Raw genomic sequence first — 144,179 nt, forward strand, 5'->3', positions numbered from 1 at the left:
TAGGAAGACTTTTTAATAATCTGAAGAGAACCAATATTATTACCACTTAAGTGCCCAGATGATAACTGTCTGAGTAACACCTATAATGGTGCTGACAAATGATGGCCTCAGATCACCCAAGTGGAGGCAGACAGAACATTAACGAGGAGCTGTCACCTCTCCTGACATGTCAGGTTAGTAACCACTGGTATTCCCTGTGTAATAATAGTCCTGGAGCATCTTTTCTTGCCACTCTATGTTGTGCCATTCCTATGTTATTCCTATAAGCAGTTCCTCCTGGGTGTTACCAGATGAGGGTGTGTCCCTGCACAGTCTAACACTATCCAATCAGCGCTGCTATTGCCAAGCTGTGCAGGGACACACCTACAACTAGTAACACCCAGAAGGAACTGCTTACGACACAGAGTCCTAACAAGGCTCCAGAATTGTTATTACATGGGGGATGCAAGTAGTTACTAAAACAGACAAGTTAGGAGAGGGGACATGTTTTTTTTAACAAGGTCCAAACATGGAAAAATGTAGGTCTGTGTACAGTGAGGGGGGCACATCCTGGTATGAGGTCTCCTGTCTTATGTAAGATTGTCTATATTGCCTCCTTTGCTGGCTGGATTAATTATTCCATTACATTATACACTGCTTGTATACACAGTTAATACCATTCTTCAATCCAGTAGTGGTGGTCGTGCTTGCACACTATAGAAAAAAAAAGAAAGAGCCTATGTGTGGTCCCGGCCAGCAGAGAGGTCGGCACTTTTTCCTATAGTGTGCAAGCACGACCACTGCTGCTGGATTGCAGGGTGGCCGTAACCATGGAAATGAGCGGTGTATAATTACTCCAGCCAGCAAAGGAGGCAATATGGAGAATCACAATACATTAGTAAGTGCCTTGTATTAACTTTCTCTACTTAATAAATGCCACTTGCTGAAGCGAGACAACCCCTTTAAGCCTTTACATCTTGTCAAAACGCCATGGAATCCTATAGCCAAAATTTATGTGTTAACTTCACAGGCAGTCATTCAGGGGTTCTCTTCTCAAACATTGTCTGATAGGTGTGGGTCCCACCTATATGGAGATCGGAGCCGCCCTCTATTCTTTTTCTATAGGGCCGCTGAAATTAGCCGAGTGCTGGCTCGACTATTTCTGTCGGGCCCATAGAAGTGAATGAAAGTGGTAGCCGGTCATGCGCGGTGCGCTCCTATTTACTTCTATGGGCAGAGCGCTTGGTGGTGGCCAGACCAGGGTCCTTCAGCCTCCACTTTGCAGTGCTCCATACCCGATATAGGGACCCGCTCCTATAAGACAATTGTGGCATATCCTAGTGATATGCCCCCATTGTCTGAGATGAGACAACCCCTTTAACTTTCTGCACACAGATCTTCCACTGCATTCACTCTACAAGGGATTTCTGGAGTTTTTCTTAGTCCCCAAACACTTGTCTTTATTCCATACAAGACCCGCTCTCAGCTTGGATTCTAACACTGCTCTGACAGGAAGGAGTCATGGTTGTGGAAAAGGATCACATCATCCGAAACGCGTTGCTGTACAGTAGTTTTCAGAGAGTGACCTTTACATGTAATGATACTCATGGTGTATGGACTTTTAATGACTTTAGAATAAAGTGAAGTTTTAATCTGGTGTTGGTCCTATTATTGTTTGTGGATTGCTGCGCTGTGTGAAGACGCTGAGTCAGCGCGCCTCTGGGGAGCTGGCCGCTGCTGTTTGCTGATAACTTAAGCTACAGGCAATCGTATATTTTTTGTGCAGTGAAATGTAGTATTACTTCCAAATGAATATGTGACCATGTAATGGATGGCTGCACCAAGTCCTCCAGAGAAGGGGCCAGTGCTTGTCAGCTTCGCCTACTAAAAAGGGGTTCAGAGAAGGGAACATCCACAAGCCCTAATTAAATATTGGGTATGTCCACTTGGGACAACTCTTTATTTGGAGTGTTAGGAGCGTTTGTCACCATTTGTTTTGTTTTTTGTAAACCCTTCATCTGGGCAGGCCAGAAAACATACTTACCTCAGCCCCACCACTGGTTCCCAGGATCAGCTGCCTCGCTCAGGTACCCCACAGTATGTATGGCCGCAGCAGTTTCCCACCCCTCTTGCATCACATGACCAGTTGACATGACGCAAGGGTAGCAGGTCACCGCTATGGCCAGCAATTGGCTGCAGCGGTGTCAAAGCAGATGTTGACAGCGGGGGGGGGGGGGGGGGGGGGGGGGGCCCTAAGCAAGGAAGCCTAGGCAGGGGAGCAGGTAAATATGCCGGTCTGACCAGAAAGAGGGTTGCAATCCCCCCCCCCCCCCCCCAATTTTTATTTTTATAAAATAAGATGGTCAAATCCTTTAAGACCATTGAGTAGGGATTTTGAAGCTGCTTTAACAAGGTCTGGAAGGGGCAGCGTGCAACATACCACAGGGAAAGAGAAGCTTTAAAGGGTTTGTACAGGTTCAGAGCTGAACCCGGACCTATCCCCTTCTTTCCCCACTCAGCCCCTCTGAGATGAGCATCAAAACATTTCATGATCCGATGTTCTCCCTTGCCCTGCACTGAATTGCTCTGGGCAAGGGCTTTTTCTGCAGATCCGGTGACGTACCAGGTCTCTGCTAGATGGAAGCTTCAACCCATTAGTGCCAGTAACGTCACCAGGAACACTGCTAGGCAGAAGCCTCTGCCTAGCAGTGCAAAAATGTAAACAAAAAAGCCCTTGCCCTGCGCGATGCAGTACAGAGCAAGGGAGAGCATCGGAGCGTTAAATGCTCTGATGCTCATATCAGGGGTCTGCCTGGGGGAAAAAGGGGATATGTCCAGGTTCAGCTCTGAACCTGGACAACCCCTTTAATTTCAAGCCTCTCATTTCTTTATTAGTAGATGTAGAAACTTTCTCAGGAGAGTCTGTGAAAAATGACATCTAATGGAAAGCAAATTCACAAGGCGTTGCTTAATTCTGTAAACTCTCGGATTTCTTTGCCGATTACTGGGACGAAAACACTCCCCCAATAGACAGCCTCCACTTTTCCGACTGTCACACGCTTTCTTCAGCATAATCCGTTTATTGATTAGGCACAAGAACTTATCCTCATTTAGATGTTTTTTAACTTCTAGATTTTAATAGGCTTTTATCTAAACAAGCTCATTAACGCGCCCGCAATAATTACACTGGCGTAATTCTCCGAGGCGTAGCTGTGATTACCAATATGAATAGGAATGACTGCCGGCAGCCTCTATTATCTTGATCTCAAATTTATCCCTGATTACCACCCAATGGTAAAACATCTTGGAATCGACCACATGTTCCTCTCGCACGACTCATTCCTCATGCTGGTGCCTAATACACAATAAAGGGAGATTTATAAACAGCAGAAGAAAACATGGTAATTTACTCTTCTGCGTTATTTTCATTCTCCTTCTAACCGTAGAGTTGTTTGTTCTGAATTACTAGCCTCGGTGTCACGGATGAAAGGCGGTTTGGATCGACAAGGCCGGCAAGGTGTGCATTTAACACTGAGGCCCATGTGTGCCAATGCCTGAAGCAGAAAGCTTCAAGTCGCTCTGGAATAAATGTTTTTCATTATACCTCCTGGCATTGTGATTTCCATGTCCTTGTCCTCTGACTTCCTCTAATAAGAGGCACTTGTATTGAGAACGTACCCTACAGCTCTCGGGTTTCTGATTTCAAACAACTCAGTTGCTCAGACGAAAAGCAAGACATGTAAAAATTTTTATTAATATTTCAGATACCGGCTGTTTAGCTCCGTGAAAAGGATCAGTGCCTATGACAGCCAAACACTCTCTCGGAGTCTGCATTAATAGGTTCTATTTAATATTGAGGACTTGCTCCATGCTGCTTTGAGAAGAGTTGTTCTATAGTGTTCCTGATGCGGACTAGCTTTTTCTGCAGCAAGGTTTTTTTTTTTTTTTCACTCTAAAGACGTCTCTTTGTTTGGCTTATGAAAAGCTATTTAAGTAATCGAAAAAGCAATTTGTATATCATTTCAGTTTGTGCATTTCCATTTGGCCTCCGGCGCTGCCAAGACTATCTATTCCTGTTGGGCCTTGGGTAAGAAAAAAAACGCTTCCACCAGTTTTGCAGAAAAAAAAACTACTGACTTGTTGAGAACAGTGGAAGATTCTTGATTGGCATTGACCAAATACAAACCAAAAAGAAAACCTGGGAACCTAAGAGGTCCTTAGTTTGTAAGGTGGTATCTATTTTAGAAGATATTGTTAGGAGGCCAGGCAATGTTGAAAATACTATAAAGCTATAAGGGAAATAAAAAATGTTGTAAAGGTTTATTCTAGAGATGAATGAATTTCCCAAAGTTGGTTTGGGGTCCGATTGGGTTGATTCGAAAGTGCCCCGATTGCCCTGAAAAGTCCTGTATGACACTCTGCGGTCTCCTAGGACTGCATATGAAGACAGTATTAGGCTACTTTCACACCAGAGTTTTTGCTGGATCAGTCATGGATCAGCAAAAACGCATCCGTTCTGATAATACAACCGCCTGCATCCGTTCTGAACAGATCCGGTTGTATTATCTTCAAAATAGCCAAGATGGATCCGTCATGAACACCATTGAAAGTCAATGGGGGACGGATCCATTTTCTATTGTGTCTGAGAAAACGGATCCGTCCCCATTGACTTACATTGTAAGTCATGACGGATCCGTCTTGCTCCGCACCACATTGCGGACAGCGTTATTATGTCCGCGATGGGGACGCAACCAAATGGAATGGAATGCATTCTGGTGCACTCCGTTTCGTTCAGTTCAGTTTTGTCCCCATTGACAATAAATGGGGACAAAACAGAAGCGTTTTTCCCCGCTATTAAGATCCTATGATGTATCTCAATAGCGGAAAAGGAAAACACTGGTGTGAAAGTAGCCTTAGTAATAACAAGGTGACATACAGTACAGACCAAAAGTTTGGACACACCTTCTCATTCAAAGAGATTTCTTTATTTTCATTACTATGAAGGCATCAAAACTATGAATTAACACATGTGGAATTATATACATAACAAACAAGTGTGAAACAACTGAAAATATGTCATATTCTTCAAAGTAGCCACCTTTTGCTTTAATTACTGCTTTGCACACTCTTGGCATTCTCTTGATGAGCTTCAAGAGGTAGTCCCCTGAAATGGTCTTCCAACAGTCTTGAAGGAGTTCCCAGAGATGCTTAGCACTTGTTGGCCCTTCTGCCTTCACTCTGCGGTCCAGCTCACCCCAAACCATCTTGATTGGGTTCAGGTCCGGTGACTGTGGAGGCCAGGTCATCTGGCGCAGCACCCCATCACTCTCCTTCATGATCAAATAGCCCTTACTTTCAAAGTTTTCCCAATTTTTCGGCTGACTGACTGACCTTCATTTCTTAAAGGAATGATGGCCACTCGTTTTTCTTTACTGCTTTTTTCTTGCCATAATACAAATTCTAACAGTCTATTCAGTAGGACTATCAGCTGTGTATACACCTGGCTTCTCCTCAACGCCACTGATGGTCCCAACCCCATTTATAAGGCAAGAAATCCCACTTATTAAACTTGACGGGGCACACCTGTGAAGTGAAAACCATTTCAGGGAACTACCTCTTGAAGCTCATCAAGAGAATGCCAAGAGTATGCAAAGCAGTAATCAAAGCAAAAGGTGGCTACTTTGAAGAACCTAGAATATGACATATTTTCAGTTGTTTCACACTTGTTTGTTATGTATATAATTCCACATGTGTTAATTCATAGTTTTGATGCCTTCAGTGTGAATCTACAATTTTCATGAAAATAAAGAAAACTCTTTGAATGAGAAGGTGTGTCCAAACTTTTGGTCTGTACTGTATATGGCTATGGGTAAACTAATGGTATCTTTTTTTTTTTTTTTTTACTAAAAAAGCAGTAAAAAGTTATCCCTCATTGGTGGCAGATGTCTTCTTCTCTATTTCCTGACCTGTAAAATGGTTGCCACCATTTTAAGCGATTCTCGTGAGAGTAGAGGTAAGCCAATTTCCTAAAATGTTATTCTGTTCCAATTCGGCCGAATCACCCATCCAATAAGATCTGGATCTGAATAAATTCAACCCAAATCAAAAGTGCTCTAATTGACTGGAAAAGTCTCTTCCTCTCTTATTTATAATCTCTGCTCCTTGATTTTGCAGAATCCAATCTGATTCTAACAGATTCTTTAGAATCAGAATTTTTTTTTGAAATTCAGGTCAAATTTCCCAAGTTCAGAATCAATTGCTCATCTATATATAGCATGAATCACAAACGTTTCAGATTCATCAAAATTAAATTTTGAGGGGAAATTCTACAAATTTTACGAATGTAGAATTGATTCTCTCATCTCTAGTTTAGTCAAAAATAACTTTCCACAGTTTTTGGAAATGATTGTTACAATAGGCACAATTGTCTTCATGTTCTCTTACATCTGATCTTTCCAATTGGTTTAGTTATTCATTCTTTTATGATCTTCAATAACAAAGTCCTTTCACTTATTTGGTGACCATTATAAGAACGATCCAACAATAGGCATGCTAAAAAGATTATCTGCTGTTAGTCTTTACAAAGACGACTTGAGTTCTGATAAACTCATGACTAAAGATGAGCGAAGTTATCAAATATTCGATTCTGCTGTTTTGCCGAAGTTCACAAAGAAATTAGATTCATTACGAATTACTTAGTCACGAGTCACATTCCATTGTAAGTAGCGAGTGCAATGATGGGGAATAATGATTGCACTGCCCCCCCCCCCCATCATTTAAACCCCTCCGATACTGTGTTGAACACTGATCTCAGCATCTGACAGTCACATGACGCCTTTCATTGGTTAAAGACAAAAAAATGCATACTCACTTCATCCATTTGCCGGCGGAGAGGCCGTCGTGGCCATCTAGATTCAAAACAAAACTTGCACGCGCTGATGTGATGACGTCACCGCGCCCTGCCAGAATGTTGACATGGTTACATCACTTGTCAGAATGCGCAAAAATTGGTGCATTTTCAATCAAATTTTTCCTGAAATTCGGATCGAAGTCCACTTCCTTAACTTCAATTCACGCAACACTACTCATGACACTATGTGGATGGTACTAGTAGCTGCTTTGTCCAATGAAATTCTTTGTCTGATGCTTCAGATCTTTCAAACTTGCATAGATTACATTCACAATCATGGTTCTACATTACTGGCCAGTGGCGTACCGCCCATATAGGCAGACCACGCCGTTGCTATGGGGCCCGGAGCGCAGGGGGGCCCGGAGTGCATGGAAGGCCCCGCCCCCTCCATTTATTTTAGCCAGTACACACTGTGGCCCATGTGCAGCGGGCCCGCGGCACTTGCCTTTGATTGGCGCAGACCCCCCCCCTCGCGAGCATTTTGGGGGTCATTAAGGGTTTGGGGGGCTCATAGAGGACAGTATGCTTTCCTCCTACTCTGTCCTGTATGATCCTCCCCCCTGAATCCTCTATGAGCCCCCCTAATGCCCCCATTACCCCAAAATGCCCGGGGGGGGTAGGAGCCAAGCACACTGTTCTCTCTGAGTCTGCCCCCATGAGTCCTCTATGAGCCTCCCAACCCCTAATGCCCCCTTACTCCAAAATGTCCAGGGGGGGAGAGGAGTAGGAGACAAGCACACTGTCCTGAGCATTTTGGGGGGCATTAAGAGTTTGGGGGGCTCATAGTGGACAGTGTGCTCTCCTACTCCTTTCCCTGGGCATTTTGGGGGGCATTAGGGGTTGGATAACCCCTCTAACTCCTTTCTGCTGATGCTGACAGTACACATAGCCACCAATCATATTCCCCCAACCCCCCCAACACATCAGTCACCTTTGGGGGGGATGTGATTGGTGGCTATGTGCACACTCAGCATCAGCAGCAAGGAGTTAAAGGGGTTTGGGGTAAGAGAAGTAATACAAAATGGCGCTGGTAGCAAAGGGGTTAAGATGTGGGGGATGGCCTATGTCTGGCTTTAGCACAGTGGACAAAGGAAGAAGGAGCTATGTGTATGTGGGCTCCTGCCGTGTACTCGTTTAGCTGTGCTCACATACATATCGCGCCCTGTGTCCACTGTCCTGTGTCCACTCTGCTAAAACCTGACATAGCCCATCTATGCCTGGCTTTACCAAAGCAGACAGGCAGGAGCAGTGATGTGTGATGTAATCATATTTATTGTATGTATGTGTGTGTGTCTGTCCCTGTGTTTGTGTCACCATCACCATGCCCACAGTGTTCCTATGTCTTGACGCAGCTGCATCAGGACGTTCTGTGCGGGGCAAGAGAAAGAAGAAGGAAGAGGAGGCAGCACCGCCAGCATGGAGTCCGTGGGAGAGGCACAGGGAGGCCCACTAAGGACACAGGTAACACTACCACATGATCTAGACCAGTGTTATCTGTGGTTTTTACATAGGACTGCAGGTAACACTACCACATTATCAGCACTAGTGTTATCTGTGGTTTTACATAGGACTGCAGGTAACACTACTACATTTTCGGTAATCAGAGAGCAATCACTGTGTTATCTGTATTCAGAGAGCTATCACTGTGTTATTTGTGGTGTTATATAGGACTGTAGGTGACATCTACTACATTATCTGTACTCAGAGAGTTATCACTGTATTATTTGCAATGTTACATAGGACTGCAGATAAAACTTTTATGGAATATCCACAGGAGTCCCATAGATTCGTATACCACTGGGTTTTGTTCCTACGGCATTCCCTTTGCCACAAAACTACGTACGTTCGTACGAACGTATGTATACATTTCTTTATTGGCAAATGGGGGTGGAGCCAGGACAGGAGGTGGGATGGGCCAGGAGGTGGGCGGGGTTAGGGGGCCCAATTCAGATTCTTGCTATGGGGCCCAGTGATTTCTATGTACGCCCCTGTTACTGGCCGACTGGAAAAGTACCGGTACTTGAGTGGAAGATGTTCCTACTTCAAGAAAGTAAGGGCTCTTTCACACGAGCGGATGCCGTGCGGATAATCTACTGCATGAAAAAGAGCCAAGCCCCGTTCTGGACAGCAGAGACACGGAGCATTAACATGACTGATAATGCTCCGTGCCTCTCTGTGATCTTTTTACTACAAAATAAAGTGAGATAAAGTTGTCACTGTGATTTTGTAGTAAAAAGATCACAGAGAGGCACGGAGCATTTTCAATCATGTCTCTGCTGTCCGGAACGGGGCTTGGCTCTCTTTCACGCAGTGGATTCCACGCACGGGATCCGCTTGTGTAATACAGCCACATGGGAGAAAGGGGAGAAATAAAAAATAAATAAAAAAAAACAACTCCTTCAACTAAGGTTTCATCTACAGTAGTTTAGTGGGTAGTTTAGTGGGTCACAGACTGGGGAAAAACAGATATAAAATATTGTAACACTTGCATTCCATAAGTAAAATATAATAATGTGTCCTCGTGTCACCACAAGAAATCCAGTATATAGATAACATATCTGGAAATACATGTGATTCTTTTTTATTATTAACTTAACTGTAAAGCAAACACGATAAAGAAGTAAAAACATCCAGAAATATGTCAAATATAGTGATTATTCTGTTATATTAAAGGTCAGTTCCATCCAAATCTAAAGTAATGGCTTTTTGATTATGACTTTTGAGGATAATAGAGGAATCAAAAACTACTCATCGTGTGCTTTGTAAACATGTTAAAGTGACCCTCCGGTCCAGGGGAAAAAATCATATTAACTCACTAATGAACAGAGCACTTACCTTCTTTATATCTTATCCTCTCCAGATCCATTGATTCCTGGGTTCCTCTTCTGTTTTTAGACTACCTGAATACCTTTTCAGACTTCCTGCCTGTCCACCCCTACCCTTAGATTGGCCAGCACTGCCCATGTGAGCAGTGTTAGCCAATCCAAGAGCATTCGGGGGGGGGGGGGGGGATCTTGGACTACCGGTATGCATCAGGTACGGTAGGTAGTCTGAAAAGTGGTACGGAGGTCAGAAGAGGAGCCCAGGAATCGATGGATCTGCAGATGGAAAGGAGGTCACCAGGTATGTGTTGGGTTCACTCCCCAGTGAATTTTTTCTTGAACCAGAGGGTTGTTTGGAACTTGAACATCAAACCTTTGTGACATAAACCTTTGGGGTAGGGTGATATTTCCGTTTTTGAAACATATGCATTTGCCCAGGGGCTCTGCAGGCAAGGGGCCCACTGCTACCTTGCAAAAATATAACAGTTGTTTGTACTATTAGATCACATGTAAGGGGCTAAAATCCTTTCTACCAACGCTTCACAATTACTTGTGGATTGGTATAGAGCTTCTCAAAAGTCATGAATGAGGTGGTCTGTGCCTAGCAAACCTATCCTCAAATCAGCAGTCTACATATGGCGCTTGCACAGGTGTCCACTGTGTAAGATACAAAACCTACAAAAGAGCACTGAAAGCTGATGAACTATAAAAATATTGTTTTATTGGGTACATAATTAAAAGCATACATGGAGATGACAGACAAATGCACGAAGTGCAGCACAATCCTGGGAGAGCTGGTAGAGTACAAAAAATGGTAAAAAGACAGAAGTGACCCGGGTAGGGATATATCTGAATAAGGCAAAGTTACCATGTAAAATATATGTTAAAGGGATGCCCACTATTGATGGGAATATGCATGATCTCGTCAAATATAAAGTGCAAGTGCAAGCTTATATACAGTAGGTGAACCCGATTTTGTGTCAATCTCGCTCTCTTTCTCGGCGAGTTTGAGCACCTACGAGCCCCATCGCGGGAGCCAGCGCCGAGCTGGCTTGCCGCGATGGAGACAGAGCCGTCATAGAAGCGATGGGAGATCCGACTTGGATTCCCGCCAATTCTACACGTGTGCGGCGTTTGTTATGAATCCTGAGGGGGAAGTCCCTGCCGGATTTTAAATAAAAATCCGGCATGGGTCCCCCCCTCAGGAGCATACCGGGCCCTTAGGTCTGTTATGGGTTGTAAGGAGAGCCCCCCCTACGCCGAAAAAAACGGCGTAGGGGGTCCCCCTACAATCCATACCAGACCCGTATCCAAAGCACGCTACCCGGCCAGCCAGGAAGGGAGTGGGGACGAGCGAGCGCCCCCCCCCCCCCCCTCCTGAGCCGTACCAGGCTGCATGCCCTCAACATGGGGGGGTTGGGTGCTCTGGGGCAGGGGGCGCACTGCGGCCCCCCCACCTCAGAGCACCCTGTCCCCATGTTGATGAGGACAGGGCCCCTTCCCGTCAACCCTGGCCGTTGGTTGTCGGGGTATGCGGGCGGGAGGCTTATCGGAATCTGGGAGCCCCCTTTAATAAGGGGGCCCCCAGATACCGGCCCCCCACCCTAAGTGAATGAGTATGGGGTACATCGTACCCCTACCCATTCACCTGCAAGAAAAGTGGTAAAAACACAAATAAACCACACAGTGTATTAAAATATTTTATTTTTCTGCTCCGGAGGCCGCCCCCTGTCTTCTTTATTAGCTCTTTTACCAGGGGGGGCTCTTCTTCTTCCGCTATCCCGACGGGTCTTCTCCGCTATCCGGGGGGTCTTCTCAACTCTCCGGGGTTCTCCTTCTGTCTTCGCCGCTCTCCGTTGTTGACTCGGCGCACCTCGGTTCTTCGTCTCGCGAGATCTCGGATTTTAGCGAGACGAAGAACCGGGGTGCGCCGAGTCAACAACGGAGAGCGGCGAAGACAGAAGGAGAACCCCGATTCTTCGTCTCGCTAAATTTTTATTTAAAATCCGAGATCTCGCGAGACGAAGAACCGGGGTGCGCCGAGTCAACAACGGAGAGCGGCGAAGACAGAAGGAGAACCCCGGAGAGTTGAGAAGACCCCCCGGATAGTGGAGAAGACCCGTCGGGATAGCGGAAGAAGAAGAGCCCCCCCTGGTAAAAGAGCTAATAAAGAAGACAGGGGGCGGCCTCCGGAGCAGAAAAATAAAATATTTTAATACACTGTGTGGTTTATTTGTGTTTTTACCACTTTTCTTGCAGGTGAATGGGTAGGGGTACGATGTACCCCATACTCATTCACTTAGGGTGGGGGGCCGGTATCTGGGGGCCCCCTTATTAAAGGGGGCTCCCAGATTCCGATAAGCCTCCCGCCCGCATACCCCGACAACCAACGGCCAGGGTTGTCGGGAAGGGGCCCTGTCCTCATCAACATGGGGACAGGGTGCTCTGAGGTGGGGGGGCCGCAGTGCGCCCCCTGCCCCAGAGCACCCAACCCCCCCATGTTGAGGGCATGCAGCCTGGTACGGCTCAGGAGGGGGGGGGGGGGCGCTCGCTCGTCCCCACTCCCTTCCTGGCTGGCCGGGTAGCGTGCTTTGGATACGGGTCTGGTATGGATTGTAGGGGGACCCCCTACGCCGTTTTTTTCGGCGTAGGGGGGGCTCTCCTTACAACCCATAACAGACCTAAGGGCCCGGTATGCTCCTGAGGTGGGGACCCATGCCGGATTTTTATTTAAAATCCGACGGGGACTTCCCCCTCAGGATTCATAACAAACGCCGCACACGTGTAGAATTGGCGGGAATCCAAGTCGGATCTCCCATCGCTTCTATGACGCGCTTGCTGGGATGTGAGTGCGAGATCTCGGCACCATGTCACCGAGTATCAGCGTGACGCTGTCGTGCTAAAAGCACAATATCACAAACACCTACTGTATAAGCAAAAAAGAGGAGAAATAACCCCTCAATGTGGGTCCCTAAACACATATATATACAGTACAGACTAAAAGTTTTGACACACCTTCTCATTCAAAGAGTTTTCTTTATTTTCATGACTATGAAAATTGTAGATTCACACTGAAGGCATCAAAAGTATGAATTAACACATGTAGAATTATATACATAACAAACAAGTGTGAAACAGCTGAAAATATGTCATATTCTAGGTTCTTCAAAGTAGCCACCTCTTGCTTTAATTACTGCTTTGCACACTCTCTGCATTCTCTTGATGAGCTTCAAGAGGTAGTCCCCTGAAATGGTTTTCACTTCACAGGTGTGCCCTGTCAGGTTTAATAAGTGGGATTTCTTGCCTTATAAATGGGGTTCGGACCATCAGTGGCGTTGAGGAGAAGTCAGGTGGATACACAGCTGATAGTCCTACTGAATAGACTGTTAGAATTTGTATTATAGCAAGAAAAAAGCAGCTAAGTAAAGAAAAACGAGTGGCCATCATTACTTTAAGAAATGAAGGTCAGTCAGTCAGCCGAAAAATTGGGAAAACTTTGAAAGTAATGGCTATTTGACCATGAAGGAGAGTGATGGGGTGCTGCGCCAGATGACCTGGCCTCCACAGTCACCGGACCTGAACCCAATCGAGATGGTTTGGGGTGAGCTGGACCGCAGAGTGAAGGCAAAAGGGCCAACAAGTGCTAAACATCTCTGGGAACTCCTTCAAGCCTGTTGGAAGACCATTTCAGGGGACTACCTCTTGAAGCTCATCAAGAGAATGCCAAGAGTGTGCAAAGCAGTAATCAAAGCAAAAGGTGGCTACTTTGAAGAACCTAGAATATGACATATTTTCAGTTTTTTCACACTTGTTTGTTATGTATATAATTCCACATGTGTTAATTCATAGTTTTGATGCCTTCATAGTCATGAAAATAAAGAAAACTCTTTGAATGAGAAGGTGTGTCCAAACTTTCGGTCTGTACTGTATATACCTATTCAAGTGGTCTAAGCGGGTAAATAAAGTGCATGTGCAGATCACATAACAGTTTGTAAGAGAAAACACTTGGTAAGTGTTTGATCAGAAAACACAAGACAACCGCAGAAGTTTAACAGGTAAGTAAATGAACAGGAATGAGGTCACATACCGTGTGTAAAATGATGGTAAGTCCACAGGAAGACTGCACACCCCGACACGCGTTTCGATTTGAAACCTTCCTCTGGGGGTGTGTAAGATACAAGTGGGTTTCAGTCAAGTAAGGTGCAGTGACATCACATCTACAGTATGTTCTTGTCAGTAGACTTATTGCTGCTTCCTTATACCAGTTACATTGCGATCTACCACATTCACCTCTGTATACATTCTCTGAGCTTCGGCTAAGTGTTCCCTATTTGTTACTGCGAATTTACCGTTTTATTTGTTCTATATGAGATATTTTATTTCATGTGCAACGTTGACCCTGTTAATTACTTCCTGTACGCATTGGCCTTATCCAGCCGCATTGTGAAGTACTTTGCCAGCCTGATGAAGGTGACAGACCGTTACCGAAACGCATAGATCTTATTTGTTTTTATATGTTTTTTAATAAATAGCTTTTATTGGAAGCTTTTCCATGGAGGGCGCTGTTTTTTTTAATTTGCTGCCTCAGCAACCAGTTTCCAGTAGAGTTCTTGTGACATCACAATTACAGTATGTTTCTGTCAGTAGAGTTGCGGTGACATCACGGCTATGTTCCCGTCAGAAGAGTTGCAGTGACATCACCACTATATTTCTGTGATGTTCCTGTTACAGTTGTGGTGATATCACAACTACTGTATGTTCAGTAGAGTTACAGTGACACCAAAACTGTTGTTTTATGCATTTCAATTAAGTCAATCTCAGGAGCGCTCTGGAATCTCCTTTTAATGTTTTATATATCCTCCCCACATCTATGTTCCTGTCAGTAGAGTTGCGGAGACATCACAACTATGTTGCTAGTGTTGCAGTGACATCATGACCATGTTCCTGTCAGTAAAGTTCCAGTGATATGACAACTATGTTCCTGTCAATAGAGTTGCGGTGACATCACAACTATGTTTCGGTCAGTAGAGTTCCAGCGATATGACAACTATGTTCCTGTCAGTAGAGTTCCAGCGATATGACAACTAGGTTCCTGTCAGTAGAGTTCCAGTGATATGACAACTATGTTTCTGTCAGTAGAGTTTCTGTCACATCACAACTATGTTCCTGTCAGTAGAGTTGTGGTGACATCCCAACTATGTTCCTGTCAGTAGAGTTTTGGTGACATCCCAACTATGTTCCTGTCAATAGAGTTTCTGTCACATCACAACTATGTTCCTGTCAGTAGAGTTGTGGTGACATCCCAACTATGTTCCTGTCAATAGAGTTTCTGTCACATCACAACTATGTTCCTGTCAGTAGAGTTGTGGTGACATCCCAACTATGTTCCTGTCAGTAGACTTACAGTGACATCACAACTATGTTCCTGTCAGTAGAGTTGCTGTGACATCCCAACTGTCATCAGGTGAGCTGCTGTGACATCACAAGGGAAATTCAGTCAGGAAAGCTACTGTAATATTGCTGATGCAGTCAGGTAAGAGGAGGACAAGAATCCTAAATAGTCAAAGATGTCATAGCTATGCTCAGTTTATCCAGTGTGAGGTCCAGGTTTCCAGTGATTTCACAGTTGAGAATCCAAAAATGAGCACTTGTCTGGTATAGTTGATACTGCTACTTAAAAGGAAACCTGTTTTGTGGAAATTGGTAGCCATGTTCCCGAGAACAAAAACTTTAATTCTTTATACCACTGAAGGCTTTAATGCACTGATGGGCGTGGTCAGCACTGGAAAGCTGAAGAACTGAGGTGTACCAAGGGGCTAAGCCCCTCCCATCACTGCACGGAAGCCCTCAGTGGCATAAAGAATAAAAGGTCTCCCCCCTCCCTCAGGAAACAGATTTTTCATAAGACAGGTATTCTTTTAGAGCACCCTCTCTATTTTCTCAGATTTTCCTTAAAGAGGGTAGGAAATGGGTTTTCTAAACCAGACAATCCCTTTAAGGGATATTATTATAGATGGGTTCTACATTAAACCTAAAAGATTTTCCAGGAGTTCAACATTGATGGCCTATCCTCAGGATAGATCATGAATATCTGATCGGTGGGGCGTGACTCCCATCACCCCCACCAATCAGCTGTTTGAAGAAGCTGCGGCACTCCAGCAACTGCCTCTGCCTCTTGCTAGGCCAGTGAGATCACATGAAATATTTGCAGCTCAGTGCTATTCAAGTAAATAGGCCTGGGTTGCAATACCAAGCACAGCCACTACATAATGTATGGCGCTGTGTTTGGTTTGTTGTGGGGAGGCTGCAGCACTGTGGTCCCTTCAAAGAGCTGATCAACGGGGTGCCAGGTGTTGAACCCCCACAGATCAGACATTGATCACCTCTCCTGAGCATAGATCAATATTCTACTTCTGGAAAACCCCTTTACATTTTTTCTTTACCTAAAAGTATCTTATGTCTCCATGAAAATTAGCATTGATGCCCATAGCAACCAGTGACTCTTTAAACTTCTCGAGAAACTTCTTCAAACTTCTCGAGAAATGTGATTGGCTGCTGTGGGCAATAACACCACTTTTCCTTTGGTACACGATTCACACTTGAGGCCCACCGGTTAATCTGCTTTTAATTTGGACATTTCGAGAGAGAACAGAGGTGAAGATTTTTTCTTCCAGCTCAAGTGACCTTTTGGAACAGACATTAAGGTAACAACTGAGGAAAAATAATCATTTTGACAGTGTGCAATTTCTTTGTCTTTTTCGGCATAACAACCACCTTCTGTTTTGAGATGTGCTGTTTTTGATGAGGCTTCCAAGATATTTTTACTTACTCCAGCCTTGTCTTCTGTTATTGAGGGCATTCCTCTGCAATAGCAGACATTCAGTTCTTTTATGATAGGGCAGAACATGTGCAGCGAGCCTGGAAGTGGAGACGATAGGATTGGTAGTGCAGATAGGAGTTGTAGTAGTCACAGTGTTTGTCCTCCCCTTCCTTAGGCCGTGCAGCGAAAATGTTGGTGTAAATTGTGGTGTGGTACAATGTCGAGACCGGATTTTGGTGTAACGGATCCAAAGTACTTTACTAAAGCCGGTCAGAATTCACATGAAATGCAGTCTTTACAGTTAACTTAAAGGGGTTGTCCTGCCATATATATTGTTGACCGATCATCAGGATAGGCTACCAATTTCTAATCGGTGGGGGTCTGACACCCAGCCTTTCCTCCGATCAGCTGTTTGAAGAGAAGGCGACACTCCATGCGAGCGCTGCTTCCTGTTCATTAGACTACGCTTCATCTCCTGTGGAGCGGCGGTGTAGTGTAATTACAAGTACTCACTCCATTCAATTGAATAGAGCGAGTACTCGTCATTACGAGGCACTTACAAGATGAAGCGCAGTGTAATAAACATGGAACGCTGCCTCCTCATCAAACAGCTGATCGGCGGGGGTGCCAGATGTTGGACCCCCGCCGATCAGATATTGATCACCTATCCTGACGATAGGTCATCAATATATATGGCAGGACAACCCCTTTAAGTAATTCCCAAAGGTTGTATATGGAGGCTTGTTTCTCTCTCTTACAATTAAACTGTTCAATCTGTCCTTTCTTTGGCCTTAAGGAATGCACTTTCTTTATCATCAAATATATATGTATATGATATCCACAGTGTGGCGAAACCAACCTCGCCACTGGGTTTTGGAGAGGACTGGCTGCTGGCCTCTTGCCCCTGGATTATGGGCCAAATACTAACTTTTAAACCCCTGAACCTATTCAAGTGAATTTTGGATAGCTTTGTCCCCAAGTTATACTGTTTAAATTGATGTAAGTTATATGTATGGCCAATGTAAACTCACAAAGTTGTAACAATTTATAATAAGTGTAACTTGTCAGCTTGGGAGGAAAATGCTGGGTGTGTTTCTATTGTGCCATTGTCCCATTGTGTGTTAAAATAAAGGGAGTTACTGTTTTATACCTTCATGAAGTCTTGGCTCATGTTTGGCTCATGGGATAACTACACTCTTGGGGATTGCTATATCACAATACTCCCCTGAGTATAAGCTCTTGTAAGAGCTTGCTCCTGGTTCCTGTCTCTGGATTTAGGAGAGGTTCACCCGCTAGAAGCTGAAGCCCAGTCTTGGGTCCAGCGTGGGTGGAGGACGGTGAGACCCCAACCAAGCTGCGGCGGTTCGTGGGGTCTGCAGTGCTGACGGTGTCGAGTGGAGTGCTTGGAGTCCTCTGGAAGCACAAGGAGCATCTATCGACGGAGGTACCCGGTCGGGGTGCTAGGCGTTCCGTTACATTGGTGGCAAGCAGCGGGATCGTTCCTACAGCCAGAAGGACAGCTACAGGAGACACCATTTCTGTGGATTCTACAATTTAAGGACAACGCATGTCCCAGTACAGCGTCCCTGACAGCAGCAGGATGGAACCAGCAGTGTTATACGAGGAGGAGGACCTGGATGGCCGGGATGCATTAAGGAAAGGCATCTGGTACCAGGCCCTGGATAATCTACAATACCAGCGGGGTGAGAGTCTCCCCAGTGAAGAGCAGCGGTTGCAGAAGCAAGTGGCCCTGCGGATGCCCTTCCTGGGAGAGCAGCCCCTGGAGGAATGGGTGAAGGAACTAGAGCACCGGGTATGGCAGGAGCTATGGCTGGAGGATGCCTACCAGGCGCTTTGGTGGTATATGGCACAGTATATACCCTGGACAGCCGAACATGACAAGCCAGAGGGAGAGGAGTTTTATGGTCCTGGCTTGTTATGGGAGTCCTTTGCAGAGCCTGACTTCGGGAGCCCTGCACAGTCCAGACTTCAGGACATTTTTTATGAGAGGGAGGCTAGGCATGAGTGAGATGACCCCCATGAAGTAGAGCAAGACCTGGCTCACCTAGCAACCCTGGAGTGGGAACTGGAGCAGGACTACCGAGATCTTTTCCACTCCATTGAGAAGGCTCAGCAGGACGGTAAGGTGACAGACCCAGATCCAGACCCATTCAGCTGGGCAGATATTGTAGAGTGTTACTGGGAAGGACCCCAGGTGGCCGGTAGAGATGGGACCGAGGTTTCTCCGCCGGTCCTGCAGGGAATTGGGAGCCCAGTCTCCATTCCCCAGCGGCAGTGTGAAGTGCAGGGAGAGGAGAGCAGCGTCCTCCCTCCCCAGCGGCAGGCTGAGTTACAGGGGGCAGAGGTAGTTGTTCCTGCCCCCCAGCAGCAGAGTGATATGCCGGGAAGGCAGTGTGAAATGCAGGGAGAGGAGAGCAGCGTCCTCCCTCCCCAGCGGCAGGCTGAGTTACAGGGGGCAGAGGTAGTTGTTCCTGACCCCCAGCAGCAGCATGATTTTTTGGGAATTGGGAGCCCAGTCTCCATTCCCCAGCGGCAGGCGGAGTTACAGGGGGCAGAGACAGTCGGTCCTGTCCCCCAGCAGCAGGACACTGTATTGTGAGCGGAGACGGTCGGTCGCCCTCCCCAGCGGCTGGAAGTATGTATGGGAGAAGAGCTCGTTACCCCCTCTCCCCAGCGGCAGCTTAACGCACCAGGGGGAGACAGTAAGCCCCACAACAGTGCAGATGGGACCGTGGTCTCTGCACTTACAGCACAGGGGGTAGAGACAGTCGGTCTCCCCCTCCAACAACCAGGCTCCAACCAGGCTTCTTCCGTGGTAGCGCTGGCACCAGGACAGAGTACCGCTGATACCTGCCCACAAAGTAACCTCCACTCCAAGCCAGGGAGCAACACAGAGACCGGGAGTACCAGCTTCCAACATAACCTTGGTGGACTCACTGGACAGAGACAGGCTACCAAATGCAACAGGTCCAGTATTGGGTTGTGGGTGGGCTGCCAGACTAACTCAGGTACCGACCGGCGTGAGGTCAGGTACCTGGTTAGTCTTCCCTGGGGGGGAGATGTGTGGCGAAACCAACCTCGCCACTGGGTTTTGGAGAGGACTGGCTGCTGGCCTCTTGCCCCTGGATTATGGGCCATATACTAACTTTTAAACCCCTGAACCTATTCAAGTGAATTTTGGATAGGTTTGTCCCCAAGTTATACTGTTTAAATTGATGTAAGTTATATGTATGGCCAATGTAAACTCACAAAGTTGTAACAATTTATAATAAGTGTAACTTGTCAGCTTGGGAGGAAAATGCTGGGTGTGTTTCTATTGTGCCATTGTCCCATTGTGTGTTTAAATGGTGATGTCTGTTCTGTTGTCCTCACATGTGTATTGGCGATCTCCCTTTGTCCTCAGAGATAATTGGATTGCTCCTCAGGTTGTCTCCGGGACAGAGAGGAGGAGACCATGATGCATTGTGGGGATATGTTGTCCTATGTCACAGTCTTCATTCTGGTCCTCTGGGGGCGTGAACGATTGGTTGCTGTAGTTACATTGTATGTGTTGTAAATTACTGATTGGTTGTATTTCAAACCCCTGTGGGCAGTACTATGTTTGTGGTTTATGAATAAAAGAGGCTGTACGTGAAGTACAGTCAGACCACTGCTTGACTCTCAACACGGAGCCTTGTCTCGTTATTGGGGGGATTCACTGTATGCTGCTAGAGGACCGATTGCCAGAAGTGTAAGCTGATCCCTGTTCGTCTGCTAGCAGCTATTCGTGAGGTTCCAGTTCGGAGTGCTATTTTGTATCCAGTTCGGGAGGTTGGTGTATCCTGCAGTAGCTGTGCCTGTCTCTCAGAAAGGGGCATATCGCCTAAATGGATTTTAACCCCTTGTCTGCTGAAACGGTCTGTTACACACAGTATCCTCAGGATAATACCATCTCTGAACAAGGGACCATCCTGTCCTTTGGTTATGGTGGGCAGCTAGTAGCTTATAGTGTTTCCACCACATGGAGGAGGCTAAAGCCAGATTGGCAGCAGTTACCTTCTTTGCCAAAGTAGTCCGCAATCCCTTTGTGGCGGTTAAGCCTTCTGTAGATCTTTTTCTTTCTAAGGTCTGGTACATAAACAGCTTGTAGTCTGTAGAAGAGTTGAATCCCCCTACAGGATCTTCTCCCTGCTGCTCTGAGGACACTTCTTTCTAGATAGGAAGGGTGGAGCCAGCCCTGACTAGCCACATGTAGTACATGTTTATAATATAAATATTAATTTTATATATACACTCACCTAAAGAATTATTAGGAACACCATACTAATACGGTGTTGGACCCCCTTTTGCCTTCAGAACTGCCTTAATTCTACATGGCATTGATTCAACAAGGTGCTGATAGCATTCTTTAGAAATGTTGGCCCATATTGATAGGATAGCATCTTGCAGTTGATGGAGATTTGAGGGATGCACATCCAGGGCACGAAGCTCCCGTTCCACCACATCCCAAAGATGCTCTATTGGGTTGAGATCTGGTCACTGTGGGGGCAATTTTAGTACAGTGAACTCATTGTCATGTTCAAGAAACCAATTTGAAATGATTCGAGCTTTGTGACATGGTGCATTATCCTGCTGGAAGTAGCCATCAGAGGATGGATACATGTTCTCATTCTGTTTACGCCAAATTCAGACTCTACCATTTGAATCTCTCAACAGAAATCGAGACTCATCAGACCAGGCAACATTTTTCCAGTCTTCAACAGTCCAATTTTGGTGAGCTCGTGCAAATTGTAGCCTCTTTTTCCTATTTGTAGTGGAGATGAGTGGTACCCGGTGGGGTCTTCTGCTGTTGTAGCCCATCCGCCTCAAGGTTGTGCGTGTTGTGGCTTCACAAATGCTTTGCTGCATACCTCGGTTGTAACGAGTGGTTATTTCAGTCAACGTTGCTCTTCTATCAGCTTGAATCAGTCGGCCCATTCTCCTCGGACCTCTAGCATCCACAAGGCATTTTTGCCCACAGGACTGCCGCATACTGGATGTTTTTCCCTTTTCACACCATTCTTTGTAAACCCTAGAAATGGTTGTGGGTGAAAATCCCAGTAACTGAGCAGATTGTGAAATACTCAGACCGGCCCGTCTGGCACCAACAACCATGCCACGCTCAAAATTGCTTAAATCACCTTTCTTTCCCATTCTGACATTCAGTTTGGAGTTCAGGAGATTGTCTTGACCAGGAGCACCCCCCTAAATGCATTGAAACAACTGCCATTTGATTGGTTGACTATATAATTGCATTAATGAGAAATAGAACAGGTGTTCCTAATAATTCTTTAGGTGAGTGTGTGTATATATATATATATATATATATATATATATACTGCTCAAAAAAATAAAGGGAACACAAAAATAACACATCCTAGATCTGAGTTAATTAAATATTCTTCTGAAATACTTTGTTCTTTACATAGTTGAATGTGCTGACAACAAAATCACACAAAAAAAAAAAAATGGAAATCAAATTTTTTAACCCATGGAGGTCTGTATTTGGAGTCACACTCAAAATTTAAGTGGAAAAACACACTACAGGCTGATCCAACTTTGATGTAATGTCCTTAAAACAAGTCAAAATGAGGCTCAGTAGTGTGTGTGGCCTCCACGTGCCTGTATGACCTCCCTACAACGCCTGTGCATGCTCCTGATGAGGTGGCGGACGGTATCCTGAGGGATCTCCTCCCAGACCTGGACTAAAGCATCTGCCAACTCCTGGACAGTCTATGGTGCAACGTGACGTCGGTGGATAGAGCGAGACATGATGTCCCAGATGTGCTCAATTGGATTCAGGTCTGGGGAACGGGTGGGCCAGTCCATAGCATCAATGCCTTCGTCTTGCAGGAACTGCTGACACACTCCAGCCACATGAGGTCTAGCATTGTCTTGCATTAGGAGGAACCCAGGGCCAACCGCACCAGCATATGGTCTCACAAGGAGTCTGAGGATCTCATCTCGGTACCTAATGGCAGCCAGGCTACCTCTGGCGAGCACATGGAGGGCTGTGCGGCCCTCAAAAAGAAATGCCACCCCACACCATTACTGACCCAATGCCAAACCGGTCATGCTGGAGGATGTTGCAGGCAGCAGAACGTTCTCCACGGCATCTCCAGACTCTGTCACCTCTGTCACATGTGCTCAGTGTGAACCTGCTTTCATCTGTGAAGAGCACAGGGCGCCAGTGGCGAATTTGCCAATCTTGGTGTTCTCTGGCAAATGCCAAACGTCCTGCATGGTGTTGGGCTGTAAGCACAACCCCCACCTATGGACGTTGGGCCCTCATATCACCCTCATGGAGTCTGTTTCTGACCATTTGAGCAGACACATGCACATTTGTGGCCTGCTGGAGGTCATTTTGCAGGGCTCTGGCAGTGCTCCTCCTGTTCCTCCTTGCACAAAGGCGGAGGTAGCGGTCCTGCTGCTGGGTTGTTGCCCTCCTACGGCCTCCTCCACGTCTCCTGATGTACTGGCCTGTCTCCTGGTAGCGCCTCCATGCTCTGGACACTACGCTGACAGACACAGCAAACCTTCTTGCCACAGCTCGCATTGATGTGCCATCCTGGATAAGCTGCACTTCCTGAGCCACTTGTGTGGGTTGTAGACTCCGTCTCATGCTACCACTAGAGTGAAAGCACCGCCAGCATTCAAAAGTGACCAAAACATCAGCCAGGAAGCATAGGAACTGAGAAGTGATCTGGGGTCACCACCTGCAGAACCACTCCTTTATTGGGGGTGTCTTGCTAATTGCCTATAATTTCCACCTGTTGTCTATCCCATTTGCACAACAGCATGTGAAACTGATTGTCACTCAGTGTTGCTTCCTAAGTGGACAGTTTGATTTCACAGAAGTGTGATTGACTTGGAGTTACATTGTGTTGTTTAAGTGTTCCCTTTATTTTTTTGAGCAGTGTATATATATATTTAAGAAAGAGATTGACACATACTATATGATGTCTCGATTTCCATTTTTTTAACATCAATCATAGCATAACCTCTTTAAAGATGTTGTCTTTTTTTTGATAATCCCTTTTCATTGCAAAGTTTTCTAAAAAAAATAAGCTAAAAAAGAATGTTGTGCTGCTGACGCCCCCCTAGACAGCTTTGCAAGCTGTCAAAATCTTGGACTAGGTTGCTGGTTGCCATTTTAAATCATTCTCTGAGAACCCCTTTAAGAAAACTGTAATCTGAACCTCTCAGCAAAAGTTCAATTCCTCCCCAGCGCCACCTTAGGGGAAATCAAGCATTACATGCTGCTTTTTTAAATCAATGGGCTGTCTCTGTATTACATGGATATGATGGATCTTCCAGAGATAGAGATGCTTCTTTCTCGCCTGCCTTCAGCTAATTGACGATCTCCAATACGGAACTGTGCTCTTGCTCAGAATGCCCCAAGAGGATATTTGGAAATTTCTAAGAGTAGAAAGCAATATGTAACAGTTGCATGAATAAGTAAGTGAACTCTTTGGAAAGGCCCGGATTTCATAATTGATTATTAAGTGACTAATTATAGACCAACACAATCTAATGAAACTAACATGTAAATAGTTGCACCAGTCATGTCTTTTATTGAGCACATTCACAGTGTGGGGAGGGAAATTAAGGCCCCTTTCACACGGGCGTTGCAGGAAAAGGTGCGGGTGCGTTGCGGGAACATGTGCGATTTTTCCGCACGAGTGCTAAACATCGTAATGCGTTTTGCATTTGCGTGAGAAAAATCGTGCATATTTGGTGCCCAAACCCGAACTTCTTCATAGAAGTTCGGGCTTGGGATCGGTGTTCTGTAGATTGTATTATTTTCCCTTATAACATGGTTATAAGGAAAAATAATAGCATTCTGAATACAGAATGCATAGTAAAATAGAGCTGGAGGGGTTAAAAAAATAATAATAATAATTGCAGTACGCAGCCCTGCAGGGTATTGCGATGGTGAGGTCACGGTTTATAGGCAAACGAGGGTTGCTCTTGGTTACTCACAGTTTATAGGGAAACCCTAGGCAGGCGTACAGCAGTGATGGAGTGGCTGGCACAGAAGTCCTCTGGGGCACTCTCAATGTATAGGGACCAGGCTGGTGGTAGGTGAGGTGCCCTGGGTGTTGCAGGTTTAATGTGGCGGTGGCAAGGTCCCTTTAAGTTCGTGATGCCAGTGCCGGTAACGGTGGCACACCGGTTTATAATAGGAATAATTGAGAAACACGTTGTGGTGAACCAGAACTTATTTACAGTCTTAGGTTTAGTTCCATAGGTCACAGTAGCAGTCAATCACAAGCAGGCTTTCACAAATGGCAGGCACAATGTTCTTGCAAGATACACAGAGGGTTAACACACTTACAGAGCAGGCTGCACTTTTCCTCAGAAATCCTGTGCACTATTCCTCAGAACTCCTGTCTGTCTTTACCCCAAGGCCCGTATGCCCTATTGTTGGCTTTATCCTCGGTTAGGGAATCTTCCTCAGGTATATATCCTTGCTTTCAATTAATCCTTCTGCCCTTCAGCTTTCTTGTCTGGCTGGAATACTAGCTCTGCTCTGCTCTGTGGTGGGAACTTGTTTCTCTCAGGAGGTAGGCCCTTCTCCTGGTGGGGCAACTAGAAGCCTGGGCTGTCTAGCTGCATGTCAGAAGCTCACTTCAGCAGCTGCCTAGCTAAAGTCCACACTCACTTCTGACTCTCTACACCTCCCTGGTCTAGACCTGGCTATATATACTAGGGGCCCCCCAGCTCCCTCTACTGTCTGGGAGGAAATATTACACCCCTAATAGGCCTGGTAAACTGGAGATAACATTAAATAACATGAGACTATACATTAAAAGGACATATAAAATACAATGGCCCTGTTCCACAGGAGGTGGAGAACAACGTGGCACAATTGACCCTTGTGTAGTGCCCACATTTACCTAGTGGGACACTACATAATTAAACTCACCTTAGTCCACTTGATTGCGCAGCCCGGCTTCTCTTCTGTCTCCTTCTTTGCTGATTGCAGGAAAAGGACCTGTGGTGACGTCACTCCGGTCATCACATGGTCCATCACATGATTCATCACCATTATTTAATTAACCATGTTATAAGGGAAAATAATAATGATCGGGTCTCCATCCCGATCGTCTCCTAGCAACCGTGCGTGAAAATCGCACCGCATCCGCACTTGCTTGCGGATGCTTGCAATTTTCACGCAACCCTATTAATTTCTATGGGGCCTGCGTTACGTGAAAACCGCACAAAGAGGAGCATGCTGCGATTTTCACGCAACACACAAGTGATGCGTGAAAATCACCGCTCGTGTGCACAGCCCCATAGAAATGAATGGGTCATGATTCAGTGCGGGTGCAAACTCACGCATCGCATCCGCGCGGAATACTCGCCCGTGTGAAAGGGGCCTAAGTGAAGATGCATATTAATGACTTCTCCAAGAGCTAGTTGGTGTTTCAATAAAGACACACAAAGCCTGGTTACTAACAAATCTTTTCTTCTCAAGAAATTTTTTTTTTTTATGTGAACAATGCATCTTTTAGAAGACCTCAACAGATATAAAGACTTATAAAACTGAAAAAGGCAGAAAAAAATATGGTTCTACATCAGTCTACAGTCATCTACAAATTATCTACAGACGGAGCAAATTCAGGACTGTTGACTCTCCCTAGGAATAAGTGCTCTGTTACGCGCAGAAACTCCAAGGGTAATGGCAAAAGACCTACAAGTGTCTACAAACTGCAAAGCCCTCTGATCATGTGGATGAGCCACAGTGCTTCTGGGAAAAATGTTCTATGCACAGATTTAAAAAAAATTAATTTTTATCTCAAATGTTTGGAGGAAAAAGAAAACTGCATAGAGTAAACCAATACCAAACCTCATGCCAACTGTGAAGCATGGTGGAGGGAGCATCGTGGTTTGGAGCTGCTTTGGAGCTTAGATGTCTTTTGATCAGGGAACAATGAATTCTGAGGTACATGGAAATATTTTACTGGAGAATTAAGGCCAGGGTCTATGACCTTAAGCTGAAGAAATGTTGGGGGATCCAAAAAGACAATGGCCAAAAGCACACGAGCAAAACAACTAAAAAATGGTAGAAAAGGAAGATTTGTGTTTTAAAATGACCCTGACCTTAACTCTATTGACTGAAAGGTGCCCCAGGAGTATTGATGAACTGCAATACATTTGTAGTGGCCCAGAGGGACAACATCACTCCTACATTCCTATTGCTAGCCTGTTTACAGCCACTGTATTCTTTTGTACCACCAAATGTACCACCACCAGCAAAGTGTTTTTTTGTTATATGCAACTGTTATGTTCATGCACTGTTCCTAGTTGTCCAGCAGGTGGCAGTGTACCTGGCAGAGATCTTTAGTCAGAATGGAATTTACCATTCAATTCTCCCCCCTTTTAGGCAGAGCTTTAGGAAAGTAGCTCAGACAGCAGCCCACTCCTGATATATAAAAGGACTTAGTACCTCTGAGAGGCAAAACAGTGCCAAATTCAGTAAAACAGGTCACAAGATACCTCACTCTCATAAGAAACAAAAGCTGATAGGAACCAGACTGAAGCCAGAGATTAGCACAGCAGCAGAGAGGGAAAGCAAAGTATTCAAGTTTACCTGCCAGTTTAACCTTAGCCTGCTGGAGCCAAGAGTAAGAGCAATTATTGTTTTGATGACACAAGTTTATTGCAAATTGATTCAAGTAAAAACTGTTGAACTTTACCAAGTCTGGACTCTACTTACTCCACCAACTACAAATCCTTTGTTGCTACGGAGCCTAACCCCTTGGAGCTGCAGTATCCAGGTAGGATCACCATGACACAAAGAATTGAGGCCAGATCACTACTCAGCATTCCTAAACACTGGGACTCGATCGCTCCTTGGGGGTAGTCCATTGCACATTTATTGGGTGGAATGGTCCAAAATTCCTCCTCAACATTGTGTACTTTTCATGCACCGCTGTAGGAAACATTTGGTAAAGGTGATTGCTGCTAAAGGGGGATCTACGGGTTAATAGATTCAAGGGTTCAATTACCTTTCAGCACCGTGGATGTTTATTGAATGTGCTCAATAAAAGACCTGAACTGTTTATGCATTGCTAGCTTAGATTGTGAATTTCTAGAATTGCGACTTCATAACAAACAGACCACAAAGGGTTTAATTTCCTTTCTTACAAATGTATGTAATCAATTGTGAGAAATGCCCAGTGAAAGCAACTACATAAAGTCATCTGAAGATGAAAGTCCATTTAACAAATCAGGACAACCCTGGTCCATATGCCTTTTTAAGGTGCTTGGAACCCTTCTCAAGTAGCCAAAACTACAGTACCTTCCACTCTGGCTGATCCATGGTTGAATGGTCGGTAGGTAATACTACATTTGTGCTAGCTTTTGTACAAATTGCAGGGGTCCTAAAGACTCCAGGTTTCTGCTGTTTCATACAGCAGACACCCGGGCTGGTGTGTATGATCAGCAGTAACACCATTTGCACACATGTAATCCCTCAAATGCTGTGATCAAATGTGACCACTTTAACTGACAATGCAAAACCCAGAAACGCTGTGCTTCTGGGCCTGAAACGGCATCCCAATGAGGCGATTAGGGGAGCTGGTCATTCCTTGTGAAAGGCCAGAGCCTGCATGTATATTCCAATGTAGGCATGCAGGTGGCATGCATCTAATTCCCATTGCTAAATAAGGCACAATCTGATGACTGCATGTTATTAGGTCCTTGGAGGCCTAAAAATATGTCTAAAAAGTTTTTTAAAATATAAAAAAATAACAATTAAAGTCACCCCCTTTCACCGGAATAAAAAAAATAAACATTCACGAAAGTACACATCATATGCATATTGCTGCATCCATTTTTTTTTTCAAACCACAGACTGTCCAACTAAAAAAATGAGCCCCATACAGCTCCTTAGACATAACTATAAAAAAGTTATTATGGGGGTCAGAATATGGCAATGAAACGAAAAAATACGTTTTTCCAAAGTTTTTATCTTTTTTTTTGTGTTAAAACAATAGTAAAAGAAAAACTATATAAATGTGGTATAAATGTGGTATTGATGTAATCGAACTGACCCAGAAAATGAAGGGCATGGGTCAGTTTTACTGCATAGGTAAGGCCATAAAAACAAAATCAATAAAAAAATAAATTTTTCCCAATTCCACTTCATTTAGAATTTTTTTCCAGCTTCCCACTACATTGTAGTTAATAGTAAATGGTGCCATTAGAAATTACAACTTGTTCCCCAAAAAAACAAGCCCTCATACAGCTATGCGAACCAAAAAATAAAAAAGCTATGTTTCCGGGAATGCCGGGAGTAAAAAACAAAAATACAAAACGGAAAATCACAGGGTCTTGAAGGAGGTTAAGAAATATAAAAATTTTCACCTTAATAAATTCAGTAACGATCACTGCCCTGGAATAATGGCAGAAATAGATTTTGTTATGACACCAGAGTAAAGGCATACTGTAAGGAGAAACGCAAGTAAAAATATGTTTTTGTCTTAATCTGTCGGCAGTGCTTTCATTTTAAGTATTTCGCTTGAAAGACTGCTTGAAACCATGATTCCCCAGCGCCAGGCAGCTCCCCTAGACAAAGGTTGAGTGGCAAACAAGATTGGCGTTTGGTTATTATAAGAAGGCCAGCATGAAAATGTCTCTCTGACTGTCGCATTCCTGGTACTTTGTGACCCCTAAATCCCAATCATGGGGCGTATGTCGGTCTAGCTGTGAAAATCCATATATGTGTGTGTCTAGCAGTTTATATAGGACTGTCATTCCATGGAACGAGCTGTCAGGAACAGATTAGAAGGAATTTGTGACTTGCTCCTATGTGGCCAGTAAAGTGCAATCTGTCTCCATTAGCAGCTCATTCATTCATTGCGATGAGGTCATGGGTCAAACATGATGCCAAGTCATCATCCCTCAATCAGCCCCTGCTCGGATTTCAGGGCCACGGACGGAGGCTTCGTAAGGAAATCTAGTGAGATCAGGGATGAGTTTCTCCGACAGAATAGATGGAAGCTTCAATTAGGCTGAAGGTACATGATCTGTCATGAGGAAAGCTCGACTGTGTCTATTGTGGGGATTCGCTCTGGTAGTTAGGATAAGCGGGCGCAGTACAGAGGCAAAATACAAGTTTGCAATTCAAACTTCAGTGTTTATTCACACATGGTGCCAAAAACAAAACGTCACTTTTGCAGTGTCTGTGTTACTTCACACCTGATGGCAAGTTAATATAACAAAAGTCATCTTGGTGGCAGTTCTGCCTCACAATGTCCAAATACAGGCTTTAGGCGGCCTGTTCCCCTGACACACGGGTCTCCGCTCTCCAGCCCAGAATAGGCCTCAGATCCCAGCATACAGACCTGGCTTCTGAGCCCAGCTGCCTATTTAAGAACAGCCAGGTGCTGCCAAAACCCGGAACCGTAACGTCCCGTCTGGCTTGGGCATTAAGACTACAGGACTAGCCCACTCACTTTTAGACTCCTCGATGACGTCTAGTTGCAGCATTAACTGCACTTCCTTCGAGATGGCTTGTCGCCGAGCCTCGGGTACCCGGTATGGTTTTAACCGGACTTTAGCCTGAGGTTCTGTGACAATGTCATGCTTGATTGTGGAAGTGCATCCAGGGAGGTCCGAGAACACATCCATGTTCCGACTAATGAATTCCCTGGCCTTCTGAGCCTGTATATAGGAGAGGCTGTCAGATGTACTCCAGGACACTTTTATGCGGAGTGGGTTGCTGTTCCCATGCCTCTTTGGCTACGTCCAGCAAACTGCGAGGATGTCTGCCATATAGCAATTCGAAGGGCGAGAACCCCGTAGAGGCCTGGGGCACCTCTCACACAGGGAACATGAGATAGGGCAGAAGAAGGTCCCAGTCCTTCCCATCTTTAGACACCACCCTTTTTAACATGGTTTTTAATGTTTTATTAAACCTTTCAATCAGACCGCCCATTTGCGGATGGTAAACGGATGTCCGTAACTGTTTGATATGCAGCAACTTACAGAGCTCCCTCATGACCTGAGACATAAAAGTGGTCACCTGGTCAGTCAGAACCTCTTTAGGTTGCCCCACTCGGGAGAACATTTCCATTAGCTCCTCAGCTATCAGTTTAGCCGATGTATGTCGCAGTGGCACCGCCTCCGGGTACTGAGTGGCGTAATCTAGGACGACAGGATGTGTTGGTGTCCTCTAGGGGACTTCGGTACTGGGCCTACGAGGTCCATTGCGATTCGCTCAAACGGTACCTCGATTATCGGAAGAGGTACCAAGGGACTGCTGAAAAGGTGCTGGGGGCTAGTTGTCTGGCAGGTTGGGCAAGACTTACAGAATTCATCCACCTCTCTAAACACACTGGGCCAGTAAAACCGTTGTAGTATCCGGTCCTGTGTTTTCTGCATTCCCAGATGCCCCCCGAGAACATGTTGGTGACGCTAACTCTAACATTAGTTTGCGATAAGCCTGGGGCACCACTAACCGTTCAATATGTTCACCCCCAGTTGGTTTACCAGATACAACATATCCTGATGAAACACAAAACAGGGAAACACCGATTCTGCCCCAGGTTGTTGTGGTTCACCTACTATTCATCTACTATTAATACATTTCCCCAAGCTCAGGATAGGGTTGGGTCTTGGTGTTGTGGAGTACCAAAATTATCCCCAGAGACATTACGGTCGGCCAGCTCAGGCCCCGGCGGCAAGTCTACATCTCCCACCATTACATTCTGTGGGGTCGTCCTCCCCTCTTCCACCGAAGTGGCGGTCACCGCTACCGCTGGCCCTTTGGCCTTGGGTTCCCAGGGTTCTGGCCTCCCCCTGGAGCCAGACCACTCTGCTGGGGTTACCCCGGTCTCATAGGTAGCAGTCACTCTTGTAGCAGGCCACAGTGCCGGGAAGCCCGGGAAGTCTCTCCCTATTATAAGTTCGTAGTGTAAATTTGTGGCAACTGCCACTTCGTGAGTCCACCTGCCGGCCCCTGTGGTTAGAGACACCAGGGCGATGGAATCGTCTTTTAAGTCTCCATGGATGCACATGACCCCGACTTTCCGGCCAGTATACTCAGTGGACCATACCAGGGGAGCCCTTACTAGGGACACCAGATTCCCTGAGTCCAGCAGAGCCTTCGCTGGAGTGTCTCCCACTTTCACCCGGCACAAGTGGTTTAGAGTTTCTGGGTTACCTGCTGCACACAGCTTCCTGGCATATACCGACTGACGGTAGCCATAGTTAGTATTCATAGGTTCCACCTGATGTGGACAGTCAGCTCTTTCATGGCCAGGCTCCTGACACCGCCAGCAGACTATCGAAGCCAGGTTCGTAGGGGGTACATCCCGGGTGGGTTTGGTTGGTACAAGTCGCTGGGTCTGCGATGGAGATTTCCAGGGTTTGACTGCCCCCCTCCCAAGAGAACCCCCCGTAAGATTCTTAGTAGCCTCGTAGTGCTCCACCATGTTTACCATTTCCAAGGCATTGCCAGGAGACACCTGGCCGATCCAGTGCTCGAGAGGGGGTGGCAGAGCCCTCCATATCAGCCAATAGTCTATCCAGCATAGCTGTGGGACTCAGCACATCAGGGTGTAGCCACTTTTGCAAGAGGTGGAGTAAGTCATAATACTGGGGTCTCGCAGGCTCCGGCGGCTTAAACCCCCACTAATGTACCTGCTGGGCCTGGACCAACACATTCACCCCCAGTCTTGCCAAAATCTCATCCTTTACTTTTTGGTAGTCGGCCGCTTGATCGTCCTGCAAGTCGAAATACACTCCCTGGGAAAAAGATGCCAGGAACGGAGCGACGACCTCAGCCCACTGGTCTCGGGGTAGCTTCTCCCTGATGGCCACTTTCTTGTACATCGCCAGGTAGGTTTCGATGTCATCTGCGGGGGTCATCTTAGGAATCGTGGCACAGACTGCTTTCCGGGCATCGTGGGCGTTCAGGGTTGCTCCTGCTGTCTGCAGCAACTGGTTGGTCTCCTGCTGCTGATTATTAGCCTCACATGGTACAGGTTTGTCTCTCGCTGCTGCAGATTAGCCTCCATGAGGGCCTTCACAACAGCCTCCATTTTGTCATGGGGCACTGGTTGTAATACAGCTGGTTTAATGTATGACATACAACCGTGCCTGGAAAAAAGCAGAACACAAAAATATCGGCGTTCATGCCAGCCTCACTGCTCTTGCACGCATTCTCCACCAATTGTGGGGATTCGCTCTGGTAGTTAGGATAAGCGGGCGCAGTACAGAGACAAAATACAAGTTCGTAATTCAAACTTCAGTGTTTATTCACACATGATGCCAAAAACAAAATGTCACTTTTGCAGTGTCTGTGTTACTTCACACCTAATGGCAAGTTAATATAACAAAAGTCACCTTGGTGGCAGTTCTGCCTCAGAAAGTCCAAATACAGGCTTTAGGAGTCCTGTTCCCCTGGCGCACAGGTCTCCACTCTCCAGCCCAGCACAGGCCTCAGATCCCAGCACACAGACCTGGCTTCTGAGCCCAGCTGCCTATTTAAGAACAGCCAGGTGCTTCCAAAACCCGGATTGGCACTTAAAATCCGGTCCGGTATTTGACCTCACTTGGCTGGAAATCAGCCCAGCAGCACATGCTGGGAGGAAAATACCTGTTATCCCAGACCAAACCTCTCACTGTGTCACACTATCTAATGACTTCTTGTCAATAGCTACTTAACATGTCCCAATATTCTGATATACAGTGGATCCTCTCCAAAAGACTTCCTCTTTGAGTAGACCACCCACCTCAGCCCGAACAGAGTTTCCTGTTCTACCATATTTTGTGAAGACTACTCACTCCTAAAATAGACCACTTCTCAATGCAATTTTGGGTGGCCAACTGGCCATCTCAGAATGGTTACACTTTATCTAATGGCTTTCATTCAGATCATACCTGGTTGCTTCAGGGTTACAGCAATATATGCTGGCTTTTCAGGGAAATCATGCAAGGATCATCTATAACTGGTTAGTAACGGCCATTGTCACCTTTAACATGTGTTAGCAGTTACTTTAGAAGTTATAATAGATTTCAGCCTGCAACCTTCATTCCTTCATTCATTTACAGACCCCAAATTTTAATTTTACAACCAGACTTTTGCAAGGGAACGAGATCCACTCAGTAATGTGTGCTGGATCTGTGTGTCCAGATGCAGCAGCCTGAGTCTAGAGTCACTGATGAGCAGCTTTCTTCACCCGCATAGTAAAGAAAATACTCACTAGCAGCTAGACGTAGAGCAGAAACTGAACCAGCAGGTGGTGGCATACTTGGAGTGCACCTTGCCAGCTGTTATTGAAGATCCACTGGACTACTGGGCAGCCAAACTGGATTTGCGGCCACAACTGTCCGAATTTGCCCTGAAAAAGCTGTCCTGCCCGGCCAGTAGTGTGGCATCAGAGCGGGTGTTTAGTGCGGCGGGGGCTATAGTTACCCCAAAGAAGAACTCGCCTGTCCAGAATGTGGAGAGACTGACACTGTCAAGATGAATCAGGTGTGGATCAGCCAGGATTTCAACCCACTAATTCCTGATGCATCAGATTAGATCATCCATGCTGCCTCACCCAAACCTTGACAAAAGAGACCGGTTTCTTCTGGCTACCTGCTTCAGCTACTATTCTGATGCTGCCACCCGCCTGATGCCACACATCTGATATCAAGTGCTCCTTTTTACATCCACCATCGTCAGCGGGTACTGTTAGTGCCACCCACCTCTCCACTCTGTCACCGGGTCACTCTGTGGTCTCCTCATGCTGCTGCCACCTCCACACTATGTCACCTTGCCACTCTGAGGTCTCCTGATGCTGCCGCTGCCGCCACCTCCACGCTATGTCACCTTGCCACTCTGTGGCCTTCTCATGCTGCTGCTGCCACCTCCAAACTCTGTCATTCTGCCACTCTGTGGCCTTCTCATGCTGCTGCTACCTCAACATTATGTCATCTTGTCACTCTGTGGCCTCCTCATGCTGCTGCTACCTCAACACTATGCCACTGAGCCACTCTGTGGCCTCCTCATGCTGGTGCTGCCACCTCCACACTCTGTCATTCTGCCACTCTGTGGCCTCCTTATGCTGCTGCCACCTCCACACTTTGTCACTGTGCCACTCTGTGGCCTCCTCATGCTGATGTCACCTCCACACTCTGTCATTCTGCCACTCTGTGGCCTCCTCATGCTGCTGCTGCTACCTCAACACTATGTCACCTTGCCACTCTGTGGCCTCCTCATGCTGCTGCCACCTCCACACTCTGTCATTGTGCCACTCTGTGACCTTCTCATGCTGCTGCTGCCATCTCACCACTATGTCACTGGGCCACTCTGTGGTCTCCTCATGCTGCTTACACCTCACCACTATGTCATTGGGCCACTCTGTGGACTTCTCAAACTGTTCTACCACCCTCCCCACTCCGTGACTGGGCCACTATTTTGCCTTTTTGGCCTGGATGACATCACCATTTATTTGACCCTTCTTCTGATCTGTCAGAAGGAAGGAAAAATGAGACGCACAACGGATTCTGTCTATGTAGCAGCTGTAAGGCCTGTATGGTCCCATCAGAATTGGCTTATGATTTGGTAGCCAAAAGCAGGAGTGGGTACAAAACACAGAAGACATGCAAATATTCCATTCATGTGTCATCTCTGTTTTGGATCTACTCCTGTTTTTATGGCATTAGCAATACTGATGGATTACTGAGCAAATGCTGACCGAGTGAAGGTGGATGCTCAACAGACAGGATCTGTTTTTTGGGGGTTATTGTTCTGACGGATCAGAGGAAGGGCAAAATAATCAGTGACGTCAACACAAACTTATTGCTGACACCCTCTCCACTCTGTCAGGGGGCTATACTTGTATAAGTGTTTAATAGAACAGGTTTTGTAGACATCTATGTGGAATCATCTGACGACGGTGTAAAAGGTGTGTACTTCTTCTTGACACTAACATCGACCTGTAAGGCTGAGTTCATACTTGAATTATTTGGTCAGTTTTGGCCCAGTAACTGCCCAAATAAGTGAAGTAGTGATTCTAAGAGCAATGCCTGTCATCTGCGTGTCATACTGACTCACAGTATTGTTTTACTACCACAGCAGACTCCCTATGCTTGTTACTGCAAAGCACAGTGTTCTACACCACTATACAGGCTCTCTGCAGCCAGGAAATCGCTTTTTTTTTTAACATGAATCACCTCGAATAAATTCGGATCAAATCGAATCGTTTCGGAAAATTCGGCGAACTTGCCGAATCAAATTTTTGAAAAGTTCTCTCATCATTAATTGCAGTAATTTTTAATTGCAGGGTACTGCTTTTTTAGTGGCATAAACCCTTTAATGATGAGAGAAGGGAGGGGGAGCGCAGAGCGAGCACTCAAAAACAGTAGCAAAGCTATCAAGGATTTATGTCAGATTCAGCAGCACCAGCAGCTATGTGAAGGTCTTACACACGCTCTGCAGAAGACAACATGGTAGGAAATATTTCATGAAGACTATTTGGAAAAAGATACATATGGCATGTAATGCTCTACAGATTCCTTCTCCATTGTAAAGAGATATACTTTTCTAAGATTTTAGAAGTAGGCATGAATTAATAAATGTGTCTCGGCCTCGTCCTCCGACTAATTATGAGATAATTACTTCAGTACGGAGAGGAAGCGTTGGGGCAGGGAAGATACTGAGCATGTAAGTCCACCTCTATATGCAGGAGAAGGTGGACCAGAAGAAAAAAATAACTGGTGGTACTACCAAAGGGGAATCGTGCTGTACATTAAAAGCCTAACAGTATTTTTATTGCATGTATATTTCAGTAATACTCCATGGCAGAGTAATGCATTTTTTGTGGGATGAACCGTTTAAAGAGGTTCTCCGGGATATAAGAAAAGGAAAATACTCAAATATTACTTTATTATAAATATATTCCCAAATAGCTTTCATTAGTTATAATGGCTAATTTTGTCTAGGGAGCAATCATTGGGAGAAATAAAATGGCTGCCGTCCTATTAGTCCACACAGAACCTGTCCTAATCACATAGGAAGACAAGTTACTTCATAACACTGAGCCAAAGAGCTGCTTCATCCTCCTCTCTGCTCTGCTTGTCAGGGATTATGATCCTAAATACAACTGATAAGATCTTCAGATCAATCTCTGTAGGAATGGAGTCCATGAGTAGACATGAAGTACAGAGGAGACGGACAGGACAGACTGTGGTAATGTGGGGCTGTGGAAATGGTTACTTCACAACACTGAGGTAAAGAGCTGCCTCATCCTCCTCTCTGCTCTGCTTGTCAGGGATTATGATCCTAAATACAGTTTAATATGATCTTCAGCTGAACCAATGTAGGAATGGATAAAACATGAAGTACAGAAAGGAAGGTGGGGGTGTAGGAATGAGCAGCAGCACTTGTATGCATTCTCTATTATCACAGCCCCACATTACCACAGTCTGTCCTGTCCGTCATCTCTGTACTTCATGTATCCTCATGAACTCCATTCCCACAGAGACTAAACTAAAGATTTTATCACCTGTATTCAGGATCATAATCACTGACAAACAAAGCAGAGAGGAGGATGAGGCACCTCTTTACATCAGTGTTGTGAAGTTACTTGTCCTCCTGTGTGATTAGGACAGGTTTTGTGTGTACTAATAGGACAGCGGTTATTTTATTTCTCCTAATGATTGCTCCCCAGACAAAATGAGCCATTATAACTAATGAAAGGTATTTGGGAATATATAAGCAATAAAGTAATTGTGGCGAAACCGACCTCGCCACTGGGTTTTGGAGAGGACTGGCTGCTGGCCTCTTGCCCCAGGATTATGGGCCATATACTAACTTTTAAGCCCCTGAACCGATTCAAGTGAATTTTGGATAGGTTTGTCCCCAAGTTATACTGTTTAAATTGATGTAAGTTATATGTATGGCCAATGTAAACTCACAAAGTTGTAACAATTTATAATAAGTGTAACTTGTCAGCTTGGGAGGAAAATGCTGGGTGTGTTTCTATTGTGCTATTGTCCCATTGTGTGTTTAAAGGGTGATGTCTGTCCTGTTGTCTGCGCATGTGTATTGGTGACTTCTCTTTGTCTTGAGAGATAATTGGATTACGCCTCGGTTGTCTCCGGGACAGAGAGGAGGAGACCATGATGCATTGTGGGGATGTATTGTCTCTGTGTATCCTACAGTGCTGCATATTTTTCCTATGTCACAGTCTTCATTCTGGTCCTCTGGGGGCGTGAACGATTGGTTGCTGTAGTTACATTGTATGTGTTGTTACTTACTGATTGGTTGTATTTCAAACCCCTGTGGGCAGTACTATGTTTGTGGTTTATGAATAAAAGAGGCTGTACGTGAAGTAAAGTCAGACCACTGCTTGACCCTCAACACAGAGCCTTGTCTCGTTATTGGGGGGATTCACTGTATGCTGTTAGAAGACCGATTGCCAGAAGTGTAAGCTGATCCCTGTTCGTCTGCTAGCAGCTATTCGTGAGGTTCCAGTTTGGAGTGCTAGTTTGTATCCAGTTCGGGAGTTTGGTATTCTGCAAGTACAGTAGGTGTTTGTGAGATTGTGCTTTTAGCACGACAGCGTCGCGCTGATACTCGGCAACATGGTGCCGAGATCTCGCACTCACTGGAATAGTGACAGCACATCCCAGCAAGCGCGTCATAGAAGCGACGGGAGATCCGACTTGGATTCCCGCCAATTCTACACGTGTGCGGCGTTTGTTATGAATCCTGAGGGGGAAGTCCCCGCCGGATTTTAAATAAAAATCCGGCCTGGGTCCCCCCCTCAGGAGCATACCGGGCCCTTAGGTCTGTTATGGGTTGTAAGGAGAGCCCCCCCTACGCCGAAAAAAATGGCGTAGGGGGTCCCCCTACAATCCATACCAGACCCGTATCCAAAGCACGCTACCCGGCCAGCCAGGAAGGGAGTGGGGACGAGCGAGCGCCCCCCCCCCCCTCCTGAGCCGTACCAGGCTGCATGCCCTCAACATGGGGGGGTTGGGTGCTCTGGGGCAGGGGGCACACTGCGGCCCCCCCACCTCAGAGCACCCTGTCCCCATGTTGATGAGGACAGGGCCCCTTCCCGACAACCCTGGCCGTTGGTTGTCGGGGTATGCGGGCGGGAGGCTTATCGGAATCTGGGAGCCCCCTTTAATAAGGGGGCCCCCAGATACCGGCCCCCCACCCTAAGTGAATGAGTATGGGGTACATCGTACCCCTACCCATTCACCTGCAAGAAAAGTGGTAAAAACACAAATAAACCACACAGTGTATTAAAATATTTTATTTTTCTGCTCCGGAGGCCGCCCCCTGTCTTCTTTATTAGCTCTTTTACCAGGGGGGGGCTCTTCTTCTTCCGCTATCCCGACGGGTCTTCTCCGCTATCCGGGGGGTCTTCTCAACTCTCCGGGGTTCTCCTTCTGTCTTCTCCGCTATCCGGGGGGTCTTCTCAACTCTCCGGGGTTCTCCTTCTGTCTTCTCCGCTATCCGGGGGGGTCTTCTCAACTCTCCGGGGTTCTCCTTCTGTCTTCTCCTTCTGTCTTGTTGACTCGGCGCACCCCGGTTCTTCGTCTCGCGAGACTCGGCGCACCCCGGTTCTTCGTCTCGCGAGACGTCTCGCGAGACGAAGAACCGGGGTGCGCCGAGTCAACAAGACAGAAGGAGAAGACAGAAGGAGAACCCCGGAGAGTTGAGAAGACCCCCCCGGATAGCGGAGAAGACAGAAGGAGAACCCCGGAGAGTTGAGAAGACCCCCCGGATAGCGGAGAAGACAGAAGGAGAACCCCGGAGAGTTGAGAAGACCCCCCGGATAGCGGAGAAGACCCGTCGGGATAGCGGAAGAAGAAGAGCCCCCCCCCTGGTAAAAGAGCTAATAAAGAAGACAGGGGGCGGCCTCCGGAGCAGAAAAATAAAATATTTTAATACACTGTGTGGTTTATTTGTGTTTTTACCACTTTTCTTGCAGGTGAATGGGTAGGGGTACGATGTACCCCATACTCATTCACTTAGGGTGGGGGGCCGGTATCTGGGGGCCCCCTTATTAAAGGGGGCTCCCAGATTCCGATAAGCCTCCCGCCCGCATACCCCGACAACCAACGGCCAGGGTTGTCGGGAAGGGGCCCTGTCCTCATCAACATGGGGACAGGGTGCTCTGAGGTGGGGGGGCCGCAGTGTGCCCCCTGCCCCAGAGCACCCAACCCCCCCATGTTGAGGGCATGCAGCCTGGTACGGCTCAGGAGGGGGGGGGGGGGGCGCCCGCTCGTCCCCACTCCCTTCCTGGCTGGCCGGGTAGCGTGCTTTGGATACGGGTCTGGTATGGATTGTAGGGGGACCCCCTACGCCATTTTTTTCGGCGTAGGGGGGGCTCTCCTTACAACCCATAACAGACCTAAGGGCCCGGTATGCTCCTGAGGGGGGGACCCAGGCCGGATTTTTATTTAAAATCCGGCGGGGACTTCCCCCTCAGGATTCATAACAAACGCCGCACACGTGTAGAATTGGCGGGAATCCAAGTCGGATCTCCCGTCGCTTCTATGACGGCTCTGTCTCCATCGCGGCAAGCCAGCTCGGCGCTGGCTCCCGCGATGGGGCTCGTAGGTGCTCAATCTCGCCGAGAAAGAGAGCGAGATTGACACAAAATCGGGTTCACCTACTGTAGCTGTGCCTGTCTCTCAGAAAGGGGCACATCGCCTGAACGGATTTTAACCCCTTGTCTGCTGAAACGGTCCGTTACATTGGTGGCAAGCAGCGGGATCGTTCCTACAGCCAGAAGGACAGCTACAGGAGACACCATTTCTGTGGATTCTACAATTTAAGGACAACGCATGTCCCAGTACAGCGTCCCTGACAGCAGCAGGATGGAACCAGCAGTGTTATACGAGGAGGAGGACCTGGATGGCCGGGATGCATTAAGGAAAGGCATCTGGTACCAGGCCCTGGATAATCTACAATACCAGCGGGGTGAGAGTCTCCCCAGTGAAGAGCAGCAGTTGCAGAAGCAAGTGGCCCTGCGGATGCCCTTCCTGGGAGAGCAGCCCCTGGAGGAATGGGTGAAGGAACTAGAGCACCGGGTATGGCAGGAGCTATGGCTGGAGGATGCCTACCAGGCGCTTTGGTGGTATATGGCACAGTATATACCCTGGACAGCCGAACATGACAAGCCAGAGGGAGAGGAGTTTTATGGTCCTGGCTTGTTATGGGAGTCCTTTGCAGAGCCTGACTTTGGGAGCCCTGCACAGTCCAGACTTCAGGACATTTTCTATGAGAGGGAGGCTAGGCATGAGTGGGATGACCCCCATGAGGTAGAGCAAGACCTGGCTCACCTAGCAACCCTGGAGTGGGAACTGGAGCAGGACTACCGAGATCTCTTCCACTCCATTGAGAAGGCTCAGCAGGATGGTAAGGTGACAGACCCAGATCCAGACCCATTCAGCTGGGCAGATATTGTAGAGTGTTACTGGGAAGGACCCCAGGTGGCCGGTAGAGATGGGACCGAGGTCTCTCCACCGGTCCTGCAGGGAATTGGGAGCCCAGTCTCCATTCCCCAGCGGCAGTGTGAAGTGCAGGGAGAGGAGAGCAGCGTCCTCCCTGCCCAGCGGCAGTGTGAAATGCAGGGAGAGGAGAGCAGCGTCCTCCCTCCCCAGCGGCAGGCTGAGTTACAGGGGGCAGAGGTAGTTGTTCCTGCCCCCCAGCAGCAGAGTGATATGCCGGGAAGGCAGTGTGAAGTGCAGGGAGAGGAGAGCAGCGTCCTCCCTCCCCAGCGGCAGGCTGAGTTACAGGGGGCAGAGGTAGTTGTTCCTGCCCCCCAGCAGCAGCATGATTTTTTGGGAATTGGGAGCCCAGTCTCCATTCCCCAGCGGCCGTATGAATTATTGGGGATTGGGAGCCCAGTCTCCTTTCCCCAGCGGCAGGCGGAGTTACAGGGGGCAGGGACAGTCGGTCCTGTCCCCCAGCGGCAGAGTGTCCAGCAGGGAATAGAGAGCCCAGTCTCCTTTCCCCAGCAACAGGACACTGTATTGGGAGCGGAGACGGTCGGTCGCCCTCCCCAGCGGCTGGAAGTATGTATGGGAGAGGAGCTTGTTACCCCCTCTCCCCAGCGGCAGCTTAACGCACCAGGGGGAGACAGTAAGCCCCACAACAGTGCAGATGGGACCGTGGTCTCTGCACCTACAGCACAGGGGGTAGAGACAGTCGGTCTCCCCCTCCAACAACCAGGCTCCAACCAGGCTTCTTCCGTGGTAGCGCTGGCACCAGGGCAGAGTACCCCTGATACCTGCCCACAAAGCAACCTCCACTCCAAGCCAGGGAGCAACACAGAGACCGAGAGTACCAGCTTCCAACATAACCTTGGTGGACTCACTGGACAGAGACAGGCTACTAAAGTCAACAGGTCCAGTATTTGGTTGTGGGTGGGCTGCCAGACTAACTCAGGTACCGACCGGCGTGAGGTCAGGTATCTGGTTAGTCTTCCCTGGGGGGGGGAGATGTGTGGCGAAACCGACCTCGCCACTGGGTTTTGGAGAGGACTGGCTGCTGGCCTCTTGCCCCAGGATTATGGGCCATATACTAACTTTTAAGCCCCTGAACCGATTCAAGTGAATTTTGGATAGGTTTGTCCCCAAGTTATACTGTTTAAATTGATGTAAGTTATATGTATGGCCAATGTAAACTCACAAAGTTGTAACAATTTATAATAAGTGTAACTTGTCAGCTTGGGAGGAAAATGCTGGGTGTGTTTCTATTGTGCCATTGTCCCATTGTGTGTTTAAAGGGTGATGTCTGTCCTGTTGTCTGCGCATGTGTATTGGTGACTTCTATTTTTCCTATGTCACAGTCTTCATTCTGGTCCTCTGGGGGCGTGAACGATTGGTTGCTGTAGTTACATTGTATGTGTTGTTACTTACTGATTGGTTGTATTTCAAATCCCTGTGGGCAGTACTATGTTTGTGGTTTATGAATAAAAGAGGCTGTACGTAAAGTACAGTCAGAACACTGTTTGACCCTCAACACGGAGCCTTGTCTCGTTATTGGGGGGATTCACTGTATGCTGTTAGAGGACCGATTGCCAGAAGTGTAAGCTGATCCCTGTTTGTCTGCTAGCAGCTATTCGTGAGGTTCCAGTTTGGAGTGCTATTTTGTATCCAGTTCGGGAGGTTGGTGTATCCTGCAGTAGCTGTGCCTGTCTCTCAGAAAGGGGCTTATCGCCTGAACGGATTTAACCCCTTGTCTGCTGAAACGGTCCGTTACAGTAATATTAAAGTATTTTCATTTTCTTAATTCCCGGAGAACCTCTTTAATGATGAGAGAAGGGAGGGGGAGACCAGAGAGAGCAATCAGAAACAGTAGCAAAGCTCTCAAGGATTTATGTCAGATTCAGCAGCACCATCAGCTAGGTGAAGGTCTTACACACGCTCTGCAGAAGACAACATGGTAGGAAATATTTCATGAAGACAAATTAGAAATGTGTTTAATTTTCAGAAGCAGATGAACAAGAGAAGAATCCAGTGCAAAGGTGTCCATGTCATTTAAAAATCCCTGTGGGCTTGTTAACAAGACCCTAGGTGGGTATGGGGGTAAGGACAGCAGCTAAGAGGTCTTATCATCTGGATCCCCAGGGGTCAGTTCTCTGAACATTGTGTCTCGGGATATAGCTCAGCGGAGCCCTTGGGGGAACAAGCTGTAGATTTAATGCTAATACATGGGAGACATGGATCCTCCTGTGTTTTTCTAATATTCCTTGTAATACTTCTTTTCTGCAAGGTCAGGTGGGTTACAGATCTGCTTTATTCTCCCGTGTGTGTGTGTGTTTTTCTGAAAATGGACCCTGGCACATACCACAATTTGGTTTCCAAGGAAACAGCTTTTTCATTCAGGAGCCGCCACACTAAATGGAAAAGAAGAATGAGAGAGGAGGACAAAGGGAGAGAAAGTGATAGGGAAAAAGCATGGAAGCATCAGGAGGAGGTCGAGTGTAGGAGGTGAGCGGCAAGCGAGACTCTGCGGAGATGCAGATTATCCCAAAAATGCCCCATTTCCTTTCATGATGGCCAGAGGCAGAGACAACAATCACTTTCATTCTGCAGACACAAAGTTTGTTTGAAGGAAAGAAATGGTATAGTATTGTATAGACAGAGGGGGTCATTTATCAAACTGGTGTAAAGGAGAACTGGCTTAGTTGCCCATAGCAACCAATCAGATTCCTCCTTTAATTTTCCAAAGGAGCTGTGGAAAATGAAAGGTGGAATCTGATTGGTTGCTATGGGCAAATAAGCCAGTTCTACTTTACACCAGTTTGATAAGTGACCCCCAGAATTCCAAATACTGTGTTAAGGGATCCCCGATATTAATGGGGCTGTCAAACCTATATGAAATCCCCAGTGCCCCTATATAGATAATATAATATAATATACACTGAACAAAAATATGAACGCAACACTTTCGGTTTTGCTCCCATTTTGCATGAGCTGAGCTCAAAGATCTGAAACATTTTCTACATACACAAAAGACCCATTACTCTCAAATATTGTTCACAAATCTGTCTAAATCTGTGTTAGTGAGCATTTCTCCTTTGCCGAGATAATCCATCCCACCTCACAGGTGTGGCATATGAAGGTGCTGATTAGACAGCATGAATATTGTACAGGTGTGCCTTAGACTGCCCACAATAAAAGGCCACTCTGAAATGTGCAGTTTGATCACACAGCACAATGCCACAGATGTCACAACATTTGAGGGAGCGTGCAATTGGCAGGAATGTTTACCAGAGCTGTTGCCCATGCAATGAATGTTCATTTCTCTACCATAAGCCGTCTCCAAAGGCATTTCAGAGAATTTGGCAGTACATTCAACCGGCCTCACAACCGTAGACTACGTGTAGCCACACCAGCCCAGGACCTCCACCTCCATCATGTTTACCTCCATGATTGTCTGAGACCAGCCACCCGGACAGCCGCAGCAACAATCGGTTTGCATAACCAAAGAATTTCTGCACAATATGTCAGAAACCGTCTCAGGGAAGCTCATCTGCATGCTCGTCGTCCTCATCGGGGTCTGGACCTGACTGCAGTTCGTCGTCGTAACCAACTTTAGTGGGAAAATGCTCACATTCAATGGCGTCTGGCTCGTTGGAGAGGCGTTCTGTTCACGGATGAGTCCCGGTTTTTTACTGTTCAGGACAGATGGCAGACAGCGTGTGTGGCGTCGTGTGGGTGAGCGGTTTGCTGATGTCAATGTTGTGGATCGAGTGGCCCATGGTGGCGGTGGGGTTATGGTATGGGCAGGCGTATGTTATGGACAACAAACACAGGTGCATTTTATTGATGGCATTTTGAATGCACAGAGACACCGTGAGGAGATCCTGAGGCCCATTGTTGTGCCATTCATCCACGACCATCACCTCATGTTGCAGCATGATAATGCACGGCACCATATTGCAAGGATCTGTACACAATTCCTGGAAGCTGAAAACATCCCAGTTCTTGCATGGCCAGCATACTCACCGGACATGTCACCCATTGAGCATGTTTGGGATGCTCTGGATCAGCGTATACCACAGCGTGTTCCAGTTCCTGACAATATTCTGCAACTTCGCACAGGTATTGAAGAGGAGTGGACCTACATTCCACAGGCAACAACCTGATCAACTCTATGCGACGGAAATGTGTTGCACTGTGTGAGGCAAATAGTGGCCACACCAGATACTGACTGGCAAGGCAAAACTGTGCACATTTCAGAGTGGCCTTTTTATTGTGGGCAGACTAATCAGCACCTTGATATGCCACACCTGTGAGGTGGGATGGATTATCTCAGCAAAGGAGAAGTGCTCACTAACACAGATTTAGACAGATTTGTGAACAATATTTGAGAGTAATGGGTCTTTTGTGTATGTAGAAAATGTTTCAGATCTTTGAGCTCAGCTCATGCAAAATGGGAGCAAAACCGAAAGTGTTGCGTTTATATTTTTGTTCAGTGTAAGATCATATACTGATCACTTATTCTCCTGCCGTTTCCAGAGCTGAGTCCGCAGTCCTCACCTCCGGTCTGTCTTTACAGGTTGCAGAAGTGACACAACTGTATACTGCACATGATCGTTGCAGCCAATCAATGGTCTCAGCCGTATACTACTGAGGCAAGAACATACTCTGCAATAAGCCCACCTATCTTCCCAGTGATTGGTCCGCTGACTGGGCCTCCTGATTGGCTGGCTATTCAGACCTCCTGATTGCTGGAACGGTCGAGTCTTTCTACAGGCTGGACAACAAGCTGCATGGCATCTCTACCAGCATTATCTAGAAGACCGGAAAAGCTGCGGCTGTCAGTGACAGGAGGTGAGTATGTTAGGCTACTTTCACGTCTACGGCAGGGTGATCAGGCCACCAGTGCCGGCAGAGAATTCCGGGAATTAGATGGACATAAAACGGCAATATGCAAAGATATCTGTCGGGCCAATTCTCAGCATTTTTGCCAGATTGCAGCTGGATCTCTTCCGGATCCCATTATAGTTAATGGGGCCAGCGGGCATTCCGGTTGGATCCGGCAGTGCCAGATCCAGAGAACTCACTGAATTCTGCAAAAATTATCCTTACCCTTCTCAGAAAAACGGATTGTCCAAAGCAGGAAACCCCTTACCTACATTGCTTGTCGGATTGTCTCATACATATTTTTTTTGTGTGTGGTGTTTGTGCTTTTTTTTTGTATTTTTTTTTGCTGTTATTAAAACACACTACAGGGATACCGTAAGTTATCATCCTCCCGTGCCAGTTTTTCTTTTTGTTGGCGTAAAAAAGTCGTAAACCTTATGTGTGCTCCTAAATCTGGGCGTAAGTGGCTTCCCCTAGCCCCCCCCCCCCCCCCCCTCCAAACACTTTCCCGAAAAGGGTGTGTGAAGAGGGTGGAGAGGGGTTGGGGCCAGCAGGCCGGGCAAATTTATCTTCTTTCACGCCAGTTTACGGATGTAAAAGAAGACTGAAATCTATGGCAGGTCAAAGCTGCAGTAGATTTCAGTATAGGCACAGGGACTGCAACGGGCCTAATTTATGACGAGACCTGCGCCTCATCAAATATTAGCTGCTTCTTCCGGCAGCACAGGGGATAGCGCAGTGTAAAATGCTGGTGTATAATACATTTCCGCCTTGTAAGTGCAAAAATTCCTCAAAAATTCCCAAAAAGATGCACAACTATGTGTGGCAGCACCCTAATACACGTATGCCAGCCCCCCAATTTGGTGCTCATGACTTGTAATTGAACCGATGAAATAAAATTATGGAGCAAGAATGGTTCCAATTATTGCCCGGAGAACGATTTGTGTCTGCTAATGTAGGAAATCCTATGTAGAAAATGAAGCACCACGTAGAACTCGTAAAGCCATAATCAGCCAATTTCCTGTAAACAAATTAAAGCGTGTACACATTTGTTAGACCCGTGCCGAACCCTGACGTTTAATCATTTAATGCTCCTCACGGGGCCCCATTCCAAGCTCATACCGCTATAGACACTGAGTGAAAATGCCCAAAATCAATACGGAGGAGCGCGATTTCAATAGTAAGGATATAATAAGCAAAATAAGAAGTCCATCTGTAGTAATGTGAAGATTTCTGGAATCAGTGTCCAGAACCGCAGCCCTGTCAGTGGCCGTTAAATACAGTGATAGAGAGTAATAGTCTGATCTGACTCTAGCATGTCCCATTAAATCTGCAAAAACTCTGCTGCACTGATCTCTGGTCATGGCAGCATTATTACAAGGATTGTACCGCGCAGCGGTATTTGTCTGGCCGATTTGTCGGTTTGCAGACGGACCTCCACTGGTCCCCATTTTAGTTAATAGGGCCGACGGGCATTCAGGCAGCATCTGACAATTTCTGAACACTAGTGTGAAACTAGCCGTACTTTCTGTGCAGCCCCATCGCTGCATTATCCTTCTACTGGGACATCTTAATGTGACATCATTATATTTTTCCCATGATGCGATATTAGATATTGAAACCTTTTTTGAGAGTATAAGGGTAGATTCACACTACTGTATGTGTTTTGCAGTCCGCAAATTGCGGATATGTAAAAAATGGATACTGGCCGTGTGCGTTCCACATTTTGCAGAACGCACACGGCCAGCCCTATGATAGCAATTCCTATTCTTGTCCGCAATTGTGGCCCCACTGAAATGAACGGGTCCGCATGCATTCTGCAAAATTGCGGAACGGATAAGGACCCGTAAATACGGTAATGTTAATGGACCCTTATTCTTGTGCTATGATAAATTATGCATTAACTCTATATTTGGACATCACTGTATCATTCCTGTACTGTAATATCACTGAGTAGAATATCCTTGTACTATGATATTACTGTGTTCACTATCCCCATACTATGACATCACTGTGTGCACTATCCCCATACTGTGACATTACTGTGTGCACTATGCCCATACTGTGATATAACTGTGTTTATTATCTCTGTACTGTGACATCACCGTGTTTATTATCTCTGTACTGTGACATCACTGTGTTTATTATCTCTGTACTGTGAGATCACTGTGTTTATTATCTCTGTACTGTGACATCACTGTGTTTATTATCTCTGTACTGTGACATCACTGTGTCTATTATCCCTGTACTGTGACATCACTGTGTTTATTATCTCTGTACTGTGACATCACTGTGTTTATTATCTCTGTACTGTGACATCACTGTGTTTATTATCCCTGTACTGTGACATCACTGTGTTTATTATCCCTGTACTGTGACATCACTGTGTTTATTATCTCTGTACTGTGACATCACTGTGTTTATTATCAATGTACTGTGACATCACTGTGTTTATTATCAATGTACTGTGACATCACTGAGTTTATTATCTCTGTGACATCACTGTGTTTATTATCCCTGTACTGTGACATCACTGTGATTATTATCCCTGTACTGTGACATCACTGTGTTTATTATCCCTGTACTGTGACATCACTGTGTTTATTATCAATGTACTGTGACATCACTGTGTTTATTATCAATGTACTGTGACATCACTGAGTTTATTATCTCTGTGACATCACTGTGTTTATTATCCCTGTACAGTGACATCACTGTGTTTATTATCCCTGTACTGTGACATCCCTGTGTTTATTATCCCTGTACTGTGACATCACTGTGTTTATTATCTCTGTACTGTGACATCACTGTGTTTATTATCTCTGTACTGTGACATCACTGTGTTTATTATCAATGTACTGTGACATCACTGTGTTTATTATCAATGTACTGTGACATCACTGAGTTTATTATCTCTGTGACATCACTGTGTTTATTATCCCTGTACAGTGACATCACTGTGTTTATTATCCCTGTACTGTGACATCCCTGTGTTTATTATCCCTGTACTGTGACATCACTGTTTATTATCTCTGTACTGTGACATCACTGTGTTTACTATCTCTGTACTGTGACATCACGTGTTTATTATCTCTGTACTGTGACATCACTGTGTTTATTATCCCTGTACTGTGACATCAATGTGTCTATTACCTCTGTACTGTGACATCACTGTGTTTATTATCCCTGTACTGTGATATCACTGTGTTTATTATCTCTGTACTGTGACATCACTGTGTCTATTATCCCTGTACTGTGACATCGCTGTGTTTATTATCCCTGTACTGTGACATCACTGTGTTTATTATCTCTGTACTGTGACATCACTGTGTTTATTATCTCTGGACTGTGACATCACTGTGTTTATTATCCCTGTACTGTGACATCACTGTGTTTATTATCCCTGTACTGTGACATCACTGTGTTTATTATCTCTGTGACATCACTGTGTTTATTATCTCTGTGACATCACTGTGTTTATTATCTCTTTGACATCACTGTGTTTATTATCTCTGTACTGTGACATCACTGTGTTTATTATCCCTGTACTGTGACATCACTGTGTTTATTATCTCTGTACTGTGACATCACTGTCTCTATTACCTCTGTACTGCGACATCACTATGTTTATTATCTCTGTACTGTGAAATCACTATACTTATTATCCCTGTACTGTGACATCACTGTGTTTATTATCAATGTACTGTGACATCACTGTGTTTATTATCAATGTACTGTGACATCACTGAGTTTATTATCTCTGTGACATCACTGTGTTTATTATCCCTGTACAGTGACATCACTGTGTTTATTATCCCTGTACTGTGACATCCCTGTGTTTATTATCCCTGTACTGTGACATCACTGTGTTTATTATCTCTGTACTGTGACATCACTGTGTTTATTATCTCTGTACTGTGACATCACTGTGTTTATTATCAATGTACTGTGACATCACTGTGTTTATTATCAATGTACTGTGACATCACTGAGTTTATTATCTCTGTGACATCACTGTGTTTATTATCCCTGTACAGTGACATCACTGTGTTTATTATCCCTGTACTGTGACATCCCTGTGTTTATTATCCCTGTACTGTGACATCACTGTTTATTATCTCTGTACTGTGACATCACTGTGTTTACTATCTCTGTACTGTGACATCACGTGTTTATTATCTCTGTACTGTGACATCACTGTGTTTATTATCCCTGTACTGTGACATCAATGTGTCTATTACCTCTGTACTGTGACATCACTGTGTTTATTATCCCTGTACTGTGATATCACTGTGTTTATTATCTCTGTACTGTGACATCACTGTGTCTATTATCCCTGTACTGTGACATCGCTGTGTTTATTATCCCTGTACTGTGACATCACTGTGTTTATTATCTCTGTACTGTGACATCACTGTGTTTATTATCTCTGGACTGTGACATCACTGTGTTTATTATCCCTGTACTGTGACATCACTGTGTTTATTATCCCTGTACTGTGACATCACTGTGTTTATTATCTCTGTGACATCACTGTGTTTATTATCTCTGTGACATCACTGTGTTTATTATCTCTTTGACATCACTGTGTTTATTATCTCTGTACTGTGACATCACTGTGTTTATTATCCCTGTACTGTGACATCACTGTGTTTATTATCTCTGTACTGTGACATCACTGTCTCTATTACCTCTGTACTGCGACATCACTATGTTTATTATCTCTGTACTGTGAAATCACTATACTTATTATCTCTGTACTGTGACATCACTGTGTTTAATATCTCTGTAACATCACTGTGTTTATTATCAATGTACTGTGACATCACTGAGTTTATTATCTCTGTGACATCACTGTGTTTATTATCCCTGTACTGTGACATCACTGTGTTTATTATCTCTGTAATGTGACATCACTGTGTCTATTACCTCTGTACTGTGACATCACTGTGTTTATTATCCCTGTACTGTGATATCACTATGTTTATTATCCCTGTACTGTGACATCGCTGTGTTTATTATCTCTGTTTTGTGACATCACTGTGTTTATTTTCCCTGTACTGTGACATCACTGTGTTTATTATCCCTGTACTGTGACATCCTCCGACTGGCCCTGTCAGCATTTCAAAAATCGCGCGCCTGTGTTGATTCGGCGCAGGCGCTCTGAGAGAAGGAGGCTCGCCTCCTCAGCACTCCCTCAGTGCGCCTGCGCCGATGATGTCTTCTCTTTCGGTGACATCATCGGCGCAGGCACACTGAGGGAGTGCTGAGGAGGCGAGCCTCCTTATCTCAGAGCGCTTGCGCCGAATCAACACAGGCATTTTTGAAATGCTGACAGGGCCAGTCGGAGCAGGAGATCGCGGCTGGCCCTGTCAATCAACAGGAGGAGGGGGCAGTTTTTTGCGGCTGCTACCAGCAAGTAGACGCCCTATTTGCTGGTAGACAGGTAATTAGCATATTATAAAAGTATGTTTTTTTACATATCTACTGAACGAAAATGATTAATAACATAATGTATAGATATATCGCAGGATAGGGATTATAAGTACACACAAAAAAAATAATGAGTTTAGTGGGGTGACAGAAGCCCTTTAAAGGGAATCTGTCACCTGCTTTTACCATTTTAAGCTGGCACCATCGCTATGTTGACTTAAGTACCTTATTTCCAGCAGTCGTCTTTTTACTTTATTTCGTTTTGTAGTTTTGATATAAAAGCGCTTTTTATGTTATGCTAATTAGGGTCCAAGGTGCCCAGAGGGGCATTTTTTTCACTCTCCGGAGCCCAGTGACGCCCCCCTGCAGTGCCCAATAACGCCTCCTGATCATCAAATAACCTCCCACAGCCCCGGCAAACGGTTCCGCCCCCTCCCCACGTCATAGTCTACCTTATAGAAATGCCCCGTCCTTCTTCCTGTCTGCGGCCAGAAAACTCGCGCAGGCGCAGTACTGCCAGCGGCCAGCGCCTGCACGATCATCAACATCCTGAGGGCAACAGCGCTCAGGTCACATCACTGGGCTCGGCACATGCCCAGTGAGACTTTTGAGGCTGTTGCCCTCAGGAGGTTGATGATCGCGCAGGCGCTGGCCGCTGGCAGTACTGCGCCTGCGCGAGTTTTCTGGCCGCAGACAGGAAGAAGGACGGGGCATTTCTATAAGGTAGACTTATACAAGCCAATAAATGCTTTAGAACAGCGGTCCCCAACCGCCGGGCCGCGGCCCAGGACCGGGCCGTGGAGGATTGTTAGCCGGGCCGCGGCGATCAGGGCAGTCTTTAACTCTGTACTAATGAAGCGCTTCCATTATGGAAGCGCTTCATTAGTACAGAAGGACCAGGGAGCGGTGAAGGATCTGTACTCACCGCTTCCTGGTCCTTCGGCTCGGCTATCGGCTGTGCAGGGCTGCGCACAGCGTGAGGTCGCTCTGTGACATCACGCTGTGCGCCGCTATACACAGCCGATAGCCGACAGCAGAATGAAGAGGATCGCGATGGTGACCAGGAGCAGGAGAGGTAAGTGTTTTTTTTATATATTTTTTTATTTGCACTGGGGGCTGATGGCTGACCTGGGGGACATGGGGCTGATATGAGGGACATGGGGCTGACATGAGGGGCTAATGGGGGGCTTATGGTTGACATGAGGGGCTAATGGGGGGGCTTATGGCTGACATGAGGGGCTAATGGGGGGCTTATGGTTGACATGAGGGGCTAATGGGGGGGCTTATGGCTGACATGAGGGGCTAATGGGGGGCTTATGGCTGACATGAGGGGCTAATGGGGGCTTATGGCTGACATGAGGGGCTAATGGGGGGCTTATGGCTGACATGAGGGGATAATGGCTGACATGAGGGGCTAATGGGGGGCTTATGGCTGACATGAGGGGCTAATGGGGCTTATGGCTGACATGATGGGCTAATGGGGGGCTTATGGCTGACATGAGGGGCTAATGGGGGGCTTATGGCTGACATTGGGGGGTTTATGGCTGACATTGGGGGGGGTTTATGGCTGACACTGGGGGGGGGGTTTATGGCTGACATTGGGGGCTGATAGATGGCTAAAGGTTTGGGGGTTGATCTGAGCCATTGGGGGTCTGATCTGAGGTCTGATTAACATTGGGGGTCTGATCTGAGGTCTGATTGCTGGTCTGACCTGAGGTGTAATGAAAAATATTTTTTTCTTATTGTTCTCCTCTAAAACTAGGTGCATCTTATAGGGCGAAAAATACGGTACAGTGCAGCAGAGACCAGTGCAGCAGAGACCAGTGCAGCAGAGACCAGTGCAGCAGAGACCATAGTCAGTTTATATAGTCATTATATAGTGTTATATATTTTAATATGCACCTTGTGTTTTGTTATGCGCGTGAATCAGTCAGCCCCGCCCACCCCCTAAGCCCCACCCCAGAACTGATTCTGCTGCCGGCACCTGCCTCCTGTATTAAAAGTTAAAGACTACCTTTCATGGGTTTGCACTTTGTTAAGTAGCAGGCTACATAGAGCGGCGCCCAGGGATCTCCCTATTCCTGGGTGCCGCTTTGTTCGCCCGCTGTGGCCCAGTTATTGTCTCCTGCTCTGTAGGCTAATTACCACTATCGGAGCTATGGGGAAGAGACATCAGCTTCTCTCCTGGGAGTTCCTTCTCCCTGGTTGTGACGTTCTGCGCTCTGATTGGACAGCGCTACAGCCAGGGAGAAGGAACGCCAATGGGCTACAGCAGGCGAACAGAGCGGCTCCCAGGAAAATTATTAAGTGCAGGGAGATCCCTAGGCGCCGCTCTATGTAGCCTGCTACTTAACAAAGTCTGAACCCATGAAAGGTCCTCCTATCATTGGTGGCGCAGTGCGCCCGCCCCTGCTCCGCCCCTCTCTCTTTATTGGCAGCGCAGCACAGGGGGGAGGGAGAGAGTGACTCCTTCTCCCCTGTGCTGCTGAGGGAACAGGAGAGCGATGAGAGCAGCGCGCTCATGTTCTCTGATACTAGACTGCGCAGCAGCGCAGCCCAGTATCGAAAAAATTAATACAAAAGTATCGATTGGGTATCGAAAATTCGATACCCGCAACAACGCTAGACATCACTGTGTTTATTATTTCGATACTGTGACATCACTGTGCTTATAATTCCTGTACTATATCACTGTGTGCATTACTTATGTGCTGTGACATCACTGTGCTTATAATTCCTGTACTGTGACATGCTATGTGCATTATCCCTGTACTATAACATGACTGTGTGCATGATCCCTGTATAGCGACTGCATGTTGTTTATTACCACTGTGTATTTTATTCCACTGCATCAAGGAGACAAAAATAATTATAATCCTTTGTTGGTCTGAAATTGCTGTTGAAAGTGTTCATGTGGAATGGGGCCAGAAATTTCTGGACAGTCCGTAAAAATAAGCAAATTTTTTCCTGTGTCTGTGAAAAAATAAAATAGATGTGCCTATGATTTTTTTACTTGACAAGATTATTTTGGTGGTAATTATCATCATTTTACAGATCACAGTAAATGCTGGTGATGAGTTCTTATCACTATATATGGAGCTATAGATATGTATTACTTATAATCCTTATCACTCATTATGGTTTTGAATTTGTCCACAAAAAATATTGGCTGTCCATGATTTTGGGATAAGTTGTTCAGAAAAAATAAAAATTTTGGTTGGCAACCCTGAATGAGGCCGCATTACAAATTTTGTTAAAGGCTCTCGTGGGTTGCTTGTTAAGTCTATGGTTCCTTTGATTTCATATCATCTTATATTTTTATCAAAACTGCAAGAAATCAGGAGATCAGCCATTGTTCTTCCTCCTCACAGCAGCTGACTACCAGCTGACTATGAGCTACTATTGACTTCCTACTAGGGCAGGGCAGCATGGTGGCTCAGTGGTTAGCACTGGTGCCTTGCAGCACTGGGATCCTTAGTTTGAATCTGACCAAGGATAACATCTGCATGGAGTTTGTATGTTCTCCCCGTGTTAACGTGGGTTTTCTCGGGTTTCCTCCCACACTCCAAAGACATAGTGATAGGGACCTTAGATTGTGAGCCCCATTGGGGACAGTGCGCTGCCGATGTCTGCAAAGCGCTGTGGAATATGATGGTGCTATATAAATGAGTATAATAAAAAAAATACTAGGTTACTAGTGATGAGTGAAGTTTTACAAAATTTTGATTCAGCTGCTTTGCCAAACTTCAATATGTTACGAATTACTTTGTAACAAAAAATCGCATTCCACTGTATGGAGCGGGCGCTATAACGGGGAACAGTAATCCTCCCTCCCGTCATTTCACCCCTCAGATTGAGGTTAATCAGGGGTCAAAACAATTTTTTTTTGCGGTGGGACGAATCCAAATCCGAAAAAGGTTCTCCAATATATTGAATCTTTCGAATCTTACGAATCCTGTACATAAGAATTGTGTGAACGGTGTAAGAAACGAAGTGATCTGTGGATGACACTATTATGGGGGATCTGTGGATGACACGGTTATGGGGGATCTGTGGATGACAGGGTTATGGGGGATCTGTGGATGACACTGTTATGGGGATCTGTGGATGACACTATTATGGAGGGGATCTGTGGATGGCACTGTTATGGTGAGGGGGATCTGTGGATGACCATGCTATGGGGGGATCTATGGATGACACTATATAGCATCTTATGCTATATGTGTCATCCACAGATCCCCCATAACAGCGCCATCCACAGATCCCCCATAACAGCGCCATCCACAGATCCCCCATAACAGCGCCATCCACAGATCCCCCTCCCCATAACAGCCCCAGCCCGGCAGTAACTTTTAATTTAACTTTAAATCAGGTTCAGCGCATCTTAATTACCTTACAATGAAGCTCCAGTAACAGGCAGAGCGGGCGGTGGCATAACGTCACTCACTCACATGACACGCCTGCCCTGCCCACTTTATGAATGAAGCAGGCGGAGCAGGCGCTTCACGTGAGTAAGTGACGTTAAGCCGCCGCCCGCTCTGCCTGTTACTGGAGCTTCATTGTAAGGTAATAAAGATGCGCTGATTTAAAGTTAAAGTAAACTGCCTGCATAGCAACGAATCGGCTGATTATTCAATAACGGGATTCTTCAACAACGAATCCCGTTATCGAACATCGGGATTCGAGTCCACGAATCCCACAAATTCAGCAAGATTTGAGGGATTCGAAGGATTCGTCGTCCCACCTCTAAAAAAAAAAATACTCACCTCATCCATTTCATTACAGAGAAACCTTCGCGGCCATATTGATTAAAGAAAATGCGGCAATTCTCGCACAATGACGTCACCACATCATGATGCTGGGCAAGCGCCGTGATGTTATCAGTGATGACATCACCGCACCCACCCAGTGTGATGATGTGGTCATGTCACACGCCAGCGCACGAAAGAATTGGTGTGTTTTCTTCAATCAAGATGGCAGCGACGGCCTCTCCGCGATCAAATGAATGAGGTGAGTATGTACACTGCTCAAAAAAATAAAGGGAACACTTAAACAACACAATGTAACTCCAAGTCAATCACACTTCTGTGAAATCAAACTGTCCACTTAGGAAGCAACACTGAGTGACAATCAATTTCACATGCTGTTGTGCAAATGGGATAGACAACAGGTGGAAATTATAGGCAATTAGCAAAACACCCCCAATAAAGGAGTGGTTCTGCAGGTAGTGACCACAGACCACTTCTCAGTTCCTATGCTTCCTGGCTGATGTTTTGGTCACTTTTGAATGCTGGCGGTGCTTTCACTCTAGTGGTAGCATGAGACGGAGTCTACAACCCACACAAGTGGCTCAGGTAGTGCAGCTTATCCAGGATGGCACATCAATGCGAGCTGTGGCAAGAAGGTTTGCTGTGTCTGTCAGCGTAGTGTCCAGAGCATGGAGGCGCTACCAGGAGACAGGCCAGTACATCAGGAGACGTGGAGGAGGCCGTAGGAAGGTAACAACCCAGCAGCAGGACCGCTACCTCCGCCTTTGTGCAAGGAGGAACAGGAGGAGCACTGCCAGAGCCCTGCAAAATGACCTCCAGCAGGCCACAAATGTGCATGTGTCTGCTCAAACAGTCAGAAACAGACTCCATGAGGGTGATATGAAGGCCCGACGTCCACAGGTGGGGGTTGTGCTTACAGCCCAACACCGTGCAGGACGTTTGGCATTTGCCAGAGAATACCAAGATTGGCAAATTCGCCACTGGCGCCCTGTGCTCTTCACAAATGAAAGCAGGTTCACACTGAGCACATGTGACAGACGTGACAGAGTCTGGAGACGCCGTGGAGAACGTTCTGCTGCCTGCAACATCCTCCAGCATGACCGGTTTGGCATTGGGTCAGTAATGGTGTGGGGTGGCATTTCTTTGGAGGGCCGCACAGCCCTCCATGTGCTCGCCAGAGGTAGCCTGACTGCCATTAGGTACCGAGATGAGATCCTCAGACCCCTTGTGAGACCATGGTGCGGTTGGCCCTGGGTTCCTCCTAATGCAAGACAATGCTAGACCTCATGTGGCTTGAGTGTGTCAGCAGTTCCTGCAAGACGAAGGCATTGATGCTATGGACTGGCCCGCCCGTTCCCCAGACCTGAATCCAATTGAGCACATCTGGGACATCACGTCTCGCTCTATTCACCAACGTCACGTTGCACCACAGACTGTCCAGGAGTTGGCAGATGCTTTAGTCCAGGTCTGGGAGGAGATCCCTCAGGAGACCGTCCGCCACCTCATCAGGAGCATGCACAGGCGTTGTAGGGAGGTCATACAGGCACGTGGAGACCACACACACTGCTGAGCCTCATTTTGACTTGTTTTAAGGACATTACATCAAAGTTGGATCAGCCTGTAGTGTGTTTTTCCACTTTAATTTTGAGTGTGACTGCAAATCCAGACCTCCATAGGTTAAAAAATTTGATTTCCATTTTTTAATTTTTGTGTGATTTTGTTGTCAGCACATTCAACTATGTAAAGAACAAAGTATTTCAGAAGAATATTTAATTAATTCAGATCTAGGATGTGTTATTTTTGTGTTCCCTTTATTTTTTTGAGCAGTGTATTTTACAGCCATTTCAGGAAAAATGTATTAGTTTCCACGAAGTGCCAAGAAATTTGAATTTGTGGCCAATTGAATTTTTCCTGAAATTCGGATGAAATTCCACTTTGTTAACTTCTATTCGCTCAACACTAGCAATGACCATGAGGAACATTCCTCCTCCCATTAATAAATATACATTCACAAAGAAGCCTTTCTACTGGATCACAAAGCAAGTGTGTCAGGCTGCCTACATACCCCTGGCCACCATGATGCATGGCATCTTCTCGCATGCAGATGTGATCCTATTGCTCTAAGACCTTGTAGGTCCCATAAAACTGGTGACATCAAATATCAGAGATATTTAGGAGGAATATTTTTCATTCTTATTTGCTTGATCCTCAGCATGCTTCTCCTAACCCTGTACCATGTATACTGCATTTCTGACATCCGGCTTCTGACCTTTAAGTCTCATCTTTCCTTTTGTTCCTGCTACTGTACCTCATGATGTTGGTTAGTGTAGTTCCTCCTCCAACCTTCTAGCTTCTTCTACCCTGACAGAAGGAGCTGCCGTGTAATCTGAGCCCTGAGCTCCTGCAAAGCAGGAATACTTCTCTGTCTTCTGTCTTTTGCAAATTACAACTCCTGCCACAAAGAGAACTATCTCACAGGGATGAGCGAACGCCAACCTCTCCTGGTTCGGGTTCGGTTAGTGAAGGAATTCCATTATGGATTCCGTTATAACGGAATGCAAAATGGAAGTCTTTGAGAGGCATTCCGTTTTGATCCGTCATAATAGAAGTCTATGGCCAAGTATAATGGATCTGTCCTGTTTCTGTTATGTAGGACTTTGTTTTCCATCCTGCATAATGCAAACCAAACGGATCCGTTATACTTGCCCATAGACGTCTATTATGATGGATCAAATTGGAATGCCTCTTAAAGGCTTTCATTTTGCATTCCGTCATTAAATACCATTATATTCCATTATAATGGAATCCATAACGGAATTGAATAACTACCCAAACCCGGTGAGGATCGGGTTCGCTCATCCCTACTTAGTGAAACTGGACTGGTTTGGCTACTATGAGATTTTCTTCCTTCTTGATGGGAACTAAATTGCATACTCCATTTTCTTGGAGCACCACGTGAAAGTAAGTCTCCATAAACTATCTGGATCCCTTCAATGAGAACCAGCACCCCACAGAGCTACCCCCCAGAAAAGAGAGCCTGCTGCCCTGCACTGATATATAGTTTGTATCAATAAGCAGCTCCCAGTATCTACAGGATCACATATTTATCTACTCTGTAAGCATGTCTTTTTTTCCAGGAGAGCAGCCTTTGATCTCTTATAGTATGCCTTACATTCTATTACATGATGCCCTTCTGAATATGATAACAGCTCGTAGAGTCCTATATTTCAGTACCACTTCTCAGCTGATGAAACTCAAAGTTACCTCTCTGGCCAAGACTTTGCTGTACTTCCCTGCTATCCAGAATCCCAGTGTGTCTAGTAGCAATATACTGTAACTCTACTCGTTCTCCAGTCTCACAAGTCCACTGTCTTGGGATAACCTTTCATTCTGTCCTGTCCCTTAAACCAAACATCCAAGCATTTACCATCTCCTTCCACCTTAAGCTCAAAAACATTATTCGCATCCACACTGCCTTCATCATCTCCCACCTAGACTACTGCAACATCCTCCACTGTGGTCTCCCATCTAACACTCTTGCACCCATCCAATGTCATCAACTCTGCTGCTTAGTTAATCCACTTCTCCTTGGTTTCTCCTCTGCCAATCTCTTCACTGGCTTCACAGCAAATTCAGTGCAAAATACTAACAATAACATACAAGGCCATCCAAAGCTGTCCCTGCCTTACACTTCTGACCTACTCCCCCAATACATCCATGTACCTATTCTCTGATTCTCCCAAGACCTCCTTCTTTGCTCTCCTGTCATCTGCTCCTCACACAATAGTCTATAAGATTTCTCAAATACTCTAGAAAGCACTAATCCAAACATCAAATGCTCCATCAGAATCCAGACTATTCAAAGCAACCTGAAAACCGGTCTCTTCCCAGAAAGCCTGCCAATGCTACACTACTATATGAGCAGCTTCTACTCTCACCTACTGCCTCCTTCCCCTTTCTCTTGTAGAGTGCTACTCCTCATGGGCGGGATCATCTCCTCCTTTGTACCAGTCTGTCACTAAGACAGCCCATGCTTTTTGGACTTGTTTTTGTATTATGTACAGTACAGACCAAAGAGTTTTCTTTATTTTCATGACTATGAAAATTGTAGATTCACACTGAAGGCATCAAAACTATGAATTAACACATGTGGAATTATATACATAACAAACAAGTGTGAAACAACTGAAAATATGTCATATTCTAGGTTCTTCAAAGTAGCCACCTTTTGCTTTGATTACTGCTTTGCACTCTCTTGGCATTCTCTTGATGAGCTTCAAGAGGTAGTCCCCTGAAATGGTTTTCACTTCACAGGTGTGCCCTGTCAGGTTTAATAAGTGGGATTTCTTGCCTTATAAATGGGGTTGGGACCATCAGTTGCGTTGAGGAGAAGTCAGGTGGATACACAGCTGATAGTCCTACTGAATAGACTGTTAGAATTTGTATTATGGCAAGAAAAAAGCAGCTAAGTAAAGAAAAATGAGTGGCCATCATTACTTTAAGAAATAAAGGTCAGTCAGTCAGCCGAAAAAATTGGGAAAACTTTGAAAGTAAGGGCTATTTGACCATGAAGGAGAGTGATGGGGTGCTGCGCCAGATGACCTGGCCTCCACAGTCACCGGACCTAAACCCAATCGAGATGGTTTGGGGTGAGCTGGACCGCAGAGTGAAGGCAAAAGGGCCAACAAGTGCTAAGCATCTCTGGGAACTCCTTCAAGACTGTTGGAAGACCATTTCAGGGGACTACCTCTTGAAGCTCATCAAGAGAATGCCAAGAGTGTGCAAAGCAGTAATGAAAGCAAAAGGTGGCTACTTTGAAGAACCTAGAATATGACATATTTTCAGTTGTTTCACACTTGTTTGTTATGTATATAATTCCACATGTGTTAATTCATAGTTTTGATGCCTTCATAGTCATGAAAATAAAGAAAACTCTTTGAATGAGAAGGTGTGTCCAAACTTTTGGTCTGTACTGTATGTAAACCTATTTTTATATGTGCTGAACCCTGGAATTAATGGAAATTTTAAATAAATGATGATAATTCCTTTGATAAGATGCAGAGCATGCTATAATAAAGTATGGATCACTCTCTATTCATGCAGCTGAGATAGCCAGATGATATACATCTTTAGATGCTGTAAGTTGAGAAGTAATGCAGGGCAGTAGTCTGGCGATGCTATGTAAAGAACTTGTTTGCACAGCTCTCTACTGCCTGCAGTCGCATGGGGTCAGGTTGAATGCCCAACCCATAGTAGGTACAAAGGAGCCACCTCAGGGCCAGTTAGAGCAGTGGCATAGCGTGGGTTGCCAGCACCCGGGGCAAGCCGAGTATTGCGCACCACCCGCAACCTGTGGCCAAGCCAGATGATGCAGTAGAAGTCAGCTGCAGTCCTACGTAACACTACAGATGAGTAAGTGAGTAAGGACCAGCATGTAAAGGTCCGAAACGCGTAGATTTGACTGCCCTGCGTATGTGGAAGTTTTTATACCGCTGTGAATAAAGGATTCCCTGCTATCAAGAGCTGGATTTTCTCTTTTTTCTTCAGTTTTGCATCAGCTGCGTCCAGGTTTCCTATCCGTGCTCTGGCAGGAGAAGCAGATGAGAGCTGCCTTTTTCCTTCAATTATCTATTTTTTCTGTCGCGTCTCGTTTCTGCAGAGTTTCACAGATTTTTTTTTTTGATTCCTCACTATCCTCCTCAGATAAAAGACCTCCCCTCCTCCTGTAGTGCCCATAAGTATAATGCCCTCTGTAAAATTATAATATATAATGGCCCCTCTGTATTATTATTATTATTATTGCCCCCTCTGTATTATTATTATTATTATTATTATTATTATAATGCCCCCTCTGTATTATTGTAATAATGACCACTCTGTAGTATTATTGTAATAATGGCCCCTCTGTAGTATTATTGTAATAATTATGGCCCCCTCTTTAGTATTCTAATAATAATTATGGCCCCCTCTGTATTATAATAATAATTATGGCCCCCTCTGTAGTATTGTAATAATAATTGCCTCCTTTGTATAATGCCCCCCACCCCTATAGTGTCCCCATTATGACTTGCCTATTAAAAAAATATATATTTACTTACGTCTCTTCATCGCCTCTTGTAGCCTGTGTTCGGGCGTCTCGGTGAAGGCAGTCACGGACACATCACTGTGCCCTCCTGCGCCACGTCATCTCTCAAGACCCAGCGCAGGAGGTCACAGTGAGGTGATAGCGATCTCCTGCATCGCTTTACTGCCTCATAGGCTTCAGTCCACTTGCCTGAAGCCTATGAGGAAGAACGGATGGGAGAGGAGCCATAGGTTCCAGTGGCCCTCACTTAAGTGCCTGCTGCCTGGCGCCCCCTGCAATTTTGCGCCCAGGGCAACAGCCAACTCGGACCCTTCACTCTACGCCACCGAGTTAAAATAAGTGATTTTTCAGTAGAAACATAAGCAAGTGCTGTCAATTTGTAAGATGTCTTGATATTCTCCACCTTTACGATAAATTATCCATCTTCAGACAATCCCTTTTGACTTACTTTGTGCTAAGGCTTGACAACTAAGGATCCATAAAATGTTATCATCCTGTCATGTTTTGACGAATTCAGAAGTAAGCCGAAGAAGAGTAAGAGCTTTTGACCGGTCTCTTTTCAAAGAGAAGCAATCCATGTTACGAGAACCCTCCTGGTCATAGATGACTACTGTATTTAAGGAAAACGTAACAAAATGCTAATTTTAGTCTGAAAGACACAAGAAAAGTTAAGAAGAAAAACATGCAAATCATCTCACCAACAAAATGATAAAAGATTCCAATGAGCACTTGCACAGAACAATTTTTTCACAACGAGGCCGAATAAACAACAACAGATCAAACAAAAACTTGAGTCATCAGCAAAAACAGGAGAATCCACCGAGAAGATTTTTTTTTTTACTCATTTGATTTGTGAATGCTGTTGCAATTTTGCTTTTCTTCTTTTATTATGTTTATTTCATTTCCTTTGGCCAAGAAGCTGTCTTATTGACAACCACATTATTGAAGTTAATTTTGAGCCAAGCACTGCCAAAGAAATTACAACTGTTTTGCAGCTGTTCCCAGTGGAATACACAAGCTACCAGCAATAAATGTTTTTAATCCACCTCCTGAGCACAAAACGCGAAGGGAGATGTCCAGACCGCACATATATCTTCTCTGTGTGCAAATGCTGAGTTTTATAGGAGACCTCCAGGTTTGATTATGGTTTTGTCCAATCAAGGAGATATAGGAATAGCATACACGTAGGACCTGTCAGGATGGAATAGAAGAGGACGATGTAGGTCAGGCATCGAAACAAAACATCTGCAAGATCAAGCTGGTAGGAAGCGATGAGGTGTCACAGGATTCATGGAGAGATGCATAGAACAAAGCCATCAGTGGGAAAGTTTTTCTGGACAGATTCCAATGAGCAGTCAGTAAATGGGACATCTTTATAACCAGGAACAGGTGTGCCACCTCCACACTGACATGAAAGTCTAACGAGAGTTTTATGGTTGGTATACACATTATAGGAACAATCTGCTTCATGCCCCAGAGATAAATGAGGCATCGTCTGTTTCAATTTCATGGCAAAAAAAAAATATTATGACTCAGTATTTTTCTGCTGCTGTGAAATACGAAGTCTGTTCTGGTCGCAGACAATGGACTTTTCTTCAGGTACTATATTATCCAAAGAAAAAATCACTGTAAATGCTGCACTACAATGGTAAATGCAATTAACAATATATGGCTAAACCCTCACACTGATTTTAAAATGAGACTTTCGCCCAATATATTCTTATATCAAGAACATACCAGAGCCCGCGCACCCCGTCAAGGTCTCTCAATATGGCACGTGAGCTAACGCTAACCTATCTATGCCATATGGGCAATTTCTGATAGGGGCATAAGGTCCAACACACAGCCAGCAGCTCCCAGTTACCTCCAGCGTGAAATCACACATACAATGGGAGGATGGAGGAGGATGTGAGTCCCACCCATAACTGGCTCATGTGACGCAGGCTGCACAGGTGCACCTGAATGTTACCCATAGATCAAAATCAAGGCACATTCAAACCTGAGGTTGCCCCACCTCTAGGCATACATATACAAACTGAATAAAGTGGTCTTAACAGGCAGAAAATGCTCAAGACCCCATATGCTGTTGCGCATTTCTAACCGGGGGAGCAAATACTGCACATGTGATGCGTTGCTAGCAGCAATCCCCAGCAAAATTGCATACAATGGAGGATGCCGGCCACATGTTCCACAAATCATCCTACACAGGATAGCCAAATGTGCGGATGAGGCTATAAGAAATAAAAAAAAATCATTGGAAATGGTCACTACAATGGTAAATGCAATTGACAATATATGGCTAAACCCTCACTTGTCAAGGTCTCTCAATATGGAACGGGACCTAACGCTAACCTACCTATGCCATATGGGCAATTTCTAATAGGGGCATAAGGTCCGACACACAGCAAACAGCTCCCAGTTACCTCCAGCGTGAAATAACACATACAACACATACTATATCATCATACTATAGCACCCTCTTAAAGTGCATGTGGACTATATAAGATTAGCGTTGGCCATAGGTGCCTTAATGCCACAGCCCTACTGAATAGTCATGTTTTTATACCTATTTAAAGGGTTTGTACAAGACTGAAGAACATGGACAATGCCACAACTATCTACAGGCACTGCAGCACAGTTGCATTAACTTACAGTGGTTCACCATTTTGGAAAATCCCTGATTTTTTGAAGGACCCATCACAATAAACAGATAAAGGTTCCCTCTTCTGGGACCACCTGTGATATCTGGGGAAAATTGGCAGTAAGTTTTGAATTTACCTACAGCACCACCACATGGGAAAGGAAGCAGTGCCTATTCAAATCAATGAGTTGTTTGCAAAATGTCCAACAGGTTCTCCAAAGCAGGAGATGCTCTTTGTAACCATTCTACACTCTGGCCAAGAGATAAGGCTCGTTAACATGGAGACCCTCTCTATTAACTCAGAATAGGGTGTTTGAAAATTGATTTTTGAAAGAGGCCACCCCACTTAAAATTTGCTTAGATATGATATCAAACACAGCCCAAGAACAGATGAAGATCTAATTCTGTTAGAAGTTTTCTAATCCTCATCCTAGAAGACCTCACTGTACTATCTAGAACTAAGATCCCCATCCAGACTAAGTTTTAATAATTTCCAGTATACTGTAATCCTTGATTTTGATTGCAATAGGACCCTAGTTAATGGCTGGATTTAGGGTAATTCACACTTTGAACTTTTTTGCTAGGAATTGTCAAACATGGATTTTGCCACAAATCTAGAGAAAAATCCAGAAAAATTCAAGCCAGGTGCAGATTTTGCAGTGAATTTGCTGTGCATTTCAACCTACTGTATGTATTGCAATGATCAAAATCCTTTGGGAACATCCGCATAAAGAATTATCATGTTGAAGAAATAAAATCCACAATGCCTCTTAGTTTCCACACAATTTTTTTTTCACAGTGTGTTGAAATTTTGTCAAAATCTCATCCACTTTGCCGATATTGTAATACAATATGCTCCAGATTTTCCACGTGCAAATTTGCAAACCATTTTCCTCGTGTGAACATACCCTAAATGTCCTAGTCTTGGCGAATGGTGACCTGTACAAAACAGCTTTAAAAACCAACTCAGAACAAAGGAGGAACCAAGGAACTGTCAGAAGTCTTGATTGGGCAGCAGATGGTTTCATCTTTGTTGGTTGTACAATGTGTTGTGACGCATTTTTTCTTATTACAATACTGCATCTAATGAGGACCCATAGTCAATGTAGTAGTCATGTGGAGAAGTTCAAGAAATAATAATAGAATTCGCAATATTTCGCAAGTTTTTGGCCAAATATTCGCCATAAATTAGCAAATTCTAGAATTCATGATCTCCAGTCATTATTTACTTGATTGCGAAGATCGGCAATGTAATATATTCGCAATAAATTTGCGCTTAGAATATTTGCGATCAACAATAAAGGGTAGGCAAATTTTCTATTGGTTGCTAGAGATGTTGCTAAGTGCCGATATTTGCGATAAATTTGCGATAAATTTGCAATTAGAATATTCACTATCAACATTATACGTGAATACGAATATACAGCACTATATTCGAAATATTCTAGAATTCTCGATGTGGCGATATTCGCGATAAAAATTCGCAATTCGAATATTCGCGCTCAACACTAATGCTCATACGTCAGTAGGATCTGTCCAGCAGAAGTCCATTGACACGTTCCAATGTCAGTAGAACTTTAAGATGTTCCATTGAGAAAGCTGGTTTGGGTTCCAGATAAAACTTTTATTTCAGCCTCTGTTTCTCCAAGCTTTTCTCATGAGCATCCTGTTCTTCTCCACATCCAGTCACTGGCAACAGTGGTGTCACACAATTTCCTTTTTCTATGACTCTTACCTAGATCACTAGAGTTTGCCGTATATTTCTTCTCTGTGTTTGCTGCTGTAATTCTGCTTTCCCTGGCTTTCAAGCTGAATCATGAATTTCTTTTTATAATAGCAGCTGAATAACTGCTTTTCCCCCGTGTAGTGAGCAATATCCAGGGTTAAAGCCTCCTGCTGTCTAACACAAGCTGATCAGGCAAGAAAACCAGATTCCCCTTAACCTGCTGAAAGTCCGCCATGAGCTGAAACACAGTCCAGACTTCCATGGCCTTAATATTAAGGAGTTATTTTATGGCATAGGTGCCTGGAGCTACAGCTATTACTTCCCGATTTGGAGTTAAATTGTCCTTGTGAGACTTCTATCCGAGGTCCTGTTTTATGAAACTTTCCCGAAGAGCAACTATTGCCCTTTCTACTATCACTGTAGTAATATATAGTTCAATCACAGATGCAGCTAAAGAAGTAATTTTAAAGTCACTTAAATAGAGCCTGACGTGTGAGAGCTTATCATTGCTACTACTGCAGAGCAAACCACAGGAATCTTTCACTGCCCAGTAGGCAGACAAGCATGATCTAGATAATAGGAACATTAATGTCATAACCCAGCTTCAATAATTCCAATAATAATGAGCTAAAAAAGAATTTCATACCAGTACAAAGTTTTACTGCCAATCCGCCTTCCGGTCCCCCCAAAATTACACAGATTTCAAAAACTTTCTAAAGAAACTTCATCTTTACATTTTAAATTAATATATTTGTTAAGACAAATCCTCTCCAAAAGACCTCCTCTTTGACCACTCTCCTTCAGAAAGGCCACCTGTCTACCACTCCTCTCTAAAACATCCCCTCTTAGTAAACACTGTTCCTTTAAAATAAAATTATGAAGACAACTCCTCCCTCAAAAGATCAACTTTGACCACTCCTCTGCAAAAAACCTCTTCAAAAGTCCCCCTTTTTGATCACTCCTTTACCGAAAGCCACCCCTCCCCAAAAAGACCACTTGTTTAAGAAGATTAAAAAGACCATCTCTTTCTGAAAAGCATTCCTTTTAAAAAAAAATAAAAAAAAGACCACCAAATGGAGAAGACCACTCCCAAATAAAAAACACTTCTTAATGAAAACCCCTCCTCTCCAAAATACCACATCTTTGACCACTCTTCTGCAAAGGACTTCCTCTTTGACCACTCTTCTCCAAAAGACCTACTCTTTGACCACTCCTCTGCAAAAGTCATCATTTGCAAAATCTCTGCTCTTTTATGACTCCACTTCAAAATACCTCCTTTTTGACCACTTCTTTCCAGAGGCCCAACTCTTTGAGAAGACCACCCTTGTTCAAAAAGGCCACTTGTTTGAGAAGACTAAAAATACCCTCTCTTTGTGAAAACTAGTCCTTTAAAAAAAGGCCACCAAATGGAGAAGACCACTTCACTCCAAAACACCACCTCTTAGTGAAAACCACTCCTTTCCAAAAGACCACATGTTTGACTACTCCTCTGCAAAAGTCCTCCTTTGCAAAAGTTCAGCTTTTTGACCACTTTTCCAAACTACCTCCCCTTTGACCAGCTCTTTGAGAAGATCACCAATCCTAAAAAACGGTTTGAGAAGACCAAAAAGACCATCACTTAGTAAAAACTGCTCCCCTCCAAAAGACCACATCTTTGAACAATTCTCTTAAAAAAAAAACTTTGTTTGAGAAGACCATTTCTCTACAAAAAAAAATGAAAAAAAAAATATTCCACATGTCAAATGAATTTCTTCTAGTGAGTTCTATTGTACTTGTATACATTCATATGTGCTGATCTCCCCCTAGTGGTGGCTGCAATTATCCAGAGTTTTATCATTTATAATGGGATTTGGAGCTCACTGTGTAAGATTAATCAGTATATTTATGGCAGTTATATAGTATAAATATAATTTTCTGACTTGTGCAACTGTGTGAACAATCTCCAACACTATAAAGGTGGTTTAGCACACATTTCTTTTTTTTTGGGGGGGGAGTTTTTTCTTTTTTTTTTCTAAATCCCTGACCAGATGTTTTTTGCAAAACACACCAAGTTCTAGTTGTGGCAAAAGAAATATGTTACGAAAGCCTTTAGGTACATTTTTAAAATCCACCTATGAAATTCAGTGCAGAACATGCAGTGTTTTATTTTTCAGCACATTTTTTGTGCAGTTTTTTAGACATTTTTGAAACTTTTTTAAGCAATGGGTGTCTACTTCAATTCATACTGCATTATCAGCTTGTGGTTTGTGCAGTGGACAGGTTTGGACTGTCACCTGGACCATTGATTTCAATAAGAGATTCAGCATGGATTCCACCCCAAGATAGGCTGCTCTGCTTCTTTTTTACCAAGTAGGAAAAAGAAAAAGAAAACAAAAAACAAGCGCTGTTTCTCATTTAAATGAATGGGAGGCTGTTTTTAAGCATTTTTTGGAGATGATTTTGAGATTGAAAGATTCTAAAATCACCACCAAAACAATTATATATGAACTGTCCCTTAGAGAAATGGCACATCTATTGACAAATTAATTTGCTATGGGGTCCTATGATTTATGTCTATGTCCTTGTAGGTAGGCACAATTTATAATTAACCCTTCTATCCTTGTTCTTTGTATTTGGACTTTAAAACCTTTGGGTGGCCATTTAATTTTTACCCAGTTTTTACCCAAAACCTATATGAGAACACTGAATGCATGTTTAACAGAAGGGAACTCAAGGACGTATGTTATATTTACTGGGTTTGTTTTTTTGCTTGCATTTTCAGAGGGAAATCATTAAGACCTTTTCTTATTCTGATTTCCCGAAGAACACATTTTTATAGAGCTACTTAAATCCACCTCCAATTTTTTTAAAATAAGAAATAGAAAATCTGCAGATCTAGTCTGCACATCTCCATGGGGAAGTGATGTGACCCCAGCAGTGAGACCGTACAGCTTGTACCGCCATCGTTTCTAAAGAGAACAAAACCTCATTCTAGAGTCAGTTGGGTTTCACCAGAATAGAATGGGATGCACAAAACATAATTAGCATAGGAAAATAATCAATGTTTGAGTCAGTCTAGGACAGAAGGCTTGGTATATTTTATATTCTTTGATCAAAATCAGTGAGTAAGCATTACTCCACATGAGCAGAGTATAGCTGACTGTCTATCAACATGCAGAAAGCAAAGAGAAAACAAAAACAGAAAGATGGCAAAAAATGGGGCAAATCTACTTATGGGATTGAAAACGCACCGCCAAGAATAATCAACTGCTTCGAGTATTAGCTCATCTGTTTTGGATTTACAACTCGACAGCTTGGTTTTCCAGTTTTCTAACTCGACATTGCTTAGTGGTAAAAGAGCATGGCTTACAGGCTATGCTCACCTTTGGGGGCAGTTTTTTATGATTGCATTTTAATCAATAATTTTTTAATTGGTCTTTATTACAAATATTGAGCCATTCTGTCACAAATGTTAACTGTTTTTCTAGCTGTGGGAAGGGTACTTTCACTTTATGCCGGTTATCTAATAATCCTTATCTTTAAATTACTAAAAGGTCATAAACACTTATTTAAAGGGACACTATCACCTGGATTTTACTTACTAAGCTAATAACATCACCACATCAGTCTCCACGATTTACATTAAAATATACTAGTACTACTGCCCCGTGTCTTTTATTTTGTCTATAAAATCGGTTTTATTAATATGCAAAGTACCTCAATAAGGAGCCCAAGGGGACGTCCCTCCGGCAGTCGGAGCCCAGAAGCGCCCATTACTTTGGAGCCCAGCACCACCCCTCTGCTAATTTATTCACTCCTCTTCGCCGAGGTAATGTTTGTGCAGCGCCCGTAATCCCGCGCATGTGCCCTGGATAGGAAGAGGGACGTCCCCTTGGGCTCCTTATTGAGGAACTTTGCATATTAATAAAACTGATTTTATAGACAAAATAAAAGACACAGGGCAGTAATACTAGTATTAGAGATGAGAGATCAGAGATAAGGAGCCCATTAGCTCCCTGCTTGACAGAGCAGAGAGAAAATTCAGAGCCAGCTTCTAGATAAACTCAAAGCTGTGCAGGGAAAACAGCTGATGTTTTTTTAAAAAAAAGCCCATTTGAAAAAAAAGATTTTTAGCTAAAAATGAGTACAATGCAATAATAATAACAAATGCCACCAAAGGTGTACATAACCCCTTAGTTCTAGCATATAATGCTGCCCCTGTACCAGTATGTAATATACCCTCTTTGGGGCCAGTATATAAGGCTCTCCCCTAGTGCCAGTATATAATCCTCCCCCCACCAGTGCCAGTTTATAATGCTGCCCACTAGTGCCAGTATATAATGCTTCCCCCCAATGACAGTATATAATGCTCTCTCCTGAATGCCAGTATATAATGCTTGTGCCAGTGTATAATGCCCCCCTTAGTGCCAGTACATAATGCTCTCCCCCCCTTTGTGCCAGTATATAATGCCCCCCTTACAGCCATTATATAATGCTCCTTTGTGCCCTCCCCCTTAGTGCCAGTACATAATGCTCATTTGTGCCCCCCCCTTAGGTCCAGTACATAATGTCCCCCCTCTAGTTCTATTACATAATGCTCCCTTTCCTTAGTGCCAGTATATAATGCTCAATTGTGCCCTCCTCGCTTAGTGACAATATATAATGCTCCTCTCCCCCCCCCTCCTTTATTGCCATCAGGCCACTGCTTAGTTTATTTAAAAAAACAATTACCTCATTCCCATCCCCCCACCACCATCTGCGCTGCAGGCCACAGACCACTTCCATTCTGTGGCCTGTGTTGCCGCATCCCAGTGCAGGCAGTCCACCTGACATCCCTGATCCTGCGCCGGGTCTCACGCAATGACGTGATCACGCAAAACCTGGCACAGCAGGTTGCAGTAACATCATTGCGACATCTTGTGCCACTCTACTCCTACTCTACTCATAGGCTTCAGGCCACTAAGGCTGAATGGCCGCAAATGCGGCCATGATTGTGCCTCCATCATGGGTAGCTAGGTGGAGCCCTAGATAGGCGCTAACCCTCGCCTACCCCTTGTCTCAGCCCTGCTCTGACTACTCTCCTTATATACAGTTTCTGGCTAAACTAGAACCTTCTAGTGGGAGGCGTGGAGTGGAGAAACTCAGCACAAACAGATACAAAGTTTCAACTCCCGTCTCTCATAGACTTACATTAGAGTTTTAATGATACTCAAACGCAATGACACAGCAGTTTTTCCAGATAAAAACAGGTTTTCAGACATAATGACAAAGCTAAACTCGACATTTAAAAGGTCAGTCTGTCTGATTTTGGTGGTAAACAAGTCTGTCTTTTTTCCATCCAAAACATGCTCTTCTTCAAACCATATGGTAGCTGTGGAAAATTACCAGTCCCAAAAGTCTCTCAGTGTCCATTAACCTTTTCCATATTGCTGTGCAAATTAACTGGGTATATATCACACCAGACATATGGAATTCAGTTACACAATATTAAACAGTATAAGTCAGTGCAAGTTAACCCTTTAAAGTGAAATAAAGTAAAGGAGTTGATGACTTTACATAAGGGAAATAGGGGCAAATGTCCAGATTTTAAAGTATCTCCAGGGGACTACCTTATCTTTGCAAAACTGGTAGTAAGTGTTGAATTTCCCTTCACTGCCATCACAGGGGAAATTAAGCATTATCCAGTGTCCATTTAAATAAATGCAATGTCCATGTATTGCAGCGCAGAAGAGGTTATTCAGAGAGAGAGGAGATCTATTTATCTGCTCAATTCTGTACCCGAGAGAGTCCCTCTACTCTAAACCAGAAAACCTATTTAATAAAGTATTGAAATGCAATTCATAAAATAAAGAGCTCCCAGTTTTTCTATCCAGAAATATAGCATGTGCAATGGAAGTATATGGGTGATATAGACCCCAAACACAGCTATAATCTTATATACAGTTAGGCAACTTGGTCTTAGAGGGGTTTTCCAGGGGGATCATTGTGGTTAATCTCAGTGATTGGCTTAGAGGGCAGTCTAAGCTACTTCCTGTGCATCCATCCCAAAAGCAGAAAGTGGAGCACAACTGAGAAATGTAGCAGTGAGGCACCTGTGAGGTGAGTAATGATTCTTTTTTTATTTTTAACCAATTCTCGATATTTTTTTATTTTTATAGAATTATTCTACTGGAAAATGCATTTAAAAGGAGTTGTCATAAGATTGACATATCTTTTACCTTTCTGAAAAAAAAAAGAGACTGTCACGTGCCGGTGGCCCAAAGGCAGACCTCCAGGACGTCTTGCAAAGCAGGACAAAGGCAAGATATGGACCAGAGACCAACAGAGTACTTTATTACCCATGTAATAAGTGACAGTAACAATAGTGGTAGCACTACCACAAAACCAAGTGCATTGGCAGACAGATGCAAAACACAGGGCGGAGAGCCTTCGAGCCCTGTTCTTCACAGAGCCCCTGGTGGTGGGGATAAATTGGGCCGAGGGCTCACTGGTCGCACCTCCAGGAAGGTCCCGGTACACTTGGCCCCAACCTGCAGAGAACCACACTGGTGAAACCACCAGCGGAACAGACAACAAAACAGGAACCCAAGCAAACAAAGGACATGGATAAGACAACAAGACAAATGGTAACCAGCACAGAAGCAGATGCCTGGACTCCAAGCAGAAAGGAAGCGTGGCGGTCTCAGGCAGAGCTGCACACAGACTAGAGATCCTCTCTCCGGAGAACCCAGGGACCCTCTCACGAAGGCAGGACAGATAAGAAACAGAAGCAGTAGGCACTGCCAAGCTATCAGACGCAGCTAGAGCACTGCTAGGCTAGACATTGAATAGAGTGCATACAAACAGAGAACAGGTACAGAGGAACAGGCAAGGCATGGGCAAGCATAACAACAACAACATCATACAGGACAGGTACAGAAGATCACACAAAAGGGCAAATGGCAAAATAAAACCTGGGTCAGCAACAAGGGGCTACACCCAGTAGGGCACAAGAGACTGCGCACAAGCCCCACAGCTCACAGATAGTTATAGCTGCCTAAGGAGGGCACCTGATAAACCACATCCAGGAACAAACCAGGGGAAGTTAACCCCATCAGAACCAGGGTCAACAAGAAGCACAGAACATACAATTACAAGTGAATCCAAACTCAGTCCCTGTTCACACTCAAGAACCAGCATACACGGGAGTCAGCCTGCAGCCAGCCTACACGGCATCAGTGACAAGAACTGCACAGAGAAGGAGACACAGATTCAGAGGCAGCAGTTCACACAAGACACCGCAGCCAGCACGCAGCCCCAGGCAACCAGCATACACAGGAGACAGCCTGCAGCCAGTGCATGAGAGGGCATGCAGCCAGCCTACACGGCTACAACTGTCACAGTGAACCCCACCGTGACAGAGACAATGATGCATGTCTTGCATAGCTCACGTGGGTAACCTTGAGGACATAGAGGCAAAGTGGCAACAGCATAAACTGTTGTATTTTGCACAGACAGTAGTACATGCTGTTCACATAGTGCCATACCATGCCCATACAGATTCAACGAGTATCTAGAAGGTATATTTTATCCATATAGAGCCAGACAAAGAGGCCTCCAAAAAGCCAAGCAGAATCTAGAAAGAGCTTTGTGGTGACTAAAGAGTGCACCAGAGCCCAGAGTGCCATACTTTGATTGCATTTCTACACATTGCCCAAATTGTGCTGTACTGTGGTTAGGTAACACTATACAATTCCCAAATACTTCTGAAGGTCTTCTCAGAAAACAGGACCTTTGTGAGTTGGGGGGATAGGGGAGAAGAGAGCAGCAGCTTCCCAGACCCACTGGTGGCAGCACAGCAATGGCTTTGGCCTAAAAGGTTGTCCAACACTGCACTATGTAACACAAATATAATATAATTTTTGTTCAAAATGATGAAAATTAAAAAAACTGGATCACTCCTAGCTACAACTAGATCCAACTGTTCTAACCCTAACCCGCTGTGGATCTTCTACAACAAAACATTCACAGCATATGTGATAGGTATCCACAAAATCTGCAACGAATCATATGAATCTGGCTGCAAATTCCAGTGCGTAAATGCTGTAGACTTCAGATTTCATAGTTTGCGTTGCATAAGTTAAAATTTACACTGCACGTCAAGTTATGAGTGAATTTCAACACAGAGATTTTCTGCAACACGTGGATGTGATTTTTTGAAAATTTCATCCACTTTGCAACTTCTGTGGATTTTCCACACAACATTCCGCTACTGAAAATCTGCAGCATTTACGCGATGGGTGGCCATATCCTGAATGATTAGTCATTTTCATCCAATATGTAGATTATTAGTCATTTAAACCGTTGTTGAGCACAGTGATATTTTTGTCAGATTTGTTTTTTGCAATTCTGGAGTTGCGGTTGTGAAACACATGCGACTTGTGCTGTGACCCCATTCATGTTTATGACTGCCATGTTACATGACCGAGAACACCATGTAGCCATACCATATGAGATAAAAGAGGCACTGGGCAGTAATTCTAAAGCTCAGTCATCATTCACATACAAACATCCATACAGGATACATAAGCAATACAACATCCTCTCCCGAAACAACACTAATTACATGATAATTTTTTATTTTTCAAAAAATATTGTACACATTCTATTCTGTCTTTGGACGCCTCTAAGGCATTTGACTGGGTGGAGTGGGGGTTCCTCTGGAAGGTCCTAGGGAAAATGAAATTTGGATCTAGATTTATAAACATGATTAAGCTCCTGTACAAGTCCCCTATTGCGAGATTGAACATCAATGGTAGCTTGACCAGGAGTTTTCCCTTGAAAAGAGGAAACCCGTCAAGGATGGCCACTTTCTCCATTATTATTCGACATTTATATTAAACCCTTTAGCTGCTATGGTTAGGCAAGACGCTAGGATTGAAGGGTTTGGGATATTAGGAATAGAGGATCGTATCTCCTCATATGAAGATGATGTTCTGTTTTTTATAAACAATACTAGTATTGTACTTCCAGAAGTGATCCGATTAGTTAACTCCTTTGGTGCAGTCTCGGGCCTAGATATTAACTGGTCAAAGACAACTGTTATGCCTGTGGAAAGACCTGAATATTCTATTGATGGCTTTTCGAGTATGTTAAAGATTGCAGACTCATTTGAATATTTGGGCATGATATCCTTCAGGACAGGAGATTTCATTCAGCTTAATTTGATTCCTTTGATTAGTAAATTGAGGTCTAAAATTATAGTATGGCTTTGACTTCTTCTATCTAGAGCTGACAGAATATCCCTGGTAAAGAGGGTGATACTACCCCAACACCTCTATGTCCTTAGGAACTCTCCAATATGGATTGAGGACAAGTTCTTTAGATTGATTGAGAAAATTATCAATGACCTGCTCTGGGAAAGAAAACGGGTAGGGCTAAAGCTGGAGTATTTCTATAAACCGATGGAGCAGGGAGGGTTAAACCTCCCCTACTTTAAGGGCTATTTTATAGCTGCACAGTTATGGCTTTTTTGCCAATGAGAGAAAAGTCCGCTATGTCGGATCTTGGTTAGAAATGCTTGATATGATAATATATTTAAGCTATTGAAGTCCGGCCGGTTATCTATTATCCAACAGGAATATAGGGAGTCCAGGAAGTTATTTACTAAAGCGTGGACTACTATTAAGGGATGGCTGGGAATAAGGGGATCTCTTTCTTGTGCGCCTCTTTGACATAATAATTATCTACAGGAACTAGACGATTTAGCTGGTGATAAATATTGGCAAAAATGGAAATATACTGTATTTTTCGCCCTATAAGACACACCTAGGTTTTTGAGAAGGAAAGTAAGAAAAAAAATATTTTGAACAAAAAGGTGTACTTTTGGTGGGTTTTGAACTAATGGTGGTCTGTGGAAGACACTATTATGGGGGATCTGTGGATGACGCTGTTATGGAGGGGATCTGTAAATGACGCACTGATATGGGAGTCTGTGGCTGGCACTGTTATGGGGGATCTGTGGATGGCACTGTTATGGGGGATCTGTGGGTGACATTGTTATGGGGTATCTGTGGATGACACTGGTATGGGGGATCTGTGGATACGCACTGTTATGGGGATCTGTAAATGACGCACTGATATGGGAGTCTGTGGGTGGCACTGTTATGGGGGATCTGTGGATGACACTGTTATGGGGATCTGTGGATGACACTGTTATTGGGGGGATCTGTGAATGACACATATATAGCATCTTATGCTATATATGTGTCATTCACAGATCCCCCCCCCCCCATAACGGTGTCCCTGTGTAAATAGTGAATGACCCCCAATACAGGGGCCGGCAACTGATATTGGAATGGCAGCGGGGCCCGGTGCAGTCACTGTATTCTATTACACCAGGCCCCGCTCACTGTAGTATTCATATCTAACATGCAGGCATGGGCGGTTTATTAAACTATAGCAATTCTTTGCAGCAGTAGAGAAATCGTAGTACTCACTTGAAATTCCCGTAGCAGGCAGGCCGGGCAGCAGCGTAACGTCACTCACTACATCACGCGCCTGCTCCGCCTGCTTTATTCATAAAGTGGAAGGAGGAGGCGCGTGACGTAGTGAGTGAATGATTTAATGGGAAACCTCGGCCGGAAAGTAAAGATTTCCCAACTTTATAAATTGTTATTGGAAGCACTATTCAATAATATACACTCTCCCGGACAAAGGGCCTGGGGAGTGGTTGTTCAACGATTCAACTAGGTGATTGGGAAGATATATTGGGCAACATAAGATTAGTTTCTCATAACTTTAATCACGTGGTGGTTCAATGTAATATTTTACATAGAGTATATGTCACACCACTATGTGATTTAAGAAATACTTGTAATTGTCCATGGTGTGATTTACCCAGAGGTGATTTTGGACACATGTTCTGGTCCTGTAGAGAACTGATACAATTTTGGAGGGCAATTAACAACTATATTGCCCAAAAATTAAAAATAGTGATCCTGTTTACGATAGAATGTTGGATACTCGGTGATCTTTCCCAGGTTAATTGTCACAAGTATAAAAGGACCCTCTTAATCAAGGTAATGTTTTTGGCAAGACTTTTAATTACAAAGGGTCTGGTTCTCACGAAACATTTATGGTTAAATCTGGTCAATAAGATTAAGAGATATAAAAATATTTTATACAAGCAAAGAAAAACTGTGAAAGAATGGAATAGGATATGGGGGAGTTGGAGGCCTTAAGTGTCCATGCTTCTCCTCACCCAGATCCCTTCTCCATCTGCTGATGGAGGGGACGGGAGACGCATTGCAATGGGGAGGGAGGTTTGGTTAGTTGGGTTAGGGTAAACTGGGTGAAAAAGAAGAAAAGTAATAATGTTAATAGATTTTTGTATGGTAATTTGCACTTGTTTTTTTATTGTTTTTCTTCTAATAAAAATTATGTTAAATTATAAAAATATTGTACACAGTTTTTGTTTTTATTCCTTGGGGCAGTCACATTGGCGGCATTCACTTTCTTTTTGTATTCTCTGCATAGTTAGAGCCGCCTCTGATATAACCTGGCCTTTAAAGGTGTCTCACAACTGCTTACCCCTCTCCCCCTACTGAAAATACATACGTAAAAATATTTTTGGGGCTTTTGTTATGTAAATGCTTCCTTCTGCATCTGGATCAAGTGGTCGCCTAGCTTGACCTGCTTAATATAGGGAGAATCTGCTGATTGCTTAGCCTTTAAAAGTCCGGGCCTTCTTCCACTCTGGTTGTTGGGGATAACATGTGCTCTGGGCACTTGTTGTTAGATTCTTAGGGGTCATTTATTAAGACCAATGTTTTAGATGCTGGTCCTAATATCCCCTATCCCCATTTTCTAGGCCTAAACCAGGGATAGAAAATGGTGGATGAGATGGGTCTGCCGGCCCCGTCCCCTTCGCCACGCACGCCACGCACACTTTTTTAGAACTGGCATGATCGGGGAAAAGTCACAGATTGCGCAGATACTGTAGGTGTATTTCTGGTTAGTAAATGACCCCCTTAGTATCTTGTTCTAGTCTATTGCATTGCTGCCAAGGCCAGTAAGATAATGGGTTGCATCAAAAGGGGCATAGATGCCCGTGATGAGAACATAGTCCTACCACTTTACAAATCACTAGTCAGACCACACATGGAGTACTGTGTACAGTTCTGGGTTCCTGTGAACAAGGCAGACATAGCAGAGCTGGAGAAGGTCCAGAGGAGGGCAACTAAAGTAATAACTGGAATGGGGCAACTACAGTACCCTGAAAGATTATCAACATTAGAGTTATTCACTTTAGAAAAAAGACGACTGAGGGGAGATCTAATTACTATGTATAAATATATCAGGGGTCAGTACAGAGATCTCTCCCATCATCTATTTATCACCAGGACTGTGACTGTGACGAGGGGACATCCTCTGCGTCTGGAGGAAAGAAGGTTTGTACACAAACATAGAAGAGGATTCTTTACGGTAAGAGCAGTGAGACTATGGAGCTCTCTGCCTGAGGAGGTGGTGATGGTGAGTACAATAAAGGAATTCAAGAGGGGCCTGGATGTATTTCTGGAGCGTAATAATATTACAGGCTATAGCTACTAGAGAGGGGTCGTTGATCCAGGGAGTTATTCTGATTGCCTGAATGGAGTCGGGAAGGAATTTTTTATTCTCCTAAAGTGGGGAAAATTGTCTTCTACCTCACAGTGTTTTTTTTTTTGCCTTCCTCTGGATCAACTTGCAGGATAACAGGCCAAACTGGATGGACAAATGTCTTTTTTCGGCCTTATAAACTATGTTACTATGTTACTAGTCTTTCCTGGCATCTGTGGTCCCCTGGCCTTTCTTTGCTGTCAGCACTGAAGTTTTTAGTTTTATGTTTGTTTTGGCTGTCTTGCTGCACTATATTTCAGATAAGGTCCGGTTCAGTATACCTTTATCTCTGTCCATTTTCAAGCATCCTCTCTCAGTGTGGATGACATTATCATCTCCTTCTTCTGTGGCCATCTTCATTCTGTTCCTATCATTTATCAGTGGGTCGATTTCAGTGATGCGTGCGTCATATATGTTTCTTTCGACAATTCAGTTTGAGGGATGAGCGAAGCAAGCTTCGGATCCTAGATACGAAGTCGCTTCACTCAAAACTTTGCTTTAATGCTGTATGGACATCCATCTCCGTACAGCATTAAAATGTATGGCCTCCGACGAGACAAAGTGAGTTATTTCCAAAGTCTTGCGGTAACTTTGAAATTTGATTTTTAAACTGAAAAAACATTTTAAAACTTGGATCCGAACCCAGCTTCGGCAGGAGGTACCAGTCAGAATCGAAGCCAAGTTTGGATCCAAGCTCTAAAATGTTTTTTCAGTTTCAAAATAAAATAACGAAGTTACCGCAAGACTTCGGGAATAACGCAGTTTGCTGCGTTGGAGGATCTCCGTACAGCATTAAAGTTTTGAGCGAAGAGACTTTGGATCTAGGATCTGAAGCTCACTTCATCCATCCCTATTCAGTTGTTATGCAATTCGACTCTACTGTAGGACTGGGGAATCTTAGTACCAAGAGATACTGTTAGGCTACTTTCACATCTGCGTTTCCTTTCTGGTTTTGAGATCCATCATAGGATCTCAAAACTGGAGGAAAACGCTCATTTTCAATGGGGACAAAACTGAACAGACCGGTACGGAGTGCACCAGAATGCCTTCCGTTCCGGTTTGTTGCTTTCCCATGCAAGCAGTGTTTTTGTGTGCGGCATGGGAAACTGAACATGCCGGATCTGGCACCAAAAACCACGTAAGTCAATGGTGCCGGATCTGCTTTTTTCGTGTCTGGCGCCCATTGATTTACAATGGTTTTAGTGCTGGATCCGGTATGTTCATTTTCTATATGTATAATATAGAACGGATGCAGCTGGTTGTATTATTCAAACAGATGCATTTTTGCTGTGGTTTTGAGATCCCATGTCAGGTCTCAAAACCGGACAGCAAAAAAAGCATATGTGAAAGTAGCATTAGGACGTGGAAAAGGCGACTGCAGTTGGTGAAGCCCAGTTCTGCGGTTTTGTGACGGGGTGAAAAAATTATTGTTTTCTACAGATATGTTGTGTCTGGTTTGTTTAATCTTTTCTTCAGTATCTCTCATGTGAATGGAAGCCAGTGTGGGTGTAGCCTTGCTTTTGCTTTTCTGTTTTTGTTTTCGTATATTTTTTTTTAACTCCCAGAAACTTTCATAGATTCTTCTCATTATAGATTTGGACTAAAGGAAAATGTTTATAAGAGACACGATTTGTTTTATCCACTGCTGTAATATTTCACCCAGCATTAATATTTAAGTGAATGAATAAAAGGTTCAAACATGCCTTGTGGGTCTAAGAGTAACCATCTACACCTTAATTTATGCAATGTAGGTCCAATATTCTTTTATGATATGTCTTTAAAAGTTGATTTTCAGCTCCATTTTTCTGTTTCAGAGCTCAAATCCTTCTCATCATACAGTCATAAAGTTAAAGCTGTCCACTTGAACTACAGTCATAAAGTTAAAGCTGCCCTCCTGTTCCAACACTTTCAAATTTTCCAAACGTGTCTGTACTTCCTGGGCTCTTTAAATGATTACATTATGCTGTCACCACGGGGGAGCTCACTGGAGATGGCTTCATGCAGCTCCCATTAAACGAAATAATAAATCTATTTTAAGTAAGCTCCCAAGCTCCCCCTAGTGGTGGATGAATGCAACCTAAATTTATTGATTTGCTGCATAAATGAATATAAGGGAATTTTGCACTAATTTAGATAGGACAGGAATATCTAAAAATAAGTTTCAGAATCAGTGACTTTGACCTCTAGATTAAATATACAACTAGATTATTTTTCACACTTATTGGAGCACTGCCTCTGCTACTGTAATGAGCAATGTTGCTGACTTCATTTTATCGGCTATGTACTCTACAGACGTGGCCAAAAGTTTTGAGAATGACACAAATATTAGTTTTCACAAAGTTTGCTGCTAAACTGCTTTTAGATCTTTGTTTCAGTTGTTTCTGTGATGTAGTGAAATATAATTACACGCACTTCATACGTTTCAAAGGCTTTTATCGACAATTACATGACATTTATGGAAAGAGTCAGTATTTGCAGTGTTGGCCCTTCTTTTTCAGGACCTCTGCAATTCGACTGGGCATGCTCTCAATCAACTTCTGGGCCAATTCCTGCTGATAGCAACCCATTCTTTCCATAATCACTTCTTGGAGTTTGTCAGAATTAGTGGGTTTTTGTTTGTCCACCCGCCTCTTAATATGACCACAAGTTCTCATGGGAATAGTTCTGGGGAGTTTCCAGGCCATGGACCCAAAATGTCAACGTTTTGGTCCCCGAGCCACTTAGTTATCACTTTTGCCTTATGGCACGGTGCTCCATCGTGCTGGAAAATGCATTGTTCTTCACCAAACTATTGTTGGATTGTTGGAAGAAGTTGCTGTTGGAGGGTGTTTTGGTACCATTCTTTATTCATGGCTGTGTTTTTGGGCAAAATTGAATGGTCTCAGGATGCTTTACTGTTGGCATGACACAGGACTGATGGTAGCGCTCACCTTTTCTTCTCCGGACAAGCCTTTTTCCAGATGCCCCAAACAATCGGAAAGAGGCTTCATCGGAGAATATGACTTTGCCCCAGTCCTCAGCAGTCCATTCACCATACTTTCTGCAGAAGATCAATCTGTCCCTGATGTTTTTTTTTGGAGAGAGAGGCTTCTTTGCTGCCCTTCTTGACACCAGGCCATCTTCAAAAGTCTTCGCCTCACTGTGCGTGCAGATGCGCTCACACCTGCCTGCTGCCATTCCTGAGCAAGCTCTGCACTGGTGGCACTCCGATCCCGCAGCTGAATCCTCTTTAGGAGACGATCCTGGCTGCTTGCTGGACTTTCTTGGACGCCCTGAAGCTTCTTAACAAGAATTTAACTCTTTCCTTGAAGTTCTTGATGATCCTATAAATTGTTGATTGAGGTGCAATCTTAGTAGCCACAATATCCTTGCCTGTGAAGCCATTTTTATGCAACGCAATGATGGCTGCACGTTTCTTTGCAGGTCACCATGGTTAACAATGGAAGAACAATGATTTCAAGCATCACCCTCCTTTTAACATGTCAAGTCTGCCATTTTAACCCAATCAGCCTGACATAATGATCTCCAGCCTTGTGCTCGTCAACATTCTCACCTGAGTTAACAAGACGATTACTGAAATGATCTCAGCAGGTCCTTTAATGACAGCAATGAAATGCAGTGGAAAGTTTTTTTGGGGGATTAAGTTAATTTTCATGGCAAAGAAGGACTATGCAATTCATCTGATCACTCTTCATAACGTTCTGGAGTATATGCAAATTGCTATTATAAAAACTTAAGCAGCAACGTCTCCAATTTCCAATATTTGTGTCATTCTCTGTAATGACCGACGACACGCACAGGGAGGATAACAGGGAAAGCCCTGCCCAAGGGAGAGGGAAAGGTGGTGACCCCTAACTCACCTTGCGGCTGGCACCTGACTGCCCTGACGTCCCTAGACGGGTTCCTCACCCGTGCGGCGATCGCGTGCCTAAACCCTGGCTTTCCCTAATATGAGCCCTGGATAGTGAACAGGCCGGTGGGATCGCTAGTCCACACCACTATCACTAAGAGGGAAACACCAGGGAGAGGACAGACAAAACATACAAACACATACACCCAGGTGGGCGACCACAATAAACCAAAAAGGTCCAACAGGGATCTGGAGGGTAGCGTACTGGACCAACTACCAGCGAACGCAGCAACACAGCTCCAGAAGGTCAGAATAGATGTCCAGGCAGGAAGCTCTATCTCTGGCAACCAGAGAAGTGTGAGAGAGAAATATAAGGAGGTCTGGGAGTGCGGACAAGGAACAGCTGAGGAGAAGGAGCTACAGATCCTGAGTGAGCCAAAAGGGTTTTCTAAGCAAACCCAGAAAGCTACCATAAGGAAAACAGCCCTATCTTAAATAGAGCGTGCAGCCAACCGCTGCGACTTCCTGACCCCGGGTATAACGGAGTCAGGCGTGGTCCTCGACACCCTCGTGACAGTACCCCCCCTCTCTACGAGGGGCCTCCGGACCACTCAGGACCAGGTCTCTCAGGATGAGAGGCATGAAAAACCCGAACTACCTGTCAGCGTTTACCTCAGACGCAGGAACCCACATTCTTTCCTCGGGACCGTAAGCTCTCCAATGCACCAGATATTGAAGAGAGCTGCGGACCCGACGAGAATTAACAATTTTGGATATCTGAAATTCTAGATTACCATCCACGACAACAGGAGGGGGTGGCAGCGGTGATGGTTCTAGAGGTGGAACATATTTTTTGAGTAACGACTTATGAAAACATTATGAATTTTAAAAGTCTGAGGTAACTCCAGGCGAAAAGCCACGGGGTTGATGATGGCTACAATTTTGTAAGGGCCAATAAACCTAGGACCCAGTTTCCAAGAGGGAACCTTCAATTTAATATTCCTAGTAGACAACCACACATAGTCATTCACTCCTAGGTCCGGACCTGGCGACCGTCTCTTATCAGCCATGCATTTGTATTTACCTCCCATATTTTTCAAGTTAGCTTGCACCTTCTGCCATACCGATGAAAGAGATGACGAAAACCGTTCCTCTTCGGGAACCCCAGAAGACCCCCCCTCTTTGAAAGTACAGAATTGGGGATGAAAACCATATGCACCAAGAAATGGTGACTTGCCAGTGGATTCCTGACGACGATTATTTATGGCAAACTCAGCTAACGGTAAATATGATGACCACAACTCTTGGTTTCAGACACAAAACATCTTAGATATGTCTCAAGGTTTTGGTTGGTACGCTCAGTCTGTCCATTCGACTGAGGATGGAACGCTGAGGAAAAGGACAAGTGTACCCCCAAACGGGAACAAAAAGCTTTCCAAAATTTAGAAATAAACTGGGTACCCCGATCCGAAACAACATCGGAGGGGACCCCGTGAAGCTTCACGATTTCACTGACGAATACCTGAGGCAAGAGTCTTAGCATTAGGTAGTGCGGGTAACGCAATGAAGTGTAACATTTTGCTAAACCTGTCCACTACTACCAAAATAACTGTTTTACCTGCAGACAAAGGTAAGTCAGTGATAAAATCCATTGACAGATGTGGTCCACGGTCTATTGGGAATGACGAGTGGTAATAGAGACCCTGCAGGACGTGTATGTGAGACTTTTTGCGCGCGCACAGGTAGAACAAGAAGACACAAAATCCAATACATCCTGACGCAACCTTGGCCACCAAAAACGACGAGACAATAGCTCCAAGGTTGCTTTACTACCCGGGTGCCCAGCAAGTGCCGAATTATGATGTTCCTTTAATAATTCGAAACGTAAGTTCAACGGTACAAACAATTTCTCTGAGGGGCAAGAGACCGGGGCGTCCCCCTGGCCTCTAACACCTTCCCCTCCAAAACAGAGTGTACCGCAGAAACAACCACTCCTCTTTGAAGAATGGGCACCGGATCACTCACATTACCCCCTCCAGGGAAACAACGAGATAGTGCATCAGCCTTGGTGTTCTTTGCCCCAGGAATTGTATCTCCTGAACGGCGAAGACACATTTTTCAATTTTAGCATATAATTCATTCGTCCGTAGGACCTGCAGTACTTGTCTGACATGCACCTCATGTGTTTTCAGATCGGACGAATAAATTAAAATATCATCTAGGTATATTACCACAAACCTGCCGATTAGATGACTAAAAATGTAATTAACGAAATGTTGAAAGACGGCAGGAGCATTGGTCAGACCGAAAGGCATAACTAGATTTTCATAATGCCCCTCAGGGGTGTTAAACGCTGTCTTCCACTCATCCCCCTCCTTAATACGAATCAGATTGTAGGCACCCCTAAGATCAAGTTTGGAGAACCACCTAGCACCCGCAATCTGATTAAACAGGTCAGGAATGAGAGGAAGAGGGTATGGGTCTCGGATGGTTATCTGATTTAATTCGCGAAAATCTAAGCAAGGACGCAGGCCCCCATCTTTCTTTTTAACGAAGAAAAACCCTGCAGCCACGGGTGGAGAAGAGGGTCTGATGTGTCCCTTAGCCAAGCTCTCGGAGATATAATCTTTCATGGCTTGTCTCTCTGGACCCGAAAGATTATATAACCTGGTCTTGGGTAATTTTGCGCCGGGAATAAGGTTAACCGGGCAATCATAAGGACGATGAGGTGGTAACTTCTGACAACCCTTTTCAGAAAAAACATCCTCAAAGTCCGAAATAAATGTAGGTAGGGTAGTTATGGAGGCGACTAAGCAATTGCTATTTAAGCAATTTTCTCTGCACTGCTCACTCCACTCCAATATCTCCCTGGCCTGCCAATCCACCACTGGATTGTGCGCTACCAACCAGGGAAGACCCAGCACTACCGGAGTGGGAAGCCCCTCCAGAACATAACCTGAAAGCATCTCGTTATGGTGGTCCCCTACCCGAAGGTGTAAATTATGAACCATGTGCGTGAGGTTTCTCTGAGACAGGGGAGCAGAATCAATAGCGAATATGGGAATGGGTCTCTGTAAAGTACAGAGAGACAAACCCAAAGTGCGGGCAAAATGGGCATCTCTCAAATTTACCCCTGCTCCACTGTCTAGAAAGAAAGAAATAGTCTCCGTCTTATCACCAAAAATAATAACCACTGGCAACACAAATTGCGATGTACGTATGGAGGAAACGTATACCCCCCGGCTGACATCCTCCACACAGCCTGGGGTTAGTAGTTTTTCCGACGGTCTTTTGTTTCTGAGGAAAGAAGGACAGACATTAATGAAATTACCCCTCTCCCCACAAAAAAAACAAACCCCACGCCTACGGCGAGCCTCAGGAGGACGGACCTGACGAGTAGTTCCTCCTAGCTGCATAGGCTCGTCTAAGTCCGTACAGACTAACTGCTGCTTGGGAGGGGTTACCAATTGCTCCGGTTTTTTCAACCTGACCCTAAGGCGTCTATCTATTCGGATAGAAAGGGACATAACCGCATCAAGGGAAAAGGGGGTCTCATATAATGCAAGCGCATCCTTAACCCTTTCGGATAACCCAGAGCAGAACTGACTCCTGAGAGCCGGGTCGTTCCATTGGGTATCCGTAGCCCACCTACGGAATTCAGAGCAATACTCCTCTACCGGCCGCTCTCCTTGTAAGAGTCTCCGTAATCTTGATTCAGCCAGGGCGACTCGGTCAGGGTCATCATATATGAGACCAAAGGCCCCAAAAAACTCATCCACTGACCGAAGAGCCTGGGAATCAGTAGGTAAAGAGAACGCCCAGGACTGCGGATCCCCCTGCAGCAGGGAAATAACAACCCCCACCCGCTGATCTTCATTACCAGAGGAGTAAGGGCGCAGTTTAAAATATAACTTACAGGCCTCACGGAATGTCAAAAACTTGTCCCTTCCCCCAGAAAATCTGTCAGGGAGAGGGACCTTGGGTTCCGCAACAACCTGGTTACCAATACAACCGCTGGGCTTGCAGTCATTGTAATTGCTGCGTTGCTGAGGACCGACGCCTTCATCCTACACCTCAAAGACTGGCCATGAAATTGTTTGGACAGAGCAGCAATTTGATCCATACTGGATTCTAAGTAGGTAAAATTTATTTTTATTTTTTTTTTTACCTACACAAAATAATGGCCAGAGATAAGGTAATGACCGACGACACGCACAGGGAGGAAAACAGGGAAAGCCCTGCCCAAGGAGAGGGAAAGGTGGTGACCCCTAACTCACCTTGCGGCTGGCACCTGACTGCCCTGACGTCCCTAGACGGGTTCCTCACCCGTGCGGCGATCGCGTGCCTAAACCCTGGCTTTCCCTAATATGAGCCCTGGATAGTGAACAGGCCGGTGGGATCGCTAGTCCACACCACTAACACTAAGAGGGGAAACACCCAGGGAGAGGGACAGACAAAACATACAAACACATACACCCAGGGTGGGCGACCACAATAAACCAAAAAGGGGGTCCAACAGGGATCTGGAGGGTAGCGTACTGGACCAACTACCAGCGAACGCAGCAACACAGCTCCAGAAGGTCAGAATAGATTGTCCAGGCAGAAGCTCTATCTCTGGCAACCAGAGAAGTGTGAGAGAGAAATATAAGGAGGTCTGGGAGTGCTGGACAAGGAACAGCTGAGGAGAAGGAGCTACGGATCCTGAGTGAGCCAAAAGGGTTTGCTAAGTCAAACCCAGAAAGCTACCATGAGAAACAGCCCTATCTTAAATAGAGCGTGCAGCCAACCGCTGCGACTTCCTGACCCCGGTATAACGGAGTCAGGCGTGGTCCTCGACACCCTCGTGACATTCTCAAAACTTTTGGCCACGACTGTAGCTGCCATTATGTAGACACTACGGCTATTACTCAATTGAGGTACTACAGTCAGCAGTGTTGAAGGGGGACTTTGCTACCATTATGGGGGCACCAAGGCTGTTGCTGCTACAAAGCACTATTGCTGCCACCATTTTAGAAGATGATAGCTATCAATATCCCATTACTGGCACTGTGCTTGTTGGAATTTAGGGATCTGTGGCTGCACTCTTTTGTAAGTTTTTAACCATCATGTTTCACGATTGTGGAGGCAATGTAATTAATTTTTCTGACATGAAAGACTGTCACTGTTATGAAGAAACTGACTGTCATCATCATGAGTCGCTGTGGATGGCAAAGTAGCAGGTGGTGTTCACTTTTGACAATATTTTTGGAGACATTCCTTTTTTGGAAGTATTATAGCTGTCATTATGTTAGGACTGTGGATGTTCCATTTTGGGGGAACTTGGTCTCAATACAGGAGGCGTGGATGGGACTTGGGACTACACTGCGTGCAGAATTATTAGGCAAATGAGTATTTGACCACATCATCCTCTTTATGCATGTTGTCTTACTCCAACTGTATAGGCTCGAAAGCCTACTACCAATTAAGCAGATTAGGTGATGTGGCATCTCTGTAATGAAGAAGGGGTGTGGGTCTAATGACATCAACACCCTATATTAGGTGTGCATAATTATTAGGCAACTTCCTTTTCTTTGGCAAAATGGGTCAAAAGAAGGACTTGACAGGCTCAGAAAAGTCAAAAATAGTGAGATATCTTGCAGAGGGATGCAGCACTCTTAAAATTGCAAAGCTTCTGAAGCGTGATCATCGAACAATCAAGCGTTTCATTCAAAATAGTCAACAGGGTCGCAAGAAGCGTGTGGAAAAACCAAGGCGCAAAATAACTGCCCATGAACTGAGAAAAAGTCAAGCGTGCAGCTGCCAGATGCCACTTGCCACCAGTTTGGCCAATTTCAGAGCTGCAACATCACTGGAGTGCCCAAAAGCACAAGGTGTGCAATACTCAGAGACATGGCCAAGGTAAGAAAGCTGAAAGACGACCACCACTGAACAAGACACACAAGTCTGAAACGTCAAGACTGGGCCAAGAAATATCTCAAAGACATGTTTTGGTCTAAGGTTTATGGACTGATGAAATGAGAGTGAGTCTTGATGGGGCCAGATGATGGGCCCGTGGCTGGATTGGTAAAGGGCAGAGAGCTCCAGTCCGACTCAGACGCCAGCAAGGTGGAGTGGATAACTGGTTTGGCTGTATCATCAAGATGAGCTTGTGGGGCCTTTCGGGTTGAGGATGGAGTCAAGCTCAACTCCCAGTCCTACTGCCAGTTTCTGGAAGACACCTTCTTCAAGCAGTGGTACAGGAAGAAGTCTGCATCCTTCAAGAAAAAAACATGATTTTCATGCAGGGACAATGCTCCATCACACGCGTCCAAGTACTCCACAGCGTGGCTGGCAAGAAAGGGTATAAAAGAAGAAAAATCTAATGACATGGCCTCCTTGTTAACCTGATCTGAACCCCATTGAGAACCTGTGGTCCATCATCAAATGTGAGATTTACAAGGAGGGAAAACAGTACACCTCTCTGAACAGTGTCCTGGAGGGCTGTGGTTGCTGCTGCACGCAATGTTGATGGTGAACAGATCAAACACTGACAGAATCCATGATGGCAGGCTTTGAGTGTCCTTGCAAGAAAGGGTGGCTATATTGTCACTGATTTGTTTTTGTTTTGTTTTTGAATGTCAGAAATGTATATTTGTGAATGTTGAGATGTTATATTGGTTTCACTGGTATAAATAAATATTTGAAATGGGTATATATTTGTTTTTGTTAAGTGGCCTAATAATTATGCACAGTAATAGTCCACACTGCACACACAGATATCCCCCTAAAATAGCTAAAACTAAAAACAAACTAAAAACTACATCCAAAAATATCAGCTTTGATATTAATGAGTTTTTGGGTTCATTGAGAACATGGGTTGTTGTTCAATAATAAAATTAATCCTCAAAAATACAACTTGCCTAATAATTCTGCACTCCCTGTAAGCTGCAATGAAACAATTGGTATTATATTACTTACACTACAGAAATGGGATGTATGCTGTACATCGGTGGTCTTGAACATTCGTACTTCAGTTGTAAAACTATAGCTTTCCACATGCCAAAACAGGTGTTTACTTAATACTAGGAGTTAAAGTTTTGCAGCAGCTGGAGAGTCTCAGAATGAATACTAGTGATGGCTTAAGACCATCTGAATGTTGAACACCATCACTGCAGTTTGAAGACCACTTATCTACATAGATCCCTATTGATCATCATAGATCCCTATTGATATCTCTCTCATTTGGTTGGAAACCACTCCTAAACATTGTAACTATTCAAAACTGCTTATGGATGTTCTTATCAGGTTGAGGACTAATGGACTAATAGACTCCTATGGAAGTTCATCTCATCGTTGTGAAGTCCAGACGATTGAAACTCATTAGTGGTGGTGGTGGTAGTTGAAGGCCACTGATGTGCAAGGAAGATCCCTATGTAACGGGAATCCTCGTCTCCATGGTAACAAGGGGCGGAGAGGACCCGGCAGCGCATGCCTCTTCAGCGTGGCCAGAGTTCTTCATTCCCTAGGACGAGCAGGGGGGGAACTGAGCGCCGATGTCAATTAGTCAGCGCTCAGGTGTATTGATGTGCTGGACATGGGTCACATGACCCATCAATTAGAGCTATTTAAACAGGTAACCTGCTGGACACAGGTTGACTGTGATTTGTCTTGTTACCTCACTAGCGTTCTTTGCATGTGTGACTACTTTTGTTTGACCTCGGCTTGTATTTGACTTTGATCTTGTGTTACCCCTTGTACTGACGCAACCTCTTGGCTCCTGACCTCGGCTTGTATTGACTTCGATCTTGAATTACCCCTTTGTGCCCTTGTTACCTCCTGGGTCTAGACATTGGCTTCCATTGGTTTCAGTTTTGATTTTACCCAGCCTGGGAAGCTTGTTGCTTCTGTGTTTTCTGTCCTTGTCTTTTGTTTTCTCCCCTTGTTGTTTCCTCCCTTTGGGCCCCTGCACGTACGTAAGCTAGGGACTGCCGCCCAGTTGTACCCCGTCAGTTAGGATGGACCGTGCAAGTAGGTAGGGATAGGGGAGTGGGTGGAGTTTAGGGCTGCACTTATCCCTACCTTTTCGTGACACCCTTTGTTTCTTCTTCATAGATCCCTATGGATGTTCTTCCTATCAAGTTGAAGACAATTAATATGCATACATCCCTATGTTTCTGCTTCATCAACACCTATGGATGCTGTTCTCATCAGGTAGAAGACCACTAGTTATCTAAGACCATTAATGGAGGGGGTTTAATGCTATGATGTAGTTAGATTACTATGATTGTTCTTCTCATCTATGAACTAGACATACGTGAACTGATCCCCTCTGCAGCCATAACCTTCCAAGGTTAATACCTTAGAAACCGCATGGTAACAGAAGCTGCATTACAAAAATAAAGCATGCACTATGTCTTACTATGTGTAATCCCCAAAATGCTCATAAATAACAACCATTCCTACAACACAGTTCTTGAGCAATATGTATAATATGCAATTCCTTTTTTATTCCCTTAGTAACTAGTCACTTGTGGCCCTTTGGGTAATCGTCTAGATAAAACATCAGACCCCACAAGTCATAACATTACAAAATTAGTAGTCAATGTAATAAATAAATAGACTAAACCTAAACCCCATTTATGGACTGAATGAATATAACCGGGTGCACTGGTGCAGGCTTTCCCTGCAGGAACATAAGAACCTCCAACTATATGAGTGTTTCTTGCAGATTTTAATTCGTTATCTTTAAATTGCTGCCAACTCTTCCCTTCCCAGTGGAAGAAGAAGTTCATATTGTGAAGGCCCCGGCAGGATGACTTCAATGACAAGGGGTTCAGTGGTTTTATCTAATAACCAGCACTGCAAGACGATGGGGACATGGCCAAATGTATGACACTTACTCACCTCTGCAGAAGTCCCTTTCATTAACAATACTATCTCTATGGTAACCCCAATTTCCCTTGTGTCTTATAGGGCAATTGACAGAGAAACAGTGTTGAATTATGGGAACATGTCAGTTACAGATGGCCAAGGCTTGTTCCACTGGTTAAGGTTGCAGCTTGTGTGTCTTGTAGGCCTTTTTCAATTATTAGTTACATCCTGATTTATCCATTTTCTCTTAATGATCAGTCTGCCTCATCCTCACTCAGAAGCTTTCTCGTAAACACAGGGCCGGCTGGAAATGCCCCTCTAGCTGGATGCACAGATTGGAGAAGTGATGGTGGAACAGACGTGGATGGAAGTTGAAATGAGAAGCTAGGCTTAATTAAAGAACGGAAGGCAAGGCGTCTGGAGTAATGGATAGGAAATACCTAGACGCTGTCCTTGCTGTCTCTTGTTGTTATATAGAAGACGACCCAATAAATAATCTAATATACAGTTTGAAACCAGAAGTTTACATACACAATATAAAAAGACACATGTGCATGTTTTTCCTCAATATCTGACATGAAATCAGAATAAACCTTTCCTGTTTTTGGTCATGAGATTACCATAATTATTATTATTTGCCAAATGCCAGAATAATGAGAGAGAGAGAGAGAGAGAATGTTTTAAGACATTTTTATTACTTCCTGCAAAGTCAAATGTTTACATACATTTAATTACTATTTGGTACCATTGCCATTAAACTTTATGACTTGGGTCAAACGTTTTGGATATCCTTCCACAAGCTTCTCACAATAGTTGGTCGGAATTTGGGCCTATTCCTCCTGACAAAACTGGTGTAACGGACCCATGTTTGTTGGTCGCCTTGCTCGCCACCTGCCTTTTCAGCTTTGCCCTAAATTTTCAATAGGATTGAGATCAGGGTTTTCTGAAGGCCGCTCCAAAACACTGACTTTGTTATCCTTAAGCCACTTTGTAACCAGTTTGGCAGTATGCTTCGGGTCATTGTCCATTTGGAAGACCCCTTTTCCGCCCCAACGCTTTAACTTCCTGACTGATGTTGTGAATTGTTGATTCAGTATTTTCACATAATCTTCTTTCCTCACGATGCCATCTATTTTATGAGGCGCACCAGTCCCTCCTGCAGCAAAACAACCCCACGACATGATGCTGCCACCCCCGTGTTTCACAGTTGGGGATGGTTTTCCTTAGGCTTCCAAGCTTCTCCCTTTTTCCCTTCAAACGTAACGATGGTCATTATGGCCAAAAAATTTAATTTTAGTTTCGTCAGACCACAGACATGTCTCCAAAAATGTAGGTCTTTGTTCCTGTGTGCATTTGCGAACATTAATCTGGCTTTTTATGTTTCTTTTGGAGTAATGGCTTCTTCCTGGCAGAGTGGCCTTTCAGCCCATGTTGATACAGTACTCGTTTCACTGTGGATATTGACACAATCTTACCAGCTTCCGCCATCATCTTCACAAGGTCTTTTGCCTTTGTTTTTGGGTTAATATGCGACATGTCGGACCAAAGCACGTTCATCTCTGCGACATAGAACCCGTCTCCTTCCTGAACGGTATGATGGCCGGACATTCCATCTTATTTGTACTTGTGTATAATTGTTTGTACGGATGAACGAGCACCTTTGGGTATCTTGAAATTGCACCCAAGGTTGAGCCAGACTTGTGCAAGTCCACAATTCTCTTCCTGATATCTTGGCTGATTTCTTTAGGACTTTCCCATGATGCTACACAAAGAAGCAGTGTGTTTCAGGTGTGCACTTAAATTACGTCCACAGGTGTGTCTCTAATTAACTCAGATGTTTCCAACAAACCTAACAGAAGCTTCCAAACACATGACATCATCATATGGACATAAAGGCATAGTCATTTCAGTGTATTTAAACTTTTGACATTGCAGAAAGTAATGAGTGCAACGGAGCGGGGCGCAGCCATAGTGTAGTGTAGCTTGACTTAGGGGGAAGTTGAAGTCAGGAAAGGGTTAAAGCTGATTGTGGCTGGATAGGATACGGGGGAGGAAAAGGGGTGGATCTGGGGATTCGCGGGCTGTATATAACTTGGGGAGGGGGAGGGACCCCCCCACCAGTGTCCAGTGTGAATAGGTGAAGTTTGAGGTCAGTTTAGTGGAGAGCATGGCTTCCTTAGATGCTTTGATGGAGGCAGTTCGTGCAGCTGCAGAACTTCACGGTTCTGCATGGCTGCAGAATAGTTTGCAGGAGGTGGCGCTGGCGGTGCCGGCTGGGTCGCAAGTTAATGTGGCGGAGAGGCCCAGGGCGAAGAGATCCGTTCCTCCTGAACGGTTGAGCGCTGAGGCGACCCCCCAGGTGCGGCGGCGCTTAAGGAGCCCCACCAGGGACCCTCCACTTGCGTCTGCTGGGGCCGAAAGAGTTACGGCCGGCGCAGCAGGAGGAATCCTGCACAGCGCCGGGCACCGACGGGAGAGAGTCGGATTAACCCTCGACTTTTGTCCTGTGAGTGGCACGGGGGGGTAGGAGTGCAGCGGTCCCCTCGCTGGATGTCCGGGGCCAGGGGCGAGCCGAAGTTCGGGACCTACCTGTTCGGGCGTCCAGGATTTGTTCCGGGAGAGCAGTGGACCGTGCGGCCCCATCGGAAGTCGAGGGGGGGGCCTTTTTACTCATGTGGCATCAGTGGAGGCACTGCGGCCTGCAGCATCAGGTCGGCAGCCTTCTTCTCCCGGCAGAAGCAGGTGCAGGACTCACAGAACAGTGACACCAGTGGTGGAGACTAGTATTGCAGGCCAGAGCTCTTTGAGGGACAGGGCCCTGGTGGTGGGAGCAGGTTTGGCCCCGCCCACTGCGCAGCTTGTGCATGTGTCTGCGGAGGTTCGGTCGGATGCGGATCGCGGCCATCGGGCCGTGGAGCAGGAGAGACCGGCCAGGAAGGACGACGTCTGGAGTGGAGTCGCAGCCCGGCCATGTGGACGTTGGCGCGGGTTTTACGGAAGACCGGGCCTTGGAAGACGGTGAAGTTAGCCAGGAGGACTCGGAGGGTGACGACAGGCTTGAGTACTGTGCTGGTCCGTCAACTTCCATGACGCCGAGTGGATTGCAGCAAGGAGGAGCTTCAGCGAGGTTGGCGGCTGCTGGGAGGCTACCCCGGGGACAGCCAAGTGAGCGTCCGATGAGTCAGTTGCAGGGGTCGGGCGGGATCGAGGTGGGGTGTGAGGTGCCGGGTCGGACAGGGTCTGAGGGGTTGGCGCAAGAGTTATTGTCCGGTTTGCTGTCTCTGGTGTCGCGTTTGGGAATCGGGTGCGGGGGCGATTCCAGCAGTGGTATGGGCTCCGGTGTTGGCGACGGGTGTGGGGGAGTAGGCTAGTTCAGTTAGTTTGGTGAGCATGCCGGCTGTCACGGCGGGTGCTTCGGTTGGAGAGGCAGCGGTGATTGGGGGTAGTAAAAGTAAGGTTGGCGAGGACGTTAGGTTGGCAGATGCTGCAAAAGGGGAGGTGTATGTTTGTTTTGAAGGGCCGTTGGGGGGCACATTTGAAGACGGAAGTCAGGGAGAAAATCTGGAAGGACAAGTATGTGGAGATTTTATCACTGCTTCCCTAGAAAAGTTCCATCTTGACAGGGTGAAGCCGGACGAGAGTAAAAAGGAGGAGGAGGAGAAGCGACGTTATCGGCTGATTCCGTGTACATTTTTGAACTGGCTTCAGGCATTCGCTATTTTAGCGAGTGTGGTGGGCGAAAAGGCGCCGGAAAATTGTTCCGCCCTTTTCTGCTATATGGATGCGATCGGGGAGGCGTACAGGATGTATGGGGGGGTGGCGTGGCTCTGGTACGACGAGCAGGTTTCGCCAGAGGAAAGCGGTCCGGCCGAGTATTAGATGGGACCTACAAAGATATCAGCCTCTGCATGCGGCTGATGGCGGCTGTGAGTATCCAGCCCCTTTCGGGGATCGTCCGGGGGGGTTCCCCGGTGTCAGAGTCATTTAGTGGGGAAAAAAGGGATGCTGCTGGCAGTTCAATGAGGGTTATTGCAAATGCCTCGCCGATTGGCGTTTTAAACACGAATGCTCAGGCTGCGGTGGGGCTCACAGTTTGTCGCGGTGCTTCAAGCGGGGGAAGGGAAAAGGATTTGAGGCTGCACATAAGAGGGGTGACTCCTGTGAGGGTGGAAGAGATGGGGCAGTTTCTAAGGACTTATCCAAATAGGGAGGCGGCCGAGTTGTTGTGGGCGTGGTTTATGGACGGTTTTAAGATCCCGTGCATTTCGGTTGGGGCTGTAGTCGCTGTGCGTAATTTGGCGTCCTGCAACGGCCTGATGTGGTAGCGGACAAGATTGGGAAGGAGGTTGCAGCAGGGAGGATTGCTGGCCCGTTTGCTGAATGTCCCTTGCAGGATTTGTGGGTGTCGCCCTTAGGCTGGTTCCGAAGAAAGAGCCCAGTAAATTTCGGCTTATTCATAACCTGTCTTTTCCTGCGGGGGGGTTCGGTTAACGACGGCATCAGCGACGAGTTATGTTCCGTGTCGTATGCGTCGTTTTATACGGCTGTCCGTCGTTTTGGGCAGGGGGCCTTGTTGGCAAAGACGGATATTGAGGCAGCGTTTCATTTGCTGCTCATTCATCCGGATAGTTTTCATTTGCTTGGTTTTAAGTGGGATGGGCAATATTACGTTGATTGTTGTTTACCGATGGGGTGTTCTATTTCGTGTTTCTTGTTTGAGACGTTTAGTTCATTTTTGGAATGGGTGGTAAAGCAGGAGGCGGGGTGGAATTCGGTTTTGCATTACTTAGACGACTTGTTGTTTATAGGGCCGGCTGGCTTGCGGATTTGTTAGGTCTTGCTGCGTACAAAGGAACTGCCCCGAGAGGAAGCGTAAAGCGAAACGAACGTCGGGCGGACGCTCCAGACTGGGTCAGTAATATATGTGATTTAATGTGACTCTTCTCTTTAGCAGTCTCACACTGTAGGTGTGCACAGGAACATCACCGCCCTGCACGGTCGCAGTGCTGCGTGGTGGACTGGGTTTTGGATGCACGATTGCTATATAAGCCCCACATTTTTGATGCTGCTATCTGCTTTTTTATACTAGTCCCTTGTGGTCTGGAGCCCACTCTTTTTTAACTTTCTGATACACTTCTGTGTTCCCATGGTTGCTTCTATTTTAAATGAATATAATCAATGTATTGTATATGTATGTCTAATAAAGGATGTAATTGATAATATTTACTTGTGTGGTAGCTTTTTGAGCATTATAGGTGATGTACGGATAATTCCATGCGAGATACTTATGGTATTTATTTTTTGGTGTTGTACAATGGAACGGGTGGCGGCGTGGTTTGGCGTGCCGTTGGCGCCGGAAAAAACGGAAGGTCTGGCTACGTGTGTGAAGTTTTTAGGCATCCTAATCGATAGCGTGGCGATGGAATGAAGGTTACCTGAGGACAAGGTGGCGGATTTGAACAGTGAGATTGTCTTCCTGAGTACCGCCAAGAAAGTGCAGCTTCGGCGGGTACAGTCAGTGCTAGGTAAATGAAATTTTGCTTGCAGGATCCTGCCGATGGGTCGAGTGTTTTGTAGGCGCTTGGCGTTGGCCACTGCAGGAGTGAAGACACCTTTTCACTTTCTGCGGTTATCGTCTGAGGTGCGGGCGGATTTGGGAGTGTGGAGGCAATTTTTGTCGAGGTTTAATGGTCGTTCAGTTCTGGATGGAAGCGCCCATTTCCAGTGTTGATTTGGAGCTGTTTACGGATGCTTCGGGTCGGGTGGTTATGGTGCGGTTTTGTCAAGGGCAGTGGAGCGCGGGTCCCTGGCCAGCGGAGTGGAAGAGCGGCCGGGTTTTTGGGGCAATTTGGCATTGTTAGAATTGTTCCCGATTGTTTTGGCAACTGAATTGTGGGGGAGTTGTTGAGGAATAAACAGGTGCGTTTCTGTTGTGACAATATGGGGTGGTGCAAGCAGTGAACAGTCAGTCGGCTAACTTCCCCACCAGTTTTGCGTCTGTTGCGCCACTTAGGTTCTTAGGGGTTTACGTTTAAAACGCTTGTTTTGTGGCTGTGCATGTACCAGGTGTCGATAACTCGATCGCTGATTCACTTTCTCATTTCCAGTGGGACCGTTTTTGCAGACTGGTGCCGAACGCGGACGGGAGGGGTCTGCTTTGTCCTCAGTGGCTCTGGAGCGTGGCCTTGGGGTCTCATCAGATCTGATTAGGCGGTCCGTGAGTAGTAGTACGTGGGCACCTTATTCTTCTGTGTGGTCCCAGTGGGAGCGGTTGATGGATCAGGTGGGGGGTTGTGAGGTTATCAAGGATTTTCAGTCATTGTTAATGTACTTTGTGGGGATTTCTTTCAACGCGCGTTTGTCTTTTTCGGTAGCTTCCAAAAGGGTAGCAGCGGTGGTGTTTTGGTTTACGGTTGCGGGAGTGCCCGATGCATCCCAAGAGTTTTTTAGTGCGCCAGGCTTTGAAAGGGTATCGACGCAGTGTAGTAAGGAAGGACACTCGTCGTCCGGTTTCTTTTGCTGTGTTGCAGGAATTGTGGAAGCAAGATGGTGTGGTGTGTTTGTCTGGTTATGAGGTCTGTTTGTTCAGAGCGGCATTTTCGTTAGCCTTTTTTGGTGCTTTTTGGGTATCTGAATTGGTGTCTAGTAGTCGGGTTAATGGGGGTGGTCTGTTACGGGAGGATATATGCTTTGGGGAGGATGGTTTGCGGTGTGTCTTGCGCAGGTCTAAGACGGATCAGATTGGCAAAGGGGTGTGTATTTTGTTGTGCTCTTTGGGGGGGTCGGTTCTGTGTCAAGTGAAGTGTGTGGAGGAATTTTTGGGTAGGCGGCCGGATGTGAAGGGTTTGTTGTTGGTGCATTCGGATGGTACGGCTTTATCGCGTTTTCAGTTTGTGGCAGTCTTCCATCAGTGTTTGGCGGCAGCGGGTTTTCCGGCGCAAGAATTTGCATCTCATTATTTTCGGATAGGCGAGCCAATGAGGCGGCTAGATGGGGTTTGGGGGAGGACACTATTAAGCAGAATGGTCGCTGGGAATCGGCGAGTTATCGCTCGTACAGTCGCCCTCATATGTTGTTTGGGTTTGAGTTTTAGGATTGTTTGCGTTCATTTTCTGTTATCAGTATAGTTATGTTCGGCCGAGTCTAATTTTGTTTATTTACAGGGTCCTCACCGTGTCTAGCGTGGATCCTCGGACATTCTTACGTGCACTTGGGTGCTCTGCGGGCTGATGTGAGAAAAACGAAGGCAATTGGGTTTTACAGGTGCGGTGGAATGGTTTGAGGGGGCTCATGTGGGGTAGGGTGCTTCCGGAATTCCATGGTTCCCTTGTGTATGACAGGCCTCCGGATGTTTTGGTGTTGCATGTGGGCGGGAACGACCTGGGGGTTCGTCGTTCCAGGGAGGTGATCCAGGACATTAAGCTAGATCTGCTGCGGCTGTTGTACGATTTCACAGGTTTGTTGGTGGTGTGGTCTGAAGTGGTGGCTCGGAGGGTTTGGCGCTTCGCAAGGTCAGTAGATCGGATTAATAAGGCAAGGGCGAAGCTTAATAAGGAAGTTGGGCGTTTTGTTCGGCGCCAAGGTGGATTTGTAGTTCGCCATAGGGAGCTGGAGGCTGCATCGCGTGAGTTCTTGAGGGAGGATGGGGTCCATCTAAATGATATTGAAATGGATTTGTGGGCCTTGGGGCTTCAAGAGGGCTTGGAGACAGCTCTTAGGGTGTGGCAGGACGAACATAGGTGAGGTGTCACCTCTGTTCGTTCGTGGCATGTTAATGGAGGGCCCTGGAAGGCACTGCAAGGTTTAAGAGGTGCATGACAAGTTGGAGCGTGCATCTCAGGAAGTTCGGCAAGCTGGTGGTTTGGGCTCCTGTTGGGAAAAAAGGGCCTGCAGGGGTATATGGTATTTATGGATTTGTTGCCCTTGGGTCGGTGACCGCGGCCAAGGGTAAGGTGGAACGAGGAATCGAGGTGTGGAGAGTTACGAAAGAGCTTGCCTGGTTGCCTTCTAGGATCCTATCACCTGTATTCTGTTATGTTCTGTGTTGATGATTATTTTACATGGTATATACACTCACCTAAAGAATTATTAGGAACACCATACTAATACGGTGTTGGACCCCCTTTTGCCTTCAGAACTGCCTTAATTCTACGTGGCATTGATTCAACAAGGTGCTGTTAGCATTCTTTAGAAATGTTGGCCCATATTGATAGGATAGCATCTTGCAGTTGATGGAGATTTGAGGGATGCACATCCAGGGTACGAAGCTCCCGTTCCACCACATCCCAAAGATGCTCTATTGGGTTGAGATCTGGTGACTGTGGGGGCCATTTTAGTACAGTGAACTCATTGTCATGTTCAAGAAACCAATTTGAAATGATTCGAGCTTTGTGACATGGTGCATTATCCTGCTGGAAGCAGCCATCAGAGGATGGATACATGTTCTCATTCTGTTTACGCCAAATTCGGACTCTACCATTTAAATGTCTCAACAGAAATCGAGACTCATCAGACCAGGCAACATTTTTCCAGTCTTCAACAGTCCAATTTTGGTGAACTTGTGCAAATTGTAGCCTCTTTTTCCTATTTGTACTGGTGATGAGTGGTACCCGGTGGGGTCTTCTGCTGTTGTAGCCCATCCGCCTTAAGGTTGTGCGTGTTGTGGCTTCACAAATGCTTGGCTGCATACCTCGGTTGTAACGAGTGGTTATTTCAGTCAACGTTGCTCTTCTATCAGCTTGAATCAGTCAGCCCATGAAAAAAAAAACTGAAAATGGGCTAGTTTTTAACTGACTATTAAATCAATTCAGTTGCGGTCAAATAAGATAAATAAAATTCAAGTCACGCAGCATGCCATGTGAAAAGCGCTGAAATATTTTGCTGCAATTTGCCACCTTGTGCCACCGCTGGTACAAGCCGGGTAGAAGTTCTTGTGGGAAATGGATAGCGAGCTCCACTGAGGCAGCGACTGATCCAGAATGAATTATTAAATAATACAAACCGCACAAAATAAATAGAGAATAATGGTAATAACTCCTAAGACAATGTTTACTGTTCTAGGACAGGCGGAAATCTCCGGAAAGGCTGACGCTGACTGTAACAAATCATCTCCCGAAAGCTACAGTACATCAACAAATGAGCCTGCAGGGCTAGTTAGTAGAAGACGCATGCAGATGAGCAAATACCTCGCACGGCGAAACTTTATAATTGCATTTCGTAGCAGAGCCTTCATTGAAACTCAGTTTTATCTGCAAATGAAGCCGAGGAATTAATTGCGCTCAATTTACCAAGAAGCTGTAACTGGCAAATTGGGCTTTATGAGGAAAGAATGAAAGAAAAAAAAAAAAGATGTTTTCCCGATGGGATGGTTGAGAATGTGTAGGAGGGAGCTGAGTGTTAATTGTAGTATCAGTCACTGGTCATAATAATCCATCTTCTTTATCTCTCTCTAGCATATCATGCAAGGCATTCTGTAGCATCAGCCAGTGCGCCGTATCTCTCACCGATAAACACGGCTTTCTGTACCATTAATCAGAACACGGCCATGAATATGTATAGTGTGCTCCCTTCTCTGGATGACCAAATGATTGGTTCAGAAAGTTCTTTCTATTCCTGGTGTGTGGGCATTGTTTTCTTGCTTCTGTTCATTCACACAACCATTGTTCGGCCGTTCCGTGCATTGGGGGCGGTAATTTCCGGTCCCCAATACACAGGCAACATCTGTGCGGCTGCCGCTACGGATCCAGACCCATTCAACTTGAATGGGTCTGTGATCGGTCCGCACCGCAAAAAAATAGAGCATGTTCTATTATTTTTTCACTGCGGAGGCACGGAGAGAAATTCCACATAAGCACTCCGTAGTGCTCCCGTGGGGTTCTGTGTCTCTGTTCCACACCGACCTTCCTCATTGCGGACCCATTCAAGTGAATGGGTCCGCATCTGTGATACGGGGTGCACGCGGCTGGTGCCAGCATATTGCGGACCCGGTTTGCGGGCTGCAATACGGGCACGGCCAAACAACGGTCGTGTGAATGAGCCCTTATACAGCAACCCCCTGAGGAGCCAGTGTGAAAGATAGGAGTGGTAGTGGCCCTGATGAAGTGTAGTGTTACGGTGTACTCCCTCAGGCCATTGCTCCCTGGGGATGGGTGCAGTGGAATTATACTAGTGAAGAAGGAGGCTAGAGTTAAATATAACAAAGTTCTTTTTACTAAGTGCAACGTAGAACTGGAATTACATACAATAGCAGCAGGCTTTAGTGCGATTCTTCTCTGGAGGCAGGTTGGTTGATAGTAATTCAGCACTTAGGTGACACTGGCATAGTGGTTGTTTGATGATGGGTGGTTTGGCTGTAGCCCCTCACCTTACAGCAGTGTCTGTAGATGCAGAAGTAGCAGGTCACTCTACTGTCTGGATTATCAAGGCTATACTTGAGAACAATATGGAGTAGTTATTTCCGTGGAGTCTAACAGGAGCAGGAGCACAGCAATTTGCTTTCTCTCCACTCTGAGGCTTCTCAGGAACTCCTCCTCCTGGCTGGAAGCAGGGCCAGCCCACTTCTCCCAAGAGAGAAGGAAGAGGGTGGTTAATCCTGTTCCTGTCAACCTTCCTTGCTTATAGTAAAGGCCAGGTACAAACAGTAAGAAAAAAAAAACACAACGATAGGCAATTTTTAATACCACCAGGTCTTGGGTACTACAAATACAGCATTCTGTAAATTCACCCAATTAAAAGAGCCTTGAAACTGGCAGGCCTGGAGATCCCAGCCAAACCAGAGATGCCATCCATGGACAGCTGTTTAAGTTCCTGCTCCTCGGTACAAAGTACTGGTCAACTGCAGCTCTCTAGAGGAACTGGATCTCCTTATGGAGATCCAACTGGTGTGAGCAATGATCCATGGGAACATTATGAAAAGTGACTCTCCACCAGAAGGAAGAGAACTGTTTCTCTAGTGTAACCTAAAGGTAGCTACTCTGTACAGTAAGTCAATATTTAACCCATTAAAGGGGTTGTCCAGGTCAAATTTTATATTTTCAGCCTAAAGCCTGTTTAAAAAAAAGAAGCATTGCTCACCCTCACCCTTCTACTGTCACTGCCGTTCCACAGAAGAAATAGCAGGAGATACCTGCTCGGCCAAACACTGCTATCTGCTGTGACCCGCATCAGCCAGTGATTGGCTGAGCAGGCATCTCTAGGTATTTCCTGCATGTTAAGCTGGGACCAGGAAGTGAAGAGCAGTACGGACCGTAAAGTGTCGCAACGCCAGCAGTGAATGATCAGTGAGGGGGAGTAAGGCCCACTTCACATATATCAGTTGTGCTCAGCCAGTTGTTTTAAGACACAACTGATATGTATACTGCACTTCACTTCTTAGATCGGCTTCCGTACATTGATTGAACGCCAGACAGAAAAACGTAGCGTGCAGCATTTTTATGTCTGGCACCGTTTGACAGCCAGCATTATAAGCGATGTGCCCGATGGATGAAACTACACGTAACTATGAAGGTAGAAAACTATGAGATCAGTCCTGGCTTCAGTTCCCCTCCAGCGTTTTCTGCACCACAAGGAAGGGAAACTGAGTGGGACCTGCGGATAAATTATATGAGGAGCCGGCCCAAGGCTTTTTTGTTTAACCCACCCTGAGCCACATGTGCCAGCACAGCTTGTTTTTAAACACGCTGGATGTTAATACCATCAAACGTGCATTTACCCATAGCTATGTATGTCAGTGTCACTCAGACATCATTTACTATTTCTGTCATTGCGTTCCAGAGCTTGGGGAGGAGGGAGAGAAAAAGAAAAAAAAAATCATAAAAAATAAACAAAAAGAGATAAGTTTTCCTAAAAATTCCTAGGAGGCTAGAGATATACCAGGTTTTAGGGCAATTGGAGCAACTTCAGCTGTCCGACACAAACTTTTTAAAAAAATTCGACAAACTAGACCAGAAACAAATCTCGAGTGGTTCCCTCATCTCTATACTAGATTGAAGGGAGGGCACCTAGAGCCTCCACCACTAAAAAAAGAGTTCGAGGTCTCAAACAGATTTGCAGGTTGAGACTGATCCCCCTTTCGAACCTGGCGATACCAATGGAGGATGAACTAAGACCCAAATAGAAGTGAACAGCTTCTGTACATGCAGTCTGCTCACTCCTAGCGCTGTAGGGTTCATAATGAAGAGCACAGCGCCAGGCTCTGAAAACTATAAGTATCTGTCTCTAATATAGAGGAGAAATAATTACTGTGGCCCATAGGTGACATTAAGACACAGTGGTGCTGCCTCCTGCTGGCTCTGGAGGGACACAGGAAGTGAGCCTGGCATGTTCAAGTAAAAAAAAGATGAAAGGAGGAGGAGAGAAGTGTCAAGCAGGCCATTATCCCTCTCAACAACCAGAAGTGGCTGCATGAGGACCTCCTACACGCTTAATTTTGGTGAGTGACTGTGGGAGGTCAGTGTTCCCCTAAGGCTTCTGCCTGTCTGTGTTAGGTACAGGCAGCAGATTCAGCATAATTATGTTTTTCTATGTGCCCCTCTCAAGTGCCCCTTTAACCCATTGTTTCCTCCTTATCCTCCCCAGAGGTGTTTTGCCCCCTGCTTATCTCCCTGTTCATCAAAGGATAAGGCAATTTGAAATCCAACCTTCTGAGTCTTTTTTTTTTATTCCCTACAGAAGACACCAGGGCTGTGATAAATATTGTAGGCAGATCCTGTTGACATAATCTTCCAAAAGTTATCTAATGTCTATGACCAGCATAATGTATTCACCCATTCGTAATGTTTTGCCCAAGGATCTCCACCAGCCTTGATCCAGCTGTGAGGTCTGAGTTTACACATTGGGGGACATTCCTCAATAATGGTGCATTTTGCACCAGAAAAATCCTTAAACCACGAATCAAAAGCTGTGATTCATTTATCAAAAGGCGTATACTATTTTTCAAATGTGTCTTTAGTAATTGCAAGCTAATATTTTTTTTTATGCTGAAGTGTTTGTGACAATGCATCTGTGCTCAACTGATTTTGAATGTGCGACTTCCTTAAAGCCAATAATCTCTAAAGTTGCGACTTTTTGAATAAAAGTTGCATCTATCTGATCTGCTGTGCATCTTTTTAACAATTTACACTACCACAGATGCAACCTAATCTACTGCTACATTTTGCACCTTTTAAGCTGAACATAAGTTGATAAACGAGGCATAATATACGCCAATTGTGTAGCTCTGCCCACTTTGACATTCAAAACACTTTTCTGGCTTGTTTCAGAAAACATTTGAAAATCAAAACGCCATTATTTGTGGCGCATTTTACACTATAATTCTGGCACAACATGATTAGTAAATGTCCCCTATTGTTTCTCTCTCTTTGAAGTTTGGATTCAAAGGACTGGAGGATATTGTTCGCTACTCTCAAAGCATGAATTTCAGACTGTGATCAACCTTCAAGTCCATTAGTTTATGGTTAATTAGAATGTTTTGTTGGTAGTATGGTAAATAATAAGGTATGGCTGATAATGGACCAGAATCCACTGATGGATGCACCTCTATACAAACTGGACTTTATTGCCCACCTTTCCAACTATGCACCCATTAATCCATCCGCCTAACCACCTATTCATCCATCTTCACCCATCCATCTATCAATCCATACACCCGTCTGACCACCTACCCATCTATCTGTCGATTTATTCATCTATTCTATCCACCAGTCCACTCATCATTCGTTCACCCATACACCCAATTTTCAACCATTCATTCAACTATCCATATGTTCACCCATCCACTTTCCAGCCATATACAAATCTGACCACACACCATCCATACACTTAGCAAATCAGTGGTTCACCAATCTACCGTAGACGTCCAATCATCCATCTGTCCATCCACATATCCATCCACCCATCTATCCAGCCAACCACCCATCTACCAGCTCACCCATTCACTCTCCACCCATCCATCCATTTACCCTTCCGCCCATCCAACCATCTATCCATCCATTCACCCCTCCATCTGTTCATCCATCCAACCACCCACCCACCCATCCATCAATCCACATATCCATTTTATCCATCACATCATTGTGTATAAATTGTAATAAACAAATATTACTCGGTAGGGAGGAAGTATCCTTGAGTTGAACAAAGTCAAAGCACATTACAAGATAAATGACTACATGAGAACATGCTGGAAAACAAACCCTTTATTAAGAGCGTGCTCAATTGTGCTTTTACAATGCAAGATCTAGAGGTAGGTGGTGCCCGGTTATATTGTTGTATCTATATTTAGAAGATACATGTTTTATTTTTGTTGCATTTGTTTGTAAGCATTTGTATCGTGGCCTTGATTTTTACGTGAGGAATGTGTATTTTTTTCTTGTTTTGCTTTAAATGAATGTGATGGGAATGTATGAGTAAATATGTGCCTACATTCATGTGGCCTTGCTAGGCTGTGTACTCCTTACTCAGAATCTATGCTTCCAGTATGGTACATCACTAGACTATTGTTTGTTTTATCATTTACATGGATCATACACTTCTTGGGTAAGTTGTCAATGCTGTGTGGGATTTCTTATTGACTATGAGGTGGTAGTATCATTAAAGAGTCACTGTGCTTTCACATACTTTCCTTTGATAGAGAATGGCATAACTATAACATTTCTAAATCACTTCATTAAAAAAATCTGCCTGCATCCACCTGGAAAAAAGCTGTAAAGTCATGGCCTCTAGGAGTCTCACTCCACCTAACTTGCAGTCCACTACTACAGGAGCCTCATGTCTTTCTCTAAGTGTGATTTCCCCTCATTACCTGTTCTGTGGGCTCCGGAGGTGAAAACAAACATAGTGGGAAGTAAGGGAAAGGACGCTACAGCAGTACAGTGCTGGGAGACTTCCATAGAAGGGAGACATTTCTGCTTCTGATTGAAATGCATCTGGCTGTGCAGCTGAAACTGAAAATAATATGGCTCAAAAAGAACATTAGGGAAGCCCAAGCATAACTGTTCCTTCACAGTTCTGATTGTACATAGAAGCATAGCCGTTATGCAAACTTAGGTGTGCTTAAAATCATGACATTCAAGGGGATCTACAAGTTTTAAGGCAATGTTGTTTCTAGAAAAATAACTGAAATAAAGTGGCCTAAATGGGAGGAAATGCTCAAAAACCCCAAACACTGTGGCATGTTTATAACTGGGGGAGCAATTCCTCCGCATGTGATCCGTTGCTAACGGCAATCCCCAGCAAAAATGCATACAATGGAGGATGTCGGCAGCGGACCACATGCACCACAAAAGCATCCTACACAAGATGGGATAATGTGTGGATGCGAATATAAAAATACAGTGATTTATCAATGTTGTTTCTTGTTTCAACATTTTATGTAGAATTTTTTTATTATCTTTGTAGCTGTAACAGCTGTTTTCTGATGCAGAACGCCAAATGCTCTGACATAAAAGATAAATTCCTAAGTACCTTTTACCACCACTAGGGGGAGTTTAGGAATTTACTGCATACTGTGTGGTTATTGAGTTCAATGTCTGACAGTGTGCAGTAAGCTCCATCTAGTGGCAACTGCAGGCAGACTCAATTTAATCTTTTCATTTTATGTCTCTGCTTTAAAAGTTTAGAGCCTATAAGCAGGAAAATAAGGACATTTAGTTGTCAAATTTGCAATAAAACTATGTATATAGCATGATAAACAGTTGCAATCAAAAGCCTAACATGAACCTTCTGGACCTCTATGCAAAATCTGTTCTGAGCCCTACAATTATTGTATGACACAGTGTCCTCCTCTGTGGTAGAGGGGCCATTGGCCTCTCTCAGGCACTTGCACCCATATACAGTACAGACCAAAAGTTTGGACACACCTTCTCATTCAAAGAGTTTTCTTTATTTTCATGACTATAAAGGAATCAAAACTATGAATTAACACATGTGGAATTATATACATAACAAACAAGTGTGAAACAACTGAAAATATGTCATATTCTAGGTTCTTCAAAGTAGCCACCTTTTGCTTTGATTACTGCTTTGCACACTCTTGGCATTCTCTTGATGAGCTTCAAGAGGTAGTCCCCTGAAATGGTCTTCCAACAGTCTTGAAGGAGTTCCCAGAGATGCTTAGCACTTGTTGGCCCTTTTGCCTTCACTCTGCGGTCCAGCTCACCCCAAACCATCTTGATTGGGTTCAGGTCCGGTGACTGTGGAGGCCAGGTCATCTGACGCAGCACCCCATCACTCTCCTTCATGGTCAAATAGCCCGTACTTTCAAAGTTTTCCCAATTTTTCGGCTGACTGACTGACCTTCATTTCTTAAAGTAATGATGGCCACTCGTTTTTCTTTACTTAGCTGCTTTTTTCTTGCCATAATACAAATTCTAACAGTCTATTCAGTAGGACTATCAGCTGTGTATCCACCTGACTTCTCCTCAACGCAACTGATGGTCCCAACCCCATTTATAAGGCAAGAAATCCCACTTATTAAACCTGACAGGGCACACCTGTGAAGTGAAAAACATTTCAGGGGACTACCTCTTGAAGCTCATCAAGAGAATGCCAAGAGTGTGCAAAGCAGTAATCAAAGCAAAAGGTGGCTACTTTGAAGAACCTAGAATATGACATATTTTCAGTTATTTCACACTTGTTTGTTATGTATATAATTCCACATGTGTTAATTCATAGTTTTGATGCCTTCAGTGTGAATCTACAATTTTCATAGTCATGAAAATAAAGAAAATTCTTTAAATGAGAAGGTGTGTCCAAACTTTTGGTCTGTACTGTATACCTGTATCCTTTGTGCCTTGAATAATTTTTGCCATTTAAGGCTACTTTCACACTTGCGTTTGGGGTTCCGCTTGTGAGATCCGTTTGAGGGCTCTCACAAGCGGCCCCGAACAGATCCGTTCATCCCCAATGCATTCTGAATGGATAAGGATCTGTTCAGAATGCATCAGTTTGGCTCCGTTCCGCCTCCATTCCGCTCTGGAGGCGGACACCAAAACGCAGCTTGCAGCGTGGCCGTGCGGAGCCAAACTGATCCGTCCTGACTTACAATGCAAGTCAATGGGGATGGATCCGTTTGACGTTGACACAATATGGTGCAATTGCAAACGGATCCGTCCCCCATTGGCTTTCAATGTAAAGTCAGGAGATCCGACAGTATATTCTAACACAGAGGTGTTCCCAAAATGATGGGGACGCTTCAAGTTAGAATATACTAAGAACTGTGTACATAACTGCCCCCTGCTGCCTGGCAGCACCCGATCTCTTACAGGGGGCTGGCCGGCCGGCCACAGACAGCGCAGATAAGTATAATGCTTCTAAAATTGCTAAGTAAACATGGCAGCCAGGACTGCAGTAGCATCCTGGCTGCCAGCGATTAAACTGGGACTCCGATCGGAACTCTCCACTGCCACCAATGATGGGGGGGGAGAGGGGAGGCCGCACTGGCCACCAATGAATTTAATACTGGGGAGGGAGGGGGGGCCGCACTGGCCACCAATGAATTTAATACTGGGGAGGGAGGGGGGCCACATTGGCCACCAATGAATTTAATACGAGGGAGGGAGGGCCGCACTAGCCATCAATGCCTTTAATACTGGGGAGGGAGGGGGGAGGCCGCACTGGCCGCCAATGCCTTTAATACTGGGGAGGGAGGGGGATCTGGCCCCTGCTGCCTGGCAGCACCCGATCAGGGGGCTGAGATCCGCACAATTAACCCCTCAGGTGCGGCACAGTAAGAGATCGGGTGCTGACAGGCAGCAGGAGCAGTTATGTACACAGTTCTTAGTATATTCTAACTTGAAGCGTCCCCATCACCATTGGAACGCCTCTGTGTTAGAATATACTGTCGGATCTGAGTTTTCACGATTGTGAAAACTCAGATCTGAAAAAGCTTTTATGCAGACAGATCCGTTCTGAACGTATGCAAGCGTTTGCATTATAGGTGCGGATCCGTCTGTGCAGATACCAGACTGATCTGCACCTAACGCAAGTGTGAAAGTAGCCTAAAGTGTTATTAAAAATCAAAATACATGCGGATGTACATGGCAACATTTATAAAAGAAAAAATCATGGAAAATAATGCACTCATACAATAGATGCAAACATTATACAACTGCTCAAATAAATAAAGGGAACACTAAAATATCACATCCTAGATCTCAATGAATGAAAAATATTCCAGTTGCAAATCTTTATTGGTTACATAGTGGAATGTGTTGAGTACAATAAAACATAAAAATTATTAATGTAAATCAAAATTAATACTCAAAATCAAAGTGGAAAATCCGTAGTGTGTCTGGCCTCCACGTTCCTGTATGACCTCCCTACAACGCCTGGGCACGGTCCTGATGAGGCGACGGATGTTCTCCTGACGGATCTCCTCCCAGACCTGGTTTAAAGCATCAGTCAACTCCTGGACAGTCCATGGTGCAATGTGGCGTTAATGGGTGGAACAAGACATGATGTCCCAAATTTGCTCGATTGGATCCAGGTCTGGAGAATGGGCAGGCCACTTACTAACATCAATGCCTTCATCATGCAGGAACTGTTGACACACTTCAGCCACATGAGGCCTAGCATTGTCATGCATCAGAAGAAACCCAGGGCCCACTGTATGGTCTCACAATGGATCTGAGGATCTCATCCCGGTACCTAATGGCAGTCAGGGTACCTCTGGCTAGCACATGGAGTGCTGTGCGGCCCTCCAAAGAAATGCCTCCCCACACCATTACTGACCACTGCCAAACCGGTCATGCTGGAGGATGTTGCAGGCAGCAGAACGTTCTCCACGGCGTCTCTAGACTCCAGACTCCAGACTCTGTCACATGTGCTAAGTGCGAACCTGCTCTCATCCGTGAAGCGCACAGAGTGCCAATGTCGAATCTGCCAATCTATGTGTTTCTTCCCTTTCTGTGGGTAAGCAGAAGTTTATCAAGCGCCCGCATCTCCCAGGATGCACTGCAAATTAGCTCTGTGTTAACCTCTTCTTCCCCTGCATAGAAAATAGTACCACACATATAGCCCCAAATATACACATGAGATACATGTTCCTGTTACACTGTCTAGAGAAAGATATAGCTATATATTTCTATAAATTTAGAGGTCGGGATGAATGAATGAAAGGTGTCTGGGTAATGCCTTTGTGACTTAGAAGGGAAAAAAGAAGATAGTGGAGCGCCAAGACAAAATACAGGAAAGCAAGAGGTAAAAAGCTAGATCCGTCAGGAGTCTAGCTGTATGGTGTCAGGATAGGGACCATGGAGTCCCCAGGGGTGTGGGGTTAACAGGTTGTTGAAAACCCACTAAAGGTGATGGACACCCAATACCCGAGGGGTCCCAGAAGGTGAATACACAAGAGAATGTGTCTTTAGAAATAAGCAAATAAAAACAATCACTAACTGTAAAATCAAAAGGTATCCGTAAGATTGGGTCACATTAGGATATATACACACACTGTGTGTTACTCACTTCACTAGGGAGGGTGGCGCAAGATAAGCTCAAGACACTTGACTCCAGACCCTCCCTCGACGAGGTCGCATGTAGAATGTAAACTCCTTGACGTCCTCCACATAGATGGCCCGGTGGACTCTCAATATGAAGCAAGGTAGTTCTTTATTAGGATAAGCTCAACGCATTTCGGGGTATTAGTCACCCCTTCATTAGGAGTAAGACATAGGAGTAACAGTTAGGCTTACAAGAATATATATACAATACACACATTAAAGGGAGAATGGTGCCATATGGTGAAACGTGTACTTCCGGTCACATGACTCCGGAACCGGAAGTGCGTTTCCTTCTTGGAACGCACATGGAATAAAGGCTATATGTGGCGGAAATCTAAATGTAGAGAAGAGGTGGGGATTGGCTATAAACAATAAATAAAAAGGGTATTGTCACAATCGTTACCTCTGGCTGTGACCTTCTGTCTATGCTCTCGCTGCAGCTCCGTTCCTGTGTGTTGCTTGTGGTTCATTATGGGTTAACTCCCCTGTGTTCCTATCTGGAGTTAATCCTCTGTCTGCTTTATGGGTGTGGCCTCTCTGCTGCACCCATGGAACCTGTATATAAGGCTGAGGTTTCCTCAGTTCTGTGTCAGCTCTCCTGGTGTGTGTTGTCTTGTCCTGCTTCTTATTTGTACTCACTCTCCCATGCTGCTGACCTATGGGATTTGTGTCTGTCTGTGCTCTGTGGGTTTCCTACTTGTTCATTCCCGTCCTCTTTCCTGTCTTTCTGTTATCTGTTCTGCCAGTTATGTTTTAGTTACCTTGTGTGTATTCATATGTCTCTGTTCAGCAAGCCCTTGCTGCAGCGCGCCTAGCTGCAGAGTGCTATGGGCAATGCCACGCAGTATACCACTGGTGGAGCTAGTCCTTCTCTGCTCATTGCCACTCCTGTTCCCTTACGTGAACTCCTGCTTGTGTTTTTAGTTGCCTGCTTGTATTTGCCTGTTTGTTATGTTATATGTCTCTGTTCAGCAAGCCCTTGCTGCAGCGTGCCTTGCTGCAGAGTGCTATGGGCAAAGCTACGCAGTATACCACTGGTGGAGCTAGTCCTTCTCTGCTCATTGCCACTCCTGTTCCCTTGCGTGAACTCCTGCTTGTATTTTTAGTTGCCTGTTTGTTTATGTTTGCCTATGTACCGTCGGTACCTTCTGGTACCTGTTGTCCGTTTGCTCCTGTTGTCACTGTCTAGTTCACGCTCCAGAGTGGACCCTGGCAACTCCCTGCGGCAAAGCCTAACCCTACCAACTGGGGCCCTAGTGAATACCAGGAGTTGCTTAGTCACGCCCCTCTGGAGTATTACTAGACAGTGGCGCAGTGGGGTTTTTTCTCCCACTGTGCAGACGGTACATAGAGCTCTGAATTTCCCTGTGTTTCCCTCCTTGGATTCTGTTTGTGCAATAAACTCTTGTGTGTCTGTACCTGATTTCCATTTGTTTATTGCTTGACGATGCAGAGGTCTCTCCTGGGACCTCCAACTCGTGACAGGTATTATCCTAAACCAAAAGCAAAATCCTTAGAATGAGGGTGGCGTAATGAGCAATGGCTTCCGGTCACGTGACTAGAAGTTCGGGTATGCGTTCCACCTGTGGACGCATTGGTGGCAGAGTTCTGCCAAGACTGATTTGATTATTGAAGAGGCGAATTGGGAGATATGTAGAGGTGCCCTCTGATTAGAAGGGTAGTCTGTACCTGACGGTGTATCTACACATCAATGTAGTATCACAAAGTTGTAGCTCCCTGTCACGTGATACCGAAAGTTACGTGTGCGTTCCATTCGTGGAGTGCATCATAGCCAGGCTGCAGTTAAGGGTAAGGACAAAAGAGGAAGGGGATTAAAACATAAGAAAATCCTATATATATATATATATATATATATATATACCTACGGTCTTTACAGACCTATAAAAGAGATAAATATCCATAAAAATCCATACAAATCACATATAAAAGACAGATAAATTAATTAATTAATAAATAGCCTACAATGGATGAATAAACACATGTGTTAAGAAAGAGGGGGGGAGGAAATGTGGTAAAAGGACATACATTTTTGATTAAATCCTAATAGACACTAAAGTCATTCATAAATTGTCAGAGAAATTCAATGAGCAAAAAGAAAAAAACTATGTATAAAAACAATATGTAAGATACAAAATACAAGGTCCACCTAAACTGCAGAAGTGAATGTGTTTTCAGTAGATTTGGGTAGAACTAGGCAGGATATATGTATTTCCGTTTTCATAAGCCAGTAGTTCACCTCCGTTACACCCCATATTCAAATATTTTTATTATGTTATTAGTTTAATAATGGCTGTGTTCTAAGGTCTCATTTAAACCGAAAGGAGAGAAGGTGTTGAACATATAAATCCAGTACATTTCCCTTCTGCAGAGTTGGGAATAGGACTGGGACACAATATCAATGGTGGTCAGTTTCAAACCAGCAAAACTGCCAATGGGGGTCAGAGACCTTAGAACAGCGGGCCCCAACCGCCGGGCCACGGCCCAGGACCGGGCCACGGCCCAGGACCGGGCCCTGTAAGACTATTTGCTGGGCCGCGGCAATTAGGGTGGCCAGACGTCCGCTTTTAGACTCCTGGTCCCCTGTCCGGCACAAGGCCAGGATGGACGGACAGAAGTCCCCCTAAGTTAGCAGGCTTCCCTGTCACATCCGGATCACAATACATCACACACTCACACAGCGCACTGACGTCACACTCACATGTCCAGTGCTGCCTGCATCACGTGCGCCAGTCAATTCTGGTTTGTGCAGGCGCGGGAACGCAAGTCGGGAACAGACTCTGAGGACCGCTGGTGCGCGGAGTGTGCAGGTCTGTCCAAGGTACTCCTACTGTCTGGTCATCTGTGAATAACTACAGTGAAGGGGGAATAACTACAGTGAAGGGGTGGCTGGCTGCTGAAAGGGGTTAATAACTACTGTGAATGGGTGGCTGGCTGGTGAAAGGGGTTAATAACTACTGTGAATGGGTGGCTGGCTGAGGAAAGGGGTTAATAACTACTGTAAATGGGTGGCTGGCTGCTGAAAGGGGTTAATAACTACTGTGAATGGGGGATGCACCTTGTGTTTTGTTAGTTGAATCAGTCAGCGCCGACCAGCAACCCCTAAGCCCCGCCCACCCCATAAGCCCCGTCCCAGAACCCCCCACCCCCACCCGGTCCCTGGGAAAATTGTCTTGCATAAAACTGGTCCTCGGTGTAAAAAAGGTTGGGGACCACTGCCTTAGAACACAGCCATTATTAAACTAATAACATAATAAAAAAATAATAATAATATTTGAATATGGGGTGTAACGGAGGTGAATTACTGGCTTATGAAAACGGGAATACATATATCCTGCCTAGTTCTACCCAAATCCACTCAAAACACATTCACTTCTGCAGTTTAGGTGGACCTTGTATTTTGTATTTTACATATTGTTTTTATAGATAGTTATTTATTTTTGCCCATTTAATTTCTCTGACAATTTATGAAGGACTTTAGTGTCTATTAGGATTAAATCAAAAATGTATGTCCTTTTACCACATTCCCCCCCCCTTTCTTAATACATGTGTTTATTCATCCATTGTAGGCTATTTATTAATGTATTTATTTATCTGTCTTTTATATGTGATTTGTATGGATTTTTATGGATATTTATCTCTTTTATAGATCTGTATAGCCCCTAGGTAGATATATAGGCTTATCTTATGTTTTAATCCCCTCCCTCTTTTGTCCTTACCCTTGGCTGCAGCCCGCTATGATGCGCTCTACGAATGGAACGCACACGTAACTTTCGGTATCACGTGACAGGGAGCTACAACTTTGTGATACTACATTGATGTGTAGATACACCGTCAGGTACAGACTACCCTTCTAATCAGAGGGCACCTATACATATCTCCCCATTCGCCTCTTCAATAATCAAATCAGTCTTGGCAGAACTATGCCACCATTGCGTTCCACAGGTGGAACGCATACCCGAACTTCCGGTCACGTTACCGGAAGCCATTGCTCATTACGCCACCCTCATTCTAAGGATTTTGGTTTAGGATAATACCCTTTTTATTTATTGTTTATAGCCAATTCCCACCTTTTCTCTACATTAAAATTTCCGCCACATATAGCCTTTATTCCATATGCGTTTCAAGACGGAAACGCACTTCCGGAAGTACATGTTTCACCATGTGCCACCATTCTCCCTTTAATGTGTGTAGTGTATATATACAGTCAGGTCCATAAATATTGGGACATCGACACAATTCTAACATTTTTGGCTCTATACACCACCACAATGGATTTGAAATGAAACAAACAAGATGTGCTTTAACTGCAGACTGTCAGCTTTAATTTGAGGGTATTTACATCCAAATCAGGTAAACGGTGCAGGAATTACAACAGTTTGCATATATGTTAAACTCTAATCTGGCCTTCCTGTTTTTGAGGCTCACCAATGGTTTACATCTTGTGGTGAACCCTCTGTATTCACTCTGGTGAAGTCTTCTCTTGATTGTTGACTTTGACACACATCCACCTACCTCCTGGAGAGTGTTCTTGATCTGGCCAACTGTTGTGAAGGGTGTTTTCTTCAGCAGGAAAAGAATTCTTCGGTCATCCACCACAGTTGTTTTCCGTGGTCTTCCGGGTCTTTTGGTGTTGCTGAGCTCACCGCTGCGTTCCTTCTTTTTAAGAATGCTCCAAACAGTTGTTTTGGCCACGCCTAATGTTTTTGCTATCTCTCTGATGGGTTTGTTGTATTTTTTCAGCCTAATGATGGCTTGCTTCACTGATAGTGACAGCTCTTTGGATCTCATCTTGAGAGTTGACAGCAACAGATTCCAAATGCAAATAGCACACTTGAAATGAACTGTGGACCTTTTATCTGCTCATTGCAATTGGGATAATGAGGGAATAACACACACCTGGCCATGGAACAGCTGAGAAGCCAACTGCCCCATTACTTTTGGTCCCTTAACAAGTGGGAGGCACATATGCAAACTGTTGTAATTCCTACACCGTTCACCTGATTTGGATGTAAATACTCTCAAATTAAAACTGACAGTCTGCAGTTAAAGCACATCTTGTTTGTTTCATTTCAAACCCATTGTGGTGGTGTATAGAGCCAAAAATGTTAGAATTGTGTCGATGTCCCAATATTTATGGACCTGACTGTACCCTTGTAAGCCTAACTGTTACTCCTATGTCTTACTCCTGATGAAGGGGTAAATAATACCCCAAAACGCGTTGAACTTATCCTAATAAAGAACTGCCTTGCTTCATATTGAGAGTCCACCGGGTCATCTATTTGGAGGACGTCAAGGAGTTTACCATTCTACATGCGATGGAGGGTCTGGTGTCAAGTGTCTTGAGCTTATCTTGCGCCACCCTCCCTAGTGAAGTGAGTAACACACAGTTACTCACTTAAGTCACAGGGGCCTGATGAGATACACCCAAAATTATTAAAAGAGCTTAGTGGTGAGCTGGCAAAACCGTTAACAGATTTATTTAACCAATCATTAGTAACAGGAGTCGTCCCGGAAGATTGGAAATTGGCAAATGTCGTGCCCATTCACAAGAAAGGTAGTAGGGAGGAATCGAGCAACTATAGACCAGTGAGTCTGACATCAATAGTAGGCAAATTAATGGAAACCCTATTAAAGGATAGGATTGTGGAACATCTAAAATCCCATGGATTGCAAGATGAAAAACAACATGGGTTTACTTCAGGGAGATCATGTCAAACAAATCTTATAGATTTTTTTGACTGGGTGAATAAAATAATAGACGGTGGAGGTGCAGTAGACATCGCATATCTAGATTTTAGTAAGGCTTTTGACACTGTCCCACATAGAAGACTTATCAATAAACTGCAGTCATTGAGCATGGACTCCCATATTGTTGAGTGGATTAGGCAGTGGCTGAGTGACAGACAACAGAGGGTTGTAGTCAATGGAGAACATTCAAAACAAGGTCATGTTACCAGTGGGGTTCCACAGGGATCTGTACTGGGACCAATTTTGTTTAATATCTTCATAAGTGATATTGCAAAAGGCCTCGATGGTAAGGTTTGTCTTTTTGCTGATGACACAAAGATATGTAATAGGGTTGATGTTCCTGGAGGGAAACGCCAAATGGAAAAGGATTTAGGAAAACTAGAAGAATGGTCAGAACTCTGGAAACTGAAATTTAATGTGGATAAGTGCAAGATAATGCACCTGGGGCGTAAAAACCCAAGGGCAGAATATAGAATATTTGACACAGTCCTGACCTCAGTATCTGAGGAAAGGGATTTAGGAGTAATTATTTCAGAAGACTTAAAGGTGGGAAGACAATGTAATAGAGCAGCACGAAATGCCAGCAGAATGCTTGGATGTATAGGGAGAGGTATAAGCAGTAGAAAGAGTGAAGTGCTTATGCCGCTGTACAGAACACTGGTGAGACCTCACTTGGAGTATTGTGCGCAGTACTGGAGGCCATATCTCCAGAAGGATATAGATACTCTAGAGAGAGTTCAGAGAAGAGCTACTAAACTAGTACATGGATTGCAGGATAAAACTTACCAGGAAAGGTTAAAGGACCTTAATATGTATAGCTTGGAAGAAAGAAGAGACAGAGGGGATATGATAGAAACTTTTAAATACATAAAGGGAATCAACTCGGTAAAGGAGGAGAGCATATTTAAAAGAAGAAAAACTACCACAAGAGGACACAGTTTTAAATTAGAGGGGCAAAGGTTTAAAAGTAATATAAGGAAGTATTACTTTACTGAGAGAGTAGTGGATGAATGGAATAGCCTTCCTGCAGAAGTGGTAGCTGCAAATACAGTGAAGGGGTTTAAGCATGCATGGGATAGGCATAAGGCCATCCTTCATATAAGATAAGGGCCGGGTGCTATCCATAGTATTCAGTATATTGGGCAGACTAGATGGGCCAAATGTTTCTTATCTGCCGACACATTCTATGTTTCTATGTTTCTATGTGTGTATATATCCTAATGTGACCCAATCTTACAGATACCTTTTGATTTTATTTGCTTATTTCTTAAGACACATTCTCTTGTGTATCCACCTTCTGGGACCACTCGGGTATTGGGTGTCCATCACCTTATAGTGGGTTTTCAACAACCTGTTAACCCCACACCTCGGGACTCCATGGTCCCTATCCTGACACCATACAGCTAGACTCCTGTCTAATCTAGCTTTTTACCTCTTGCTTTCCTGTAGTTTGTCTTGGCGCTCCACTAGCTTCTTTTTCCCCTTCTAAGCCTTGTCCACTACGGCCTGCTAGTCAGACCATTGCCTGGTGTGAGCAGCCTTTTCACTTTATTCTTTGACTCTTTGGCTTTTGTTTTGACATCCTCTGGTGCCCCTCCCCGTCTAAAAGCCTCCCACCAACCTTTTCCCACCCTCCTATCCCTCTATTCTCCCCAATCCTTTGTTCCGCCGCCCCTTTTTTTCACGCTCTCCATTTTCTTTATCTCTTGTAATACCTTTGTAGGATACCTCCTTTAATTGTTGTCACATGAGAAGTTGACATACAGGTACCAGAACATGGAGAAAGGTGGACCGATGGAGCCAGAACTAAGTGTCTCGGAGCAGGTAAGTGTGAGATGAGGAAACAGTGTGAACACTCTATTTGTTTTTGTAGACAAAGTTACCGTACTTTTCGCCCTATAAGACGCACCTAGGTTTTAGAGGAGGACAAAAAGAAAAATATTTTCCATTAAACCTCAGATCAGACCTCAGTTAACAGCCCCAATCAGACCCCCAATGTTAATAAGACCCCAACAAGTCATGTGACTGACCCCCAATCAGACCTCAGACCCCAATCAAACCTCATATCAGCCCCCACTGCCTCTCATATTGGCCCCCAGCAGCCCCTATTGCCTCATATCAGCTCTTTGCAGCCCCCCCCCATTGCCTCTCATGTTGCCCCCAGCATCTCATGTTTAATAAAATAAATAAAGAAAATACTAATTAGCATTTCGATTATAGAAGTGCTCATTAGTATGGAGAAGGCACATGGATCGGTGAGTGAAGCGCTGCGCTGGCTGCACTCACCACTGCCTGGTCTGCTCAAGAGTCTGATATGAGGTCTGATGAGGGTCTAATACAGAGGTTTGATATGGGGGGGTCTGATCTGAGGTTTTATTAGGGGGGGAGGTCTGATCTGAGCTCTAATAAAAAAAAAATTTGATTCTTATTTCCCTCTTCTAAAACCTAGGTGTGTCTTATCAGGTGAGTCTTATAAAGCAAAAAATATGGTATTAAAAAAACTAAAATTATAAATGGCTGGAAAACTCCTCTAAAGCAACTTATTTCATCTATACGGCCATTCAGTCAAAAAACACATCTCAAAGCCACAGTAACTTGCAGTGCAGTATAAGAATAATTTGCTAACTCCTTTTGCAGCTCTTTATTTCATTCCTCAATAAAAACAGTCGCCGATGCAGGCACATACACAGTTTCAGGCAATGGCAGTTTCTCGCTAGTATTGCTTCGTCAGGCCTGCCACGTGGCACAGCTACATCATGTTGAGGAGACTGAAATGGCTGTTGCTGGGACTTCTGCTGCTGGTGGTGGCGGGAGGGGGGTGACTCTGTGGAGGGCAGAGAGGGGCTTCCCTTGCAGATACGCTGGTGGAAGGCGTCTGCTTGCCGTAAGCTGCAGCAATCTGCGTACACAGTGTTTCCTGGTAATAACATAATTTGTCCTCCCTTTTTGTGAGAGGAAAACATTCCCTCATTTTGCCTTGGTAGTGAGGGTCTAAAAGCATGGCTATCCAGTGATCATCAGACTGCTTGATGTCAATGATTCGCCTGTCACTGCGTAAGCAAGCCAGCATAAAGGTGGACATTCCGGACAGCGTGCCCAATGAGCCAGTTCTTTCTGGCTCCGCCTGCGAACATGAGATCACCCATAATGCTGTGCAGCCAGCCAATCAGCCATTCCCATTGATGTCACAGCACTATAAAATCCTCATCCTGTGCAGTCTCGCCATTTCACTATGAGCTCAATTTAGAGAAAGATGTGACAAGCGCTTATGCGCTACAGACAGTGTTGCAGAAAGCTATTAATAGGAAAATATTAGATAGGGAGAGTGCAGGGACAGGGTAGGGAGAGCATAGGGAAAGTTTTTAGAGACTGTAGGGAGAGCATAGGGAGACTGAAGGGACAGTCCATGTTCAGTGTAATCGCCATGTGTAGCTATAATGTTGCCTTTTTCCGAAGCCAGCAGGGACAACTGTGACCTACTACTACTTCTGGTTGGATAGTTGGTGCTGCTACTACCCACATTCTGTCTCTGCGTCTTTCATTTGAAACCCTTCCGAAGCCCGGACATTTTTGAGCCTCTCAGATGTTGTGCACTAGCCTGTGTGTTGGTGTAGTATATGCTGCTTAATTAATTGAACCCCTCCCCCCCCAAAAAAAATTGTTTTATTAAAAGTCTTAAATATATTATTTCTTTCCAACCATGTGGAAACTAAATAAACGGCAAAGAACGATTGAGGCTTGACGCTCAATTTCACATTAATACACACAGATACTGTAGATTGCTGCTATACAATGGGTATTGCTGTAGTAATCATGTATATATGTAACTAAATTGAGACCATGTGGAAACTGAATATACAGAAACAGAACATTGAGGCTAAACAATCAATTTCACGTTAATACACATAGGTAGAATGCTGCTACACCTTGGGTATTGCTGCAGTAATCATGTATATATGCTGTTTAATTAAATTGAACCCCACAAAAAACTTTAATGCAACAATGTGGAAACTGAATATACGTAAACAGACATTTGAGGCTTGATGCTCAATTTTTCGTTAATACACAAAGGTAGATTACTGCTACACCTTGGGTATTGCTGCAGTAATCACGTATATATGCTGCTTAATTAAATTGAACCCCATTAGAAATAGGATTTCTGTAAAAAAAAAAAGGGTGGGGGGTAAAGTATTTGCTTGCAGGTAGCTGCTTTTAAGGTCTGCATTTCTGATAGTAGGCACAGCTCTTGTCCTCCTTATTCTTGTCTGTCAGCTGCCCTGCCTGTTTGCCCCACTTGCCCCTATTCTACACAATACAAAATTCTTCTTTGGAATCCTAGCCTTTCCTGTTGAAGTCAGGTACCGAGGACTGGTATATAAGGATGGGGACTGATATACAAGAGTGCAGACTAATGTGAGGAACAGGGGACTGGTATATAAGGGTAGAGACTGATGTGAGGGACTGGTACATAAGTGGGGGGAGTATTGTGAGGAACTCGGGACTGATATACAAGGGTGAGTACTGATGTATAGAATGTGGACTGGTACAGAAGGGTCAGGGGATGAAGCAAAGGAATGGAGAACTGGGTGAGAAAAGGTATTGGCAACTGGTAGACAGGGAAGACACCAACCGATTTAGCATTTACCACCTATCCCATAGCTGGAATATCTCTATAAAAGCAAATATCAGAATTAAAAAGCTACAAAAAAAACAACAACACTATAAACAATAGTAAATGTAACAGGCTCTGTAATATTAATATCAGTGTTTACTAGAACAAACCAAACATTTGAAATATATGATTTCCTGATTCTTTATAGATAGGTTTCCTCACATTTAACCCCTTGCTTGCTCCTTTCATCTAGTCCATTCTTTGGCAATGGAGTCTTACCTAGCCGCGGGGGGCCTTTTTCCATAGCACACACATTAAATATTGATGCCGTTGAGCCCTTTGTGCAGTACAATTCCTATTGTGCTGTAATAAGTACATTTTTGTCCCATTATTGAGTCTCTACATTTGCTACCATTTCGTGTGACATTCTAACCATGTAGTTTGTGCGGATTCAGATGGAGAGTAATTTGTTTATGGGAGTTATGCAGCCCATTTTAAATTTGGCAAATCTTTTATTCTCCTAATGGGATCAACCGCATTAACATTTCGCCATATAGCAGTGACGTGGGAAGGAGGAGAGTCGTGATTCATTGAACCCTGTATTTCCAATTACTGACTCCTGGAGGTTTTACAAACTACTGTACCAGCGTATCATTTATTTATACATTGATTACTGGGGAGAAATACAAAGAAACCGCTCTCATTTTCCAGTACGATGTAGTGGGGACCGGGACATAGGGTTCAGTGAAGGAAATAAATGAGTTATACAGTATCTTGATGAGACTATGGAGAGTTCAGAGCAATTAGAAGTAACAAGAATTACCAAGTCATTTTCACTGGTCAAAAGGGTATGCTGGCCAACCCAATTCCCAGCTAAGGGGTACAGAATTAAGATACAGCTTGCCAGGACCATGCCACAATGTCTCTCTTACCGCAGTAAAGTCTCTATCAGCCTTAAAGAATACCTTACTGACTTACTCCAATGCTCGGCCATGCAGATTCTAAACCTTCTAGTTCTTTCTTTCCTCTCTTTCTGGAGTACTGTAAAGCAGAGATGGTTTTCTCTCTATGACTCTTTCAGAGATAGTGATTCTCTGGTGTTCTCTGGTAGCTTCTCTCACTTCCTCAGCTACAAACTCACTGAACTAGCGGTGGACCTAAGTTCAACTCCTAGCTTCCTACAGAGGCATAGTCAGGAATCTTAACATTGACTGATCCATACAAAGATATGAGTTATACAATACATTAAATAACATTAAATAACAAGAAACAATTTGCAAGTACCCTATTCTGGGGCACTGCATTTCTGGAGGCAACATGTTATAGAGCAGAAAGAGCTGAGCACATTGATATACAGTTTATGGAAAAAGATTCAGTACAATGTGTAATTTTTTTTATCATTTAAAAGGGGTTTTCCAGTTTGCATCAGTATCCTTTAAACTAATCCTTTATAAAAGGTAGCTGTACTTTCGTAATGTATTTATATTACCTTTATTGCTGGTGTCTTCCATTGTGGGATGTGGTCACATGACCATCTCCGTGTACAGATGTAGCCAAGCTAAAATTGACTCTAGTAACACATGTCACAGTGTTATCTTGGTTATCTTGTGATAAAAGTAATTGAAATCCATTGAAATTTTGTTAACTTTTTCTTGTTATTGCAGTATGCAGCCCTGCAGGGTGAGCGAATGTGAGGTCACGGTTAAAAGGCAGAACGAGGGTTGCTCTTGGTACTCACAGTTTTTATACCCTGGGCAGGCGTACAGCAGTGATGGAGAGGCTGGCACATGGATCCTCTGGGGCACTCTCTGTGTATAGGGACCAGGCCAGGTGGTAGGTGAGGTGCCCTGGGTGTTGTAATTTTAGTGTGCCTGTGGCAAGATACCTTAAAGTTCGTGACGCCAGTGCCGGTAACGGTGGCACACCGATTTAAGGTAGTAATAAGTGAGGAACACAAGTTGCAGTGAACCAAAACTTCCTTTTACTGAAACAGTTAACTATTTACAGTCTTTGGTCAGAGTTCCATATGTAAGAAGTAGTCACATGCAGGCTTTACATCAATTGGCAGGTAAAATCTTCTTGCAAGATACTCAGAGGGTTAAAACACTTACAGATCAGGCTGCACTTTTCCTCAGAATCCTGTCTGTCTTTATCCCAAGGCCCATATGCCCTATTGCTGGCTTTATCCTTGGTTAGGGAAAACTTCCTCTCGTATATGACTCCTTGCTTTGAATATATCCTGCTGCCCTTCAGCTCTCTGTCTGGCTGGAATAATGGCTCTGCTCTGTACTCTCCTAGGACCTTCAGGTTTCTCAGGAGGTAACCTCTTCTCCTGGTGGCAAGCTAGAACCCTGGGCTATCTAGCTGCATGTCAGAGGCTGCTCCTCAGCTACTCTCTGGCTAAGGTGCAAACTTGGCTTCTGAACACTCAACTCAACTCTGACTAACTCTCTCTGGTCTGGACCTGGCTATTTATACTAGGGGGTTCCCTAGCTCCCTCTACTGTCTAGGAGGAGGAACTACACCCCTACAGGCCTGGTACACAGGAGATAACATAAATAACATGACAATATACATTAAAATGCAATATAAAATACAATAACCATGTTCCACAGGAGGTGGAGAACAACGTGGCCCAATTGACCCTTGTGTAGTGCCCACCCTTACGTAGTGGGACACTACACGATTCTTTACTTAACGAATTAGCCATCAAGTTTAGCTTGATAGCATCTGTAGATCTTTCTAATTTCCTGTGATGTGATATCTATGGGAAGGGCAGTGATAGGGGAATGTCTATGTAACAAGCTGGGTGGGAGGAGCTATAAAGTAGCTGGGCGTTATTAGGGGCGGTGCTGGCATTGGCGTAGAGAAAGGAGAAGTGCATCATGGGTTTGGTTGGATACAGCAACAGGAAGTACTACATACAGGATGGAAACAAACCAGAGTGAGTGGTTTACATTGTGAAAACGGGTCAGGAGAGTCCAAATTTAAAAATGGGAAAGATGTACCTGAGGTCAGCAAATACATGACCATATCTTTTAAAACCATGGCAGTCCCAGAAAACCTCTTTAACTGTCTGCTCAATCCAAGTTTAGGAGTACAATAGGCGGTACTACTAGCTGTCGATTACCCACTGCACTGTAGAGCATAGAATAAGAAGGGATTAAAATAAAGCAAAAAAATATATATTACAAGTTACACTGAATATTTTCCCACATTATTCCAATATTTTTTCATTAGTCTGCTCAGCTCCTCCTGAACTATAAAATGCTTATTGCAGATAATATTGTATTTACAACATTGCATAGCAAGGCCTCTCAATCTTTCCTATTTTGGCCTTACCAATGATACCTTGGCTTCACCACGAGTGGTCGTAAAATCAAGATTTTGTGTAGTTCACCTTTCATTTGTCTCCAGTATAACATATACATTAGCACAAAATGAGTCCATTATATTGCGAAGCAATGGTTGGCCCCTTTACCCACTAGACTACTAAATAAGCACTGCAGCTCCTTCAGTATTTCAATGTGGCACCCGTTTACGTGTGGGGCAGAGAACTGCAACATAACTCCAACATGACCAATCCTTTTTTGTCACAGGAGATAAGCTGCTACCAAATGAGTCTCTGCTGAGCTGAATGTCCATGTATATGAAAGAAGATTGGAAGATACAGGTGTCAGCTGAATGAGCATTTGGCCTTTAGCTATCTAAAGAGTAAGGCCAGATTAAAGACCTTCTGGAAAACTGTGCAGGCAGGATGCAGGGGTTAAATAAAAAAAGATTCACCTATTTCAGTGTCAAACTTTTCCTCCTCTTCAGGTCACCGTTGGACCAGAAGTGTGATGTGCCGTCTACATGCATGCCACAGCTGCAGGTCAATCAATGGCCTCAGCAGTGATGTGTGCATGTATGGCTCTTGAAAGCTGATACTTATAATGGGCAGTGGGTGTGGAGCCACTGTGTCAACTAACCGGGTTAGCTTTGGGTTATACCTAAGAGCATTTTATATTTAGGAAACAGGCCAAGGACAGGGCAGGAAAAGTTTGTAAGTATAGATGAAACAGGTCCAAGGTCTGGGCAAGCATCTGAGGATCAAGGCTAAGGGAGGGGCAGGCTGTGGAGAATCAGAAACAGTTAACAGGCAGAGGTTCAGTCCATGGGTAGACAGTCTGAATAGCGCACCTTCACTGGGTAAACTAGCTAACTAGGAACCTACAGCTCAACAATAGGGAAAGTGTCTTATATACCCAGGGACTGCCAGCCATAGGCTGGGGAAGAATTTGGATGTGCATGCACTGGAACTTTTAAAGGCTGAGCAGCGGGAGCATGCATGCCCTAAGCTACAGGCTAGGAAGGAGAGTGCAGGCAATTGTCTGCAATAGAGCAGCAGCAGGTACATGGAACATCAGCATCCAGACCTGCTGCAGATGGCAGCTCATGCGGACATGTGGGTCTGGAACACAGGTAAGGCAAGATGCAGGGCAGGGTAAGAAATGCGGCACCCGTGCCGGCTGAGGCCACTGATTTGCTGTCGGTGAGAACATGCATGAAGATGGCAGGTCACACTTTTGGCCCAGTTGGGACCAGAAGCAGAAGAGAAGGTTTCTGGAACCTGCATCTTACTTGGCCAAATTAAAAGTGGTTCCTAGTTTTAGAGAACCTGTTCATGGTAGTGTCCCCAAACCAAGAATCAATTGAGGTTCTATAAAAAAAAAAGCAAGCAGTGGGGATGGATGCAGAGCCTTGGAGCAGAGGTATTTTGAAGTCTGGACGTTTGTGGACATTTCCCCCTATGTCTCATATGCAAAGTCATCAACTCCTTACTTTATTCCATTTGAAAGGGTACTTATACTGGTTGATACTGTATAACTGCATTTTATATGTTTGTTGGGATATGTATCCTGTTAATTTGCATGGTATTTACACAGCACTGTGGAAATGGTTACTGAATACTGAGAGACTTTTGGAACTTTCTAGCTAATAATGAAGATCTAATAATTTTCCAGAGTTACTACAAGATTTAAAGAATAATATGTTTTCGAGGGAAATGGCCAGACTTGTTTACCACCAAAACCCAGCAGACTGACCTTTTGGATGTCTGGTTTAGCTATGATATTAGTCTGAAGACTTGTTTTCATCTGTAAAAACTGCTTCGTCATTCCCACTGACTATTACTGAAGTTCTAATGCAAGTCTGTGACAGACGAAAATTGTAACATTGTATATTTTTAGGCTGTGTTTCTCCACTTCACCCCTCCCACTAGAAGGTTCTAGTTCAGCTAGAAACTTTATATAAGGAGAGCAGTCAAAGCCACTAGTTGTCTGTAGTTAAGGATCAGTGCTTAGAAGAAGAAATGCTGTCAAACTGCATGAGTGGCCAGAAGAAGACACTAAGATGGGGATGCTGAGCCACCAGCCTTTGGCCAGGGTACCAGTCTTAAAAGAGAGAGACAGCTAGCTTAAGCCTTTCATCGGCATAAACCCTTCATCTGCCCGGAAGGAGACTGGAGAATCCAGCCCAGTGCTCTGCATGTATTTGTTTTGTATTTTACTTCTTCCAGTAAAGAAGCACACTGATTTATTTCAGACCCCGACTTCCTGGACTTATTAGTATTACCCATTTGGGTGCACCACGCCTTACCATCCCTTCCGGAGAGCAGCAACACGTGGTGACAACTCCACGGTGTCCGGGGGACCCAGTGTAGTGTTGGAGCCCCCACAAACCCATCCACTGCATATAAACCTGGTCTCAACATGCTCAAAACTGCCATCAGTGGGAGAGAAGCGAAGCAGTTTACATACCTCAGCCAGAAAAAGATGATGGGAATTATGGACTGCTTCTCTCATCCCAATTCAAATTATCATTGAAAGGGTAGGAGCTGTTTTTTTTGGGAAGAGAGTGTTCATGGGAATTATTGCTGTGGGGTATAGAATGGGAATTAAACATTGACTCATTGAACCAAATGTTGGATTTCTTCTACCAACCAACAATAAACTTGCCCATGCCCAGAGGTGATGGCCCATCCTTCTCGTCCGATTTACAAGTTTATCTCCTAGGCTTATTGTAATTGAGTTATGAAGATGAAGATGAGAAGGACTTGTGTGCACTATGGAGAGGTTAGTTATATAACATTGCAGTTTGGGGCTACGTTTCAGAGCTCACTTTGTAAAGATCATGTTATCCTTCCCTCCAGGAAGAGACTCAGTCTTCCGGATGGATTTAACCGCTCTGTGGAGTGAACGTGGTTGACAGGTAAAACTTGGGAATCAGCGCCCCAGGCATGCAATTGTCTGCTCGAGATAAAGCTGGTGAAGAAGAGAAAGAAGATTGGAAAGTAAAGTCAGATAGTAAAGTTGTTAAAACTACACGTTTCTCTAATGCTTTCGGGTTCCTGTGATCTTCATTTATCAGTTTCAAATGTGAGGCAGCTGCTGAGGAAACTAGAAAAAAGTCAGTGGTCCCTGTGTGAGGTGGGGTGTAGAGGGTGAGTTAAAGGGCTACCATTAGAAAGTGGTTAGCACTAAATAGCTAAAATATATAAATTGGAGTAGTAGGACAGAATGTGGCAGCTGATGCTGACCACCACAGAGGGGCAACTTCAGGGAGATATTTTGTGCTGCTCTGTGGTTTTTGATGCTGCTGGGGCAGCTTATTGTGTTGCTGGGATGGTACCTGCTGTGACAGAGGTTAGAAGATCTGAAAGACTGACTGCACGTGAGGTTAACTGACAGTCTCTTGATTCTCAGTGTTTGTTTGCTAATGACCACACCTCTTGTCAGGTGCAGCTTGTGGTCATTATGCTTCCCTATTTAGTTTGGTCTCACACTTCATACCATGCAGTTGATATTCTCTGCTTGGATTTGGAAGAGTTGGTGTGTGGACTTTTACTATGTTCCTGCTCATCCATTTTCTATAAGATAAGTTGTACTGCTCTTTGTATTTAGTTGTTCCCTTGTGCTTGTTGTTACTAGGCCTCAGGGAGATGCTGGTTCGTTCACCTGGGAAGGAACCAGTAGTCTCATTCCCTGTCACTACCTCTAGGGCATTTCAGGGCTCCTAGGGTTTAGGTTCCGGCGTATGTATTTTCCCACCCCTTAGGATCTATACATAATGACAGGATTCAGGGCCAGTTCTAGGGGTTTCCTAGTAGGCGACCTTTTCCCTCTCCTTAGTCTTGAGGCCTAGTTCTTTGTCTTTTCCCTTCTGTTTTTATTCTGGTGTCCCTCCCCTCCCCATTATTCGTGACAGTTGCACTGAGATATTTGGCTCTGCTGGAGCAGTATTTTGTGCCACAATATGGTATTGCCGTCCCCTGCCTATTCATGTTTCCCCTCCTTCTGGCAATTTGGACCCACGTACAACATGGGGCCACTTTCAGGTTTTTTTCCAGGGCCACTTTAAGTTCCCAGTCTGCCCTGGTAAGACCAGACATGATGGCCGATGGACAGTCACAACATGGAAGTGATACGACCACAAACCATGCATAGAAATTAGCCAAAAGTTGTGCTAAATGCATTGGTTTTCATAAAAAATTGTCTATTAGCAATTGACTGACAAATTTTCAACTATCAATACCAAAACTGCTATGGCTTGCATGACTATGTCTGGACAGCCTGCTGGTTGCCTGATGTGGTCCAGGCCTTAAAGCGTTTTCCCATGATTGATGTAAAAATTTTAAACCAGACATCATATAGTACACGACAATCTCTTGCTAACAAAGCTAGAACCAGCCCTGTACTTCACATGGATTAAGAGATATCCTCATTAATTTCTCCAATTGCTAGATTTATTTTAAGCTAGCAGCTCAGGAAGAGTGTCTTTTTAGCTGCAGCTTTCTCTATATATCATAGCTCAGAGGGAGTGCCCTTTCTGCTGCATTACGTTCCTTGTCACAGCTTAGGAGGCATATCTTTTCTGCTGCAGCTCTCTCCCTCTATGGCGGTGGCAGTTAAAGAATGGAACTGAGCATGTGCGACCACCTCTGTGATGTTACTGAGGAGGACAGAGAAAAGAACAAATATCAGGTGGCGCTATACAGATACATTTTATTGAATAACTCAGAGGCTATCCTTAATGTTTAATTACATGTAATTACAAAAGTATTCAAATCCAGCTGCTGGTTTGAAAAATGTAGAAAAGTTTGTGTGCAGACCACTTTGATCATCTGGAAGAGTTAATTGGCTGCAGAGATTATGTATGTTGAGGAGTACTTGTGTGCAGTTAATGGAATTCATATGGGATTTATGATTCTTGGCAAAAACTGCAGTAATAATATATATACAGTACAGGTGTAGGGGATATAGTCTATAGTTTGTTCGTGACGCCAATTCCAGCGTGCGCAGGGTACTGTCGCAGGGCCCTTTAAGGTATTGTAACTCACGTACCAGGTTAGGAATGCCAGAGTGGTATAATGTCTCTGTATGGTAGTAGTAATGGTGTCAACAGTGTCTCTTACCTGGGTACGGCTGGACTCCTGGATCCTGGCTCACTTGCACTAAAATGAGTGTGGTGCTAGTAGGAGTAATAGAGGAATTTGCAGCAGTAATTGAGATCCAGACCTTTGGTAAAGTTAAAACTTGCCTTTACTAGTTTCAGTTTTCATCCAAGCGAGATACAGCAATAGTCTTTGGTCCCAGCAGGTATTGGCAATGTGTGGCAGGAAATTATCTTCTGCTCTATCATGTGCCTGGAGCTTTTGCAGGAAATGGACGTCTGCTTAGTAGCTCTGTAATGTGGCAGGAATTTGGCTTCTGCACTGACTATCTTCTGCTGTCTGGGGACTGACTAGCTGAGGAGGAATAAGGCTTCTCCTGGGGTCTCTGGATGGTACTCACAGCTATCTTCACAGGGTATGGTTCTTCCTGGAACTGGAGTTGTCTGTAACTTTCTGCTTGCTTTCTTCCAGCTAAAGCTGCAAGGCTCAGGCTGAGGATGATGATCCATTGTCTCAGCCGAGACAAGATCCTGGCTTTGGATCCCTATATCTGGGAGCTCCTACACGCACAGCCTTCCCCTAGCAGGGGTGGCTGGAACTCTAACTTAACTTCCTTCCCCACCCATGAGGCAGGATATGGGCTAATCCACTCTGCTCAGAGAGGAGGGAGCTAAATTGGAATGTACTATTTCAGCCTAGAAACACTAAACTGGCTAAAGTCCTTTCTGAACACATTGCTGCCACCTGCTGGTGAACATGGAAATTACAGCAATATACAGTACAGACCAAAAGTTTGGACACACCTTCTCATTCAAAGAGTTTTCTTTATTTTCATGACTATGAAGGCATCAAAACCATGGATTAACACATGTGGAATTATATACATAACAAACAAGTGTGAAACAACTGAAAATATCTCATATTCTAGGTTCTTCAAAGTAGCCACCTTTTGCTTTGATTACTGCTTTGCACACTCTTGGCATTCTCTTGATGAGCTTCAAGAGGTAGTCCCCTGAAATGGTCTTCCAACAGTCTTGAAGGAGTTCCCAGAGATGCTTAGCACTTGTTGGCCCTTTTGCCTTCACTCTGCGGTCCAGCTCACCCCAAACCATCTCGATTGGGTTCAGGTCCGGTGACTGTGGAGGCCAGGTCATCTGGCGCAGCACCCCATCACTCTCCTTCATGGTCAAATAGCCCTTACTTTCAAAGTTTTCCCAATTTTTCGGCTGACTGACTGACCTTCATTTCTTAAAGTAATGATGGCCACTCGTTTTTCTTTACTTAGCTGCTTTTTTCTTGCCATAATACAAATTCTAACAGTCTATTCAGTAGGACTATCAGCTGTTTATCCACCTGACTTCTCCTCAACGCCACTGATGGTCCCAACCCCATTTATAAGGCAAGAAATCCCACTTATTAAACCTGACAGGGCACACCTGTGAAGTGAAAACCATTTCAGGGGACTACCTCTTGAAGCTCATCAAGAGAATGCCAAGAGTGTGCAAAGCAGTAATCAAAGCAAAAGGTGGCTACTTTGAAGAACCTAGAATATGACATATTTTCAGTTGTTTCACACTTGTTTGTTATGTATATAATTCCACATGTGTTAATTCATAGTTTTGATGCCTTCAGTGTGAATCTACAATTTTCAAAGTCATGAAAATAAAGAAAACTCTTTGAATGAGAAGGTGTGTCCAAACTTTTGGTCTGTACTGTACGTTTAACAAGGATTTCAATGCACAGTTGTGAGAATATGATGTAAAATTACATTAGATGAAAAGGTAAATACACTTAACAGGTTGTAGCGGGGTAAAAGAGTTTCGTAACACAACTCTTGAGTGTTACACTAGCAGTACTGACCAGCACCTGGATAAAGGATAACAATGGGCACTGACCGACCTGGGAGATCACCTTTTATGTGCCTGCTAACAAATCCCAGGGCGCCAAGTGTCCACTCCCCATAGGTCATGATCCTGCCCTACACCTGTGTACAAGGCTTTGGTCGGTCATTAGTCAATTAGGCACTGGAGACAAGCTCGGCTGCAGTGCACTGCCACTAGCCCGGCCAAGCTGTCCCCGAAAGCCATGCCGTCTTCCCCTCCGGCCCACATGCGAACGCATCTCCGCGTCGGTTCGCAAAGGGGTCGGAGCTGGTGTATCAATGGAAACACGCGTAACCTGTCCCGCAGCTACACGAGGACCCTTTTTGGTCACGCCGGAGTGCGAGACAGGTGAGGATCTTACAATTAAAAAGAACACATATTGGGTTAAAAAATTACATTGTAGAGTTAATTAAGCTATGTGTTGCCAAATTGTATTACGAATTGTCTCACACATGAAGCAGAGACTTTACATCTGCTAGTTATATCTGCTACCAAAACAAATTGACAAAAGCATAAAATACATCATTAAAGGGAACCTGTCATCAACTTTATGCTGACCTCACTGAGGGCAGTATAAAGTAGTGACAGAAATGCTGATTTCAGCGATGTGTCACTCATGAGCTAAAAGTAAGTGGTTGCTGAGAACCAACATCATAATCAATGCTGACTGGGCCTTGAAAAGAGACAAGTCTACCTGAGAAGAGTCCTGGTTATACATAATCTCCTGCTCTCCGCCCATCTGCTGATGATTGGCAGTTCTCAGCTAGAGAGAAAGGGAGAGAACTAGGTAGAAGACTGTCAGTCATCAGCAGGTGGGCAGGAATTCCTGAATAACCATGACTTCTCAGGTGGCCATGACTCTTTTCCAGGCCTAGTCTGCAAGGATTGTGATGTTGGTTCTCGGCAACCACTTACTTTTAACTTATAAAATGACAGACCGCTGAAATTAACTTACCTGATCCTAATTTATACTGCTGTTAGTAGGAGCAGCATAAAGTTGATGGCAGGTTTCCTTTGAGAAGCTTGAAGAACCAAGCAGAAGACAAGTTTTGGAGAAACAGAATGACACAGCTACAGAAGAGAATGGCCTTCATTTTATTCATTTTTTTAGGCAAAAATAAATAGGGATCAAGACCAAGAATTGGCAGGTCGACAAACACCTCCCACCAAGAAGCACAAGTCTGGAAGACAAAAAAAGAAAAGAGAAGCAGATACTGTAAGACAAAAATAAAGAAGCTAGCTTCCATTGACCCCTTCTTCAGGAAAAGTACACATATGGAGAATGAAGTGTCCTCCATTTTTCACTAGATCAGATATATAACCAAGTGTCAATACCTTTCAAGAAGCATGTTCGAGCAATTAAAGAAGTCAGTAGTAAACTTGTTGTAGACCCTCCAGACACTTTGTCCTGTCATTCTGGACCTCTTCCAGAGCTTAGAGATGATCCAGCAGAATGGCCTGATGTAATCACTGATCTACTGAGATGCCAAACTATCCAAAGGGGCCCTAAGCAAGTGAAGCTGGAAGATTTTCTACTTACAGCTTTTCCAGATGGTACAAAAAGAAGATTCTCCTCCGGTCATTATTACAGATTGCTGGGTACTGGGAAACAGGTTCCACGAGATTGGCTCATTTACTCAGGGCTTGGAGATTCCACATATTGCTTTTGTTGCAGGCTATTTGACAATGAAGCTAAATCAAATTTCTCAAGCCCATATGGATTTAAAGACTGAAAGCATGTCAGTGGTAAGGGATCCTTGCATTCTCACGAAATATCTAGCAGCCACCTGTCTAATTATGCAAAATGGAAAGATCTTAAATCAAGCATTATATATAAAAAAAAAACTACCAAAGATTTGCGTCGACAACTCCATTTGGAAGAACAAATATGGTGCAAACTATTGTTGCGGCTACTGAAAGTAATTCACTGGATGGCAAAAAACAATCTGCCCTTCAGAGGATCATCAGATACTGTGTTCACAGAACGTAATGGTATTTTTCTCCAATTACTGGAGCTGATCTCTGAATTTGATCTGGTTCTGAAGGAACATTTGCAACGTGCCACAGAAGGAACCAACGCGCATTATCTGAGCAAGGATATGCAAAACAAATTTCTGAATTTAATTGCCGATGCAGTGATTGAAATAATCCTAAAAAAGGTGAGACAAGCTAAATATTTTAGCAGCATTGTAGACTGCACACCTGACATCTCCAAAACAAGAGCAGTTGTCACTTGTGCTGCGATATGTGGACATCGATGATGTTAGCAAAACAGTGGAAGTCAAGGAAAGATTTCTGGAATTTCTGGCTGTCACAGATACAACTGGAAAAGGTCTTGCAAGTGTTGTTTTGTAAAGACTGACAGAACAACATGGACTTTGTGTGTCAAACATTCGAGGTCAGTGCTATGACAATGGTGCTAAATGAGGGGACAATACAAAGAAGTTCAGGCAATTGTTCTAGAAGAAAATCCTCATGCCTTCTTTGTACCATGTTCTCCACCTAACTGGAATCTCGTAATAGTGCACGCTGCAGAGAGAGCAGCATTTTAATGATCTGTGTAAAAAAAACGATTTGATAGTTATGCAAATTAACCTGAGATGAGTCCTGTATGTGAGATGAGTCAGGGGCAGGACTCATCTCAGGTTAATTTGCATATGTATCAAATAGTTTTTTTACACAATAAAAGCACACAGAGCTATGGGGACTGGGAATTGCAGATGTGCTAGCGGCCATATAGCAACCCATGTCCTCAGCTCTATACACAAAATCCCGGTGACAGGTTCCCTTTAAAGCTCTGTCTCAGACCCGATGGTGTGCTCGCCTTGAATCAGTGAAAGCCAGTTTGTTACAGTTTCCACAACTTGTTGATGCTTTAGAAGTTTATTTACATGGTACCCAATAGTCCAGTGACACATACAGTGAGGCAAAGATTTTATTGGATTCCATATGCATATACCCCTTTGTTGTCTATGGTATGACATTCTCCTCCAGGTCAACCAAATTAGCCTGGCTGTACAAACAAAAAACATGTTTCAAGTGTTCAAGGGTTGGGGTTGTTTCACGGTCCGTGCCTCGGCTGGTGGCGCAATGCCGTTTCTAAAAATAGTTCTAAGCGTTCTCACGAGTGGATAGTGATGTCACTGTTCCAGCTACGGCTCGTAGCTAGTACCAAAATTCCTAAGGAATTAGTATCCGTAGCTGGAACAGTGATGTCACTATCCACTCGTGAGAGCGCTTAGTACTATTTGTAGAAACGGCATTGCGCCACTGGCCGGGGCACGGACCGTGAAACAAACAACCCCAACCCAGTACCACTGCAAACTACAGTTCACAGGAGATGGCAGTCAAGGAACAAGCGCTAGGAGACAGGTAATGGCAGTTTCTTCTTAGTAAGTAACGGCAGCTCCAGCGCAAAGTTAAATGGTCTGCGACAATCCTATGGTGTAGTAGTGTACTGTAGAAGGTTTAGGCAAGCGCGGTGTCATTGAGATTGATTTTAAGCTTTTGTACTTGGTAGCAGTGTCTGCGATTCTGCTACGGCACTGCAGCTAAAGAATACAAAGAAGATAGCAAGCGCCAGGATACTCATTATCTAATAGCAATTCATGCATAACTTCTAGCAGGAATAATAAAGGAACGGCACAACATAGAGCCAGTAGAATAGATGCTCCAGAATTGTTATTAGATGGGGAATGCATGAAGCTATTAAACCAGGCGTGTCAGGAGCGGTGACAGGTCCTCTTTAAAGAATACAAGGTGTCGGGTTTCCAACAAGCTGAATGTAAGGCAGCAGGTATTTTCGAAAAGCTGGATATACGTAGCTACTGAATACCCGACACACAGGGTTAGAAAGAAAACTCGACAATGCAGTGACCAAAACCGTCAAGAGCCAGCAGGCAAGTGAAATATTTTTAGATGCAAGGCAAGAATTTGAAGAAATATTATTCAAGCCTCTGCTTGAAACTGTCCTTGGTGAAATTGAAATAAGGTTCCATTTTTTGCAAACATTTACAGACAAGTTTGGATTTCTATATGATATTAAGAAAGAAGCCGCTGACGTGTCTAACTTACAGCTCCAGTGTTTAAAATTCTCTGACCCAGCGGTTGATGGAGAAGTTATGATTGAGGAGATCAAGACATTGGCTAGGATGTTGCCTGAACATTTATGCCTACAGGAGACTTTAAAGTAAGGGCAATAGGAGATTATGGGGCCCCTGTGTCCCAACCCGCCCTCAAACCACACCCACACACAGCCCCACCCATAAATCGCGCCCGTACCTCTTACATCCAGTGACGTCTCCTTCGATGTAGATGTTCTCTGTCCTCGTCTTCTCCTTTCAGACCAGACCACCATTTTTACGACGATTTTAATCTCTGCAGTTTGACAAAAAAAAAAATCTTAGTTTACTACTTTTCCATCATCCTACCATCTTCTGGACAAAACATCCTACTACCCCAATACTGTGCCCTGTGGTCCCCCATAGTGCCCCCAATATTGTGCCAGTATTAAGTGCCAACCACCCTGTGTGCCAGTATCAAGTGCCAACCGCCCGTGTGCCAGTATCAAGTGCCAACCGCCCCCCCCTCATTTTCCAGTATCAAGTGTCAACTCCCCCCCTCATTGTCCAGTATCAAGTGCCAACCTTCCCCCCCGTCATTTTCCAGTATCAAGTGCCAACCTTCCCCCCCATTTTCCAGTATCAAGTGCCAACCTTCCCCCCCCCCCATTTTCCAGTATCAAGTGCCAACCTTCCCCCCCCCCTCATTTTCCAGTATCAAGTGCCAACCTTCCCCCCTGTCATTTTTCAGTATCAAGTGCCAACCTTCCCCCCCACCTCATTTTCCAGTATCAAGTGCCAACCTTCCCCCCCCTCATTTTCCAGTATCAAGTGCCAACCTTCCCCCCACCTCATTTTCCAGTATCAAGTGCCAACCTTCCCCCTCCCCCCTCATTTTCCAGTATCAAGTACCAACCTTTCCCCTCCCCCCCTCATTTTCCATTATCAAGTGCCAACTCCCCCCCCTCATTTTCCAGTATCAAGTGCCAACCTCCCCCCCCCCATTTTCCAGTATCAAGTGCCAACCTCCCCCCCCTCATTTTCCAGTATCAAGTGCCAACCTTCTGCCGCCTCATTTTTCAGTATCAAGTGCCAACCTTCCCCCCCACCTCATTTTCCAGTATCAAGTGCCAACCCCCCCCCCCTCATTTTCCAGTATCAAGTGCCAACCTTCCCCCCCACCTCATTTTCCAGTATCAAGTGCCAACCTCCCCCCCCTCATTTTCCAGTATCAAGTGCCAACCTTCCCCCTCCCCCCTCATTTTCCAGTATCAAGTGCCAACCTTCCCCCCCGTCATTTTCCAGTATCAAGTGCCAACCTTCCCCCCCACCTCATTTTCCAGTATCAAGTGCCAACCTTCCCCCCCCTCATTTTCCAGTATCAAGTGCCAACCTTCCCCCCCACCTCATTTTCCAGGTATCAAGTGCCAACCTTCCCCCTCCCCCCTCATTTTCCAGTATCAAGTACCAACCTTTCCCCTCCCCCCTCATTTTCCAGTATCAAGTGCCAACTCCCCCCCCCCCTCATTTTCCATTATCAAGTGCCAACTCCCCCCCCTCATTTTCCATTATCAAGTGCCAACTCCCCCCCCTCATTTTCCAGTATCAAGTGCCAACCTTCCCCCCCCATTTTCCAGTATCAAGTGCCAACCTTCCCCCCCCTCATTTTCCAGTATCAAGTGCCAACCTTCCCCCCCCTCATTTTCCAGTATCAAGTGCCAACCTTCCCCCCCACCTCATTTTCCAGTATCAAGTGCCAACCTCCCCCCCCTCATTTTCCAGTATCAAGTGCCAACCTTCCCCCCCACCTCATTTTCCAGTATCAAGTGCCAACCTCCCCCCCCTCATTTTCCAGTATCAAGTGCCAACCTCCCCCCTCCCCCCCTCATTTTCCAGTATCAAGTGCCAACTCCCCCCCCCTCATTTTCCAGTATCAAGTGCCAACTCCCCCCCCTCATTTTCCATTATCAAGTGCCAACTCCCCCCCCTCATTTTCCAGTACCAAGTGCCAACTCCCCCTCCTCATTTTCCAGTATCAAGTGCCAACCTTCCCCCCCCCCCATTTTCCGGTATCAAGTGCCAACCTTCCCCCCCCCCCTCATTTTCCAGTATCAAGTGCCAACCTTCCCCCCCCCTCATTTTCCAGTATCAAGTGCCAGCCTTCCCCCCACCTCATTTTCCAGTATCAAGTGCCAACCTCCCCCCCCCTCATTTTCCAGTATCAAGTGACAACCTTCCCCCTCCCCCCGCTCATTTTCCAGTATCAAGTGCCAACTCCCCCCCCTCATTTTCCAGTATCAAGTGCCAACTCCCCCCCCATTTTCCAGTATCAAGTGCCAACCTCCCCCCCACTCATTTTCCAGTATCAAGTGCCAACCTTCCCCCCCCCCTCATTTTCCAGTATCAAGTGCCAACCTTCCCATCCCCATTTTCCAGTATCAAGTGCCAACCTTCCCCCCCACCTCATTTTCCAGTATCAAGTGCCAACCTTCCCCCCCCCCTCATTTTCCAGTATCAAGTGCCAACCTTCCCCCCCTCATTTTCCAATATCAAGTGCCAACCTCTCCCCCCCCCATTTTCCAGTATCAAGTGCCAACCTTCCCCCCCTCATTTTCCAGTATCAAGTGCCAACTCCCCCCCCCATTTTCCAGTATCAAGTGCCAACCTTCCCCCCCCTCATTTTCCAGTATCAAGTGCCAACTCCCCCCCCTCATTTTCCAGTATCAAGTGCCAACCTTCCCCCCCTCATTTTCCAGTATCAAGTGCCAACCTCCCCCCCCCCCATTTTCCAGTATCCAGTGCCAACTCCCCCCCTCATTTTCCAGTATCAAGTGCCAACCTTCCCCCCCTCATTTTCCAGTATCAAGTGACAATCTCCCCCCCCCCATTTTCCAGTATCAAGTGCCAACCTTCCCCCCCACCTCATTTTCCACCATTAAGTGCCAACCTTCCCCCTCCCCCCCCTCATTTTCCAGTATCAAGTGCCAACCTTCCCCCCCCCCCTCATTTTCCAGTATCAAGTGCCAACCTTCCCCCTCCCCCCCCCTCATTTTCCATTATCAAGTGCCAACTCCCCCCCTCATTTTCCAGTATCAAGTGCTAACCTTTCCCCCCCCCCTCATTTTCCAGTATCAAGTGCCAACCTTCCCCCCCCCCCCCCCATTTTCCAGTATTAAGTGCCTCCTCATGTCCCAGTAAAGTCCGGTATAAAAAAAAAAAAATAAACCCTTATACTTACCTCCTTAGCAGTGATGCGATGCAGGCCTCTTCCGGCCTGTGTCCCGCGCTGTACGGCTCAGGCGGCGTGATGACGTCATCGCGCCGCCTGCACCGCTCTGATAGGCTGCCGGCACAAGACCCGCAGCCTATCAGAGGAACAGGGAAGGGAGACGCCTCCCTCCCCTGCCCGGCCGCAGCACAGCAATCTGTATCGGAGGAGACACCGTTGGAGACACCGTTGACATCACCATACAGAGACATTATAGGCAATTACACCACTCTGGCATTCCTAACCTGGGACGTGCGTTATAACACCTTGGGAGGGCCCTGTGAAAGTACCCTGCGCACGCTGCAATTGGTGTCACGACCTACTAAAAACATAGACTATCATCTACACCTGACCCAGCTATTGCATAGTTTGGCGTCAGCGTATACCCGTATCCTGCTCATCGCAAGTGCACCTATTGTCAAGCCTGTTACTAGGATGGCAGCCAAGCCAATTGCGTATGCATTGTATGGGTAGTCACCCTTGCCGTGTAAATATACTGCACTAACTACCTCAAGGCAATTGATTAAGGAAAAAGTTCAGTTGTTTACAACCATTGACCCCTCATCCTTTCTACTACCTTCCTTTACACCTAACGGTACTGGCGTCACGAACACCAAGGACCCTGCCTCCACGGCACCTTAAACCATTCCACCAAGGGCACCTCAACCACCATCTGGCGGGAGTCCCTGGACAACAGAGTGTGCCCAGAAGGAACTGGTGCTGTCCTTCCATTCACTGCACACCGTCCCAGGGAGCTCTACAGAACAGTGAGTAAACAACTACTACCCCCATCGGCCCGCCAACACTCACATATTGCCCCTGCAGCCCGGTCGCTGCACATTTTAAGTTCACAAGGTGACTGCAATAAATTATAGTAAAAGAAAACTGTAAAAGTCTTACTGTGAAACTAAGAAAAAAAAAAGGGGGAGGGACGATTCAAATGAAATCCAACAAGTTGTTTTAAAAACTTTGTCATGAAACTTAAAAAAGTACATTTAGATGACTAAAACCTATACAATACAGAAAATAGGTTCTTCTATGAAAAATATCAACAGGGCATATGATTGCTGGGAATCCCAAATGCTGGGACTCTAAGACAATTAGAATGGGGGGCTCCTAAGCCCCTCTTTTCCAGAGGGACTTGAATGATGGTCATGCACTGACACTACATTTGATGTTTATGGGACTGTTGGAGAAAGCCAAGAGCTGCTCGTTAGCCCAGCAGACTTTGAATGGCTCGGGACCCTGTTCTTGTGATCAGTGGATCCTATGGATAACTAATAAATATATTTCTTGCTATAGTAGCCCCTATGACTGCCCCTTTAAAAATAAAAAAAATTACGGAATTTGTTTCCATTTGCCCCCAAAAACATAAATCAAAAGTTTCATTATTGTATATGCGCCCCAAAATGCAGACAAAAAAAAAAGAAAAAAAGACAACCTAGCAAAAGTCCTTACAGAGCTAACTTAGTAGGACGAAAAGGTGATAGGAAGGTGGAAAGGCAAAACACTTTTTTACATCCTTAAAGGGGTTGTCTCACTTCAGCAAGGGGCATTTATCATGTAGAGAAAGTTAATACAAGACCCTTACAAATGTATTGTGATTGTCTATATTGCCTCCTCTGCAGGCTGGATTCATTTTTTCATCACATTATACACTGCTCGTATCCATGGTTGCGACCACCCTGCAATCCATCAGCGGTGGCCGTGTTTGCACATTATAGGAAAAAGCGCGAGCCTATGTGCACTCCCACCAGGACCGGCTCCAGGTTTATTTGGGCCCTTGGGCGATAAATCTCAGTGGGTCCCCTTGTGGCATTTATTTTACATTTACATGTCCCCCTGTGGCTCCCACACCGTATAATGAGCCCCAGGGCCGCCCATAAAGTATTAGTGACCCCCTGTGCCCTGTAGGGGTTTGCTCTGGCAGGGTAAGCGGATGCAATACAGAGGCAAGACCACGGTTGAAAAGCAAAAGTTCAGTGTTTATTCACACAAAAAGGCAGAAAAGAAAAATAATACTTTGCAGAGACCTGGTGTTAATTCACACAGCAAGAGTCCTGGTGTTAATTCACACAGCAAGAGTCCACAGAACAAAACATGTCACCTGGTAGTCCACAGCAGGCTTTAGGGCACCTGACTCCCAGCAGGCGGCTCTTATGCGGCTCTCAGCCTTGCAGCATGGCGGAACTCCTCAGCTCCCAAACACAGAGCTTCCACAGATCCACTATCACCTGGAGGATCATTCCACACCCAGCTGAGCTGCTGGCTGGGTTTTTAAATCCCAGCCCAAAACCTGGCCTGGAACGTGGGTAACAGCCACCCACCCTGCTCTTTGGCTGCTCCCAATAAGAACCGTCCCGGATCGGCTTTGCAGCCACACTAAGTAAAAACAGTGTCAGCGAGCACTAGCTGCCACTGACACACAAAATTACCGGTTCCTATCTCACCAAGGCCAGGAACCTCGGTGACACGTACCTTCCGTCAATGACGGACCCTTGCGCCTTCCTACATACCTCCCCCCTTTGTTCAACCATGAGGGGGTGAACACACGCCAGACAGTTTACTCGGGACAGGGCATCCGCGTTTCCCTGTAACCTGCCTGCCCTGTGTTCTACTGTAAACTTAAAGTTTTGTAGAGACAAGAACCACCTGGTGACCCGAGCATTTCTCTCTTTGGCCTGGCTTATCCACTTAAGACGGGAGTGGTCGGTCACCAGACAGAATTTCCTCCCCAAAAGATAATAGCGGAGAGACTCGAGTGCCCACTTAATGGCCAGGCACTCTCTCTCCACTATACTGTACCGGGTCTCAGCTGGAGTGAGCTTACGGCTGAGGAAGACAACGGGATGCTCCTCCCCGTTGAGCTCCTGAGACAGTACAGCACCAAGGCCTACTTCGGAGGCATCGGTTTGTACTATAAAGTCCCTTTTGAAGTCGGGTGTCACCAAAACCGGGGACCCACACAGGGCCGACTTCAAAGCGGAGAAAGCCTCTTGCGGCTGGTCATTCCAGCGGACCATCACGGACTTCCGTCCCTTCAAGAGCCCTGTCAATGGAGCTGCTAAAGTGGCAAAATCGGGAACAAACCTCATATAATAACCCACCGTTCCCAAGAACGACTTTACTTGCCTAGAGGTGACCGGTCGGGGCCAATTCCTTATCGCCTCTATTTTGTTTACTTGGGGTTTGATGACTACGCGCCCAACGACATACCCTATGGTCTCTATCCGCTGTTGCATCTTGGTAACATATTCAAGGATGCTTTAATGCGGAGTGGGTTGTTGTTCCCACGCCTCTTTGGCTACGTCCAACAAGCCACAAGGATGTCTGCCATATAAAAATTCGAAGGTCGAGAACCCAGTAGAGGCCTGGGGCACCTCTCGCACTGCGAACATGAGATAGAGCAGAAGAAGGTCCCAATCCTTTCCATCTTTGGACACCACCCTTTTTAACATGGTTTTTAGTGTTTTGTTAAACCTTTCAACCAGTCCGTCCGTTTGTGAATGGTACACAGACGTCCGTAGCTGTTTAATATGCAGCAACTTACAGAGTTCCTCAGGACCTTGGACATAAAAGGGGTCCCCTGGTCAGAGGACCTCTTTAGGTAGCCCCACTCGGGAGAACATCTCCATTAGCTCTTTAGCTATTAGTTTTGCCAATGTATGTCGCAATGGCACTGCCTCCGGGTACCGAGTGGCGTAATCAAGGACAACCAAGATGTGTGGGTGTCCACTAGCGGACTTCGGTACGGGCCCTACTAGGTCCATAGCGATTCACTCAAACTGTACCATGATGATCGGGAGAGGTACCAAGGGGCTGCGGAACAGGTGCTGGGGGTTAGTTGCCTGGCAGGTCTGGCAAGACTTACAGAACTCATCCACCTTCTTAAACACACTGGGCCAGTAAAACCGTTGTAGTATACGATCCTGTGTTTTCTGCATTCCCAGATGACCCCCGAGAACATGCTGGTGGGCTAACTCTAACACAAGTTTGCGATAAGCCTGGGGCTCCACCAACTGTTCAATGGATTCACCTCGCAGCTGGTTTACACGATATAACATACCCTGATGAACCACAAAACGGGGGAACACCGACTCTGCCCCTGGTTGTTGTGGTTCACCATCTACCATTAACACCTTTTCCCAGGCTCTGGATAGGGTTGGATCTCGGTGTTGTGCAGTACCGAAATTATCCCCGGAGACATTGAGGTCTGCCAGCTCAGGACCTGGCAGCAAGTCCTCCATGTCTCCTACCATTATACTTAGCTGGATTGTCTCCCCCTCCTCCACCAAAGTGGCTGTCATCCCTACCGCTAACCCGTTAGACTCAGGTTCCCAGGGTTCTGGTCTTCCCCTGATCCGGGCCACTCTGCTAGGGTTACACCTGTCTCATGGGTATCAGTCACTCTCGATACAGTCCACAGTGCCGGGAAGCCCGGGAAGTCTCTCCCTATTATAAGTTCATAATATAGACAGGTTGCGACAGCCACCTCGTGGGTCCACCGGCCAGAAACCGTGGACAGAGACACCATAGCAGTATGGTAGTCTTTTAAGTCCCCATGTATATGCATGACCCCTACTTTACGGCCAGTATACTGATCACTCCATACCAGGGGAGCCCTTACCAGGGTCACCAGACTCCCTGAGTCCAACAGAGCCTCCGCTGGAGTGTCTCCCACCTCCACCTGGCACAGGTGATTCAATGTCTCCGGAGCACCCACTGCACACAGCTACCTGGCATACAATGATTGACGGAAGCCATAGTTCAT

Source organism: Bufo bufo, chromosome 8 (assembly GCF_905171765.1).
Source record: "Bufo bufo chromosome 8, aBufBuf1.1, whole genome shotgun sequence".
In the NCBI taxonomy this organism is placed as follows: domain Eukaryota; kingdom Metazoa; phylum Chordata; class Amphibia; order Anura; family Bufonidae; genus Bufo; species Bufo bufo.